Raw genomic sequence first — 144179 nt, 5'->3', positions numbered from 1 at the left:
TCACAAAAGACACACTTCAAAAGGAGTAAATGAAGTGTATAAATCTAATATCAATTTAAAATAAGTTTCCACTGGTCTAGAAATGATATTTCTGCATCTATTCAGTGGATTCAGAAAGTATTCAGACCCCCTTCACTTTCTTCAGTTCTGTTATGTTGTAGCCTGATGCTACAGTTGTTTCGTCTGTTTTATCCCTCACTGCCACGTCACCACAAAGTGAAATATATGTACAGAGCTTAACAAATGTATTAGACCAGCTGTCATATCTGTCTCAGAGACCATCCAGCATCATGAAGGGCTTTAATGCGGACTCTTTCATTTTCAGTCAGCTCTCCACGTTTTACCATTTTGAACAGGAATGAGGAATTTCAAACTGAATTCAACCAAATGTGAGCCGGCTCACTGGGCTTCTCTGAGAAGTAAGAAATGAATCAAGCATAACATTCAACCACTAAAACTCATTTTTCTCTTCAGGAATGACAGTAAATAACTATAATTTGACATATTCATCAGAAATATTAATGTGCTTTACTATTTTTTCAGGTTTTTGTAAATCAGTAAATTTGAAAATTCATGGATAACAATAATAATTCTATTTTAGCATTAAAAATATCATTTGGGTTAAAGAGCTTCTACATATTGGTGTATTAACCATTGCAGAAACATCAAAAATGATTTTGGTAATTACCAATGCTGTTAATTTAGGGCAGCTGTGGCAGAAACCTGACTTTGGGTGGTGGTCTAATAAATTTGTTAAGCACTGTATATTTTCAGGTTTATTTAAAAAAATAATTGAAATACCACATTGACGTAGGTTTTCAGATCCTTTACTCGGTAGTCAGGTGAAGGTCCTTTGGCAGCGGTTACAGCTTCAGGCCTTTTCTTTTATATGACACCTCAAGGATTGAGTTTTTCTGTCGTTCTTTTTATCTCAGGCTCAGTCAGGTTGGATGTTGACCCTCGTTGGACAGCCATTTTCAGCTCTCTCCAGAGATTTTGGCTAGGTTTAAGGTCAGGGCTGTTGCTGGGACAGTCCCCCCTAAACCTAACCCAACCCCTCTGTGTGTTTATGGGTCATTGTCATGTTGGAGGGTGAACCTTTTTCCTAGTCTGAGATCCTCAGTGCTATAAAACAGCTTTTCATTGATGATGTCTCTGTAGTATGCTTTATTCAGCTGGGATGGTACTGGGCAGGCAATAAGTGGTGCCTGATTTCCTCCAGACAGGGGTCTAAATACTTTCTGAATGCACTGTGGATAGCACAGCCTATTTCAAGACTTGATAAGATCTGCAAACTCTCTTGGCAGATATTTATCCTAACTATGAGCCATTCCTTCTGTATAAATCTTAACATAAGATGTTAATTCAGATTTATGAAGTGTGGATTATGTAGAATGAAATCAGATGTTCTGGCAAGAAAATAGATCACGGACATTGTAGAGTAAGTTCTGAAAAATGGGAAAGCCTTAAGTTTAAGAGGTCTGGTCATAAACCCAAGTATTTTGACCTTATGATAGTACTCTATGAACAATCTTGGGTTAACTAGAAATGCACTCTGCCAGCAGAAAAATGTTGTTTTGGTTGGTTTAATTCCGCCTGAGAGTTCACTAAAGAGAAAAATAAGTATTTGATTCTGCAAATGCTTTCCCTTCTAAATATGAGTAGAGATGATGCAGACATCTGAAACAAGCAGTGTGCAATACACTCAAGTAAATGTGAGAAAATGCATTTGATACTTGTAAAGAGTTCATTTTAAGCTCTGCAGTACAGCTCTTATGAAATAATATAGTGTCTTTGTCTTTAACCCTCGGTCCCTTGTAATTTTTAGCTCCATCTGTCCTTGTTTGTCCTGAAAACGGACATGCAGAAAGGTGCTAATAAAATAATCATTTTTCAACATTTTTTTTCAAATCTCTTCAACAACTTCAACCCTGACCACTAAAAAAAAATTTAAAAAGTTCAATGTTACATGTTTTTTATGCCAGTTATTGTACACCATGTCCCTGCTTTTTTATGGTAAAAAAAAAAAAAACACAAAAACACCATAATTCCCATATAAAATGATCTAGAAAAAAAATATTTTTTTCAATAAATAGAGTCTGGGCCATGCCAATGATAAGTAGTAAAAATTATTTCGATGCATTGAAATTTTTTTCTGTAGTGCCGAATGCCATATTTTAGCTCCGTCCACCCTTGTTTGTCCTGCAAAAGGGACATGCAGAAAGGCGTTAATATAATACTAATTTTTCATTTTTTTTAAAAACTTTCAATGCTTCAGATCTCTTCAACAACTTCAACTCTGACTACTGAAAAAAAAAATTAAAAAAAATTCAATCTTACACCCTTTCTATGCCACCTTTTGTACACTATGCTTATGACTTGGATTTGTCCATGCTAAACAGATGAGTCCATCCGTGCGTAAAACACGTCAGTTTTACCCTCCTTTTCTCACGCTTCCTTCTCTACCAAATCTAATGCGAGTGAATGCATTTGTTCATATTAGGTTTATTCTATGTACAGGCATAAAGAATCAGAGGAAATATGTGGGATATGAACCATGAACACGCGCATTTCCACCTCTAACCAAAATGTGACCACAAATATGCCAGTTACGCGCAGATATAAATGTACTGCATCTTTGAGATATGATCTATTCTTACCTATTGATCGAAAGGACCCGTGCATCCTCATGCTTGTTAAGCCACTTGCTATGAAGTGAGGGCAAAGTTGAAATTTTCCAAATGTCCCTTTTTCTTAGTCCCAGGCTGCAGAATTCACAGGTAACATATCCTAATGCAAACACTTCACTTACGGCATGTCCGCTTGTACACATACACGCAGATTCGCACCCGAGCACACACGTAGGAGCCCACAAACTTTTCCTTACACAAGTGGCCCACTCTCAGACATCCATATCTAGTGGCAAGAATCAGTTCATTTAATTCTGGTTATGTTTAGCGGGTGAAATAGCGCTCTAAACACTCTGAGCCAGGGAAGGAAAACCACGTCTGCGCTGCTGAAAGGGTTAAAATGGTGCACTGCACTATCCGCTGGATCACTGTTTAATGGTGAAATTTAGATCCCTGGTGATCGACTGACTGCAAAAAAAATGAGTGCTAAAAGTTGTTTTGGTGCCGTAGACACACAGTCAAAAAGACATGTTTTTAATGGAAGTCTATGTGTCTGATTTCAGACAAACAAGGCTGGATGTAGCTATGGGCGTTCCATGGGTGACATGGTTTTTATTTTTATTTATTTATTTTTTTTTAATATGAAGAAAAATAATAACTTTGGCCAAATTTGATGCCTCAATCTATAAAAACGTGACTTTTAATTAAAAAAAAATAAAAAAAAAACATGATTAAAATGATGAATGTCCTCAAAACGGACATAGTAGGGACCGAGGGTTAAAGAGGACCTTAGTCTGAAAGGATCTACAGTTAAATCCAGCAGATGATTAACTCATCTAAATGTCTTACTTTTTTTCAAGTGCTTGAAATCCTGATATATTTGACCCTTTCTTGAGTTGTCAGGTGTACTGCAGGTGTTGATATCTTGGCTCCACACAGCCACCACTTCTCTCCATGTGGGCGTCTGAAGTACCAGGTTAGATTCAGGGTGACACCAGATGATAACAGAGTCTACGTCTGTGTTTCGAGATATCACACAAACGCATTCAACAACTACAGAAACCAGACGGGAAACTTTGTCAAGTGGGGGCGTTTACAATCTGTCGACCACCGTTTCTCACACAGTAAGAGACTACTTTTTCCCTACCAGACAACTGTAGATACTCTGGGATGACCAGTGAAACCATTTCATCCCGGTTTGCAGTGTGGTAGGTTTACCTGCAGATGTAATGAGAGCAGACAACATGAGAGAGATTTAGTGATCTGCAGGCAGCACAGAGGAAGCTGAAGGTTACTTTTAAAGAAGGAAACAAACAGAATTGATAATGCTCACAAAAAAAGAAGCTAAATAAAATTCTAGACACTCTAACTTTAAAATGTGAGACGTAATCACCGGAGAAATATCACAAGAGCGAGAGTGCTGTTCCCTCATCGAGCCTTTACTTCAATCTTTAAACTGTTAGCAAATGTTAAACATTTTTTACAAAATACACATTTGCAATGCTTTTTACAGCATTACAAGAGGTAGAGGTGGGGGTTAGACATTTTATTTCAACTATGAAAATATACAGTTTATCTGCAATAATTCCTTTTCTTACTTTTCTCAAGCAGAAATATATCTTAAGTGCTTCAAAAGCTTAAATTCTTTACTAAACTAATGCTGAGTACATGAATGAATCAAAAATGTCCAAAGTGCCTTTAAATCAAGCAAACTGTAGCTAGGTAGATCATCACTGAAACAGCTGAGTAATTACTCTGTGGTTAACGGTATAACAAAAATAAAAACTTAGGTTTATTGATACTGTAGAAGTGATTTTATATAAAAAGTTACATTGGACCTAGAAATCGTGCTAAAATGTTCTGATCTGGTGAGTTTGACTTGTATTTCAGATATGTCCTGTAGTTTTCCGACTTAACTACCAAAAAGAGAAAAGAAAGATGCTTGAAAATATTTGGCTCATTCACTTTAATTGCTTTTAGCTAAATGGAGAAAGGGCCCATGCTGGTCCCTGCCTGGGGCCTCCAGATCACTACAACTGTTCTGGCCTGAGCGGTGGCGTTTGTTTTGGTTGGAGGATTCATAGTGGAGAGCTGAACTTAAATTCTAGAAATGTTCAGAAAACACCTTGAGCTTTATAGAAAAATCCTCTGCACATGTAGAATTTTCAGCTCCACCTGTCTGTTAAGTTTAAAGCTTTGTTTCTGAACCGGTGTGCATGGAAAACGCTGTGGCGTCCATGATACATGGAAACACTTTACAGACATATAACCAGACAGGTTATTTGACTCATTTTCCAGTGGTAAGAAATACATTTTGGTTGTGTTCTAAAGATTCTGACTTTTTCCCTTTTTTGGGATAAGATGGCTGTTTCTCTAAATTTCCATTTTCTCTAAGTAGAACAAATGAAACTAATTTTACAAGTAAAGTCCATTTGGATAGACAGAGCTCTGTGTGTTATCTAGTACAGGAGAACAAGGGGTAAAGATAATATTGAAAGACGATGAGCCAGAGCAGAACAGGCTCAGTGAACAGATCTCCAACATTAAAACCGGTCCAAAGACCGATTCGTGTCTCATTTTAAACTGATCCACGGCCCTTCGGACCGATGCATTTGGACTTTTGACGTTAGGATCGGTTAACCGATCCATATCTGTTTAACTTCACACCTCTAGAAATAAAAGAGATCTCAGTGAGTCTGCATCTGGTGAAATAAAGGTTAAATAAATTAAAATAAAATGTTTCTGAGGGATAGTATGCACAGTTCAAATAGAAGAGGACCAAGAATGATTCCCTGTGGCATTCCATAATTACAACTGAGACTGTTACACATAGCTGACATGAAACTGGATGTGAGAAAGATCAGACCTAAACCAGGCTGGAAAAACAGTCAGAGAGACTGACTGATTAAATTCTATGATCAATAGCGTCAAAAGCTGAGTTTTAAAAGCAGGAGGAATGCCACATTTTATCTAAATATTTTGATATCATCCACAACTTTCAGTCTCTGTGAATTGGAATTGATCTGAATTGCTATTATTTGTTTAAAGAAAAAAGATGTTTTAAAATGTTCTGTAAAACTTATAACTCATAAATGTGAGCTTTAATTTCTCATGAAGGAAGAAATAGAGGGTCCTGAGGCTAGACTGTGTGAGAACCAGGGCTTTATTAATCTAAAAATGATGAACAAACAGTAAACTGCATTCAGCTGGAACATGGATAAATCCAGAGCAGCGCTGCACCTGCCTGCGTAGCTCTGTCGGATTAGGACAGAAATACTGATTTCTACATGGATAATCTCATTAATGGTTAGAAAAAATCCAGGTGCTCAGGTAATCTTTTCATTACATTCCACTAATCTAAATCCTGCAGAGATAATTCCTGTCCTGCAGCAGGCTAATCTGATCTCTATCTGTAGATTTGTGAAAAGGGACTCAGGACACGAGGAGACTGTATTAATATAGGGGAGGCATTAAACAGCAACATAGCTAAGAGAGGGTGAGTTTACTGATTTCTACCAACCTCTTCTAACCACACAAACTAAACCCACACACTTATCAATGCCACTTTTCCTCTGGCACTGCTGATTCACTGGAAAAGCAATATGCATACAGCAGTACATTCACTCGAAGTATTATCACATTAGAAGATCTGTCAAACACCATCTGATTTTAGGCCAACTGTAACTGAATCTGATGCATCACATCCTGAAAACTAAACCATCAGAATGAAAACGTGCTGATACGTGTCTTTGTGTCTTTGGTGGTTTCATTAGACAAGCTGCATTTGTGTGCTGCATGTTTTGTGGATCTGTTGTTTGCATCTTTGCACCTTTTGTGTATTTGCTGCAGAAGCTCTTCATGGACAAACATCCAGTTTATTTCATCCCTATCCCCATGTTCTCCATGTTACTTTTTCAAGGTCTCAACTCATCCATTTTCCTTTCTGGGGATTACAAAAAAACCCTCCTGTGTTTGATATACACTATGTGGACAAAAGTATCTGGCCACATCTGTTAATTTCTGAATTGAGGTGTTCCAATCAGACCTGTTACCACAGCAGTATAAAATCAAGCACCTAGCCATGCAGTCTCTTCATTTGTGATTCTAAATGGGTTGATCTGAAGAGTTTACTGACTTGAAGCGCGGTAATGTGATGCATGCCATCTTTGCAAGAAGCAAGTTCTTGGATATTCCACAGTCACCGGAAAGTGGAAGCATTTAGGAACAACAGCAAATCTAAAGACTACGTAAGAACAGGGTCAGCAACTGCTAAGGTATTTAGAGTATAAAATTCACCAACACTCTTCCATGGCTAAAATTTTTTGGTAGCCCTTTCTTTTAAAGTCCCCTAATTACTAGGCATTTACCCAGTAACTATATGGTAAATTATATTGGTTTAATGGGTAAGTACCACTGGTAATAAATCGGTAAGCAGAAAGAAACTATAGCTCAATCCTAAGTATTAACCTGGTAACTATCATTAATGACAGTGTTGTATTTTAATCACTGCAGTATGTTAGTACTGATAAACTAAGGATCAAATTATAGGTATTTACCTGGTAAATACATATGTAAGTACAGGCAAACACAAGCTGAAAAAGGTATTTACCAGACACATTATAATGTGTACTAGGACAGTTACCCTAGTGATAGGTAGTTAAATGCAAAGAAACTACAGGAGTGATAGTAGGTATTAATAAATAACCTATAAATATAAAATAAATTCAGATTAGTGGTGGATTAATCACTTTGCTACTCAATAAAACCAGTTTTACCATGTAGGTTCTGTAGTATGACTCAGGAAAACGTCACAATTTACTCAGTAAGTAAACTAAAACTGTCCTGTAAAAAGAAGCTTTGACAGCTCAGAGTAAGTCAAATAAAACCGCATCAGTGAGCGTTGTTTAATTATCAAGTATTACAGAACTTGCTTTATACATTATAAATGTTTAGCTATCCTGTCATCAGGGCATTTATTAGAGCCAATAGATAAAATCAGTGTTCAACCAGACAACTTTGAAAACAAACCACAGAAATGAAAGATCAGAAATGTATATTTTTGATAAATGGTGGCTAAATTTTGTGACATGCCCTGATGTCTTTAAATAAGCTTTTAAGGATTCCCTCTGTGCTCTTTTCAAAGCCAGTGATTTCACCTCTTGAGCCCCATCATCATCTTCAAGGCCTCCTCCGTCACGCTCCCCAGTATCTGTAGATTTGCTCTAAATATTTTGGCCATATTTTTGCATTCATTGTGCTGTGTGAGCACCAGTGTTGGTTCTTTTGAACTTCATTTTATGGTCATTTTTCCAGTCATTTTCTTGAGGTCATGTTACTGAAAAGTACAGTTCAAAATAAAACAGATGTAACATTACAGTAACAATGACATCGTTGTGTTTTTCTTTCTATTTATCGTCTAAATGATGTATTCATTTTTTTCTCCAGCAGATTCGGTGCTCTCAGTGGTTATTCAGACCCTCATCACTTCTCAGTAGTTCTGCCATCCGCTTATTTTTACGTTATTCCTGGATAAAGTCTACACAGCAATGCAGTAACTACGACAACATACTTCCTTCACAGTAAGAGTTTGCTTGAATAACAGTGAAAATACTTGAAGGATTTATTTTCACCCAAGGGCCAATTTCTTATCAAAGTAACTTTGATAAAGTGACGTTAATTCCATATTTACAAGCCCATGTATGCATTTGAAATTACATCTGAAACTCTTTCCACTTTAATTTTGGTGGTATCCTCAGTGAAGACAGGAAGTGCATCAGACCAAAGGCATCTGAGTCATGAGAGGGAAAATAGCCACGGTGAGGAAGACTTACTGCTACTGTTTGCAGGAAAGTCACAGTCATACTGAGTATTGATGTAACCTGTCGATTTGGCCTTAAGTGACCGCATTAAGATGACATCCACATGTGAATGATAGGAGGGACTACAGCTAGCCAGAAGACAGCTGATGTTAGCCACATGCTAATACAAGCAATCAGCTACAGAGCAGCAAACTGTACACAATTTTATGGCAAAGGTATTTTGTAGCAGGTTGTAAATACATTTACATGTTGTGAATTTTAGCATGTGGGTCTTTGGGATAACATACGTTTGGAGCATCAGTACTCTGAGATGTGCTCAGTAATCTGCAGGTGTTAACGGTCAGCTTAAACAATGAATCAGTGACTTGGCTTTGACGTTTATTGTTTAATTTTATCACCATCTTGAATATTTTTCATACACAGAGCCATGCCGCAGAGAGGTACCGGACAACCCCAGAGGAGCAAAATTCCTCCAGATGATGATGGTGCAGAACAGTGATGAAGGTAACTTCAAGTATATATATAGTAAGTTGAATTTCCCTCTGTCTGTCTATCTGTGAAGGACGGTGGCACACTAAAACAGCGCTTTCTGTGTAAAACCGTTTGGGTTCATTTGCTGCTGTATGTATCATCAATGCTATTTCAAATGTCTTTCTTAATATTAAAAACCCAATCTCCCAATCCTTTCTCTGCAATGGCAGTGGTTATTTAGTCTTTTAAAAAGAGGTGAATTAAATTATCTATACTTCTCTGTCCATGAGAAGGCTGTAATTAATAGAAGTTGTTTTCAGTTATCATACATGTTAACCCGGAAATAAATGCTCTTCTAAAGGTGGATGCACAAAGACATTTTATTTAGCTGTAAATGTTTCCCTCCTCTTTTAATTGAAAGCAACCCTTTACATGCAGTTCATTATTTGCCTGTTTCAAAAGAAACAGCATCTCAATTAAAAATACTATTCTAACCCTAACCCTGTGGTCTGAAAGTAAAACAGCACAGTGTATTTCTGTCTATTACCAAAGCATTTATCAGTAACGCAGCTGAACTGAGAGAGAAGTGAATAATTGTTTTACACGTCAATTTAAGATGAGGCACCAGTGCTCCTGGTGATAGAATTAGTCCGAAAACCTTCTAATGATGAAACAAATTGTAGTTCCCTGTAATCTTGTGAGGCACATCAGTTACAATATCAGTCAAAGTAATCAGGTTCAATGTTTTTTTCTAAATCACTCCAGCCTTGCTTGGCACCAGAGAGACAGTCCTGGTTTAGAGGCGACGTGTCCTCCTTTATATGAACGGGATTGTGTTGCTACTAAACCTAGCAATAATTGAAATAGAACAGGCTGTGACTGACCGCCAAATCTGAAATAATTTCTGTTTGTGTCTTTTTAGTTGTAGAGATTCAAACAAACGCCACTGCTCCAACCTTCGCTCAGTTCCAGCGTGATCTGCCTCATGTGCCCCGCTCACAACCGCCCTCCCCATTCAGTTTGCAGCCCTTTACTTCCTCTGATGTCACAAAGGGAATGCAAAACATAGACTGCAGGAAGGTGACTGGAGAAGATAGGCTTGACCCATACTTCTTAAAGCTCGATGCCCCACTAGGATCTGATCAAGTTAAATACATCTTTAATCTGTCCCTTTCTACTGGAGCTCTTCCTCTGGCTTGGAAGACTGAACATGTCGTCCCACTACACAAGGGTGGGGAAAAGACAGATCTTAATAACTACCGGCCAATTTCCAAACTGTTTTGTTTAGTAAAAATCTTTGAATCACTAGTCAATAATCAAATCAAATCATTCCTCTACTGTAGTCACGTTTTAGGTCCATATCAGTCTGGGTTCAGATCAAATCATAACCCTAGCACAGCTGTTACATCTGTTACCAATGATGTTTGTGCAATGGACAGAGGGAAAAACCGTGCTGCATTGTGTATAGCTTTTGATATCGATGACCACACTTTACTTATCCACAGGCTAAGTGAGGTTGGAACCAACAGGCCACACTGGACTTCTAAATCCAACATTAAACATTTATTGGCTCATGAGAGGTTGGACTACAGATCTCTGTGCAGCTGGTGACAGAAATCTCATCAGTGATCAGCTGTTCCTCTCACCTGGCCGGGTATGAGGGCTTACCGGGGAGAAGTTGATGATAGACAATTATCTTACCTGATAATGAATCTAGCTCAGGAAGTTTGTACAGCAGGGATGTGAACACGGGGCAGAGCTGCTATTTAAAGGCTCTTTCTTTGTATAACAGCCAGGCTAATATTAGAACAATGTTCCAGGATGTTTACACATTAAAAAGGATGAAAACTAAACATTTCGTCAGCAGTAGTCTTAACTATGAGAAATACATCGCTGTTAGAGCATAACTACAAATAAACAGCTAACAGTACAGCTATTGTCCTTGGGCTCATGACTGTATTCGTGTTTAAGATCTGTTTTTGAATATCCAGTAATATGAGCTTTATGAAACTATTTATAGCTTTTCAATGACTCATGACCTTGCTGTTGCCTTGTCATAACTAATCAGAATAATGTGTACATTTTTATTCACAAACTTCATGAAATTTTCCAGCTAGACCTCAAACACCGGAAAAGAAAATTCAAGGGAGAAGGATGCCAGGACAATCAGTCCGCTTTTACTGAACCCACAAAGAATGAAGACCCTCTTTGACCTCCAGTTGTGATGGGAGCCAAATGACACCAGAAGTTCCTGAGAATGTGGTTAAAACGTGTCACTGTCCCTTTTAAAGCAAACTCAGCAAAGCTCCCAGCTACTTTATAATGAAGTATGTACCTAAAGTCAGCCAGGAAGCTGTGAAAATGTCATACATAAGGCAGCGTTATCTGCAAAGAGAGAGAGAGCATTATTCAACATCAGGATGGCAGTGAACAGTATGAGCTAATTAGATCCACAGACAGAAAAATTGGCCGCATATTTCAAACTTTTTCCTTTGGTGCCTTCTAAGCCAGCACATAAGTAAGAAATTGGCCACAGCTGCCACGGTGACTGTTGGTGAGAAATGTAACATGTTGGTCTCACATTAGCGCACAGCCCTCTGTCTCCTTTATCCTGCTCAGACAGATCACTACAGTGTGTCTGCTGTACCTTTCTCTCCACGCCACTGTCAGCTCTGGTAATTGACTCTTGCAGTCTCCGCTGAGCCGTCCACTACATGGCCTCTCAGGCTCCACACCCAATTACAGGCTGCAGCTCCCTGACGGCTGAGGTGCATGACCAGGGGGACGGAAGGAGGGGGCGCTGGAGAGTGGTATTATTAGTCTTTGACATGGAGCAGAGAGAGAATTGGCTCTATACAGGAACACCTGTAGATTTCAGTGGCATAACTGTAAAATTATTTACTTATTAAGTCCAGACATTGACAGTAAGCCTCTATGTACGGTGGCCTACAAGGGCAAATGAACGCCAAAGCTTAAAATGTTTAAAACATTAAAATAGAAAACAAATGTAAAAGTACAGTAAGAAGTCCAAAACATGAACATAGGAAATGCGATGATCTTTCCCTCCATCCCTCTGCTTTAAACATAAACCGTTATAAATAAGGATCTATCCAGATCATCAAAAGGAGGAACTGATTTCAAGAGAATTAAGAGTGAACACTATCAATACTATTTTAGCACTAAAAGAGCAACATGCTAATGTTGAGCACAGACGTTGAGAAAAATATGATTTTTCTTAATTCCAGAAGTTCTTGAGTCGTTTGTTTGGACTGGCAGGGGGGCAGTGTTGGGGTTTTGAAATTAATCACCAAAAAAGTGTTTTCATTCGGCCAGTCGTTATGGGAACCGCCATGTTGGCAGCAGGTTTTGGTAGTCATCCCTAACGACATGGTCTTGTACCAGACTACCTTTTAGAGACAGTTTCAGCTCATGAACCAGGACGTCTCTCAGATCCTCGGGTCTTTTTCTTTGCTTTTCCACACAGCAGAACACAAATGTTTGACAGTGCTGCCTTTAGCGGTTATGATGAAGAACATCCTTCCAGAGGATCTGAGAAGAGCTTGGAACACTGAGACTTTCACGTGCAGTAAACTATTTATTTAGTCTGGTTTTTATGCAGCACTTTATAATTTCATGGTGATTACTGATTATCACCATTTTTTGTTATTGTTATCTTCATGTTTTAACATTCAGTTGCTGTTGTTTAAATGGTGTTAATTATTGCATTTTCCCTTCTTATAATTAGCCGTCCTCCTCTGTCCAGGCCAGACGTGAAGCCCAGCAGTATCTGCCGTGTTCTTCTTATCTGCTGTTTATCAGATCAGGTTGAAGGACTTTTCACTGTGAAGCCCACACTACACGAAGAGACTTGTTTGTGTTCGGCCACCAGGCACAACTCAAACAGCTCCAGATAGGGCGCCATTGGTCAGTGGCAGCCTGTCAAAGATAATCAACATCACTGGGCGTGCTGTGCCTGCTACAGGGAATGCCTGAGCACTTGTCTTTGCTTTGTGTGTGATTCTCTCACCCAGCTGTGAGGAAAGGATTCAAAGTAAAATTGGGGAGTTTCTAAAATTTGGTCCAGCCCTTTTAGCAGTTTTTCCTGTTGTGGTAATATTGTCCTTCCTTTAGAAGATGCTGGAACTTCCCAGCAAGGATTCATCATGATAGTAGAGTCCAACAGGCAAGCAAGAATCAAAAGTGGGTTAAATGGACAAAGTAGCAGTTTAACTTGAGCATATGGGAGAAAAAAAGGTAACACTGAATGGAAAATCTGTACCTTCATAGTTTTCTAATCATGAAATTTAGCATTGTGATGTTTTATTCTGAGCCATAACTTTACCTTTGTCTTTGACTTCATAAATCCATCTAATCCTGAATCCGTTGAAGTTATGGTGCTCTTCCGAAAGCTGAGTCACGAACCTAGGATATATGTTTTACACCACGCACACTCACAATTCCTGCTGCCATTGTTTGCACTCTTACAACATAAGCTCCTCTTAGCAGCCGGTCACACATATCCAGTAATACTCAGATGAAAGCTTGTGTTTGGTACGTCATAGTTCTGCAAAAACAGAAGTCCCAGATGATGTGAATTCATAAAAATACAACTAATCACCTTTCAATATGGCCAACTGTAGCCATTTTTCCAAATATTTCCCTGGTATTCTTCATCAGAGTCTGTTTTTACCTGTTCAGCATGGGTCTGCAGTGTTAGAGGATTCGGTTTTCTGTATTTTTACTGTTGTGGGGAGGCTGCATGCTAGACCTCCTTTGTCTTTGAAGCAGACAAATGCACCATTCTAAAGAGGCTCTGGGATGATTGACTTTACTTCAAGTACTTCTCATCAGCTCTAGAACCAGGATTTTTCTGGACACTAAACACTATGAATCCATAAAGATATGAGCCGTGTTGGAGTGCAGGGTAAACACAGGAATAAAGCCTACCCTCTTATCTTTCAGTTTTCATAGAGTATACATAAATACTCACATACATCTCTGAGTAGTATCCTGCTTAATTCGTAAGATTATTGATTTAAGGCATGCCACACCTTACTCTGCCTCTGATTGTGTCATGATCCAGGTTCTGATTTATGTTTTTGAGATTCTCGAGTGTTTTCCTGTTTTGTTTTGTTTTTTTTTTTTTTTTGTAGTTCAGTTTGTTTTAGTGTTTATTTCTTGATTCTGTGAGTGTTATGATCCCTTGTGTTTCTGTGTATTTAGTGTTAAATGTTTAGTTAATCCCTTGTGTTCCATGTTTAGTTTTACTCTTGTTTAGGCATTTCATGTTTAGATTTACTCCTTGTGTTTCATGTCTAGTTAATTCCTTGTTCCATGTTTTGGTTATTCTCTATGCTTCATGTTTAGTAATTCCCTGTGTTCCATATTTAGTTATTCTGTGCTTCATGTTTAGTTTTACATTCCCTGTGTTTCATGTGTAGTTTACTCCCTGTGCTTCTTGTTTAGTTATTGCATGTTTAGATTTACTCCCTGTGTTTCATGTTCAGTTTTCCTCCCTGTGTTTGAGTTTCCCTCCTTGTGTTTAGTTCTTTATATCCTCCTGTGTTTCAACTGAAGATCAAGATGGCTGCCACTAACCTTCCTGGGTTAGAGTCTCCTTGCAAATCCATTTAAAATCACCAAACTACTATGCCATCCATGTGCCATGAAAGCACTGTTGGCAATAAAGTGATTTTTTTGTTCATTTTTTGGGGACATTTGATCAGTTTGGTGTTTCTGACCGTGGTTTTTTTGTAAGGGGCCTGGGAGCACATGGTGATCAGCAGCAGAACTTTTTTTGGCATCAAGCTTCCCGGCGCATATCATTTTGTAAGGAATGTTGGAAAACATGGCGACAACAACTAAGAAGTTGGCAGAAGAGCTGGAAGAAATCAAAAAAACACTCAATTTCATGTCTGAAGAGATCAGCAACGTGGTTAAGCAGCAAGCCAGTCTCATGGGTCTGGTGGAAGAGGTCTGTGAGCTGAAGGCCAAAATCAAAAATAAAAGACCAGAAGATTCAACTACTGGAAGAAAGGATTGATGACTTGGAGCAGTACTCTAGGGGAAATGATCTGATCATCACTGGGCTGGATACCAGACATCGCAGCTATGCCAGGGCTGCAGCCAGTGACCAGCAAGGTGAGGATGCACCACCTGAAGAACTGCTTACACTAGAGACACAAGTTGTTCAATTCTTGAGCAGTAAGAACATTGATCTGGACAGTGAGAACATCTCAGCCTGCCACAGCCTTCCACATAAGGATAAAAATGCCAAACCATTGCTATACAGTTTACCAACAGAAAGCATAAGATTAACGTACTATGACAGGCAAAAAGACTAAAGGGCACAGGGGTGTACATAAATGAACATTTGACAAAGAAAAATGCTGAAATAGCTAGACACAGCCGCATACTCACAAAACAAAACAAAATTCAAGCAACATGGACAAGGAGTGGGGAAATATTCATCAGGTTAAATGGACCACCAGAGCAGGCAAAGGTGGTTGCAGGGAGGAATCTGAGAGATCTTGAACGATACAAGTGACAATGGACGCAGCTTGGTTAGCAAATGGTACACTCACTGAGGACTGGAAATGTTCGGATGGTTTATTGGAACAAAGAAGCAAGACAGAGAGTTGGTGCCAAGTTTGAAGTATGAAATCAGAATTCCTTGTTTTTTGTTTTTTTCTTTGAGTTACACCCAGGGCCCTATGATGGTAAGAGAGCAGTTAAATTATACAAAAACATTATTCAATCCTGTGACTTTGATGGACATTTGCTTTTTCATTTAAGATATGACAGATAAAAATGAATCTTTCCCTTTAGAACAGGAGTATGGTGATTTCTATGAAAATGAAAATGATTTAGCTGAGCCCTGTTAGAATATATGAAGAGTCACACTTAAGTTTTTTGAAGTCAACTGAACATAAATCATTTAGCTTTGAGAATGACATTGATCTAGACACAATTTTTTACAAAGATTGGAACTCTGGTTCCAAATACTACATGGAAAATCAATTTAATGAACTTAGTCTGGATGGTTTTTCCATTACACACTTTAATAGCCGAAGCCTCTATGCAAATTTTGCTCAAATCAAAGAAAATGTACAATCATTGAAACGTAGGTTTCAAGTCATTGCCATTAGTGAAACTTGGTTGACGAATGAAAAGGGTTCTAATTTTATGTTAGCAGGATACAATCATTTTAGTGAAAACCGCAAAAATAAAAGGGGTGGTGGAGTGGCCTTGTTTTTACAGAAAGATTTTCAGTGTAGAGTGGTTGACAGTACAGTTGTGGATGATATCATGGAGAGTCTGACAATTGAAATTCATTTCACTAATCTGAACAGTATTATTTTGAGTTGCATATACAGGACACCTGGCTCTCGCATCGATTCATTTGTTAACTCCATGGTTGACATTTTAGGTAAGGTATGCGATAAGAAACAACTTTTTGTTTGTGGTGATTTCAATATTGATTTAATGAAATGGAATGAACATAAAATGACAACAGAATTTTGTAATCCAATGTTTAGTTTGGGTCTCTGGCCCCTAACTGACAAACCGAGTCGAATAACCAAAGACAGCGCTACACTTACTGACAACATTTTTACAAATACTCATCATCAAGCAACAAGTGGTTTGCTCATAAGTGATGTCAGTGATCATCTTCCTGTTTTTGTAGTTGTTCATAATTTAACTGCTAAATATTTGGTTGATGAAAATAAAAGTGAACCTCCCTGCAAATTAATGAGATTGAGAACCTCAGAGAGAACTGAAGCCTTAAAGATGGATCTTAAATTATAACTGGGATGAGGTGTATGTTGATGATCCAGAGCTAGCATATGATGCATTTTTGTTTGCATTCTTAAAATTATATTATAAACATTGTCCTATCAAAATGTGTAGGGTGAAAGGTCAATATAAAGGAAAACCATGGATGACAAGAGGTCTGCAAAAGGCATGTAATAAGAAAAATCAACTGTACAAGAAGTTTTTACAACAGAGAACTAGTGACAGTGAAGAAAAATATAAGCGCTATAAGAAGAAACTAACTACCATTATGAGGACTCAAAAAAGGAATACTACAGTAAAATATTGGAGGACAGTAAAAATAAAATACAAAGAACTTGGAAGGTAATCAGTCATATCATTCAGAATAAAAGTTATACATCAGAACTCCCACATTATTTTATAAATAAAACTAATAATAGAGTGGACAATTTACAAAATATTGTTGATGAGTTCAACAACTACTTTGTAGATGTTGGTGCTGCTTTGGCCAGACAGATTATTGCATCTGATGACAAAAACATATGTTTAATAGTTTGATAAACACTTATGCTAGTTCTATGTTTCTAAGCAGCGTACATGAAACTGATATTATTGAAACTGAAAGAAAATTTAAAAATAAGAGATCAATCGACATACCTTCTACTGATGCAGTAATTATTAAAGATGTTATTGATTACATTTTTAGACCTTTGACCTATGGATGTAATCTGTCTTTCCAAAAAGGAATCTTTCCTAACAACATGAAGTTAGCAAAGGTGATCCCAATGTATAAAAATGGAGATAAACACTGTATGGAAAATTACAGACCGATATCACTTCTGCCACAATTTTCTAAAATTTTAGAGAAGTTGTTTGTGAAACAATTAAATCTGTTTATTCATAAAAATAAGTTATTAAGGTAAAATCAGTATGGATTCAGAGAAAGCAGAACTACTGCTTTTGCAGTAATGCAGATGGTCGAAGAAATAGCAAATGCCAATGAAAACGATGAGTGATCTGTTGGTCTGTATATTGATCTGCAAAAGGCTTTTGATACCATCGATCACAGACGGTTGTTAAAGAAATTAAAGATGTATGGGATACGAGGGGTCGTTCATTCTTGGCTGGAAAGTTATTGAGGTAATAGACATCAGTGTGTACAAATTAATGATACAGTATCAGCATTCAGAAAGATTACCTGTGGTGTACCACAAGGATCAGTGATTGGTCCAATACCATTCATTCTTTATATCAATGACATCTGCAATGTGACTGATTTCTTTACATACGTAATATTTGCAGATGATACAATTTTTTTTTGCTCTGGTAAGAATTTAAAAGAACTTTTGTGTGGTGTAGAAAGGGAGCTGGAAAATCTCAAAACTTGGTTTGATGTCAATAAATTAAATTTAAATTAAATCTAAGAAAATGAAATTTATGGTTTTTGGGAATCTAAAGGAAAGTGATGGTAATATTAAACTAAAAATCTGTAATGATGACATTGAAAGAGTTTATGAGACCAAATTCCTTGGGGTTGTGATCGACCAAAAGTTAACATGGAAACAGCATATTGGATACATTAAAGGGAAAATTTCAAAGTCAGTTGCAATTCTATATAAATCTAGAAATGTATTAAATTCTAAGGCCTTGCATTTAATCTACTACTCATTAATTGTTCCCTATATATCTTATTGTGTGGAATTGTGGGATCCACCTTTAAAACGACCATAAATCCAATAATAAAACTACAAAAAGAAGCCGTACGCATCATCAATAAGGCTGATTACTACGCTCACACAGATCTTTTTCTAAATTCTCATGTTATGAAATTTTATGATTTGTTTTATTATAAAATAATGCAAATGATGTTCAGAGCAAAGTCAAAAACGCTCCCTGACTCAGTACAGAGGTTCTTTAAAATTCAGGAGAGTCCGTATAATCTCAGAGGTGTTTGTAAATTTATTTTACAAAAAGCTAAAAAAGGTATGAAGCGTATAAGTGTGATTGATTATCTGTTGTTGTTTCTTTGCATTGCTGGAAGTTGGTAGCTTAAAAAGTTGAAAATGTAGGATAGGCTTTTATAAGCAGTTTGCTCCTGCCTATAACTTGTCAGTCATTATTCAACACATGACTATTGATTTTGTTTAAAATGTCTATACTGTGCAAAATGTTTGGCGTTGTGTTATGATTGAATAAACTAAACTAACTAACTAACTGTGTTTCCTTTGTTCAGCTTCTAGTGTTTAGTTTTGTCTTTCAGTCCTCGTGTGCTTCTTGTGAAATGTTCCATGTTTCCTGTTTTATTTTGTAGATGCCTTCTCTTGTGTGTGATTCCAGTTTTGCTTCCTGCCTCAGTTTCCCTAACTAAAAAGATCTGTATAAGTGACATAATAATAATAATAATAATAATACATTTTATTTATAAGCGCCTTTCTGAACACTCAAGATCACTTTACAGATAAAAATGAATAAAATAAAAACAATAGATAAAAGACATAGTAGAGTTTAATAACATAAATGAGTCCAAGATTTCTAAAAGGTGGGAGGGGATTATGTCGCCACACTGCCACCCACTAAGTCTATCAAAACGATAGAAGAACTAAAAATCTGACCCAAAAGGAGGATGTGGGAGTCAGTCAAGTAAGGGGAAATTACTCACACACACAAAAGCACTCCAACAAATTTTCTTATCTTAAATTCAAACACAAAAAGAGCCAACTGATGGTGTTGATCCTCACACACCCACAACCCACTGAACTGAGCAGAAACCTGCTCCCTTTAACCTCCCAGCGTTGCTGATCACCAGCAGCTCTCAGCTGGGAGAAACAACTGTATAACACCTATATCAGACCTATATAACACCTATATAAGGCCTATATAACACCTATATAAGACCTATATAACACCTATATAAGACCTATATAACACCTATATAAGGCCTATATAACACCTATATAAGACCTATATAACACCTATATAAGACCTATATAACACCTATATAAGACCTATATAACACCTATATAAGACCTATATAACACCAATATAAGACCTATATAACACCTATATAAGACCTATATAACACCTATATAAGACCTATATAACACCTATATAAGGCCTATACAACACTTATATAAGACCTATATAACACCAATATAAGACCTATATAACACCTATATAAGGCCTATATAACACCTATATAAGACCTATATAACACCAATATAAGACCTATATAACACCTATATAAGGCCTATATAACACCTATATAAGACCTATATAACACCTATATAAGACCTATATAACACCAATATAAGACCTATATAACACCTATATAAGGCCTATATAACACCTATATAAGACCTATATAACACCTATATAAGACCTATATAACACCTATATAACACCTATATAACACCTATATAAGACCTATATAACACCTATTTAACACCTATATAAGACCTATATAAGACCTATATAACACATATATTACTTCCCAGTTCTGCTGATCACCAGCAGCTCTCAGCTGGGAGAAACAACTGTATAACACCTGTATAAGACCTATATAACACCTATATAAGGCCTATATAACACCTATATAAGACCTATATAACACCTATATAAGGCCTATATAACACCTATATAAGACCTATATAACACCTATATAAGGCCTATATAACACCTATATAAGACCTATATAACACCAATATAAGACCTATATAACACCTATATAAGACCTATATAACACCTATATAAGGCCTATATAACACCTATATAAGACCTATATAACACCTATATAAGACCTATATAACACCTATATAAGACCTATATAACACCAATATAAGACCTATATAACACCTATATAAGGCCTATATAACACCTATATAAGACCTATATAACACCTATATAAGACCTATATAACACCTATATAAGACCTATATAACACCTATATAAGGCCTATATAACACCTATATAAGACCTATATAACACCTATATAAGGCCTATATAACACCTATATAAGACCTATATAACACCTATATAAGACCTATATAACACCAATATAAGACCTATATAACACCAATATAAGACCTATATAACACCTATATAAGACCTATATAACACCTATATAAGGCCTATATAACACCTATATAAGGCCTATATAACACCTATATAAGACCTATATAACACCTATATAAGGCCTATATAACACCTATATAAGACCTATATAACACCTATATAAGACCTATATAACACCAATATAAGACCTATATAACACCAATATAAGACCTATATAACACCAATATAAGACCTATATAACACCTATATAAGGCCTATATAACACCTATATAAGACCTATATAACACCAATATAAGACCTATATAACACCTATATAAGACCTATATAACACCTATATAAGACCTATATAAGACCTATATAAGACCTATATAAGACCTATATAACACCTATTTAACACCTATATAAGACCTATATAAGACCTATATAACACCTATTTAACACCTATATAACACCAATATAAGACCTATATAACACCTATATAAGACCTATATAACACCAATATAAGACCTATATAACACCTATATAAGGCCTATATAACACCTATATAAGACCTATATAACACCTATATAAGGCCTATATAACACCTATATAAGACCTATATAACACCTATATAACACCTATATAAGACCTATATAAGACCTATATAACACCTATTTAACACCTATATAAGACCTATATAAGACCTATATAACACCTATTTAACACCTATATAAGACCTATATAAGACCTATATAACACATATATTACTTCCCAGTTCTGCTGATCACCAGCAGCTCTCAGCTGGGAGAAACACCTCAGGTGAACCAGGTTTCCCTAAGCGAGCAGGGAGAATTTTCACTGACTTTTTGTGGGGAAAATGAACTCTTAAAAATCCAAGAATTCATTTTATTTATTTCTGTTTCATTTAATTTGGTGTACTGTAAAGCAAGCAGCAACGGACTACAGGCTGGATTTGCACCTGGGCTGGCCGCGTTCATAGGTAGCACTATAAACCACTAAGCCATGTGTATGCCCCCGCCCTCGGACTTCTCAGCCGTGTCGTTCTTGTGGTCTTCTTTTTGATTCGTGTTGCCCCTCACTCGCTTGGATCATCGGACATTGTCTGTCACTGCTTAGCTCAAAAAGACTTGTTCATCCTTAAGCTATTATTTGAAGAGACTAAAGAGGCAAAAGTTAAGACTGTTTTGACCAATCCACTTTATTTGTGTTTAAGCCAATCATGAAGCAGCTCATTGGTATGTATACTGCATTCAGATTCAATTAGATGAAGATTTCCAAAAGGCAAAACAAACCTTTAACTATCTGTTAACAAGCACTCTGTCACAATCAACCAAACATCATGATACTTAAGCCCTGATTAGTCAAATCTCCAGTTGAATTATGTACCTCCATCTTTATAGATTACCAAGTGAAGATATTGGCTTTAATGGTGAGCTAAACTCATGGCAGGATTCAGACTAATCCCATCTGTGATCCCATTATTGCCTGAAACCTTACACTGGACTATAAATCAAACCAACAGCTAAAGGACCCACACCTTGCTTGAAGTATAAATTCAGCTTTTCTCAAATTCACAGCCACTCATACCCAGTCCCCAATCCTCAACACTATATCCTCTGTTAGACCAGGAAATAAAAGAAAAATGGGCCCAAAGATTAAACAGCCAATCATTTTTGGTGGCGACATATGGGAGCAACAGATTGCACTGGACGTTATTACTTCTCTCTGGACCACTATCACTGCCTCCATCAGCCACCCTTGTAGAAAGAGAGAGGGGAGAAAAGGGAGAAATAGAGGAATGCTTTAAGTTTATCAGTTGTGAGGCCTAATGGTCCATCGAAGATGTGCACAAACCAATTAGCCTGGCTGACCTTAGAGATGGCGTGTTGGCCTGTCAATCTGGAGGAGAGAGTGAGAAGAGACTCTTATCTCTTCCTGACAGTTGAAAGGAGCAGATGAGTGAGAAGTATGATGGAGGGAGTGGCTGGACCATGTTATTGATGGCAAAGCCCGTAACTGTGTAAGGGTCAATTAGGAAAAACTACAAGTGGGACTGACCCTGAAGACCTTAAAAGATCCGATGAAGACCACTGTAACAGCATGTATAGAAGATAATCATTATCATTTCCTGCAGAACTGCTTTTAGTCTTCACTGGATGGATTTTCTTGAAGATTTCTGTTATTATCTGCTCTGACTGCTGGCCAATTTTACATTGTCTTCAGATACTCCTAGTCTGAACATGGGGTTGTAGAGGGCTTAAGATGATAAGCTATATAAGTACATCTTGTATTTCTGGTTTCCAGCTACTTTTTTTCCTTTTAGCCCTGTGTGGCATTTCAGCAAGTCTATAATCCAAAAGTAATAAAAAAGGTTGCTGAAGGGGGCTTCAGTTTAAGTAGTAGTTCTCTGTTTGATTTTTTAAAAGCAGAACCTCATGTTCAGACCCGTGTTCAAAAACCCCAGACGTCTTCGCCTCTTTTTCTACAATCTTGTCACCCTCGACCGCCAAAAGCATCGTTTTCAGTGATAAGTTTGTTTCACAGAGTAGAAGCTCAAATTGGAAGACGAAGATGGATGAGTCAGACCAAAACAGAGGATGGGCATTTCAGTGATTTGTTTTTAAGTCAGAACAAACCTGATGTACTGTCTACCACTAGATAATGCCTATTTGGTCTTATTGTTGTCAGATTCCTCACAATGATGACTTTAATATCTGAAGTTTTAATAAATAGATTACTGATGTTCAGATGGGGATCAGCTGTTTTCAGACCACTCATTATGTCCACAGGATGACTGAAATATTATTTCTTTACATGAGATCTCTACGCAGCTAGCTTTCACTGCTTTAATTCGTTTAATTCTATTTGACCTTTTCTCCCTTAAACAAGGTCCTTCAAAACATGCTTCACCTGAAATGGGACAGAGCTACAGTGAAGTGCACAAACAAGTGACGGTGGAGCTACACGTTTTACTAAACGTACATCATCCATGAGCTGTCTGCACAGGTAAAATATTTTCATGTCATCATTCCAGTTTTTAGCACAGGGCTAGAAAAGCATAACAAGGATGACTGATGATAGACACCACTATTACATTTCTTTTTGGTAGCCAAAGCGAAGGCAACCTACCCAGTAACATTCATGTTTAGGAAAAAGAAGAGAGAGCTCTGCCATGAAACCTTGAATTCAGCCTCCCTTTCTCTAATAAAGTGTTTATGTAGTCACTCAGTAGCTTGAATCCAGTGAAGTGTGGCATTTAGAGTGATTGTTATTCAAACTTTGGCCTTAAGCAGGTTATTAATAAAGATTTGTGGAGTGTGAGGTCAATGTTTAGAGTAGTTGATCTGCAGGAATGCCTCCACAGTGTTCTGCAGATCAACGCAGACAATTTCCTTTATATTTATGAATCATATAATCACATAAAGTGTAAAAATGCTCCGCTACATAAAGAATAGCACAGCTTTCTTTCTCTCTAGTATTGTTTCAGCGTCAGGCAGGGCTTCTCAAAAGTCAGAACTAAAGTTTGCATTCAGAGTCTGGATTCTTGCCCCAATTTTTAACCTCCTTTTATGAATATGAAATAACACTTTATGTTTGTAAATGCAGTTTAACTTAACCACTATATAGTTATGAATGTTGAATATCCTGACTACCTTGCACTCAAATATACACTGCATGGACAAAAGTATTTGGCCACACTTGGTAGGTGTTTCATACAACTACAGGTGTATAAAATCAAGCAGTTAGCCATGCAGTCTCCTTTTACAAACATTGTTCATATAAACTGAGCCGTTCCAGAGAGCTTAGTGTACTATAATGGAGGAAACCTTTGCTATAGGACAGTTTGGGGAATGAATCCATGCTGGATACACCACAGTCAGCTGTCAGAGATATCATTAGGAAGTAGAAGAGTTTAGGAAAGTGTCCTGACATTGTCACTGAAGCCAAACTATTACCAAAATAAAGAGCTATCTCCTCTTAGGGAGTTGAGCCCAAATGACCAGAATCTGTAAAAAGAGCCAATACTCCCAGCTCTTTACCATAGGCAGGAAGTGGACAACTTAGTGGATAACTTCACTCATGGTGCAGAAGATTTTAACATCAAAATCAGCAATATTTCACCAGAAACATGAGCAAAGTAATCCCAGCAGTGGTCGCTGTACAACAGGCAACATCTAAACACACCCAAACACAACGAAAAAACATCTCAAGTACTATTCACACAGGAGTAGTGTTACCTGTGGACCTCTGGGAGTTCATAAATGACCCTCTGACATGAGCGGAATAAGCAGAGTCTGTGACGTACTCAAATTTACAGCATTTCTAAAGAAAAACATCTGGGCTACAGCCGTGAAATGCAAAGTGAATTGTCTTTCTATTCTTTCAGTTCCAATCCAGTCCACTTTATTTATATAGCACATTTTATAAACTGAACGTTTCCAAATTGCTGCACAAAGCATCATTTGAAAACAAAACAAGTTCATACAAAAAATGCAATGTTGTGCACATCGTGTTCTGCAGAAGACGAGTTCTTCACGTGTTCTAATTAACTGTTAACCAGAGTTTATAATAGACAACAAAAAAGTGCCTCTCTCTCTCTCTCTCTCTCTCTCTCTCTCTCTATATATATATATATATTTTTTTTTTTTTTACATTTTTTCAGCATCGAGGTCAGTAAGTCACCTGTGTCATGATCCAGGTTTTGGTTTATTATGTTTCTGAGGTTTCCTATGGTTATCCTTTGTGAATTCTGTGATTTCTAGTTTGACTTTGTATTAGGTTTAGTTCTTAGATGTTATCTGTAGCCCTTGTGTTTCCTTTGTTCAGCTTTTAGTGTTTAGTTCAGTTCATTTCGTGTTTTATTTAGTCTTTGTGTTTCTGTGTATTTTGGGCTTTTGTTATTTTCCATGTGTCTAGTTTTTTATTGTATTAAGTAATTCCCTGTGTTCCATGTTTAGGTTTCCCCTGTGTTTCATGTGTAGTACTCCATGTATTTCATGTCTAGTTTATTTCCCTGTTTCATGTTCAGTTACCCTGTGCTTCTTGTTTTGTTGTTTCATGTTTTAGTTTTCCTCCCTGTGTTTGAGTTTCCCTCCTTGGTTCTTTGTATCCTCCTGTGTTTTCAGTGTTTCTGTAGTTTAGCTTTTTGTGTTAGGTTCCATGTTTCCTGTTTTATTTTGTAGTTATCTTCCCTTGTGTGTGATTCCAGTTTTGCTTCCTGCCTGAGTTTCCCTCCACTTTGATTATCCTTCACCAGTTTCACCTGTGTCTGATTGTCCACACCTGTCCACCATTGTTAATCACTCCCTGTGTATATAAGCTCTGTGTCTCTCTGTGTCTGTGTCGGTTCATTGTTGATGTCTTCCCTGTTGTTACTCCAGTTACTCCTCGTGCCTCCCATGCCTTTTAGTTTGTTTCATGGACTTTGGTTTGTAGTAAGTTCTTTTGTTTGTTAATTAAATCAGTTTTGTTTTATCTGCATTTGGGTCCTCCCTTTTGAGTTTTTCCTGAAACCTGACAACCTGTGCTTATCTGCAGCTGATGGGAGAGAGACAAAGTCAAGCTCCTCTTGTTAAAGGGAGATGTCTAATGTTAAATATAAATCTCTCCTGTTACTTTGAACAGTTTCTATGTTGGTGATGCTGTTGATGTTATTTCACACACTATAAATTTGGGATTATTATGCATACACAACCATCCTGGCATAGATCAGCAGCCTAAACACTGAATGAATTGTACAGCGTATTAATACTAATATGATAATACTGAAATAAGATCAGGCCCTGTCAAAGAGAAACTGGGGGGAGCAGAGTAGTTGTGCGTGCACACATGTAGACATCAGAGTTTTAAAAATGTACAATAAAGCCATTTTTACACATAAGCTGAAACTAACTGAAAAAGAAGCACCCTTTATCTCTGTGTCAAAACTTTGTTTATAATTTCTTATGCAGCCTCTGTTATTGTTTTAATCCAAAAAAGCAGTGGAGGAAGCTGCATGAACATTAAACAACAGAACTACCACCCTAAAATCCAGAGATACTGACTCGCACAGGATTAGTGTTACCTGTGCACTGAAATATGTGACCGAAGCCAGATAAAGTTCCTGTAAGTCGGCATTCTGGTGGTTGAGAAAAATGGATCCATTTCTTCAAAATGATCATTTTTGTTTTTTTCTCATTTTATGCAAGTCCGACATTTAAACTACTCATCTGATGAAAAAAGTAACACAAATGTGATATTTAGAAGCGTTAATTTTGTGTTTTAAAATGCCCTGCCACGCCACCCCTCCCCCGGTACATAACTACAGCTGTTTCTAGTTATCACCTTTATCAACAAGCCTCAAGATGCACCCTGCAGTGAAGAAAAGTAGAAGAGGCGATGAAGAAGCGGCAAGAATTATCAGCAGACTTGGGACGACTTCAGTATCACGGGACAGTGAAAGTTTGATGAAGGTGGATTTCCTATGGGAATGTTTTGATGAGCGTCACCAGTCGGATTCAGAAGCTTGGTTTGGGTGGACTTTATGTAAATGTGGCCCTGTTGTTCACGTCCATTACCTGGCCTGCCTGAAGGTCTGAAAAGTCCTGAAACTTTGAGCCTGGTTTTCTCAGAACAAACAGAAACTAGAAGTTAACATTCAAAAGCATATCTTTGTAAAATATGCTCAGAGTACGATGTATGATACACCATTAGAAAGCTTGGAATCCACACTTTCATAATGTGTAAAAACTCAAAAATGACCTCAGATTACTTGCAGGAGTTTTTACCAGCTTTGGTCACGTATGTTAGGTTATGTGTTCTGGAATTTTTACCCTGTATATTACAGAAATGGTCAGTTCAGCAGAACGGAGCTAAAAACATAGACACCCTGCTCGCTGATTACAAATTACCAGGGGTCCCCAGGTAATTCTAGTCCTGTGTGAATGGGGCATTAAACTCGTCTAAACGCTCTCACAAAGGGCATGATGGGACAACTTCGTCCCCTGATTTGAAATGGCAGTGGGCAGAACTTATGCTGCGTTCCATTTGTTATCGTAACTCATATTCCGACTTGTTTTGCCGACTACCGACTGGAAGTGGCAAATGGAACGTCTCTCCAAGTAGTACTTTCAACTCGTGAACTCGGTCTTGCACAGAGCACCCCGACCTCGACGTTCCAACATGGTGGCACAAAGTGTTGTGTTTGATTTTGATTTGATTTTGACCTGTTTATAGAACCGTTTGCTGTTCCTCAGTGCATTTTTAGAAATCGTAGACACAGCGCCACCCTGTGGTTACATGTCATGTGCAGCAACAGTCTATTAATACATGAAGTGCTGCGCAGTGTGTTGTTTTAAAGGTTTATCAGCTAACAACTAATTGATGATCTTAAAAACAATGGCAGGCTAACATAAGAATGACATCTGTCATTTTTCCAACTCTTTTTATTGATATATGTGAAGTACATACATGAATACTTACAAACATTATTTAAATGATTCACCCCTATATATACGTATTAAAACACTAAATACATGGGGTACCTAGAAAATAAACATAGTTAGGGATTCACTGATGTACAGAGTTTCATTGCTTTTTTGTGTTTCATTCCATGTGGTGAGCTCATTAAATATTCTATTTCCATCTGAAATTGTTGTGTCTTTGGTAACTTTTGAGTCCATTTACTGTACACATAGCATATAAAGCTTTTGACAGTTTCCATTTCCATTATCAGAATAAAAAATTACATCCTTTTCTTTTAATCGAACTTTGTACATCATAGAGTTGCTCTACATCCAACCAAAATAAGCAACTATGGAGACACTCATTCTTTTCCGGCTCATCGTGGTTATGACAAATGGAACGCAAACAACTGGGAAATCCGTTTTTGCAGGCAAATGTGATGTCATTCCCAGTTCTGACTTCCGATCTCCGAGGTAAATGGAACACAGCATTAGACCAGATGACTCCCTACAGCAGGGCTAGTTAGTCAGTTTGGAGTTGGGGCAACGTCCTGAAAAAGCCAGCACCCCCTTCCTGATTCATTTCCTGACCCTAACCCTATTCCATATTTATCCCACTCAAATGTTTCAGAAAATCAATTGAATTGTAATACTAGACAAAGACAACCTGAGTAAATATAAAATTCACTTTTATTATTGATGATTTCGTTTTTAAAAATCCATCCAAACATACCTGGCCTAGGTGTAAAAAGTCCTTGTCACCTAAACCTTACCACTGCTTGTGCCAACAACTGCAAACAAGAACTTGTGATATCTGTCAATGAGTCTTTCTCATCACTGTGGAGGAATGTTGTCCCATTCTTCTCTGCAGAATAGTTTTCATTCAGCCACATTGGAGGGTGTTCCAGCATGAACGGCCTGTTGAAAGTCCTGCCACAGCATCTCAGTCAGATCTAAGTCCAGACTTTGACTAGACCACTCCAGAACTTTCATTTAGTCTTTAGTCCAGTCAGAGGTAGACTTGCTGGTGTGTTTGGGATCATGGTCCTGCTCCATAACCCAAGTGTGCTTGAGCTTGAGGTCATGACCTGATGGTCGGACACTCTCCTTCAGGATTTTTTGCTAGAGAGCAGAATTTATGGTTCTAGAGGTCCAGGTCCCTCTGGTCACACCATAAGGTATATTTACTTAACAGAAAAAAGTAGATTTGGTCCCAGGGTGCATATTAGTTTAGTTTATTTATTTATCAAGGGGCAGTGTGCAATAACATTGATTATCCATACAAGTAAACGAAAACATAGTTGCACCAGATTTAGGGAGTTGCTCATTTCCATCTGTTGTCCCACATAAAACTGACACAAAACGTTAAAGTCACAATAACAAGGGCAAACACCTGACAGGACCACAGCTGATAAGAAAAAGTACAAAAAAATATGCTAGTGATCATTATAGAGGATGATAAATAAGTCCTACTATGTACAAATTGTATAAAATTTTGCAATGCAAAAAAAAAAAAAAAAAGCAAATTTTAAAGGCTAAGTCCTAACACACTAGATAAATAAAACTATAAATAGACCCCGTTCTATGAGATATGTAAAGTGCAGAGCATTATCATAAAATGACCATGGTACAGAATTATCAATATAGAAATGCATTCTAGCATCACCTACAGCAGTGTTTCCTAACCATTTTTCCTTTGAGCCCAGACATGTATCTAAGAAAAGTATAAAGAGGAAAGAAATATCCAATAATGTTTTTTTGTTCCCCTCAGTGTCAAATTATAAGCCAGGTCTTTATCCAGTCTTTGCACAAAGCTTAAAGGAAATATCTGTCATGTTTTCTGTTAATACTGCTTCTCTTTTCCTTTCATATCTTACACCTGTACCGTCTCTGGTGACAGGATGTCTTAATTCATGTTTATGAATGAAAGAAATCATAACAAAACTGCTAAATAAACCAGTGTTGCTGCACTGTGACTGCAGAATGTTTGCTCTTGGTGTGAATAAACCTTAATCGTCACTTTTCATCTTCTAATTGTTTGATTGTGACCATAAATCATACTTATTAAAAGAAAGTGAGTGTGATCATCTGGGAAATAGAAATGGAATAAAGAGTGGGTAGTTTTACTTTAAGTTTAAAGCTGAGCTCTTTGGTGAACATATATGACAAGGACATAAACTGTTTTACCCCTGGTGAAAATCAGCACCCTTCACGCCTCCTGTAGCTCTTCACGTTTCCTGTCACAGTCAGCTCTGCCCTGTTGTTGTAAAGTCTGCGGCTGTGACTCTCATAAACCTAATAGAAGGATAACCAGCAGTGCACTGATCATATAAACATCTTAATGTAATTTGAGACTTCCAATGAATCTGAAAGTGAAAGCTTTGTTTGTTGCCATGGTTGCTGACGCAGTCAGCCCATCAGTAATTTTCAGTAATTCCAGTGCCAGGAAATGTTGATGCACAAAGCTAAAAGCAGCTTTACATGCTTTTTCATGCTCACACTCATTTAAAGATGCTTCATGTGCTCCATTGATTTATGGAAAGAAAAAAACATCCAACCTGTCACGCTTAAATGTCATGTGAGATTCATGAAGGTGGCATCACAACTATGAGTCATTGGTCTAGGCAATGCTGAAAGGGTTTCAGAGTTTTAACAGATGTTGGAAAGGTCAGACCCCTCATTTATGACAAATGAAGATAGAATTTAAAGTTTTATTCCTTTAGTGTGGTGAGCAAAGATATGACTAGAACAACAAACCACAGAAACAGAAACAGCATCAACAGGAGGGGCCGCACTCACGACAAACAGCACATCAGAAGAATTTCAGTTTTTTATTTCTCTGTGAAATTTCAGTAAAAAGAATTTCAGAACACTGCGTGTCAAATGTGGAGATGGTGTGTCGATGGGCTGTACATGTAGGTAAATAGCTGATTTGTGCAATTGTTCCTCATTCAACCTGCTTCCCAGGCTGCCATTGACCATCCACACAGTCTATCTGCCCCCCCCCCCTTGAAGGTTTTGTACATCTGAAGCTTCAGTTTCTGAGCACTAAGGACGTTGAGGTTTATGCTGAAACTATTGTTCCAGTTTGTGGGGACATTAAAAGGTGCAGAGCAGAGTCTTCATACTGGATCATCATTGTTTGCAGGATTGGGATATTAAAAAAGGAAAAAAAAAAACACAGAATATTAAAAAAAAACAAAACAAACAAAAAAAACCTACCTCAGTGCTCCCTGCCTTTTTTCCTGTTTTTTTTTTTTTTTACTTGTTTCAGCCGTTAAAGGGATGTATGAAATTTAGTGTTACCTCCAAACATGAAATACTCTGCCTGCGCCTCGATCTTGGTGCACAGCGCTTTACTCCAGATTTTCTACTAAGGATGTTTGGTTTCATGTAAATTTCAATGGTTTCAAAAGTTCACTTTTACAAGTTTATGGTGACGCAGCTCACTGACCTCCAAGTGAAGATCTATTCCCAGGACTCTGTGCATTGTGCTGTACTTTGAAGGTGACCTGACAATTTGCATGCTTTTCCAGCTATCTTGATTGATCTGCTTCATGTGGCGGTTTGGCAGCGGCCGGCGCTGTAGGGGGGTCCTGGTTTCCCTGGTGTCAGCTCCGTTTCACACATGCCCGGTGGTTTAGTTGACACAGTCATGTCACAACCAAAGACTAAACTCATACGTGGACAGCTTTGCTGTGTTGTCAGCATTTACATGGTGTGGGACCTTGAACCACTTAAAGAGGCTTGTTAGCTGTTCTTAGGCCAGCAGTTAATTGGAGCAGTTAAAGGGCTAAACGACGATGATTTAGTCACAGCTATTCAACAGTGCAGTGCAGAATTTGGAAAGGAAATACATGAAAATAAAAAAATAAAATTTGAAATTAAAGTCATATATTTATTTGGAAAAAATGTAAGATTTCAGAGTTTTTAAAAAAAGTAATAAATTCACAGGGAAAGAAAAAACATTTCTGGGATTAAAATGTCTTAAAGTTTGACATTAGAAACCTAAAAAATTTCAAGTTTTTGAAGCAATAAATTTACAACAATGTAAAGTCAGAAATTTACAAGAAACCAAACTGAAAACAGTGGCTGGGATTTTGACTTTCTAACGTCAAAAGTTTAATTTTTGGTTTACGTATATTTATGACTTTTAAAGTAAAACTTTTCTGTTTTCTCTCCAAAGCTAAGTCAACCAGTTCACTGCTGCTGGGTTATTACACTCTCACTGCAAACGTCTCCAGAGTTTAGGAAACAAGCCAAGCTCACCTCTTAGGCTTTCTCATCGTACTTCTCATCGCTGCTCTCGTGTTTATGAACGTCCAAATGAACCAGGGGGAACACCCCTGAATTTCTGAACAACTCCAAACATACAGATGTGAAAACCTTATTAAAAGTTATGGCCAGTCTAGTGTAAGTCTGGGTGTCATTTCTCATGTGCACAATAATGCAGAGCATGAGTTTGGAATGCACCGCTTAGATTTACCCCAGAGTCAACAGAATGACAGAGCATGGTTTCTGGACTCGGCCTGGGTTCCCCTACAAACTGGTCAATCAGAAGGAAGCTGGCTTGTAGGGAGGAGAGTCATAAAGACACAGTATTTTCTTTTCTTTTCTTTTAAAGATGTATGTTTTGCTTTCCATGTCATTATTAATAGAGGAGGACAGCGGACAGAATCAGAAACAGGGATAAGGGGGGCGGGGAATGCCACAGGCCAGATTCAAAACTACCACAGCATGAGTGAAAATATAAATTTGACCTGAGAATGACTTGGCCACTCTAATGAAATATAAAATAAAATGTTATTCAGGTTCAGCCCATTTTCAGCCAGTGGGCTAAAGAATTCCTTCGTGTTAAGTGTTCCTCTTCACCTTTATGATGTCCTGTGGAAAGCCTGCTCATCATCATCATTAGGATGTCTATTAATCCAGCTCCTTATGTCATTTTGACCCTCTCCTGCAGCCTCAAGCAACCCCATGGTATGACAGGAAAGAAACACTGCAGTAAGACTGGATAAATATTGGCAAAACATAAAAAAATTATTCAAAAGCTCTACAGGGCTTTTAATGCATACAGCACAGCCTAAAACACTCAGAGTATAAAACCAGATAATGCACACTGCAAGTTCCTGCCTGCTAGATCATTATAGGGCTTTCATACCATAGCTTCTTCTTAGCTGTGTCTGCCAGAGCTCCTTACTTTGGAGTCTGAAGGAAACTCAAGCTAAAGCAATAAACAGCCAGGGGGCAGAAATTCAACTGCACAAACTAGCCTAGCTTCAACAGTCTCCAACCCCCCAACAGTCCCACAAATCATTAAAGAGACCAGTCATTCAAGCAGTATTTTTTCTACAAGTCTCTGTCTTCAAAGTGAAGATATTAAAAAAGTTGGTTATTCAACTGAGCTTGAACTTAGTCGCTCAGTTTCTAATTTCATATTTGCTTCAGTGATCTGACGTGACAACTCCTGCTTTGAGGATCCCTGTGTGTTTTCTTATTAATGTTAGGAAGGAGTGGTGCTTTACTTCAGACACGTCTTTACTTCTGCTTTTCCTCTGTTAGAAGACTTACTGGGTTTTGCCTTGCTGTTTGGTTTCAGGGGAAAATAACTCTGCTGCTCTCCATCTTCAACATTTTAGGTCTCCATAAGCCAGGAAGAAAGTTTTTACTGTGTCAGAAGAGCTGACCCTTTAGACCGCGATGTCCTGGAAAACAGCCTTACTCTCTCTCCACAGTTTCTTACAGGCAGAGTGAAGAGGGAGAGCCACGTGAAGCCGTTCTCATCTACATTTCCTTTTATCAGTCTGAGCAGGAATCAGGGATGTCCAAACCTCCTCTGTAGGTTGTTGATCAAATACCAAACATGAGTCCAGGATTCTAGGAAAAAAAAAAAAAAACAAATGAATGAATGAGGAAGGTCTGGCTGTGCCTGTTATAAAGGCAATTCATCATTTGTTGGAAAAGGAGTTCAAAGGTTACATAAAAGAACAGGACAACATGTTTTTTATTCATAAGCTTTAGGGGAAGCCAGTATTGATGACTGATTGGTCATTCCAGAGAAGAAAGAAAGAAAGAAAGAAATACCATTTAATGGATTGCTTCTACATCTTTTGAATATTTTCAAAGTCCCCACAGGATTAACCCTGAATTAAAATCCTGCAGCACCTCAAAGAAGTTGTTCAATAGGAATCCAGCAGGATTAAAGCCAGAGACTTGGATCAAACTTGATCTTAATAATTTAAACAGGATTATGTAATTGGATGAGATCCAGTTATGAAATTGTTGTTTGAATACCGTTAAAACCTTCAGAATGTTTAGCTCTTTAAAAAAAGGACTAGGGTTACTTTGATCCAGAAAATCAGGATTATCCTAATACCAGTAAAGGTCTGGATTTAGACTGGATTACAGGAAAAAAAAAAAAAAACACAATTAGATTCTTCAACATTTTAACAATGTAGTCGATTTTTAACCAACGTTCTAAAAATAGATGTATTTCAACAAGGCCTGGTATTTTTGTATTTCTGTGCATTTGACATTTTGAACACACATAAACAGCTTTCTAGATCACCTAGAAACTCCTGCCAGGCTGAAGACTTTAGGAGACAGGTAAACAGAGTTCTGGACTTCAGAGGTCATACGGTGCACAGCGTTCTCTGACTGTATCACTGGTGAGCGATGTGATCACAAGTGTCACAGCTAAACTTGTACTCACACTGCTTCCTGGACTTTTCACAATTTTCTTTCCCACTATTGATGAACAGAGATGTGTGGCTGTGCTATCGAGGGTGCTGCTGCTTCAGACAACTCTGAAGACTCAAATCAACCATGTCAGCGGTTTTGGATGAGACCTAGAGAAACAAAGTCCCCGACATCTATCAGTCTGAAAGAGTTACAACCACATTTCCAAGACTTTGGGACTCCAGCCAACCACCCTGAGAGCCATTATCCACGAATGGAGAAAACTGTGGTGAACCTTGCCAGGAGTGGTTGTCCAACCAAAATACTCCAAGAAAAATATGGCACCCATTTGAGAGTTTCAAGGCCAAAACCACTGAAGGACAAAAAGAATGCAAAGGCTTGGCTCACATTTGCCCAAACACATCTGGATGCTTCCCAAGACTTTTGGAAACATTCTGTTGACTACTGAGACAAAAATTAAACTTTTTGGAAGGTGTGTATCCCATTACATCTGACATAAAACTAACAGAGCATTTCAGAAAAAGCACCACAGGCTGTGGTGGAACCATGAATTCTGCTCTCTACCAGATAATCCTGAAGGAAGATGTCCCGCCATCAGTTTGTGACCTAGAGCTCAAGCACACCTGGGTTATGGAGCAGGATAATTCCACAAGTCCACCTCTGAATGGACTAAAAACTAAATGAAGTGGTCTAGAGGTGGTCTAATCAGAGTCCAGACTTAAAGCTGACTGAGATGCTGCTGGAAAACCCTCCAATACAAGTAAAACAATTCTGCAGTGAAGAGTGGGGGAAAATTCCTCCACAGCAAAGTGAAGGAGTCATTGTCTGTTATCACAAATGCTTTAGCACGTGTTTGGGAGTTACTCTGGTTATTTTTGTCCAGTAGTCAAATTTGTTTGTGGATCTGTAACCTTCAAGTGTAGTAAGTGTACCCTAACCCTAGAGAAATCAGGAAGTGGCAAATACTGTTTGACCTTCTGCTAAAATGTTTCCTAAAAATGTGTTCATCAGATATCACTGACCTTTCACTTTGTACTGATAAAGGCGTGTCATGGTTGAACTGTGTTTTGGTAGTTGGATTGTATTTTGGTGTTGGAGAGGAGGATTTTTTGTGTTCTCTCACTGCAGACTGGTTAGGCAGAGCAGGAACGCTGGAAGTTACAGCTGCAGTGAATCTTCTGGTAATGGAGGTCTCCTTTTAACCACCTCCTGTAGGACTTCAGACGTCATTCCTTCAGCTTCCTGAGTGCTAACCTGACTCTCCACAACAACTAGTGTACTTCATCTACTTGGGATCTCCTTTGTGGAGTTTTGACCCTTCTAATACTTTGTCTTGTTTCTTCTTTCAGTGCCTCCAGCATCCTGTCAGTGCTTCTACCTGCCACCAGCCAGCCAATTCACCTCTGTTTGCTTTGTTACCTACTGGAAATAAACCAGTTTCTCAACTGGCTTTACTCAGGTTCTGCTTCTGGGTCCTATTTAGAAAACGTCACAAGGCTTTCCCTGTAGACTAAATATCTAGTCTGGATGTCAGCTTCTAGATCAGGAGAATTTTTTATATTTTATTTTTCTCAAAACAAAAGCAACCAGCAGTTTGAATCCATGTCTCTAACCATCGAATGAAATATCCAAACATGTGCGATGGATGAACATAAATACTGGCATGGACGGTTATTCTTCCACAGCCATCATTACCTCCTCCATGCATTTAAGGGATTGTAACTTTGATTGGAGATGATTCATAAGCAGGAAGAACCTTAATAAAACGGACGTGCACTGAATGTGGAGAAGAGACAAGCAATAATCTGTCTTCAAAATGTGTTTTTCTTTTTAGTGTAACAGATACAAAAAAAAAACATGAATTTCTTTCCATGCTATGTTTGTCCTTAAACAGATGAAGGATTTTCTTTTGTTGCATTGATTTAGCCATTCTCCCAGCATGCTCTCTGCTAACATTTCTCTCTATGACCCTAGAAGTAAAGCTGTTTGCAGTGATCACCATGAACAAACCTGTATTTAGTTCTCCAAACAGAGACATACACCAACACAGCTCTAAGCTCCAGTCATTTCAATATTAAAGGAATATCTAAAAACTCTCAGCATTCTGGTCCAGGATCAGGAGTTTGGAGCTCCGACCAGGAAGAGGCCATGGTTTCTGCAGTCATGGTCCAGGTAGCTCAGTAGGGAGAAACACAGTCATTGAAACACTGAACTATGAGCTCTGATGCTTTCTTGGTCTTGGGCTGCTTACTTCCTAGCATTGTTTTCAGTTAAAGATCTTTTAGTTAAGATTGTTCAAGCTGTTTCTCCTCCAGCACTACAAGCCCTTTACTTAAAATAGCACAGTGTTTTCCTTTTCCCTTTTTTTAAACATGCAGATCACTCTGTCTGTCCTTGACTCTGACTACGCCTTTGAAAAGCGTAGCATCATGTCACCTGTGGCTCAGAGGGGATTTTACTCTGAGAATGTAAAAACATGAACATATCAAACTCATCTCCCATGATGCATTAGTGAATGATTCAAAGTCATCAGAAGTGTAGGGTTGAGTAGCTGGACTAGTCATTAGCCTCTGATTTTTGTCTGGTCTAAAGAGATCAGCTGAGTCGGAAATATCGTTTACATCTCTTCTTATATCAAACTTTCACCTGTTAGCTCCAGATTTCCCTAGTTCTCCCGTCAGTTTCTTCATAACAACCCTTTAAACCAGTCTTTATGTCATCTTATGTTACTCTTAATCCTAACTGTGCTTTTAGTTTCAGTCCCTGCCTGTTTTATTTGGATCCCTTTATAAAGCCGTGTGACTAGCTCAGCTCTTAGACAGCAACAGAGAGCAGGGCTCAGATCATCCTCCTGAGGTGGGAGAAGAGTCTTCAGGTACTGGTAGGCTTTCTGCAGCATTCCAGTCCAAATGACATCAACAGAAGGAAAGAAAGTCTCGTACTCAACCGGCCACCCGACTGTGCTAAACTTAAGCTAAGCTGGGAACACAAATAGGTCGTTTCCACCAAGCGGTCCGGCTCAGTTTGGCGCGGAAAGGCACGCTTTATTTTTTGTGTTTCCATAGAGCAAAAGTTGGAAAGGGTCCCAAAAAACCAACCTGTACCGTCCCACTTTTCAGCACCCTTCCGTAGGGGTGCCAATCTTATCTGTCCCAAAAAGGTGGAGCTACACACAACAATAGGGGCTGCACTGACGTCACGTCAGCGTGTGACTGAGCTGCTCACCTCCGGGCTGCAAATCATGAAAGTCTGCGCTGTGAGAAGCGGGCGAAAACGGGAGAAAAACAGACTAACATCTGCCTAAATGGGAAATATTTGGACTTGATGGAGATCCAAACTGTTTCCTAGTCAGTGGATGTTGGTATCTGGCCACAAATCCAGTTTCCTGACGTTTATCTGGACGATTTTAAGAACACAAAGCAGAGCCTGAAGGCTCACATCAGCCTGGTCTATCAGCGATGGATGAGAAACTAAATTAATGCAGAAGTTTTGTGAATACGAAGCCTTAGAACAGTTCATTCTCTTCTCTAACTAGTTATTAATCTACGTCTTACGTTAGGTAACCCGTGAAAACATCGCTCTGTGGTTGTTGAACGAGCTCATAAAACTTCAGGCTGCAGACTATTTTAAAACCAGATCAGCGCACCCCGGATTTCTGACTTAATCTAGTTTGATTTTAACACCAGCTGAACTTTTACTTTATTTTTAACGCATGAACACTCTAAACTTTCATACTGTGTCGTATAAACTGTTCTAGACTAGATATATTCACATATTAACGTAGCGTTACGACTCAAACCGTCACATATTCCATCAGCTGAGGATCTGGACTGACAGCAGTTAACATCATTAAAATGTAGTTATTTTTTAAAAAAGCAACACTGAAAGACAACTGGTCTGCTGCTTGAATGGCAACGGAATGGCTGTGTGTGGGTGTGTGTGTGTGGGGGGGGGGGGGGGGGGGGGTGTTCATCTCTAAAGACCCTGTAAGATGAAATCCATAATTTGTCTCCTAACACTCTAGAAATGTGTGAATCTGGTTTCTGTAAACATGTGAAAACTCTGAGATCTACATGTGACTGAATTCTGGATTTAGACTGTTAGAAAGTTTTTCCCCTCTTTCCTGGCTGGGTTTAATGTGGGCGGGGCTAATATGTGGACTGGTGATGACACCAGCCCACAGTAGAGAATGGCCCCGCCCCCTAACACTCCAATCTAAAACCACAGAGCAGTTCATCTCAGTCCAGTCTGTTGTTAGCTGATGTCTCTGCCTGTATTAAAGTTAACAGTCACACTGTAAGACAAAATTGGTTATTTAAAAAAAATATGGAAACTCGTTGCCTCAAAAATAACAAGTAAACTACACTTGACTTTTCTGGGTGAAAAAAAGGTGTTTATTTTTAGTGTGCAGTACTTGTTCTACATGATTGATTTAAGTATTCACTACTAGTATAAAATCAATTATTTTAAGTGTTCAAACCTGAGATTCTAATGTTAGTGTAAGTTTGCAGGACTGAGGCTAAATCATCTACTTTGAGTGTACAATACTTCATATTTTTAGTGCACTGTCAACACCGAAAAGTTCATAAAACTCAAAATATCATAGTCAGCTGATTACCTGAGAACGTCAGGTAGTACTCTCTGTCAACGTTTTTAAAGTTCTCATTTCTCCTCAGGTGGACTAACTCCTGCCACCATGTGCAACAGTGGCTGCTGGTGACCCACTGAACCAGCAGTTGATATTTCATTCATGTCAGTGTCCATCCAACATTCATAGACATTAAAAGCATTAACATCCCCCTCTGTAACTGAGACAGCAACTTCACTCATGGTGCATTTTATGTATTTATTTTATGTAAGCTTTATTTAACCAGGAGAAAACCTCTTTGAGATTAAAAATCTCCTTTTCAAGAGTGTCCTGGCCAAGACAGCAGCAGCAAACAGTGCATAGAGGTTTAGTGCCCAAAGGCATTCTGGGAAAACTGCAGATTTGTCATACCTAAAATAATGTGAGTTGTAACAAAAAATATTTAAATTGTTTGAGTACTGTTCACTTCAAACTAACCTGAGTTCTATCAGCCCATAAAAACAGAGTTATCACTGTTTTGGATTTTTAAGTTAACACGACTCCATTTTACCCCCTTTTTTTACTTCATTTGTTTAAACCAAGTAAACTAAAGTAAACTGAGCCCTTTAGCTGTTATGGCCAAGAAGTACAAGTAACTAGTTTATAATAAGTATTTAGAACAGGCTACAGAAAACTGAGTTAATTCAACTCAGTGTTTCTGAGTAAAATGGATGTCGCGTTTTACAGTGCAGTTAATGCTGTTTCTCTCTTCATTGTGAGGTAAATTTACCAAATCTATCAGCCACAGTGGTCTATGGATCACTGAAATCAGAACAGAGATTTGAGACAGGAAACAGACTTTGGCTCTTCTTCAAAGGTCAACAAAAGGTCAAGAGGCAGGGTAATGGCACGAGTGCTTTCCTCAATTCAGATGATACATTTTTTTAATCTGAGAGGATCATATATCTCATAAGTGGGCGTGGCTTCAGCTCATTCAACAGACACGCCCACACCATCCTGGAGCAGATTCTACTGCCTCATTTTTCATGATTTTGAAGTTTAATTTTATAAACTCAGAGATGTTTTATTTGACCGGGGGTTCGTAACACTGCATCATGTCATACAGCAAACCTAAATACAGATTTATTTTCACTTTACAGGGTCTTTAGAACAGAAGGTTTCACAGGTTAAAACCAAGACCTGTGCCTTTACAGGTGCCTTGGACACTGTCTGATCCAGCTCACCACATACTGGGTGCCCAGGAGGTCTGTACCAGATGCTGGGGGAGACTGCATGTGCGGCGGAGGGGGCAGCTTGGAGGATACCTGGAGAGGTGGGGCATGGGTCTGGAGGATGGCCATCAGGAGGCCAGAACAGTCCAGGACCAGAGGTGCTCCCATGCCTGACCCGAGAGCACAGTTCTACGAGACTTCAAAGCTGTAAATATCAGAACTTCACCTTTAGTGACAAAGCTCTCAGAGCACTCTGGGGATCATGGGACAGAACATCTTCAACAGACACTAACATGGATGCAGCCAGCTTGTTGCTAAACTAGTATGATCAAGATCTGCTACGTCTGAAATGTTAACAGTGAGAAGTCATCAAGAATCAAGGTGAGAACCCTGAGAGGTCATGAAACCACTTTCTTCTTGCCTTATTGTTGATCTGGTTAAGTCGTATGAAGTTCACACTGATGACACAGCATCCTCATATTTTCTGTCTCAATATAAAAGATAAACCACGGGAGTGATCTGGTCTGTTTGGAATATTGTAAATATTAGAAATGTTCAGTTTATTAGCTAAAATCCTGTTGTGTGGGATGGAACCTCTATGTGCTCCACCAGTGATACAACGGTCGCCAGTTTAGAAGGGAGGAAAAACTCTGCTTCTCACTGTCAGCTTGTCCTTTATATACATCGCATGTTTATCATCATCATGACTTTTCTCCCTTTGCTTTCAGTGTCTATGTTTAAAAAGTCTAAAACTATGAATATGGTTAGGATTGTATTCACATATATCGGCCTGGCTTTTGTGAGATTTCCAGTTCTTAGAGTGGAGATTGATGCGTAGTGGAATCTTTTGGTCATATTCTCGCTCTTCACAAACGATAAAAACAAAAGTGCTAAATCTATCATCGTCATGTGTGGCATCTTTCAGCATCTCCACAGATTTTGAACATCTCTAAGCTTGAGTAGGACTTAAAAAAGGAGCCTAAATGTTGATCTGAGCTCTTACTCCAGTGATGTCATGCAAAGTTTTCCAGGATTTTGAAGCAGCCTTCACTGCACACCCAGACTCCATCTTCACAGCCCGGGAGGATGAGCCAAGTTTCCGTCTCTTTCTCTGCCACGTAGGGATTCTCAATTCATCAGTGGAGAGCTGGCAGAGTTCTCACTTGGTGAGAGTGGCGAAGTCCTATTTCCTGGCTGGCATGCATTGAAAGGAGAAGTGCGAGGCCTTCAGAGATTCTCCCAGCTGTCTCATAAAAAGATCAGCTCTTGATGGTATTATGAGGATGCAGAGGCAACAACTCCACACAACAGAATCATCTTTCTGCTGGCTCTGGAGGAGCTTTTAATGGCATTCAAGCCTGTAGAGGATGCACGGTGTTTAGCTGTTGGCTGGATGAATGCTCTATTCTTATTGACTGAAGGGTGGAAACAGACACCTTCTATGTATTTGTCGTGAAACAGTCGGTTCAGTGTTCTAAATAAATGAACTTTCTGTGTAGAAAAAGCAGAGAGGTGTGAAGCACTGAGTCAAGTCCTCATAAAACATCCTACGACAGAAAAGATGCAGACTCCCACATAAAACCTTAAAAACTATACCGCCTCACTAAAAGAGCATTCTTGAAACTCACATGAGCAGTCAGTATTCCTCCTGTTTTTCTCATTTTGTTTGTAAAAGGTGTTCAAGAAGTAGATGAGTGATACGTGTGCTTCAAAGATTGCTTTACTGATGTGAAGCGCAGTTTCAACACAGAATTTTAGAGCCTGTATTAAAGAGAAATACAAAATCACTGATTAAATCTAAGGGTCAACACCTGTGCTCAGGAACGCACTTCATTCACTGTTATCGTTTAAGAAGTCCTACAGCTACACCATGTTTTATACATTTGGAGAATAAGAGAGTAAAAACAGGCTTAAAAAACACAATATGACATTATTTTGGGGCTTTGTAAGCCTTTGTTTGAGATAAAGGGCTGTGGGGTTAACCCTCACCCTAACGACATGGGGGAAGGAGCCCCGGGCCAGACTTGATGCCACATTTAAGGACAGCAGACGAGGGCCAATCCCTGCACAGGATGCCTGGACATGACGACAAGGCTTTCAGTTCAACATCTGGACCTGATCTGAGCTGTAAGCTTGTGAAGGAATCATCTAGTGTAGTAGTTCCTGACCTTCATGCTTCAGAGCCCTCTCCGAGGCATAAAGGCATCTCTGCTGGATATTCCCATGTCAGCTGTTGGTGATACTGTTAGAAGGTGGAAGAGTTTAGGAGCAAAAGCAACTCAAGCCATGAAGTGCAACACATGAAATCCCAGAGCAGGGTCAATGACTGCTAAAGTGCATGCAGCATAAAAGTCATTGGAGTGTTCTCGTCCTCTGTGCAGAAAGTCTTGACTAAACAAGTCAAAGCAATGCCAGCGAAGACGTCAAAGTAAGGGTTTAGGGTTGGGGTTGGGGTTGTTTGTGCTCTGTTCTATGTGAACATGGTCTGAGTCGCATAAATGAATAAATGAAATGAAACGAAAGGGTTTCTCTCGTAAACTGGAAACTTAGTCCTGGATTAGTTGGGGTGTTCAATGGTTAAATTGGTTTTCACCCTCTTGTCCCATAAATTCAGGCTACATCTCTGTAATCATGAGATGACCCCTAAATGACCTGAGATCTGACAAAAATAAACTCCCATAATGCACCTGCAATGGCATTTGCAACAGACTGGCCCCATTTTTCTAAACATGTCAACATGCAAAGCTTGATCAAGAACTTAGCAGATACATGATGTGCTTCACTAGAGAGCAAAACTCAGCACAAACACAGAAGTTTTTTCAAATTAAACTTTTTCCCGCTGAGTTTAATGATACAGCAGTTTGTTAGCACATTAGCACTTCTGGCTGAGGCAGCACTGTTCCCAGCTACACTGGAGGCTGAAATTAGAAGCATGTTTGGAAAATAAATCAGTCATTTGGGCAGAGTTCTTACCCTCAGCCAACAAAGTGTTCTTCAGTTTTTCCCTTCCCCCCCTTCAAGTTGTGAAATACTCCGTTTCATCTTTTTATTGATTCATTTTTTGCCTAGTCTTACTGTGTTAACATCAGGCTTACTTTGTCCTCACTCTGCCTTTTCACCCTCTCTACCTTCAAGAGATCACAGAGAAAATTCAAAAATAAAAACCAAACAGAAACACGTGAATAAATGAAATTAACTTGGACTGATCTCAGACAAAATAAAACATTAATGAGAGAAAAAGAAGGGTTTTAGTTTCTAGTGGAATAATGAATCACTTTGGGGCCAAATAGACAAAGTTGTTTTTTATTTTCTTTTCTGGCATTTGAAGATTGTAGATCAGTCCAGCACTGATCTAGACTGAAATAAACTACAATCATGTATGGTGTTAAACTGTAGTCTGGATAAAAATGTGAATGAACTGGCAAGAAAAGAAATGACTTCCAGACAAAACAAGCAACAGCTGATCAAAAGGAAGAACAACAAATACTGGACTTCATTTTAAAGAGTCACATGTGCAGACTGATACAAGCTTTATCATTTCTGCATTTCATTTCGTTTCATTTTTAAAGTAGTATTGTCAAGCAAATAAAAAAATCCAATTAATTACAGGTTTTGTGATTAATTGTGATTAATCTTATAATCTCACATATGCATGATATGAGCAGGACTGCATTACAAGTCAAGGTACTGTGTGATCTTGTCTGTAATTGGTTATAAATCTAAATAAAAGTGTATGGTCACTTATTTCCTATATTCTACTACTTCACATGATTAACTGTGAATCTACTGCGTCTGTTACTCTGTTGACCCCAGCCCTCCTCCTTAGCCCACATTCACTGGTCCTAGACCTCTGCTCTCTCTGCCTCTTCACGGCTGTTTTGTTTAATCCTCAAAGTTCTTGTTATTCTTCATGAACATATTTTTCATGAGCGGGCTAGAAGCTTTTAGTTAGTGATGCCACTGAAGTTAGTAAAAGTAAGCGTCTTTTTGAGCAGCATCAGACCTTTTTACAGTGTTTGGAAGTAACGACATTGCAGTGAACTTCTAACATCAGTCGATGAATTCAGCATTTCTGGACGTTGTATTTTAGCACATCTCTGCATGCTGGTGACTGTGCTTGCCTGTGTGTGCACTCAGAAGGAGAGAGAGAGAATAAAAGGCATCTTATTAACCAATCCTGGATGGTATGTATCTCTCAGATATATAAAACAATTATTATCAAAAGGCCATGACATGTCTGGTTTGTTTGTTCCTCAAGTTTACAACGCTACAGTGAGCTACTGTAGAGAACAGTGAGGTTGTTTTCGTTTACGTTTGTGTGATTAATGCATTATTTCAACAGGATGAATTTAAGCCTTTTGTAAAATGATGAGCCAGCATTGAATGATTCATTCAGCCTAATACAGGGGAGTGCCACTCTGCTTCATTGGAGACACTCAGGTCTATTTTTGGCACTGGCAGCTGCCAAAAAACAACAATCCTCATGCAGCAGTTGATCCAAACAGCTGGGAAAACGTGCAACGTATCCAGTCAACTTAAAAAACAACACAATGAAGACTTCAGGTTGTAAATCCTCACCATCACATCTGATCCTGCCTCAAGAGCAAGAGGTCATTTAGAGCTCAGTGGTCACAGGGTTACAACGGCGCCATTGACGAGGAAAAGTCCATTTTTGATGTGGAAAACCACAAAATTTTACAGGAAACCACACATGCTGTGTAGCCAACATTAACCTCTAACTTGTTTATATACTCACCATAGCTGAAACAATGAAGTCATGGAATCATGTCAGAATGAACAGATGAACCTCTAAAAGGCAAAATTATCCACTGTTGACAGTAGTTAGTCGTTCTTCCCTGATCTCTGCCCTCTCTGTGCCAAGCTGACCAGAACTGTGTAGCACTCTAAACACGCTTCTGATGGTCGACCAACCCTAACCCTAATCCTAGACACGCTTCTGGTGGAGAGAGATCACGTGATGATGCCGGTGAGCTGAAGGGAGCAGCAATCAGGCGCATGTGGTAATCTGACTTAAAATTATGCTTTGAGCAAAACTTAAAATCCATAAAAGTTAAGGCGCAGTTGGCTACATCAGAATATTAAATGGTGTGTGTGCTTAAATGCCTGGCAGTGGTCCTTTGACCAGAGCTACAGCAAAGAAAGACAGTGGCCACGCGGCTGAAATGTTTGGTGAAGAGGAAGACGTTCCTAATTGGGCTCGTCCTTTACTTGCTGAAATTAAAAATGTCAAGGAGACCTGCACTGCAAGATTTGGCAACCTGGATAAGGCTATTGTTCAGTTGAAAAAAGACTCCAAGGCCGCCTCTCAAAGAATTGATAACGCGGAAAAGCGTTTCAGTTCTGTGGAGGATCAAGTCAATTCCCAGGGGAAGGCAACTGGGGACCTGTCTAAAAATGTCAAGATCCTTCAAGAAAAGGTGCTGGATCTGGAAGCCAGGAATCAGAGAAATAATTTAGTATTAGCCGGTCTCCCCGAGGGTTTAGAAGCCGGCGGCATGCTCCTACTACTAGATAACATTCTCCAACATGTACTGAAGCGGAATGACACAACCCCCGCACCCGAGATACAGCGTGCCCATCGCACTCTGCGCCCCATCCCGGACCCGGGGTGCCCTCCCCGGCACATCATCGTACGCTTTGTCCGATGGAGCGACAGAAACGAGATGATGAAGACTCTTGTGGCTGCTAAAGGCAAGTTGACATGGGATGGACATGATCTTCGCGTCTTCCAGGATTTACCGATGGAGATACAACGCCAACGAGATTCATATAGAGAGCTCCGCGGCACACTGCGCCAAGGGAACATAAGGCATGGCTTTTTGTATCCTGCCTGACTCATTGTGACCATTAACGAGGAGACTCTCATATTCAAAGAACATAAGGAAGCTGAGAAAGTTCTGATGGAAAAAAGACCCGACCTCTTTGGAAAATGACTTCTCCACTAGACATGAGAAGAAACTGTAAGTGGGCCCTTGTGCCTCTCTCTCTCCACCCACACTACACTGATGTACTGTATGTGACGTATTATAACTCTCTGGGTGGTCATTATTCACAGCCATTAATCATAGCCTACTTTTTTGTTTTGATTTTTCAATTATGGATACTTTTTGTTAACTAAAAAACGGGATCAGCTAATGTGGAAATTGGATTTAGATATGAGATGCAAGCCACTTTAATTTAACTTTCAATGAGTAGGCTATATAAAATTTGGTTAATTGCCAGACAGCTGAAAATGTTCCTATCAATGACTGGATTGCCTTCATGCGCCTGACCTTCAGCTCCACCGTTTGTTTTTCTTCACGGATGGAGACGGACCTTTCTCTATCTCAATGTACTTTTTGCCGCATTGCCCTTTGGCTTTGTCTTTTTTGTAATCTTGTACGCAGTCTTTTTTTGTTTCTTTTTTGCTTACCCCCTATTCCTAGTGGCATTGATAAGAACAGATTAGATAGGCTATCCTTCTCTTTCATCCATAATTATGCCCTGTAGTCTTTCAGAGTTAAGTAAATGGCTTTGAGTAATCTTAATTTAATTTCATGGAATGTAAACGGGATACAAAATAAGGTGAAAAGGTATAAAATCCTGACGCATCTGAAATCCCTTGGTTGTGATATTGCTATGATCCAAGAAACACATTTGAATGAGGTCGAATCCTTGAGATTAAAACAAAGATGGGTGGGACAGGTTTTCTTCTCACCTGGTACTGAGAATGCAAAAGGTGTATGTATGCTGATTGCCAAAAGAATTTCCTTTCAGTTACATGAAATATTTAAAGATAAAGAAGGGAGATATTTAATTCTGTCTGGAACTTTGCAAAATGTTAAATGAGTGCTTGTAAATCTATATGCTCCTAATACTGGACAAGCAGTTTTTCTAACATCTCTCTGTCCATTACTGTCCAAGCTGTCAGATTTGCCTATGATTGTTGGTGGAGATTGGAACTTAGTACCTGAGCCAGAAATAGACAGATCTAGTTGCCCTTTCCCCTCCGATAAGCCTCTCTCTGTTGCTTTTAATGAATTTCTCAGTTTGTTGGGCTTAGTTGATGTGTGGCGTACACTGAATACGGACACTAAAGAAAAGCTCACAATTCCTACTCAAGAATCGATCATTTTGTCATTTCAAATCATATGCTTAAGAATGTTATGGATTGTCAAATACAGAATATTATTATCTCTGATCATGCCCCATTGGCACTTTCCATTATCCCTACATTGAAAACAACATTAAGGCGACCATGGAAATTTAACAATTCCCTTCTTAGAGACAAAGAGTTTGTGTCTCTTATCAAGAATAAAATTTCTGATTTTATTACTTTAAATGTAGATTCAGTTTCATCCATTCAAACAGTATGGGAAGCACTGAAAGCTGGATAATTAGTTATTCAACAGCCAAAAGGAAGCAAAGTATTGACGAGAGACACAAGCTACAGTTGTCATTAAAGGATTTGGAGAGAAAACATATGCAGAATCCAAATGAGTTAGGTATAAAAAGAGAATTATTCTTGGTAAAATCTAAACTCCAAACCTTTATTCATAATGAGACTGCATATGCACTGTATAGATTATGTAGGAAAATTTTTGAATCAGGTGACAAGGCAGGAAAAATGTTAATCTTAAGATTAAAACAAGTAGAGAGCAGTCAAGCCATATCCTCGATTAGGTGCAGTGATGGGTCAGTTATCACAGACCCAGAGGGCATAAATGAGAGATTTAAGCAATATTACACCAAATTAGACACTTCACAAGGTGATGTAAACTCTGTAGAAATGGAATCATTCTTCAATGACTTAAACCTTCCCACAATTCAAGGACAGGAAGCCTCAGTTTTAGAAGCTACTATTTGTGAAAGTGAAATTTATCAAGCTTTAAAAGAATTATCTTCAGGAAAATGCCCTGGTGAAGATAGTTTCAGCATTGAATATTATAAGTGTTTCCAATCTGTGTTATCTCCTCTCCTCTGTAAAGTGTATAACAACATAGTAGAACATGAGGAAATGCCTGTATCCATGTGTATTGCCACTATCTCAGTACTCCCAAAACCTGCTAAAGATCTTTTGGAGACCTCAAGTTGGCGTCCAATCAGTTTTCTTAACAATGACTATAAGATTTATGCAAAAATTTTAGCCATAAGGTTATCCAAGGTTGTTCCTTCTTTGATCCATCTTGACCAATCCGGTTTTGTCAAGGGGCGCTTATCATCCAACAATATGAAAAGACTATATCATATTATTCATGAAGCAAGCTCTCTCTGCAGTCCTGCGGTAGCTATATCTTTGGACGCAGAGAAAGCTTTTGACCGGATAGAATGGCCTTACCTTTTTTTTTACTTTGTCTAAATTTGGTTTTGGCGCAAATGCTTTAAAATGGATCAAATCATTATATAATGGTGCCATTTCTACTGTGAAAACAAACTGTATTATTTCTAAACCTTTCTGCCTTTCCCGCTCTACATGTCAGGGCTGCCCAGTTTCCCCGCTGCTCTTTATTTTAGCTTTGGAACCCTTAGCAGTTGCCATACGCAGTAATCCAAAAATAGAGGGCATTGAAGTAGAAGGCTTTAATTTCAAAAGTAGATTATATGCTGATGACATTTTATTCACTTTAAGTAGGCCTTCACAGTCTATCCCAACAGTTTTAAACCTGATCAATTCATTTAGTAATTTTTAAGGTTACAAGATAAATTGGAGTAAATGTGAGGCAATTCCTCTTAATTGTAACACCTTTCTATCCGATTTAGGGGATGCTCCTTTTTATGGAAATCTGATGGAATGAGGTACTTGGGTATTAATATTATAGCCCCTATCTCCAAAATATATGGATTAAATGGCCCAAGAATATTAAAGAAAATAAGAGATGATTTGATTAGATGGTCTTCTTTACCATTGTCTTTGTGGGGAAGGACTGAGGTCCTGAAGATGAGCATTCTCCCCAGAGCATTTTTTATTATGTCAGCAATTCCCTTGCAGTTTCCATCAAGATGGTTTAAGGAGTTAAGATCATTATTTTCATCCTTTCTGTGGCGTAACAAAAAACTCAGAATAAGCCTGAAGAAACTCTCAATGTCCAGAAACAAGGGCGGTCTAGCTGTGCCAGATATTTATCAGTATTATTTGGCTCTTAATTCCAGATATCCTATCACATGGGGAAACGGTAACCATAACATAATAGGCAGCTGGGAATGGTTGGAGAGACAAATTATTGCTAATTCGAAAAACAAAATATCTTTGGCCTCTTTATGGTCTCATCCTACCCCTCCCAAGGGACTGAACAACCCAACTATCAGTTTCTCTTGTAAAATTGTTAAATTGATTCATAACAGACTCAAAATTACAGGTACATCTCTTCCTTCTTGCCCTCTCTGGCATAATCTCTTATTTTTAGCAGGAGGAAAACCACTAATCAACACTAGGTGGCAGAATTCTGGAATTGAACATTTAGGAGATATATTCAGGGAGGGGAAAATTTTGTCATTTAGTAACTTAAAGGGACAATATAATCTAAACAATGCCTCTTCTTTATTTTATCAACAGCTATATTTTGCAATTAAAACTAACATGAAAAAGGGCATGCCTATGGCAACAGAGAAGGCAATAGATATTACGCTACAAAATGTAACAGCCAGGAAAGGTCAGGTCAGCAGTATTTAGAAACTTTTGAGCCTCTCCACAGACCAGAGTAATTCAGCCTTACAAACTTGTTGGGAGAAAGACACAAGTGGCCCTCTCACCTCAGCCAAATGGCAAAGAATTTGGAAAAACTCTGCAATATCAAAATGTGTTAGATATAGAATAATTCAACTAAAAATTTTGCACAGGGTTTATATCACCCCTGTAAAATGTAAAAAAATGAATGTTGCTCTATCAGACAAATGCTGGCATGGCTGTGGAGGCAGAGGCACCTTGATACATTGTCTATGGGAATGTCCCGCAGTGAACTTATTTTGGCTTGAGGTAACAAAAGCTCTCTCAGAGATGTTTCAGGTTGATATTCCTAAATGTCCTGTACTCTGTATATTAAGTGAAAATTTAGACGGTGTAGCTGTAACAACAAAGAGATTTGTAGCACTTGGTTGTCTTGCTGCTAAACGTAAAATTGTTATGAACTGGAAGGTTAGAGTCCCAGGCTGTTTTAGTTTGAGTAGTTGGTTGGAAGAATTTATTGATTTAATTGGTATGGAAAGAGCAGCTGCCACTTTATGGCAGTTCGATCAGGGTTTAGATGGCCTATGGGATAAAATAAGGTTATATTTAAGTTCTTTACCAGTTATGAAGTATATTAACGATGAACTACATGTAGGTATCGATGCCCCCGTGTTTTTTATTTATTTATTTTTCTTTTAATATTGTATGTTATTGTTGATGTAAAGTGGAGTGGGTTTTGTCAAGTGTTTGTTTTTGTGTTACTGCTTGTCTATTAAGTACTGTCTGTCTGAGGAAAAAAATATTAATTAAAAAAAAAAGACACGCTTCTGGTGGTCGACCAACCCTAACCCTAACTTTAGACACGCTGAGGGTGATGGGGTCCTTCCGTAGTTTCAGTAACTCTGATCGGATACAAAACAAAAGTCATAAAAACGTTTGATTTCTTTATAAATGAAACACCAGCATAAGCAACAATGTTACATGTTTAAATCACAAGCTCACTCATACTGGAGACTCATGGAGTAAAGGTTAGGGTTAAGACTCATCTCGTGTTAAAGATCCCTGTGAACTGCTCAAAGATTTACCGGTAGATCCCAGTCTACAGGTAGTTAACCTCTGCTCTCCTTATTTCTGTTCATGGACCTCTTTTTTCTTTTTTTCGCTGATGATGTTAAATTTGAAGAATCAGGCATGCTGCAAGCTTGGTTGGTCTTTCATCAGAAGCTATTAACTTTGACTATTCTTCTCTTATATTATTTACACCAATCTGCATTTATATGCTTGGCTATTATCAGAATAATTAAAGCCCAACCGTGTCATGATGACAGATTAAATGATGGTCCATATCACCGCTAGTTGTTGTATTCACACTAAGAGGATAATGAATTTTTACATAAAACAGTGAAAAACTAAAGCCTCCCAATGGCTGTTAATTATCTGTCAGTAACCCAAGGCTGTTGTAATTCACTTTCATTGCAACATGCACTTTAAAATTAGCTTCTTTGTCAAATGAGGAAACATCATTTCAGTGAAGTGGTCTACTAAAAGGCTTCAATAGAAAATTATGTGCATCTGTGCAGCAAACCACTTAAAAGCAGCCTTGTTACTGATGGCAGTGAAGAGATAGATTTTCAGGGCAGCCAAGGACAAAAATCTATCACACATGCATGAATCCAATGTTTGCCTGAATATGTAATTTAGGTTTTGCATTAGATAATAACGTTCAAACAGGAACCACATGCATTGACCTTGCAGCGATGCTTTAGAATCCTGCACAAACATCCAGATATGGAATGGGCTTTTTTCCTTTAATTTAGGGATTTAAAGTATAAATTCACTGAAGACAATCCAAACCTTTGTGGGAGTCATATTGAGCATGCTTTCCAGTGGCAGGTTGATGTAATTAGGCTTTCTATTTACTTATGATTTAGCTGATATTTAAGCAGCCTCATCATGAAGTTGACACAGTCATGGTTATCAAAAATAAGAAACCACCACAGATCACTCCACAGTCTCCTATGGTGCAGCCTCAACTGCTTTCAAATGACCTCTCCATGCAGTCATATGGTTTAGCAAGGTTATGCTACATGGAAGCGTGTCAAATTCTGTTCATATGCATTTTAACTGCGGTGTGTCATCATGGACCTTTAATGGAGAAAAGATTTACAGTGTCAGATATCAATCAAGCGCAGATGTTTGAACCTGAAGGTGACTGAAGACAAAATGCTGCTTTCATAGAACACATTTACAGCTATGAGTCTGAGGTTTGGGGAGGTTTAAATCAAGCAGCAGCCTTGATGTAGAGATAAAGCCAATGCTAGAGTGCAAAAACCTACAGCTGCTTAAGTGTCAACCTGAAGCCCACTCCAGAAGTCCTGAAAGTTCCATTAATACTGAAAAGTCCATTTGACAAAATACATTTTTGTGTTTACAGCCTGTGATAAAAATGGTTCTAGTTTGAAAAGTTAATATCTTTATCGGCACACCGGCTTGATTAAATCAAAGCATAAAATACATTTTTAATTTGATAGCTGTCATCAGAGCAGATTCTTCTTAGTGTGGAGTGAACATGCGATCATTATGCAGAGCTCTTTTATTTTTACATTAGCGGTCCTGAAATGTAAGGAGGAAGATGACAACTCTATGGTAAGTCGATTAATAAGAAGATATTCACTTATGGAGATGTTCAATTTAGATCCAGAGAATGTGCCAACTGCGGGGGGGGGGGTCATATTACATATTTGATGGGCCATCTGACGAAGCCTTGCTGGGGTTGAAAAAGGGCAGGGGGGTAAGGGGTAGGGGGAAAGCAGGAAGGAAGAGGTGGATGCAGAAACAAGGACAAGAGGAACAACAACAAAGAGTCTGGGGGTACCATGAGCAGGCCGTGACCTGGAGGGATGATACAGCACTGCAAGCTTTTAAGATACATGGTGGCTGAATATTAGGAGCTGCATAAGGGAGAGAAGATTTTTAAATCATATTCTAGATTGTATTGGAAACCAATGTAGAAGAGCTAAGACAGGAGTACTATGATCTCTTTTCCAGTCAGTACACATGCTGCAGCATTTTGACCAGCTGAAGGATTTTTAGAGACTGGTGCAGCCTGATTAAAGAATTACAGCAATCCAACAGATGGACATGTTTTCCTGAATGTGTCTTATTTGTTGTTGCAGAGGTGAGAGAAGGCTGGCCTCGATACGTGCTTTAAAGGGTTGTTGAAGGACATATCCTGGCTGAGAAGAACTCGTAGATAGAACTCCTAGATTACTCACAGTGGTGCCGGGTGTCAGATGACGGGCTAATGCTGTCCAAGGCCGTTACATTATTAGAAAAAGCTTCTCGGAGGTTTTTAGGGCCAATAGCCTCAGTCATGTCTGAGCTACGAAGCAGGAAATTTCTGCTCAGCCAGGTCTTCATGTTTGGGGGTTAAGTAACCTAACTTGACTTCCATGTTTAAGGATTGCTTTTAAACTACATTTAAAGTCATTTTGAAGTATCTGACTAGTACTACTTCTATGTCATTAAAGCTTATATGTTTATATTACTGTGTTTTGTTCTCCCTGGCCGCTTAAAGCCTCTGAAACACTTGAACAACAATAATATATATGCTTTTATAGCTGGGTGACACTGAAAGCCCCATTACAATAAAACAGAAATATAACCCAATCAGTAAACCATTACAATAACTCTCACCCAAACAGTTTGTCTTACCCCTCAGACGACTGTCACTTCATTAACCCTCTTCTCTTTCTTTCTCCATGGCACAGCCGGTCCCTGAAGGCCACACATAGACTACTGACTCCTGATAGATCACTGTTGAGTCCAGGTAGTGGCAGAGTCATCTTCTCTGTCTGGGCTGTTAGGATGTGATGTATTACTGTTGTTGTGCCCTCCCTGTCTACGGTGCTACATGTGTGTTGTTGTGGCTAAAGTCATGAACACAGCCCTCCAAACTGTCACCACACTACTGAGAACTGCTACAGCATCCTGCCGTAAAGTGAACACAGCTCGTAAATTCTGTCTTTTATGACACTAGTGAGAGCACCAATGTAAGTTATTTGCCTGTAGTTCTCCTCATGGCCGGCTGAGCTGATTAATGTCCAGGGTACACTCTGGGATTATGACCTTGCTGGCAAAATCACTTCAAACTTGAGCAGACTGGTAGATGACCCTTAAGGACATACATTTATTAAACAGGGTTGTGAGAAATGAAGCCATAAAACTAGACGTATAACTGAATTTAGAATGAAGAAATATATTGATCTGGGGTTTTATGGTGGGACTGTGGCTGATAAAATGCTAAAAGCAGGAAATGAGCATCTTTTTAATGTGTCAGTAGGGGGCAAAATTGGTCCAGCAGCTCTGAATCAATGTCCTCATCGAGTCTGTGAGAATAAGCCACATGTGGAGGGTATGCAGAAAAGAAAAGGGGGAAATCTTAGTGAAAGAAACAAATGTGTGGTTCAAATTAGTCAGACATTTAAGGCTGACCTCTTTTAACAACAATGACCAACATTTTTGGTCAAAGAATTCCATTTATTATACATTTCAGGATTTTGATAATGCTCCCTCATAAACCCTTCATCAGGCAATCATTCAAATACTCTTAAATTCAACATTTAAGCCCTAGAATATGATTGGTGGACACCCTAATACTTTTCACTTTTGTCACGTGTGTATATACAGGCATGTGTCTGCAGCGTGTTGGGTGCATCTCCTTGGAGTCACAGCCTTGTTTTAAATCCTAAGTTCTACATTAATTTATCTTCTAACACGTGATTTGATTCGTTGTATAAGCACTAACAGGAAGTGTACTTGACTGTCTGCCTTGAATTTTTCTTAGATCATGGCTAACAATCAAATCTACTGTGGAGAAAACGAGTAGGAATAGTCCAACTGGAACAACCCTGCTGAACTCTAAATACATGTAAAATGTATAATCTGTACTCAGTGACGTTAGGATTGTCAGCATGGCAAGAGTTCTGGTTTCTGTTTGTAGTCTGAGCTGGACTGACCAATCACATCAGCAGGCATTGGTGCATGCAGGAAACAACAGTCAGTATGGAAAGCAAAAGCATGCAGAACACAATAAACATAATACATTTTATTTATAGGCGCCTTTCAAAACACCCAAGGACACCGTACAAAACAGATAAAAACAAACAGTGAAAAAAACAAGTTAAAAAGAGGTCTGCAGGGTGACAGTCAAGGTGAGTATGCTTGTTTGAACAGGTGGGTTTGAGGTGAGATTTATAAATAGTCAACGGGGGGGGGGCTTTGGACCCCATGGTGGTCATGATGATGCGGTGTGTGACTGGGAGCCAGTGAAGCTGTTGGAGAACAGGGATGGTGTGAAGGAAAGGAGGGGTCCTGGTGATGATCTGGACCGCAGCATTCTGAACCAGTTGCAGTTTATGGAGGGACTTGAGGGAGAGACCAGAGAGAAGTGAGTTGCAATAATCCAGGCACTGATCACCAGCACTGATGAGGCCCGCGTAGTACTCTGATCTAGCTGTGTTGACTGAGTCCTCATAGTAGGGTTAGGGTTTCCTATCCTTATGAACAGTTAGACCGGTTTCATTGTAGAGTCCTTCCAGTTGTCGTCCTTTAGCTTTGAGAAGGTGGAGTTGGGGTGTAAACCAAGGTGCAGAGTGGGTGAATGACACAGTCTGGGTTTTTAGGGGGGCAAGTGAGGTCAACAGAGAGTGGAGACTATTGTTGTAATGGGAACCAGTTCATCTGTGGTGGACGGGGAGGTGATGCTGGGGAGTGACTCGATGGCAGAGGTGGGAGTTGTCAGATCAACGTCCTTGATGCTACGGAATGAAATCATACGTGTTGGTTTCGTTTTGGAAATGGTCAGATTCAAATTGAATGATATGACGATATGGTCAGAGATGGGGAGATTAGTGGAGGAGCAGTTTAAAGGGGAGACACCAGAGCAGCACACCAGGTCAAGAATATGACCTTTAGAATGGATGGGGAAATGTATGTGGTGCTGAAAGCCAAAACTGTCCAAGCATGATGTAAAATCTGTTGTATGTGATTCATGTTGTCCATGTGTATATGAAAAAAAAACAAGCACAATAACATTAGAGGAGAGGGTGCAGAGGAGGTGAGAAGGGAGAGGGATTCATCAATAAAATCCTTGTTGGGTGTGGGTGGACGATAAATGGTGGCTAAAACAGTTGGAGTTGGTCCATTCACTTGTAGATCCAATCAGAGGTAAACAAACCCAGGTGGCGTGGACTCGTTCAGCTGTTAAAAGTGGTTGGGTTGCTGCCATGACTCTGTCAGGCACAAAAAGTCCAGTTTACGGTCGAGGAGGAGGTCCTGGAGAAGAAGTCCTTTGCCCGTGAGCGAGCAGATGTTGAATAGTCCAAAACTGATGCCGCTGCGATCTGAGTTGGTGACATGGCTAGCTGACCTGGCTAGGCTGGCTAACGCACCGTGCTAATGTCATACCAGATTCCATCAGCAGAATAATGATGATGACTCATGTCTGCTTATTATCAGCTTTCCACATCCAAGTGCAACTTACATCCTTTCAAACATTTTAAATTGAGCCACATAAGGTCTTATTGATTTATTCAACTTTATTTAACCAGGAGAAACTTCACTGAGATTAAAAACAGGCAGCAGCACATTTTACAAAGAGACAGACAAAAAACAGAGCAATTCAAATCACAGAGAATCCAAATCTGAGTCACGGATCACAAAGTCATCAGTCACATCATCTACAACCTGATACATCATCCTCCAATGCCTTCACTCTACCTTTAAAATGATTTAAAAACCAGCTCCTCTAGACATGAGGCCTCCTGCAGGAGATTCCAGGCTGCAGGAGCCTGGAACTCCTTTTACCCATTTCAAGATGGTCTTTGGGAACACAGAGCAAAAGGAAATCCTGTGACTGAGTCAGAGGGCAAAGACTGGAGCTTCCCGAACTTTTCACATGAATGAAATTACACAAGAATGATGGAAGCAGATTTACTAAAGCCTAAGGATAAGCCAATGATTTAGCCTACGCTTTGATAAAGAAGGCCAAACAATCATACAGAGAACAATGATGAGCTAGCTAGCAAGAAAATAAAAGTGCAAACAATACACTGAATACAATTTGACCAAACTTAGCAATAATCACAACAGTAAGAATACTACTTACATGTGTACACCGTCGCTTCGTCTGGGGAGACTTCCTCCTGCAGTCAGTCACCATCTCCTTGGTCTTGTTGGTGTTGATCTGCAGGTGGTTGATCTCACATAGCTAACAAGGTCCGTGACGGCCTGCCTGTACTCCAGCTCATTCCCCTCAGACACACACCCCACCATGGCTGTGTGGTCAGAGAACTTCTCCAGGAGGCAGCTCCCAGAGTTGTAACAGAAGTCTGAGGTGTAGAGGGTGAAGAGGAAGTGGAAGAGCACTGTCCCCTGTGAGGACATGATGGTGTTTACATCTGAAGCTGCACACAAGGAAAAGGAAGCCTGCTATGGCAGTTACAGAGAAATTGGCATCCATTCCCAGAGGCAGACAAAGTAAGTGAATGCACAGAGCACTTCTGAAAATCCAGGTGACAAAGTGTTGTGACCCCTCTGCACAGTACATTCTGCTAGTGCTAGCTTTGGGCTGCAGAGTGATGCAGAGGAACCTGCAGGATGAGACACTAGGCTGCATCTCCCTGCTGTCAAAGACCTGCCTTTCTTTATAAGACTTGCCTTAATAAACCTCCCTACAAGTGCCTTGATGCCTTGCATAACTGAGCCATGGAAAAATTTAAGGAAAAGTATTCTGTGCTCTGCAGAAATGCTAACCAGGCTTTACTTTCAAAATCTTGCATGTGACATGTTCTACTGATTTGGAAACGGAAAGCTTTAGTTACTGTTGACTTTTAGAAAACTAATTTATTAGACCCATGTATTTCAACTGGTAGTGTTCTTCCGGGACAACAAGAATCAAACATATTCTATTGAAGTGAATGTATAGCTGCTAAAAATAGGTAAATATGGCTCTGGATTTTGTTATTTTCTTGTCTGTTTTGGAAAAACTTTCGCAGCTGGTGGAAAAAATATGTGAGACTTGTATTTCCTGGTTTCTTTGCCCATGAGACACACTTATCAGACACAACACAACACACACACACACACACACCCCTACACCCCCACACCCCCACACACACACACACCCACACACTCACACACAAATAAACACAGAAACATGCAAACTCTCTCTCAAACACAGAACATCACGCAGGCACTTAGAAATGCAGGCGTACACTCAGTTTGGGAAGAACTCACCATAAATATAAAATAAGACCACCACTCCTACACGGCTATAAGCTCCGCCCCTTTCCTTATACCTCCAGAAGGAACGGCCAATCTCTGAATGTGCTCTAAGCACCTTTCCACAGGAAGTGTTGGGCCAGAGTGAGTTGACAGAAATCCCAGTGTGTGTTGCCAGAACACCAAGGTGGAATTGTGGGCGGAGCTTACTCCCCTTCTAGCTACAGACATGTTTGTTAGACAGAGGGGTGGCATTTACCGTTTTTCTTTGTTTCTAGTCATGCTGTGAGCCCGTGTGTGTGAGTCAGGGCTGCTGCAAATGTTGGAGCTTCATTTCTGTACTGCTCCTCAGAGGATGGCTTGTCGTTCTGGCCCTGGCAGGTTTTATTTTATTTTATCAAATTTATTTGATAGGGAAAATGCAAATTACAGAGCGGCCCTTCAGCCTGTTACAGACTAGCTAAAAGGATCTGATGTTTCACATATAGAGATTAGAGTGTTTGCTGGTTTCCACTTCCTGTTGCTACAGTTAATTTTTTAGAAAATGAACGAAGGTAAAAGGAAAGATATCAAGTTTGCATGGGAACTGCATACAGCCAGTTACAGTTGATTTAAAAAAAAAAAGGTACAATTTTACATCACAGTTACATAAAATGACAGCGAACATGGAGTAGTTAAAAGTGTTCACATGTCTGATTTTGTTTTAGCCCCTCTTCAACATTTTTGTAAAGTCTTTATGTCTAGTGTTCATTTCAGTTGGAAGTTCATTCCACGTTTCAGAGCCTCGTATGGACAAAGCTGACCGTCCAGGGAGGTCTTACAGTGGGCATTTTAACATCTACCATTGACTGTGCCCCTGCTGGTCCTACCACCAGTTTAGCTTTTAAACATCTGCATGCTTTCTAGTGCTAAAAACAGTTTTATAAAATTATTAAAGCTGAGTAAATTATACTGCTTTAGTATGTGACAGTGGTGCCTCCTCCAGGGTTTTATCCATTATTTCTATTGCTTGTATATACAAAGATGTACCAGGCTTATTCGTGGTCATGGAGGCTCGGCGCTACACTGACACAGGAAGACGTGTGAATAAATCACTGCATGCATGTATGGCTGTGCTGCTTTCATTGGTTTATGGTGCTGTACTAGTTTGAAGCAGTTTAGATGTCTTTTTACCGTCTTATTGACCTGTTTTTAAATTTAAGTCTGGAGTCCAGAACTACACCTAAAAATTTAAATTCATTAACCATCTCAGCTTCTTCTCCCTGGACTGTTACTCTGGGTTTTGCTGATTGTGTTGGCTTTTTGATAGAAAAGCACATGGAGCAGAGTCCAGAGTCAGCAGTATAGGGTGACATTAAAGAGACCCCCCCTCCCCCCCAGCCAGATGATCTGTCCTTTGTGTAGCAAATGTAGCCCGGGATACTTATCTAGTTTGAGGGAATATTACAATGGAGCCATGCTTGGCTCAGACACAGGTACTCTAAGTTTGACTCTGTGTGTAAATTCAGTCCTTTTTCATGATGATGCCTCTTATATTTAAGGATAAAACTGTGATCGCTTTTTCACACGTGGGTCATTTTCTCAGAAGAAAGTCTCCTCAGGAGACCATCAGTCCACTTTATTGAAAAAAAAACATATTACAGGAGGCAGTGGCATTTGTCCCAACAAAGACCTAATGTGCACACACCGTGAAAGATCATTGAGTTGGTAAATGGCATTGCATCCATTCAGAACCATGCAAAGAGCTGTGACGCACTCAAAGTACTGTCAGTGCTCGGGGAGGAGGCTGCAGGCGTTCTCTCTCGGAAGCACGCATCCTGAGAGCATTCTTGAAATAACAGCACATCTCTGACATTTACTTAAATGGGAACATACAACGCTCCCTGCTGAAACTATTCACAGGCTAATGGGCCTGAAGGACAGCGATCAGCTGAGCTTTCTTAAGATGCATTAATAAAGAAATTAAATGATTGAAAAATAACACCCTGCATTCCAGCATCAAGACCATTAGAGGCTCTTAAACATCAGTGTAATATTGCTATTCTACTCTGAATGTTTTAGCTATTAAAATATATATATATATATATATATATATATATATATATATATAGGTCATAGAAAATTAAAGGGGTAGTTCTAAATTTTCTTTCTTTACATTTTTATCCCAACAGTCAAAATATCAGCTTTTGTTTTGCCTTTTTCATCAGGGTTAGCTGAACTATTACTCATGTCATTACACCATTAAGTCCTATTTATGTATGCAGTATAAAATCTACCTCTGTAGCTTAAAAACACCCTTTGTAATGCCTAGCTTGTAAATAAAATGTTAAATGTACTTCACTGCTGTCAGGGAAAGCCCTGAATAATGACCGGATATCTTGAAGAGAAGGGGATGCCTTAAAGGTTGACTGGGCCTTTGGTACGAATGAGGAAAGGACAAAAGTAGAGATTATTATACACCAGGGTTAACTGCTTTTTCCTTCTAAAACTGCAGAGTAACAGTCGACCAGTAGAGTGAGCAGTAGTCCAGTCCAGAAGCTGACTAAATATTACAAATCTTGAATAATATTTTAAACCTGAAAGGTAGATTATGCATCTTTCACAGTAGATTTGCAGCAGTCACTAGTCTGTTAGACCAACGCTTTTCTTTGACTATCACTGTGCTGTTGTTGGGGAGGCTTTCAGGGCTAACAGAATCTCTGTGCCTGATGCCAGTGGACTTGTGCTTGACAAGAAAAATTATAAAAGAGGAAACAATCGATGGTTTGTTCTTCCATATCAGGTGGAAAACAACGAGACTAAGGTAGGAATGTGAGGACACGTCAAGAAAACTGGCCCACTTAGCCATCATGACAGCCATGTATGCTAGCTTCACTGTATGCACTCAGAAGATCCTAACGAGTAAACTATTGTCTTATTGGCCAGTGCCATGATACACGTCATTTACCTCCTGTTAGGGCACAAATCCTGATGTGAGACACGGAAAAACTCTGACATGCTGGGGCCATGGGGCACACCATTGGTCAGATCACACTATAAGAGTACTGGACGTTTCCAAAGTTTATTTTGGGTGGTCTAAGAAACTGACCAGCCATCACTCCTTCGACTGTGTAGCTGTGAGCTACCAGGCCGATGGAGACGTAGACTAGCCGCTCCTTTAAGGAGACAGTATGATTAGTTGTGATGTCTTGAATGACTAACTTGGCGTCTGTGGCTGCTGACTTTTAGACAAACATTGAAATAGAAGATATTAAATCTGTCCTGAGTAAATGGTTTATTAAGTGCTGATGTTGAATGAAGTCAAACTCTTTTGGGGTTTGTTGTTCTCAGCTCTCTGTTATCTGCCACCATGTTTTGGAAGAGAAAAAACAGTAAAATAAGAACCAGCTCGAAGGAAAGAAGCTTAGAAATGACTGAGGAAAGACTTTTTTATTTGTCTTTGCACAAGATGTCTAAAAATACAATGACCGACCTGTTCCTTTCACACATCAGTGTTAATATTGGCAGACATTTTTAATTTTAGTTTCAGCCTTTTGATTAAATTTCTTTTACTTTTAGTCACGTTTAGTCATTTCTACCCTTTTTAGGTTTAGTCTTATTTTAGTTGACTTAAACTCAAACATTTTAGCCTAATTTTAGTCCATAAAAAGTCCTCACATTTTAGTTTTAATTTTAGTCCAACATTTATTCTCTTTTCTAAATCTGGTACCAAATCATGATAGTGTGTTCTCTGTCTAACCTGGGGTCCCTTCTTTCTACAGCTGAGAGGCAGAATAGAGATTTTTAGAATTTTGAAAAATAAAAAAAAATCTAAATTCTAGTCTTTGACAGATTTAGCCACAGTGGAGAAAAATCATGGATTTTAAATGTCCGACGAAAACTATATTACATTTTAGTCTAGTTTTAGTCATCTTGATGAAAACTTAGCTAACTTTTTGTCAGCTTTAGTCATCACACATCTGTTTTTGTTGGTCTTTGTCTAGTTTTTGTCATAGAAAAAAAGACTGTCGACGAAAAGCTTAAGTCGTAGTTTTAGTTGAGGGTTAGGGTAGGTTAGGTAAAAGTTAGCCAAAAGTCACGTGTGTATGACAGCCAATAGAGAGGCAGATTTCAGCTGTAATTGATGGCCTGTGAGTTTTTTTTTTTTTTTTTTTACAAATTAACCTAAATAAACTAAGTCCACAATGTCACATTGGTCTACACATTTGCAGATCTTTCAAATTTTGGGTCCTTGTACAAATTTGCATCTTTTTACAGATTTGCAAAACTTTGCACACATTTGCAAATCTATCTTTGCATTTCCAGATTTGTGTATGGATCTGTGCATGCATTTCCAGAAAGTCTCACAACAATAATAGCTCCATACTCTGCTTAATTATTTGGTAATTGGCATATTTTTCAGCTGGACATGGGCAGATGTTGGACATATACCTGTGAAGGGTTAGGGTCACACCTGTGAGACAGCCCCCTATCCCTAAGACCCTTTAAACAACAGCCAATGGAAACTCTGATAAGCACTGAACTGCCACACCTTGATTTATGAAACAGTCAAACAACAAAAACACAATAGAAGAATCAATAAGGGATTTAAAAGTGAAAGATACTAAATAAAAAGCGATTAAATTCAGTAATACCTAGAAAACAGGTAAACCAGCTGTTCAGACTAAGTCAGCAACAAATGAGATCAATTAGCCTTGCATGTTCATTAATTTTAGAAATTCCAGTTTAAAAATTGTGGTTTTTGACCATGAGAAACTAGTAGAATATGCACATCTGCCTCATACACTCAGATGATCTTAGTGTTGACCCCAAATATCCCTAATGCTCACCTTCTTTCCTGTTTTTCTTTCCACCTTACATGATGAAGTACTGCTTTAGTTTGAGGTAAATGAATAAACCATCCAAACATCCAGTCACATAGTAAAACAGATACAGAAGTGTAACTCTAACCCAAGAGGTGGAAATGAAGTCTAAGAGATCTTAACAAATGTGTTGGCGATTGGCTGGTCACATGCTCCTGATAGCCACAGTCCTGACGTGTCAGATCATTGTCATCATGCAGCCGGCCGGGTCTTCTCTCTGCAGCCTTTGTTTCCCTTCTCTATCTCCTCGCTGACCGCTCATGCAGCCAATAAATGGATGGCTGTTTACCATGGATGCTACTGGGGCTGAGAAGAAATTGGGCCACTGTATACCTCCATGTTTGTCTTTGTTATCTAACAGAGCAGACACAGTCAAGTTAAATTTAACAACCTGAAGTTGGAATGGCCCATTGTTTGTGTGAACTGTCAAGGTCCGCGTAGGGATCCTGAATGCCTCTAGTCCTTTTTGTCGCACCATTTTGGTGAAGCTGTTCACACCTTGCCTTTCGTAGTCACGTACTATACATCACATTCTACTTTTAAAGGTTACACAGAACAAAACACCATGAAAATATTCAACGGCTATATCTCTCTATGAACCAGACAGGGCCGTGATCAAATCTCTCTAAACTGGGGGATGTATGAGGCTGACAGCTGAAGCAGAAATCTCCCTGTGAGGAGAGATAAAAGGAGAAAGTAAAGACTTGGATGCTCTTTGGGTTAATTGCATTCGACATCCCCCCTTTGCCTTGTGTGCTTCTCCTCTGAGGTTGCGCTCTGTAAGGAAGGACAAAGTGTGGGATTGGCTGCAGATGAACAGAGGGAATGTGGAAGCTGCGTGTCAGAGAGAGGGGATTGTAAGGATACATAGGTTTCACTTTGATCATGATGAATGTTCCGCTGACGCGGCCTTCCCTTTTCTTGGTCTCTGAGGAGGTCGTGGGGGGAGGGGTCAATATTTGGAGGCTGGGACTAGAGATGGTCGTAAGCAAGTGAAACCGCAGACACAGAGAGAGTGTGTAATGTCCTGTTGGTTGAATGAAGCGCTATGTTTCTGTGATGCTCTAAGATATGGAGATTTCACAGAAGCTTTTGACTACGTTTCCCCCCCAAGACAACACAAATTGTATAACAAAGGTCGCTAAAGGGGAAACTAACAAAAACTGCATGAACACACGAAGGGTCTTGGGTTTCTAAAAGGTGGCAGAGATCATGTCTCCACACTGACACCCACTAAGTCTATCAGAATGAAAGGTGAACTGAAAATATGAGCCAAAAACAAAAACAGGTGGGAGTCACTGAGGTAAGGGGAGGGTCAAATAACAAGAGTTTTTACAAATTTTCTTTTAAAATCAAACAGAGAGAGCGAGCCAACTGATGGTGTTGACCCTCACGCACACTGGGGCGACTGATAGATACCCGTCATACCACTTTATTCAAATGACTCCTGATAGACCAGCATTCTGCCATCGCCTGGTCGATCGACGTATTGGGCACCCCTGCATTAGGGGCTTAGCCCAAGACTGGGGGGCCTCCCGCTGAGATTTGTCCTGCTTTACGCTCTTTTCATTGATTTTAAACATTTGTTTTCATTGAATGCACATATTTTATTTGGAAGAACTTAATGTGGCAAAACAGTGTTTATGATTTTCAGGTGTTGAGAAGACACCTGTAATCTTATTGTTGTCTATGAAGGCAAAGTTTAAAGAACATTTTTCATTAAAATCACTTTTTCTAACTCTGACGATGTCAGCATGTTCAGCTTCATTTGTTGTGTTTTTTTCCATTCAGACTCATTTCAGGAGTTTTTCCATGGAAAACAAGAAAAAATCCAAATGATCCCAAACTTTGGAGCGCTAGTGTGGATCTTAGTCACTGTTGGCACCTCTGCTAACTTTTCTGTAACACAGCTCTATTATCGGATCATCGTCTGCCTCTTTATCTTCACCTGATTTTAAAACCACTAGTGACTTCACTTCCTCTTCTCTCCTTCCTCTCTCTTTCTCATTTTACTTTTTCTTTTACTTTATTTTTCCTGAATCCTCAAATCTCCCTTTTCTGTAAGAATTCTCTCTTGGCTCATCACACATTTCCTCCCCTTTCTTTTCCTGACGTCTGTTTCTCTCCTTCCTGGAGAATCTTCCTCTGTTCTTTCCTTCTGACTGTCCTTCACTCAGCACCTTTATATATTTTGATCCTTTTGATCCTTACTCAACTGGCTGATTTAACTGTGAACTGAGAAAAAATCATCCTTTTCCCATGATTAGAGTCAATCAGGTCAGACTAAATCACCCTAACACAGAAACAAAACATCTTCTAGAGTCTAAATGCCACATCATATTTTTCTGTTTAAGATCTCAGACAAATTAGAAACCAACTCCTGTCAGACTTTCATCATAGCCGATATTTAGAGAGTAAAGAAAAGTGTTTCCTATCTGAGTCAGGTCTACAGTCAGAAACACAGTAAAGACCCAGGCTACATCATGAGCAGAAGTTTGTTAGATCATTGTTTAGTCTCCATGGTTCATGGGTTAGGGTTAGGGTTAGGGGGGCAGTATTGAACGTCTCTGCTGTGCTCAGTGTGTGTGTGTGTGTGTGGGTGTGGGTGTATGTGTGTGTGTGACAGACTGACCCGGGATCAGCAGACTCACAGTGTGTATCAGGAAAATACAATGTTTGTGAAATTAGTGAAAATGTTGAACATATTGTCTTAAAATGTAGAAAGTATAAAACAGAAATGTATGCAGAAATGAACAAATGAGAGACTGCTATAAGGCTCTTTTAGTCTTTCTAAAAGACACAGGATCAGGGCGGAGAATATAGCTGCCATATCTTTATTATTTAGAACGACGGTAGAATCTAACCTGAAGTAACTGTCACCCTAAAGCTGCACACTCATGCACAGGAGGTGGCGATATGCACCTGTACAAGTTGGTTGTGAACCGCCATAAGCCTAGAGAAGAAGAAGAAGAAGAAGAAGAAGAAGTCCAACAGAGTTTACTGAAGCTGAAGCAGACAGGTGGTTCCTGCTGCACAGCAGAGAGGTGGTGGTGCAGCAGAGGAGAGAGTGCTGATTGTAGACACCTGTGAGCTGAGTGAAGGAGACCATGGCTTTCTGGAGGGACTGTGAAAGAGAACAGGAGAGAAAACACCAAAAGAAAGTATGAAGAAGTGATTTCTCTGCCCAAAAATGGAAAGGGGAGCACACAGGAAGTCCAGAGAGGGTGAATTCAGTCAGCCATTTTACTCTGGACCCTTTTAATAGATGAACACTGGAATCCTGGAGCAGTGTGAGATCCTCTGTGTGTGGTGGCACTGAAGACTTCTGGTGGCAGGACTACCCTCCAGTCTCTGGATTATTACCCTCCTGATCCTGGCCCAGACTCTCCTAACAGCAAGTTTACCACATTACCCTCTCTGCCACTCTTTCTTTCACACACACACATTCTTTCACACACACACATTCTTTCACACACACACATTCTTTCACACACACACATTCTTTCACACACACACCTTCTGCTTGAACTTTGGGGACCACTGGAGTTGTTTTGCTGGTGTTTGAAATGTGGGGTATTTAAATTCTGTGGAACTGTTTTTGGACATTTGAGTCCTGAACTGAGTGAATTGATTTCTGGTACTGAGTGATGAAATGCAGGACTTTGGTGGACTACCTGAGGACTCTACTGGTGAACTGTTGGGGGGCTTAACTGAAAAGTGTTAATCATGTCCCAGAAGGATTTCTGGGTTTCTGTCGCCCTGAATTTTGGTTAAAAGAAAGACAAAAGGAACTGATTCTGGCTTTCATAACTTTTGTAGCAGAACTGTAATTCACCGTAGGCCTTAAAGATATTTTCTCTACTCTGAAATATAACTAGACTTTAAATGACAGACTAAATGGTCTGTCTGGCGCCTGGTTATGTTAAAATAATACAGATATTTTCTGGCCTTTAGTTAAGCTACAAAACATCACAAATGGTATATTTCTGTGTGGAGCAGATAAAAACATCAGACAGCAGCGTCTCATCTGCATTAATTTTTAAATGTCTAACTCTATCTGTAGTTAACCAATCAGAATGAGCGCTCTGTTTTGCCAACTTTAAAAGGAACCCTGCATGATCAGACCAGTTCATCTTGTTGGATAGGTTAATGTCTCTCTAGTATGTATATTAAACTAAAAATCTTACTAGATATCTGCATTTTGAGTAATTTAAGTTTATGAACTCTCCAGGAGGCCGCCGTTTTGGTCTGCGTTGGCGTTGTGACATCACAGTTCCTCAGCGCTTCCCGCCATTCCTCTGCAGTAACCGCTGTTCCAGACTGGCAGTCAGTGTTAGTGCTGATCTCTGAGAGGCTGCACGTCTCACGCACACAAAAAGGTTTCTTCTATTTGCACCATGAGCAGTTATCTGTCCATCTAGACAGGAAAATGATAAATACTGAGTCATTTTTACCTTCTTGTTGAAGATATTGAAGTCCACATTGGAAGAATATGTTTGAAATCAGTTTCTTGATGAACCAGATGAAGGCCATGAGCTGAAATGTGTCTGTTTACTAAAGCTGAACTTCTACTCTTTATGAAGCTTTCTGTTTCCACACGGTTCAGATAAAGGTAAACACAACAAAAGCACTTCCAGTTTCAAGGTTCAAGGTTCTTTATTAGAGCTCAGAACTCAGAAGGGTAAATTTGTTGTGCAGACAGGAGTTCAGCATCCAAAAGACAAAAAAATAAAAAAACAATGATTCACAATTCATGACACAATCCACAAAATAGATTAAAAGCTGACATTAAAATGTTAAAACAAACATTGAAGATTAAAACCAAGTCATGATAAAGTTCTCTAGATGACATTGATTCTAAAATAATTCTCTTAAAGTGCTAAAGTGCCTAAAATAAAACAAATCCCATTCCAGTTAGACTGCATCATCTTGTGCTTGTTTGTGAAGAAGTGTGATAGCTGCAGGTATAAAAGTGTTCCAGTAACAGAATTATCAGAGAACTTTACAATTAACCTGTTCTCAAGTTTACTTCTGCACGTTTGTGTACAAAATATACAGCAATGGTGAGAAAACACACCTCTGTGGTGAGCTGTAGAAGAAAAAGAAGACTCTGACATGGTGCTATTTACTTTGACCCTTTGTGACCTGTTGGTTAAAAAATCAATTATCCAGCCAATAAGATTAAAACTCAGATTAAAATGCTCTAAAAGCCCCATGGCAGGGATAAGAGGTTGGATCGTGTTAAGACAGCAGTCTGGTGTGTTTGTCTACGTTTAAGATGCTTGGTTAAAGGTTCAGTCGCATTAGTGTGGCATCCTCTACACCTCTGTGAGCCCTAACCCATCCTCTACTCCTCTATGAGCCCTAACCCATCCTCTACTCCTCTATGAGCCCTAACCCATCCTCTACACCTCTATGAGCCCTAACCCATCCTCTACACCTCTATGAGCCCTAACCTATCCTCTACACCTCTATGAGCCCTAACCCATCCTCTACTCCTCTATGAGCCCTAACCCATCCTCTACTCCTCTATGAGCCCTAACCCATCCTCTACACCTCTATGAGCCCTAACCTATCCTCTACACCTCTATGAGCCCTAACCCTACCCTAACCCATCCTCTACTCCTCTATGAGCCCTAACCCATCCTCTACACCTCTATGAGCCCTAACCCTACCCTAACCCATCCTCTACTCCTCTGTGAGCCCTAATCCATCCTCTACTCCTCTATGAGCCCTAACCCATCCTCTACTCCTCTATGAGCCCTAACCCTACCCTAACCCATCCTCTACTCCTCTATGAGCCCTAACCCATCCTCTACTCCTCTATGAGCCCTAACCCTACCCTAACCCATCCTCTACACCTCTATGAGCCCTAACCCTACCCTAACCCATCCTCTACTCCTCTATGAGCCCTAACCCTACCCTAACCCATCTTCTACTCCTCTATGAGCCCTAACCCTACCCTAACCCATCCTCTACTCCTCTATGAGCCCTAACCCTACCCTAACCCATCCTCTACTCCTCTATGAGCCCTAACCCTACCCTAACCCATCCTCTACTCCTCTATGAGCCCTAACCCTACCCTAACCCATCCTCTACTCCTCTATGAGCCCTAAACCTAACCCATCCTCTACTCCTCTGTGAGCCCTAACCCTACCCTAACCCATCCTCTACTCCTCTATGAGCCCTAAACCTAACCCATCCTCTACTCCTCTGTGAGCCCTAACCCTACCCTAACCCATCCTCTACTCCTCTATGAGCCCTGAACTTAACCTATCCTCTACTCCTCTATGAGCCCTAACCCTACCCTAACCTATCCTCTACTCCTCTATGAGCCCTATATGCAGACTTTAAAGGGTCGAGTGCCTCAATAATCCTCTTCTTTAAGCTTTTCATCACAACAGATGTGAGGGCAACTGGTCTAAAATCATTCAAAGCTTTTGGTTCACACTTTTCAAAGTAAAAGTCCACTTTAGCATTTTTCTGGAGAAACTCCCTTTGTATGTACATAACGCATTTATTTTGAAAAGGTCCCATCACACTTCCTCTATTCACTGAATCCAGTCACTTGTAGGAGGTTTACTGAGGTAAAACTTAGGAGCAATGACAGAGTTTTAACAGCAGGGAGACAAAACCAACTTGCAGCAAACTGGTGGCTGTTATAAAAGCTGTTACTGCAGAAAAAAACACCTGAAAAAGGTCACTGCATAGAAACAGCGAGGTGCGCTCATAGGGAGCGCTGCGGCACTGTGACATCACACTATGAGCATGGACCAAAACATGGCGGCCTCCTGGTGAGTGTGTAAGTTCAAATTTACTCAAAATGCAGATATCTAGTGAGTTTTTAGTTCAATATACATACGAGAGATACAAACATCTATCCAACAAGATGGACTGGTCTGATCATGCAGGGTTCCTTCTAAGAAGATGAAGCAGAAGCTCCAGGCCTGCTGGTTCTGCCTCATATTCCCCAGTTTCTGCTAACAGCCTCTAATGTAAGATAATTATCATGAGTGCATTTTCATGACTCACTACATACATCATGTACCCAATCCTAGTTTCCCATGTTATATATATACTGTCCTCATTTTAATGTTCTAACTGAAGCTTTCAGAGCAGCCAAATGAAAAAACATGAAGAGCAAAAGAAAGACAGAGCTAGTGAAGGAGGGAGAAATGTCCTGAACATCCCTCCTCTTTAAATCAATACAGAAACCTTTCCTCCAACCTGGAACTACATGTGATGGCTCTGAATAAATGCAGCCGTTGGCCAAGAGTAGTAAAGCCTGTCTCTCCTGGTGACTCTGCCATCTCTCAGTATTCTGTCACCTATATGTGCAGAAGCTTTTTTATTGTCCCGTTCATTTATGGGGCTCCATTTGCATTAAAATGATATTGGCAGCCATGCTTGGACAGCTGGACACTGCGCTAACCCTCAAATCCCTGCTATACTCTATTTGGGAGCAATATTACTCTCAGTTTCCTCTGAATAATTTGAGGCAGAATTAGTCTGAGCGCCTGCAGCTACACACGCCAGAGAAGACGACGACAGAAGCTCTGTTCGTTCTGGAGCTGAGAGAGACTAATGCGACGGCTCAGTGTTGTTTTACAGAGATGGGGATCTACATGTGATGTTACTCATTCACTGAATACAAAGGAGTGAGCGGGCAGTCTTCAATGCAAACACACACACACACACATATATATTAGCCTCTTCTGTCTGCTTGTTCATTTAATGTCTCCTCTGCTCTGTTAGTCACTCACTCAGTCCTACCCAGACTCCATCAGGGCTCCTTCTCTCTCATTCAGAGCGGCACATTCATTGATTCATAACCTGCCTAATGTTCTTACCCATTCATCCGTCTGCTCCTTCGTTCCCTCTCTCTCTCCTGATCTCACACACTGTTAGTAGTGGTGGACTAGCTGCTCCTGGTCCATGGATGTGTGCCTGATTGAAAAAGAACAGTAGACGATGTACGGAAGCCCTGAGCAGACATACAAAGGTGTATTTCTTTTACCTCCATTTTGCCACAATTACTGCTAAAATCAGGTAGTTTCTCAACATCTCAGCTTATTAATGACTTTATCTTAGAAAAACAGAGCTGGTTCAGCTGTGTCAGCCTTCGCCCTGTGTCCAGTCAGAGCTTTTTTTTCCTTTGTTCATTAAATAAATGAGTAGTTCAGGAATTTGGGTCATAGGAAAAAGCTACTCTAACCCAGCTAACGCAGCTACGGCTAAAGCTAAAAAAAGCTATGTTCGATACATAAGCTACATGTGTAACATAGCTAAGGACTGCGCACCTTTTTGAGAATCTCATAAACATATATTTGATTCAAGTAAAAAAGCTCTGTAGCTAATGTAGTTAAGGCTAACAAAGCGATGTTTGCTACTGTGTTTCCAAAGCTAACATAACTGTGTTGGCTATGCTGCTACAAAACCAATGTAGATAAGTTAGCATTAGCTACATTAGCTACAAGTTCACATTGCTTAAGCTAGATATATTGGCTCACATCGTAACATTAACTACGTAGCCACACTAGCTACATTAGCTTTAAAGCCAGTGTCCTACTGCTTCTAAAACAGGTCGGGGCATATTTAAATTGTTGATTCGACCTCTGACCTCTTTTTCATGTTTATTCTGAAATGTTTCTCTGTAATATTTTTAAAGTAGTTTTTTCCTGAGTGTAACTGCCAGACTCATGAATAAAGTCAAAATAAAACAAAAACAAAATCAGCTCTTCCATCCTGACAGTTTCACAGTAGTGGTGGTCTGAGAGCTGAAGTCTGTGAGAGTGGTCTGAGAGCTGAGGTCTGACAGCTGAGGTCTGTGAGAGTGATCTGAGAGCTGAGGTCTGATAGCTGAGGTCTGTGAGAGTGATCTGAGAGCTGAGGTCTGTGAGAGTGGTCTGACAGCTGAGGTCTGTGAGAGTGATCTGAGAGCTGAGGTCTGTGAGAGTGGTCTGAGAGCTGAGGTCTGACAGCTGAGGTCTGTGAGAGTGGTCTGAGAGCTGAGGTCTGACAGCTGAGGTCTGTGAGAGTGGTCTGAGAGCTGAGGTCTGACAGCTGAGGTCTGACAGCTGAGGTCTGACAGCTGAGGTCTGTGAGAGTGGTCTGAGAGCTGAGGTCTGACAGCTGAGGTCTGTGAGAGTGATCTGAGAGCTGAGGTCTGACAGCTGAGGTCTGACAGCTGAGGTCTGTGAGAGTGGTCTGAGAGCTGAGGTCTGACAGCTGAGGTCTGACAGCTGAGGTCTGACAGCTGAGGTCTGTGAGAGTGATCTGAGAGCTGAGGTCTGACAGCTGAGGTCTGTGAGAGTGATCTGAGAGCTGAGGTCTGACAGCTGAGGTCTGACAGCTGAGGTCTGACAGCTGAGGTCTGTGAGAGTGGTCTGAGAGCTGAGGTCTGACAGCTGAGGTCTGACAGCTGAGGTCTGACAGCTGAGGTCTGTGAGAGTGATCTGAGAGCTGAGGTCTGCAGCCAGACCTGGTGAGAACCACTGCTTTAGATAAAATGATCCGACACTGATGTCCCAGTGAAACGATGTTCTCTGAATGTTTGAGAAAGGAGTCGTGGCCTGATTTACGTTTCAGCTATAAATTTTAGATTAAGCTTTTTTTAATGAAATGTTTGGAAAATTCAGATCCATGAATGCCACCTCAAAGGAGCCTGGAATAAAAAGCTTCACAGCCTCTCTTAACATCCAGGTTAGAGTTAAACCACACAGAGGGGAACATTTTAAAGGGTTCGTAGAGTTTAAGATGCCAGTCAGCTGTAAACGGACTGATAGTGAGCACTGACAGATCTCTAATGATTTGTTAAACTAGTCCTGTTAAATCCCCTCCCAGAGTCAGGTACTGTGTTGTGTTCAGCTGTCCTCCTTGCTGGAGCGGTGTCCGTCCTCGGCCCTTCTTTCCCATCCTCTCTTACCCGTATCAGATCATTCTGGTGGGCTCCTGTTTCTGGCCCCTGGGTTTCAGCTGCTGACGTAGGCCCTCTCTCTGCTGGAGGACTACATAAAAACATGTTCATGCACACACCCTAAAACGATTAAAACAATTAAAGTACAAGAACAGTAAAAGATCCAACCAAAAATCCATAAAAACACTCAAAACAAAGAAATGCAAATATACCATGTTATTAAAGGAAATAGAACAAAAACAGAGTGATAGGAGTTTCAGCTTTGACCTTAAATTCCAGGCTGAACCACTGGACATTAAGATTTACCGCCCTGACACGTCATGGAGCACCAGGCGATTTTGTAACTTTACCTGACACTAAAACAGCCAGAATCTTTGATGTTATCAGTGTGAACCAGGATCAGGGATAATAGCTCAGTTTTTGAAACTGGTTGCAGATATCAGCAGAATTAGAAGACCTACCTCGGCTGATTATGGTCAACATGTTAGCTTAGCCTAGCTGAAAAGTTCTAATTTGTTCACATAGAAATAAAGTCAGCTTTATAGTGGCGTGAGTTAAAAAGACAAAGGATCCTCATACGTCTTCTATACTGAACTATTTCATGTCCAGTGATGTCTACTGTTCTCTTTTTCATCCTCTAATGTCAGAAATAAACTGACCTAAAGCCTCCATTTCTCTCACAAGAACATGCCGAATGATTTAGAAATGTCCCTTTTAGTCCAGGCTACAGACAGTAACGTTTAATCCCTTGCCCTGGTCCGGTGACCTGCCACGCCTGATGGATTTGTTTCACACATCCATCTGGCAAACCTCTCATAGACGGTGTTTGGGAAAGGGCAGAGTGTTTGAAAAAACTCTGAGTGATTGGATGAACGTTCTGTCACATCTTTATGGGCCAATCAGAGCAACAAAACACGTGATGTAGGCGTGACCGAGGAGTAAACTCTGCATAATGGTAACCATGGCGACTGTAGACATGTCAGTACTTGACTTTTGTGGTTTTTGAAAAGAAAACAGCTCACTGCTGTTCTTTGATCTTCTTTTAACAAAGAAATGTCGTCAAGTTCTGATAAACCTGGCGCTTTAGCAGCATCCACGCCAATCTCTCCCGCCATAACTGCACCGGCCTCTTGTTGCTGCTTGTTAACGTCACGACTCTGCTGCGCCTGAAAGTACCGCCTCTCATTGCTGATTGGTCCTGTCACTTTCTAACCGGGCCCAAACGGTTCAGACGGGAGCTTTGAGAGATTCACCAGTGAGAAACACAGAATCAATCTGCTGTACAAGGTTACCGTTCCAGGACTTTTACCAATGACTTCACTTACTTCAGATTACATATTATGGGACAGCAGCTGGTAAATTACACCAGACTCACACTCATGGGAAGGCTGAAAGACATTTCAGATTTAAGATTTCAGAACAAAACAACCCTCAGATAGAGTCATTTAATGATCTAAAGGTCCATTCAAAGGTTTTTGTCCTTTACAAATGAAGTAAACAAGTGTTAGAGGAACTGGCTCCATGTGGTTCCAGTCTATTGATCCTCCTAATGAGGCCAGGGTTAACATGCTGGCTGATTATTGTCATATTCACAACTTTCTGGGTCTAAATATTTCCCCTAAATTAAGTAAAAATCTCAGCAGGCGTTTTAAGGCTCATCATACAGCAGCTATGTGAAGGTAGAATATGCCAGCAGTCTTTCATTTCTTATTAACCAAACATTGTGGATTTGGGTTTTTAGATGGTCTTCTTAGGGAGTTTCATTAATCTGACATTGATCAATGCCTTCATTAGCAGCACTGAATAGCTGCAATATCGCTGCATTTTAAAGCATTCAGACTGTGCTTTCCCATTCACTGAGCTGTCATTTAGAGATTTGGGGCCATAAAGATGGTCATAACTCCCAGAGACACGTCGCCAGTCTGGCTCTCAGTTTTACCAGTGGGCTAGCAGAGGAACTCTGTGGGTCAGTGTGCAAATATTTCTGCAGTATATAAAGACGTCTAAGTGTTTTTCATGACCATTAATGATCAGTCTGCTGGGTACAAAATATATCCAATTTATGTGAGTTTAAACAGCCAATCATAGCCTATTTTTTAGGACATACATGTCAGACTGGTGTTCTGTTTCTTATTCAATAGTTCCAAAAACTGCTGTGATGTATGAAAGCCAGAAATCTATCCTTCTATTATTTCAGAAACTCTGAGTCCTCTTTAAAAGCCTTTCAGAGAAAAGAGGAGCAGAGTAAGGCTGAGATATGCTGCAGATGAAATATTATTACATGTATTTTTTTATCCACTAGAAATGAACTGTACTTGACTTTGGCTGGTTCTAAAGTCCTGATGTGAAAACTCTACATTTTTATATGTAGAACAGACAGAACTCTACATTATTATATCTAGAACAGACAGAACTCTACATTTTTAAATCTAGAACAGACAGAACTCTACATTTTTATATCTGGAACAGACAGAACTCTACATTTTTATATGTGGAACAGACAGAACTCTACATTTTTATATCTAGAACAGACAGAACTCTACATTATTATATCTGGAACAGACAGAACTCAGACAGAACTCTACATTTTTATATCTAGAACAGACATAACTCTACATTTTTATATCTAGAACAAACAGAACTCTACATTTTTATATTTAGAACAGACAGAACTCTACATTATTGTATCTAGAACAGACAGAACTCTACATTTTTATATCTAGAACAGACATAACTCTACATTTTTATATTTAGAACAAACAGAACTCTACATTTTTATATTTAGAACAGAGAGAACTCTACATTATTATATCTAGAACAGACAGAACTCTACATTTTTAAATCTAGAACAGACAGAACTCTACATTTTTATATCTGGAACAGACAGAACTCTACATTTTTATATCTAGAACAGACAGAACTCTACATTTTTATATCTGGAACAGACAGAACTCTACATTTTTATATCTAGAACAGACAGAACTCAGACAGAACTCTACATTTTTATATCTAGAACAAACAGAACTCTACATTTTTATATTTAGAACAGACAGAACTCTACATTATTGTATCTAGAACAGACAGAACTCTACATTTTTATATCTAGAACAGACATAACTCTACATTTTTATATTTAGAACAAACAGAACTCTACATTTTTATATTTAGAACAGAGAGAACTCTACATTTTTATATCTAGAACAGACAGAACTCTACATTTTTAAATCTAGAACAGACAGAACTCTACATTTTTATATGTGGAACAGACAGAACTCTACATTTTTATATGTGGAACAGACAGAACTCTACATTTTTATATCTAGAACAAACAGAACTCTACATTTTTATATTTAGAACAGACAGAACTCTACATTATTGTATCTAGAACAGACAGAACTCTACATTTTTATATCTAGAACAGACATAACTCTACATTTTTATATTTAGAACAAACAGAACTCTACATTTTTATATTTAGAACAGAGAGAACTCTACATTATTATATCTAGAACAGACAGAACTCTACATTTTTAAATCTAGAACAGACAGAACTCTACATTTTTAAATCTAGAACAGACAGAACTCTACATTTTTATATGTGGAACAGACAGAACTCTACATTTTTATATGTGGAACAGACAGAACTCTACATTTTTATATCTAGAACAGACAGAACTCTACATTTTTATATCTAGAACAGACAGAACTCTACATTTTTATATCTAGAACAGACAGAACTCTACATTTTTATATCTAGAACAAACAGAACTCTACATTTTTAAATCTAGAACAGACAGAACTCTACATTTTTATATTTAGAACAAACAGAACTCTACATTTTTATATCTGGAACAGACAGAACTCTACATTTTTATATTTAGAACAGACAGAACTCTACATTTTTATATCTAGAACAGACAGAACTCTACATTTTTATATCTAGAACAGACAGAACTCTACATTTTTATATCTGGAACAGACAGAACTCTACATTTTCATATTTAGAACAGACAGAACTCTACATTTTTATATCTAGAACAGACAGAACTCTACATTTTTAAATCTAGAACAGACAGAACTCTACATTTTTAAATCTAGAACAGACAGAACTCTACATTTTTATATGTGGAACAGACAGAACTCTACATTTTTATATGTGGAACAGACAGAACTCTACATTTTTATATCTAGAACAGACAGAACTCTACATTTTTATATCTGGAACAGACAGAACTCTACATTTTTATATCTAGAACAGACAGAACTCTACATTTTTATATCTAGAACAAACAGAACTCTACATTTTTAAATCTAGAACAGACAGAACTCTACATTTTTAAATCTAGAACAGACAGAACTCTACCTTTTTATATCTGGAACAGACAGAACTCTACATTTTTATATCTAGAACAGACAGAACTCTATATTTTTAAATCTGGAACAGACAGAACTCTACATTTTTAAATCTAGAACAGACAGAACTCTACATTTTTATATGTGGAACAGACAGAACTCTACATTTTTATATCTAGAACAGACAGAACTCTACATTTTTATATCTAGAACAGACAGAACTCTACATTTTTATATCTGGAACAGACAGAACTCTACATTTTCATATTTAGAACAGACAGAACTCTACATTATTATATTTAGAACAAACAGAACTCTACATTTTTATATTTGGAACAGACAGAACTCTACATTTTTATATTTAGAACAAACAGAACTCTACATTTTTATATCTGGAACAGACAGAACTCTACATTTTTATATTTAGAACAGACAGAACTCTACATTTTTATATCTAGAACAGACAGAACTCTACATTTTTATATCTAGAACAGACAGAACTCTACATTTTTATATCTGGAACAGACAGAAATCTACATTTTCATATTTAGAACAGACAGAACTCTACATTTTTATATCTAGAACAGACATAACTCTACATTTTCATATTTAGAACAGACAGAACTCTACATTTTTATATCTAGAACAGACATAACTCTACATTTTTATATTTAGAACAGACATAACTCTACATTTTTATATCTGGAACAGACAGAACTCTACATTTTTATATTTAGAACAGACAGAAATCTACATTATTATATCTAGAACAGACAGAACTCTACATTTTTATATCTAGAACAGACAGAACTCTACATTTTTATATCTGGAACAGACAGAACTCTACATTATTATATCTAGAACAGACAGAACTGTTGTGTGCGTGCGTGGTGGATGAACCCAGATGCGGAGTCGGGAGCAGTTTTAAGAGATTTATTGTGCACAGGAAAAAGGGGGGGGAATCCAAATGTCCGGAGAGTGAGGGGAAATCTTCGTGGGTGAGAGTGCTGGAGCCGAGCTGCTGGTGAGCGGAGAGTGAGGCACTGGAAAAGAGGAGAGACACGTTAGTAGGAGAATCCACAGGTAAGTACAGAAATCAATCAAAGAATCACAGGAGATACTGAGCCGAGCGCTGGAGCTTTACCACGGGGAGTAAAGAGCGAAACTCTGGCACTGCAGAGAGTTTCCAGGCGTCTCTTGAAGGTGAGTAGTGATGAGTGATTAATCGTAGGTGTGAGAACTCTCCGCAGCGCCGTGGGGGGATGGTGAACCTCAGGGAAAGCAGTGACAAGTTACCAGCAACAAGGCCGGTTCCCGGAACCCGAAACCGAAGTCCATAACAATAAAATTGACTTACAAAGTAACCATGACAAGAACTCTACATTTTTATATCTAGAACAGACAGAACTCTACATTATTATATCTGGAACAGACAGAACTCTACATTTTTATATCTAGAATAAACAGAACTCTACATTTTTATATCTAGAACAGACAGAACTCTACATTTTTAAATCTAGAACAGACAGAACTCTACATTTTTATATCTGGAACAGACAGAACTCTACATTTTTATATCTAGAACAGACAGAACTCTACATTTTTATATGTGGAACAGACAGAACTCTACATTTTTATATCTAGAACAGACAGAACTCTACATTTTTATATCTAGAACAGACAGAACTCTACATTTTTATATCTGGAACAGACAGAACTCTACATTTTTAAATCTAGAACAGACAGAACTCTACATTTTTATATCTGGAACAGACAGAACTCTACATTTTTATATCTAGAACAGACAGAACTCTACATTTTTATATCTGGAACAGACAGAACTCTACATTTTCATATTTAGAACAGACAGAACTCTACATTTTTATATCTAGAACAGACAGAACTCTACATTTTTAAATCTAGAACAGACAGAACTCTACATTTTTAAATCTAGAACAGACAGAACTCTACATTTTTATATGTGGAACAGACAGAACTCTACATTTTTATATGTGGAACAGACAGAACTCTACATTTTTATATCTAGAACAGACAGAACTCTACATTTTTATATCTGGAACAGACAGAACTCTACATTTTTATATCTAGAACAGACAGAACTCTACATTTTTATATCTAGAACAAACAGAACTCTACATTTTTAAATCTAGAACAGACAGAACTCTACATTTTTAAATCTAGAACAGACAGAACTCTACATTTTTATATGTGGAACAGACAGAACTCTACATTTTTATATCTAGAACAGACAGAACTCTACATTTTTATATCTAGAACAGACAGAACTCTACATTTTTATATCTGGAACAGACAGAACTCTACATTTTTAAATCTAGAACAGACAGAACTCTACATTTTTATATCTGGAACAGACAGAACTCTACATTTTTATATCTAGAACAGACAGAACTCTACATTTTTATATCTGGAACAGACAGAACTCTACATTTTCATATTTAGAACAGACAGAACTCTACATTTTTATATCTAGAACAGACAGAACTCTACATTTTTAAATCTAGAACAGACAGAACTCTACATTTTTAAATCTAGAACAGACAGAACTCTACATTTTTATATGTGGAACAGACAGAACTCTACATTTTTATATGTGGAACAGACAGAACTCTACATTTTTATATCTAGAACAGACAGAACTCTACATTTTTATATCTGGAACAAACAGAACTCACATTTTATATCTCGAACAGACAGAACTCTACATTTTTATATCTAGAACAAACAGAACTCTACATTTTTAAATCTAGAACAGACAGAACTCTACATTTTTAAATCTAGAACAGACAGAACTCTACCTTTTTATATCTGGAACAGACAGAACTCTACATTTTTATATCTAGAACAGACAGAACTCTATATTTTTAAATCTGGAACAGACAGAACTCTACATTTTTAAATCTAGAACAGACAGAACTCTACATTTTTATATGTGGAACAGACAGAACTCTACATTTTTATATCTAGAACAGACAGAACTCTACATTTTTATATCTAGAACAGACAGAACTCTACATTTTTATATCTGGAACAGACAGAACTCTACATTTTCATATTTAGAACAGACAGAACTCTACATTATTATATTTAGAACAAACAGAACTCTACATTTTTATATTTGGAACAGACAGAACTCTACATTTTTATATTTAGAACAAACAGAACTCTACATTTTTATATCTGGAACAGACAGAACTCTACATTTTTATATTTAGAACAGACAGAACTCTACATTTTTATATCTAGAACAGACAGAACTCTACATTTTTATATCTAGAACAGACAGAACTCTACATTTTTATATCTGGAACAGACAGAAATCTACATTTTCATATTTAGAACAGACAGAACTCTACATTTTTATATCTAGAACAGACATAACTCTACATTTTCATATTTAGAACAGACAGAACTCTACATTTTTATATCTAGAACAGACATAACTCTACATTTTTATATTTAGAACAGACATAACTCTACATTTTTATATCTGGAACAGACAGAACTCTACATTTTTATATTTAGAACAGACAGAAATCTACATTATTATATCTAGAACAGACAGAACTCTACATTTTTATATCTAGAACAGACAGAACTCTACATTTTTATATCTGGAACAGACAGAACTCTACATTATTATATCTAGAACAGACAGAACTGTTGTGTGCGTGCGTGGTGGATGAACCCAGATGCAGTCAGGAGCAGTTTTAAGAGATTTATTGTGCACAGGAAAAGAATCAAATGTCCGGAGAGTGAGGGAAATCTTCGTGGTGAGAGTGCTGGAGCCGAGCTGCTGGTGAGCGGAGAGTGAGGCACTGGAAAGAGGAGAGACACGTTAGTAGGAGAATCCACAGGTAAGTACAGAAATCAATCAAAGAATCACAGGAGATACTGAGCCGAGCGCTGGAGCTTTACCACGGGGAGTAAAGAGCGAAACTCTGGCACTGCAGAGAGTTTCCAGGCGTCTCTTGAAGGTGAGTAGTGATGAGTGATTAATCGTAGGTGTGAGAACTCTCCGCAGCGCCGTGGGGGGATGGTGAACCTCAGGGAAAGCAGTGACAAGTTACCAGCAACAAGGCGGTTCGGAACCCGAAACCGGAAGTCCATAACAATAAAATTGACTTACAAAGTAACCATGACAAGAACTCTACATTTTTATATCTAGAACAGACAGAACTCTACATTATTATATCTGGAACAGACAGAACTCTACATTTTTATATCTAGAATAAACAGAACTCTACATTTTTATATCTAGAACAGACAGAACTCTACGTTTTTATATCTGGAACAGACAGAACTCTACATTTTTATATCTGGAACAGACAGAACTCTACATTTTTATATGTGGAACAGACAGAACTCTACATTTTTATATCTAGAACAGACAGAACTCTACATTTTTATATCTAGAACAGACAGAACTCTACATTTTTATATCTGGAACAGACAGAACTCTACATTTTTAAATCTAGAACAGACAGAACTCTACATTTTTATATCTGGAACAGACAGAACTCTACATTTTTATATCTAGAACAGACAGAACTCTACATTTTTAAATCTAGAACAGACAGAACTCTACATTTTTATATCTGGAACAGACAGAACTCTACATTTTTATATCTAGAACAGACAGAACTCTACATTTTTAAATCTAGAACAGACAGAACTCTACATTTTTATATGTGGAACAGACAGAACTCTACATTTTTATATGTGAAACAGACAGAACTCTACATTTTTATATCTAGAACAGACAGAACTCTACATTTTTATATCTACAACAGACAGAACTCTACATTATTATATCTGGAACAGACAGAACTCAGACAGAACTCTACATTTTTATATTTAGAACAGAGAGAACTCTACATTTTTATATCTAGAACAGACAGAACTCTACATTTTTAAATCTAGAACAGACAGAACTCTACATTTTTATATGTGGAACAGACAGAACTCTACATTTTTATATGTGGAACAGACAGAACTCTACATTTTTATATCTAGAACAAACAGAACTCTACATTTTTATATTTAGAACAGACAGAACTCTACATTATTGTATCTAGAACAGACAGAACTCTACATTTTTATATCTAGAACAGACATAACTCTACATTTTTATATTTAGAACAAACAGAACTCTACATTTTTATATTTAGAACAGAGAGAACTCTACATTATTATATCTAGAACAGACAGAACTCTACATTTTTAAATCTAGAACAGACAGAACTCTACATTTTTATATGTGGAACAGACAGAACTCTACATTTTTATATGTGGAACAGACAGAACTCTACATTTTTATATCTAGAACAGACAGAACTCTACATTTTTATATCTGGAACAGACAGAACTCTACATTTTTATATCTAGAACAGACAGAACTCTACATTTTTATATCTAGAACAAACAGAACTCTACATTTTTAAATCTAGAACAGACAGAACTCTACATTTTTATATGTGGAACAGACAGAACTCTACATTTTTATATGTGAAACAGACAGAACTCTACATTTTTATATCTAGAACAGACAGAACTCTACATTTTTAAATCTGGAACAGACAGAACTCTACATTATTATATCTGGAACAGACAGAACTCAGACAGAACTCTACATTTTTATATGTGGAACAGACAGAACTCTACATTTTTATATCTAGAACAGACATAACTCTACATTTTTATATTTAGAACAGACATAACTCTACATTTTTATATCTAGAACAAACAGAACTCTACATTTTTATATTCAGAACAGACAGAACTCTACATTATTATATCTAGAACAAACAGAACTCTACATTTTTATATCTAGAACAGACAGAACTCTACATTTTTATATCTGGAACAGAGAGAACTCTACATTATTATATCTGGAACAGACAGAACTCTACATTTTTATATCTAGAACAGACAGAACTCTACATTATTATATCTGGAACAGAAAGAACTCTACATTATTATATCTAGAATAAACAGAACTCTACATTTTTATATCTAGAACAGACAGAACTCTACATTTTTATATCTAGAACAGACAGAACTCTACATTTTTATATTTAGAACAGACAGAACTCTACATTTTTATATTTAGAACAAACAGAACTCTACATTTTTATATTTAGAACAGACAGAACTCTACATTTCTATATTTAGAACAGACAGAACTCTACATTATTATATTTAGAACAAACAGAACTCTACATTTTTATATTTGGAACAGACAGAACTCTACATTTTTATATTTAGAACAGACAGAACTCTACATTATTATATTTAGAACAAACAGAACTCTACATTTTTATATCTAGAACAGACAGAAATCTACATTATTATATCTAGAACAGACAGAACTCTACATTTTTATATCTAGAACAGACAGAACTCTACATTTTTATATCTGGAACAGACAGAACTCTACATTATTATATCTAGAACAGACAGAACTGTTGTGTGCGTGCGTGGTGGATGAACCCAGATGCGGAGTCGGGAGCAGTTTTAAGAGATTTATTGTGCACAGGAAAAAGGGGGGGGAATCCAAATGTCCGGAGAGTGAGGGGAAATCTTCGTGGGTGAGAGTGCTGGAGCCGAGCTGCTGGTGAGCGGAGAGTGAGGCACTGGAAAAGAGGAGAGACACGTTAGTAGGAGAATCCACAGGTAAGTACAGAAATCAATCAAAGAATCACAGGAGATACTGAGCCGAGCGCTGGAGCTTTACCACGGGGAGTAAAGAGCGAAACTCTGGCACTGCAGAGAGTTTCCAGGCGTCTCTTGAAGGTGAGTAGTGATGAGTGATTAATCGTAGGTGTGAGAACTCTCCGCAGCGCCGTGGGGGGATGGTGAACCTCAGGGAAAGCAGTGACAAGTTACCAGCAACAAGGCCGGTTCCCGGAACCCGGAAACCGGAAGTCCATAACAATAAAATTGACTTACAAAGTAACCATGACAAGAACTCTACATTTTTATATCTAGAACAGACAGAACTCTACATTATTATATCTGGAACAGACAGAACTCTACATTTTTATATCTAGAATAAACAGAACTCTACATTTTTATATCTAGAACAGACAGAACTCTACATTTTTATATCTAGAATAAACAGAACTCTACATTTTTATATCTAGAACAGACAGAACTCTACATTTTTATATCTGGAACAGACAGAACTCTACATTTTTATATCTAGAACAGACAGAACTCTACATTTTTAAATCTAGAACAGACAGAACTCTACATTTTTATATCTGGAACAGACAGAACTCTACATTTTTATATCTAGAACAGACAGAACTCTACATTTTTATATCTGGAACAGACAGAACTCTACATTTTTATATCTAGAACAGACAGAACTCTACATTTTTATATCTGGAACAGACAGAACTCTACATTTTTATATCTAGAACAGACAGAACTCTACATTTTTAAATCTAGAACAGACAGAACTCTACATTTTTATATGTGGAACAGACAGAACTCTACATTTTTATATGTGAAACAGACAGAACTCTACATTTTTATATCTACAACAGACAGAACTCTACATTATTATATCTGGAACAGACAGAACTCAGACAGAACTCTACATTTTTATATCTAGAACAGACAGAACTCTACATTTTTATATCTAGAACAGACATAACTCTACATTTTTATATTTAGAACAGACATAACTCTACATTTTTATATCTAGAACAAACAGAACTCTACATTTTTATATCTAGAACAGACAGAACTCTACATTTTTAAATCTAGAACAGACAGAACTCTACATTTTTATATGTGGAACAGACAGAACTCTACATTTTTATATGTGAAACAGACAGAACTCTACATTTTTATATCTACAACAGACAGAACTCTACATTTTTATATCTACAACAGACAGAACTCTACATTATTATATCTGGAACAGACAGAACTCAGACAGAACTCTACATTTTTATATCTAGAACAGACAGAACTCTACATTTTTATATCTAGAACAGACATAACTCTACATTTTTATATTTAGAACAGACATAACTCTACATTTTTATATCTAGAACAAACAGAACTCTACATTTTTATATCTAGAACAGACAGAACTCTACATTTTTAAATCTAGAACAGACAGAACTCTACATTTTTATATGTGGAACAGACAGAACTCTACATTTTTATATGTGAAACAGACAGAACTCTACATTTTTATATCTACAACAGACAGAACTCTACATTATTATATCTGGAACAGACAGAACTCTACATTTTTATATTTAGAACAGACATAACTCTACATTTTTATATCTAGAACAAACAGAACTCTACATTTTTATATCTACAACAGACAGAACTCTACATTATTATATCTAGAACAGACATAACTCTACATTTTTATATTTAGAACAGACATAACTCTACATTTTTATATCTAGAACAAACAGAACTCTACATTTTTATATCTAGAACAGACAGAACTCTACATTTTTAAATCTAGAACAGACAGAACTCTACATTTTTATATGTGGAACAGACAGAACTCTACATTTTTATATGTGAAACAGACAGAACTCTACATTTTTATATCTACAACAGACAGAACTCTACATTATTATATCTGGAACAGACAGAACTCAGACAGAACTCTACATTTTTATATCTAGAACAGACAGAACTCTACATTTTTATATCTAGAACAGACAGAACTCTACATTTTTATATCTAGAACAGACAGAACTCTACATTTTTATATCTAGAACAGACATAACTCTACATTTTTATATTTAGAACAGACATAACTCTACATTTTTATATCTAGAACAAACAGAACTCTACATTTTTATATTCAGAACAGACAGAACTCTACATTATTATATCTAGAACAAACAGAACTCTACATTTTTATATTCAGAACAGACAGAACTCTACATTATTATATCTAGAACAAACAGAACTCTACATTTTTATATCTAGAACAGACAGAACTTTACATTTTTATATCTGGAACAGACAGAACTCTACATTATTATATCTGGAACAGACAGAACTCTACATTATTATATCTGGAACAGACAGAACTCAGACAGAACTCTACATTTTTATATCTAGAACAGACAGAACTCTACATTTTTATATCTAGAACAGACATAACTCTACATTTTTATATTTAGAACAGACATAACTCTACATTTTTATATCTAGAACAAACAGAACTCTACATTTTTATATTCAGAACAGACAGAACTCTACATTATTATATCTAGAACAAACAGAACTCTACATTTTTATATCTAGAACAGACAGAACTCTACATTTTTATATCTGGAACAGACAGAACTCTACATTTTTATATCTAGAACAGACAGAACTCTACATTATTATATCTAGAACAGACAGAACTCTACATTTTTAAATCTAGAACAGACAGAACTCTACATTTTTATATGTGGAACAGACAGAACTCTACATTTTTATATGTGGAACAGACAGAACTCTACATTTTTATATCTAGAACAGACAGAACTCTACATTTTTATATGTGGAACAGACAGAACTCTACATTTTTATATTTAGAACAGAGAGAACTCTACATTATTATATCTAGAACAGACAGAACTCTACATTTTTAAATCTAGAACAGACAGAACTCTACATTTTTATATGTGGAACAGACAGAACTCTACATTTTTATATGTGGAACAGACAGAACTCTACATTTTTATATCTAGAACAGACAGAACTCTACATTTTTATATCTGGAACAGACAGAACTCTACATTTTTATATCTAGAACAGACAGAACTCTACATTTTTATATCTAGAACAAACAGAACTCTACATTTTTAAATCTAGAACAGACAGAACTCTACATTTTTATATCTAGAACAGACAGAACTCTACATTTTTAAATCTGGAACAGACAGAACTCTACATTATTATATCTGGAACAGACAGAACTCAGACAGAACTCTACATTTTTATATGTGGAACAGACAGAACTCTACATTTTTATATCTAGAACAGACATAACTCTACATTTTTATATTTAGAACAGACATAACTCTACATTTTTATATCTAGAACAAACAGAACTCTACATTTTTATATTCAGAACAGACAGAACTCTACATTATTATATCTAGAACAAACAGAACTCTACATTTTTATATCTAGAACAGACAGAACTCTACATTTTTATATCTGGAACAGACAGAACTCTACATTATTATATCTGGAACAGACAGAACTCTACATTTTTATATCTAGAACAGACAGAACTCTACATTATTATATCTGGAACAGAAAGAACTCTACATTATTATATCTAGAATAAACAGAACTCTACATTTTTATATCTAGAACAGACAGAACTCTACATTTTTATATCTAGAACAGACAGAACTCTACATTTTTATATCTAGAACAGACAGAACTCTACATTTTTATATTTAGAACAAACAGAACTCTACATTTTTATATCTAGAACAGACAGAACTCTACATTTTTATATTTAGAACAAACAGAACTCTACATTTTTATATTTAGAACAGACAGAACTCTACATTTCTATATTTAGAACAGACAGAACTCTACATTATTATATTTAGAACAAACAGAACTCTACATTTTTATATTTGGAACAGACAGAACTCTACATTTTTATATTTAGAACAGACAGAACTCTACATTATTATATTTAGAACAAACAGAACTCTACATTTTTATATCTAGAACAGACAGAAATCTACATTATTATATCTAGAACAGACAGAACTCTACATTTTTATATCTAGAACAGACAGAACTCTACATTTTTATATCTGGAACAGACAGAACTCTACATTATTATATCTAGAACAGACAGAACTGTTGTGTGCGTGCGTGGTGGATGAACCCAGATGCGGAGTCGGGAGCAGTTTTAAGAGATTTATTGTGCACAGGAAAAAGGGGGGGGAATCCAAATGTCCGGAGAGTGAGGGGAAATCTTCGTGGTTAGAGTGCTGGAGCCGAGCTGCTGGTGAGCGGAGAGTGAGGCACTGGAAAAGAGGAGAGACACGTTAGTAGGAGAATCCACAGGTTAGTACAGAAATCAATCAAAGAATCACAGGAGATACTGAGCCGAGCGCTGGAGCTTTACCACGGGAGTAAAGAGCGAAACTCTGGCACTGCAGAGAGTTTCCAGGCGTCTCTTGAAGGTGAGTAGTGATGAGTGATTAATCGTAGGTGTGAGAACTCTCCGCAGCGCCGTGGGGGGATGGTGAACCTCAGGGAAAGCAGTGACAAGTTACCAGCAACAAGGCCGGTTCCCGGAACCCGGAAACCGGAAGTCCATAACAATAAAATTGACTTACAAAGTAACCATGACAAGAACTCTACATTTTTATATCTAGAACAGACAGAACTCTACATTATTATATCTGGAACAGACAGAACTCTACATTTTTATATCTAGAATAAACAGAACTCTACATTTTTATATCTAGAACAGACAGAACTCTACATTTTTAAATCTAGAACAGACAGAACTCTACATTTTTATATCTGGAACAGACAGAACTCTACATTTTTATATCTAGAACAGACAGAACTCTACATTTTTATATGTGGAACAGACAGAACTCTACATTTTTATATCTAGAACAGACAGAACTCTACATTTTTATATCTAGAACAGACAGAACTCTACATTTTTATATCTGGAACAGACAGAACTCTACATTTTTAAATCTAGAACAGACAGAACTCTACATTTTTATATCTGGAACAGACAGAACTCTACATTTTTATATCTAGAACAGACAGAACTCTACATTTTTAAATCTAGAACAGACAGAACTCTACATTTTTATATCTGGAACAGACAGAACTCTACATTTTTATATCTAGAACAGACAGAACTCTACATTTTTATATCTGGAACAGACAGAACTCTACATTTTTATATCTAGAACAGACAGAACTCTACATTTTTAAATCTGGAACAGACAGAACTCTACATTATTATATCTGGAACAGACAGAACTCAGACAGAACTCTACATTTTTATATGTGGAACAGACAGAACTCTACATTTTTATATCTAGAACAGACATAACTCTACATTTTTATATTTAGAACAGACATAACTCTACATTTTTATATCTAGAACAAACAGAACTCTACATTTTTATATTCAGAACAGACAGAACTCTACATTATTATATCTAGAACAAACAGAACTCTACATTTTTATATCTAGAACAGACAGAACTCTACATTTTTATATCTGGAACAGACAGAACTCTACATTATTATATCTGGAACAGACAGAACTCTACATTTTTATATCTAGAACAGACAGAACTCTACATTATTATATCTGGAACAGAAAGAACTCTACATTATTATATCTAGAATAAACAGAACTCTACATTATTATATCTGGAACAGAAAGAACTCTACATTATTATATCTAGAATAAACAGAACTCTACATTTTTATATCTAGAACAGACAGAACTCTACATTTTTATATCTAGAACAGACAGAACTCTACATTTTTATATCTAGAACAGACAGAACTCTACATTTTTATATTTAGAACAAACAGAACTCTACATTTTTATATTTAGAACAGACAGAACTCTACATTTCTATATTTAGAACAGACAGAACTCTACATTATTATATTTAGAACAAACAGAACTCTACATTTTTATATTTGGAACAGACAGAACTCTACATTTTTATATTTAGAACAGACAGAACTCTACATTATTATATTTAGAACAAACAGAACTCTACATTTTTATATTTAGAACAAACAGAACTCTACATTTTTATATCTAGAACAGACAGAACTCTACATTTTTATATTTAGAACAAACAGAACTCTGCTTCAAACAGATTAACAATTAATCTTGCGTGTTAACATCGCAGCTAAAAATCTCTTAATATTATGTTTTGTACTCTGGTCCCAGATGTCGGCACCTTCCGGTGTTTGACTGGTTTGTGCAGCCATAATGGATGCTAACCTTTATTTATTACTGATGTGGTTATGCAAACTCAGACTCAGACATTACAGTCGCTTTTACACACTTGTTAGTGGAATAGAATAATGTTACTACTTTAAAATAATAGTTTCAATGTCCTAACAGTATAAACTACTACTTCAGCTGTCAGAGAGCCCACACTCAGTTTCCTTTGGCAGCAGGCTGCAGCTCTGCAGGGTGAATGCAGCTTTTTTAGTTTTTACCCACAAATTCCACATACTCTGTCTGAAGCACGTTGGAAATAAGCTGCTGGTGTTTTTTCTGCAGTGGCAGGTAAATGTCCTCATTTTACCAGTCATAGTGGCAGGTAGGTGAATGCACAAAAGTGATAAATGACATTAAACAATCTAATTTAAATCAGTCTTTTACTTGTTTGGTTTTGATTTCTAAAGGCGTCGCCATGGTTCTCCTCATAAGTTTGTATACTTCTAAAACTAGAGAGTCTTTTTGGATCTCATTCAAAGTTTAGTTAAAGTGAAAGTAACCTTTAAAGACACAGCCTCCATGCAGCAGTTCAACACAATCCAGTAAAGTAAAACAAGAGAAATAATGTATTATTTTTCTTTTTCTCATTGAGCTTAAGGACATTATTTTCTTTAGTTTCAGCGTTTAAAAGATAGCCTATTACTGAAGTACTATAAGCCTGGATTAAACCTTTATATATCACCAGATTATTCTGCCACTTTAAATAAAGTGATTTTAGCCTAACCCTAACAGCCAGAGGATGAGTTTCTGACATGCAGCAGAGAAGAGGAGAGCCCAGAAGAGATAGAGATGAGAGGTCACAAGGTCATCTTTGACCTATGAGCTCACACGGAAAACCACGACTGTTCTTTGGAAATTATCTGGAACATGCATGGTGCCATTTGTGGGGTTCCACCTAAAAAGGGTTAGCCTTACTCTTCTTCCTGTAAACTGATGCATGATGTCAAAGAGGAGCAAAGCAGGTCCACTCAGAGGCAGTTAGGGGGCGCCATTTTTGTGTAATTTAGCTTTAAAATGGTTCAAGGTTCTGATTGTAATTCAGTGACTTGGCTTGGTGCATGCTGCAGTCATGATGGTGATAATAGTCCTATCATTACCTCTCTTCCTGTTGCTATAGTGATAAATGTGAACTTCTGCTTCAAACATTGATTAGGTTACAGCAGGGCTATGAGTCAGGTAGAAACGGTGCTTTTGTAATCAATTTATGTGTGGCTGCCAGGTGAAAATGCCAGGGAAGTTAGAACTGTGAGATTTGTTTCATAATGAAGAGAAGTTGTAAATCAGAGTCATGCTTTCTGATTTCTTTTTTGTGGAGAATGTTTCTGTAAAAATCCAGAGAGGAAAAGACAGTAGGCTCAGGGAGGCAGAAGATCTACAGTACACCCCGGCTTCAAGGGTAATCATATTTTCTTTAGTTTTACTGTGCCAGGGAATGCTTTATCACACCATAACTTTATACTGGTCTCTTTAGAGCGCTGTCATATCTCACCTTTGAGGACCATGTTGAGCCTACGCCGCTAGCATGAGAGAAGCAGAACTGCCTCTCCAATAATCCAGAGCTGGAGTCCCCCCTACACTTATCTGGCCTGACGTATGTCTTTATTGTGAGGTGTGAAATTGATATCAAAGAGTGGATGAATATTTCATGAATTCTGGCCAAGCAGGTAGCCTGTCTGTCTCTCTAGAGGCAGGCCGTCGACCGGTTAGATGCCAAACTGCAGGTAAAATACCACCGCAGAATGACGGACAAATGCAGACATCAGAACTGATTGATCAGTGACCTCAGAGATGTCTAAGGTCAAAGAAGTGTTTCATTTTTATCGTGGTAGCTGTCTGATCATACCACCTACAGTAGACCGCCACAGAAGGAAGCATAAACTCAGAGGCTGCCAATGTGGGACTGTGTTTCATTTTTGTTTTGTGCTGCGTTGTGATTGGTCAGAATTGTTTTCTGCAGTCAGCTGCACATCCTGTCCCCCAGGCTGCCCTAATAATGCATAACCCCACTCCTCCTGTGACGCTGTGAGTCGAGGTATTCCAAACCACAGACTTAGCTCCGCCCATTTCAGCTGCCGTAGTTTAATCAGTAGGGAGTCTTTATGAATTCAGAATGATCTGTTTAACGTTTGACTGACGTTCTAGCATGCAGACCAGAGCAACAGTAACATGCCTAGTTATTATTCACTCCATCTCACAAGACTTAAACCCAAACACCATCCAAAGCACATCCAAATAACCCCGCCCCCTTTATTGTCTTTGACCAAACCTCAAAGATATCATCATGTTAGAAACACAGGTTTTCATACTGCAGTCATTTATACCTAATAGAAGGTTCTAGTGCTTCTCTGAAGAACAAACAGCAGCATGTGTGTTATAAAGCCATTATTCTCAGCACTGGAACCTTCTAGATGAAGAATGTTGGTATGAACCTGCTGGATCTGTCACTGTGGATCATAAATGCATGTTATTTTTCTGGTATGTTCTGAGCATTTTTATGGTGGTAGCTCTGTGTTGGTCATTGACATTTATCACCAGCCGTGACTACACCTGCCAGTCTGACGGATTCTCTCCAATGAAAGTAGCGGCCCAGGCGGCATGTATTCATACGTATGACCTAACCCAGTTGGCTGCATCCTGGTCGTGACGCAGCATTCTACGGCGGCTCTCTTCCCAGTGTGGACGGCTGCAAGAGGATGACGGATTATACATCGGCTAAGTAGCAGCTCTGTCTGAGAGTAGAGGAGAAGACATTTAGGCCATCAATGCCAGAATCCTCTACGATCTCCTGAGGCAGAGAACTTCTCCAAAGTTCATCATCAGCTAAAAGCCTTGGAAAGAGAAGGGCTCAGCTCGGGTTCAATCACCCTGCATGAATAAGAGATCAGCGGGTCACTGAGAGCCAAAATCCTCTCCAATTCAAATTCATCAAAGGTCACTAACTGGTTTCTGAGTTATGTTTCATTTATCACTGAAATATTTCTGCTTCCACAGTTCACCCTAGTGACTACATTTAATCACAGATATCACAGAAAGAGTGAGATTGAAGGTCAAATCTGATACTGCTGCCTGTTTTCGTCTGTCAGGAATCACCGTGAGTTAAATTCCTCGAGTTCCATCGATTCTGTCTGCAGATAAAGAAAGAAACACTTAGAGCGCTGATTTTATCAGGGACAGTCTCAGTTTTACATGCTGTCATTAAAGGCATCAGTGTTTTATTTACACGCTTTCAGACGTAGAAGATTATTTCCACAAAAGTTCAGGATGAGCCAGCAGAAAATGTGTTAAAACCAGGAAGTGATGGGGTATTACCATTATAAAGGTTATGATGGGACCCAGACCTGGATCTGAGGACACAGGTCAAAGGTCATTCTGGTGTAGAGTTGTGAAGGCAATTCTAAATGTCTTTAAAACCATGTCGTATCGGGCCGAGTTTATCCATTCAGCTGCAGAGAGGACAGTAGACCAGCATGGAGGAGGGAGCGACCGCACTCGAGCACGGTAAACCACCATGTCTGCAGTAAAAACACCTCAGGGCGTAAATCTGCTCTGTTTGCATCATGGTCTTTGCCCTTCAGTGCTTTTATTTGAACTTTGAACTTTGAACTTTGAAAGAACGGTCCACTTTCAGAAATAATTACCAACCTTGATTCCAAAAAAGTTGGGACATTGTGTGAAATGTGGTGAAAACAGAACGGTGACTGGTGAATCTCAAAGACGAACTGTTGAAGCTCCGTGCAGCCCTTCAGAAAATAATGATGTTTGATCCTTCTGCAGAAAGCCTTCACTGCCTAAAAAAATATTATCTATGAATATTTATTTTCACTTTCACTGCACTAAATCTTTGACTAACTTCACTTTTGATCATAACTTTTACATTTACATGTATGTCCTAAATAATTTCAACCCCTTAATGCCATTTTGGAAAAATTGACCCACGTGTTTAAATGACTTACAGAAAAGAAAGCAGCCCTCAGCCACAAAGTGGAAAATGATGTCACTGATGGATAACTGAAGATAAAGCTTAGATTGAAAGGTAGTGACAGGTTAAACATTGTTTTATGCTAAAATTACAGCAGGATTAAAATTCTGTGTTTCAGTGGTGAAAAATGTTTAAAGGTGAAAACTTTTTCTTCTAAACTGTCTCATAGCTCTGTTATCAAATGAAAGGCTGAATTTTAAAATTTAATTGAAAAAGGGAAATCCTTCAGTCCCGTACTATTAACAAAGACAAAAATATGGATAATATTAATTATTATTTCATTAAGAAATGCAAAACATGTGCACAAGGGTTAATGTTGGAACAGAGAACTTTTACTTTTTGGAAGTATAAATTCATATTCATTGGTCGTTTAATAGCAGTCAGCAAACACTTCCCAGCATCACTGCCTCCTAGAATATCAGGGAAATGCTGAAACATGAAAGATAATCTGAAGATATCTGTCTGAAATAATCTGAAGAAATCTGACTGTAATAATCTGAATGGTCTAAAATAATCTAAAGTGTCTAAAATAATCTGACGTGTCTAAAATAATCTGACGTGTCTATAATAACCTGAAGTGTCTATAATAATCTGACGTGTCTATAATAATCTGAAGTGTCTATAATAATCTGACGTGTCTATAATAATCTGAAGTGTCTATAATAATCTGACGTGTCTATAATAATCTGATGTGTCTATAATAATCTGACGTGTCTAAAATAATCTGACGTGTCTATTATAATCTGACGTGTCTATAATAATCTGAAGTGTCTATAATAATCTGAAGTGTCTAAAATAATCTGACGTGTCTTTAATAATCTGAAGTGTCTATAATAATCTGACGTGTCTATAATAATCTGACGTGTCTAAAATAATCTGACGTGTCTATAATAATCTGACGTGTCTATAATAATCTGACGTGTCTAAAATAATCTGACGTGTCTATAATAATCTGACGTGTCTAAAATAATCTGATGTGTCTATAATAATCTGAGGTGTCTATAATAATCTGAAGTGTCTAAAATAATCTGACGTGTCTATAATAATCTGACGTGTCTAAAATAATCTGACGTGTCTAAAATAATCTGACGTGTCTAAAATAATCTGACGTGTCTATAATAATCTGAAGTGTCTAAAATAATCTGACGTGTCTTTAATAATCTGAAGTGTCTATAATAATCTGACGTGTCTAATATAATCTGACGTGTCTAAAATAATCTGACGTGTCTATAATAATCTGAAGTGTCTATAATAATCTGACGTGTCTATAATAATCTGACGTGTCTAAAATAATCTGACGTGTCTATAATAATCTGAAGTGTCTAAAATAATCTGAAGTGTCTAAAATAATCTGATGTGTCAATAATAATCTGACGTGTCTAAAATAATCTGATGTGTCAATCTTAATCTCTGCTGCTGATTGCTGTCAGCACGTTCAGGGTTTGGCGTGATGATAACATGAGAGTGGACCTTCAGTGTGTTGGATGGTTCTCGAACACTTCCATGTTTCTCTATTAACTCCAGTATAATCAGATAGAGACAATGAGCCACGCTGACAAAGCCCCTCCAGGATGCTGCTGTCCTCCTTATTTGGATTGTTTGGAATAGCTGACTTATTATAGCCGACCTGTTAGTTTTGGACAAAAGGACGGAGATTTCGGCGCTTAGTTTGCACGAATGCTCACAGTAAGGGAAGAGGAAAAAGGTGGCGTCAGCTTGAAGGGTTCAAAGTAGGTCAGAAGTAAATGCTCTCACGGGTGGCGCCTCCGGTAACTGACACTCGTGTGTCTGTGCTATCGTGAGCTCTCCCTGGTAGAGGACAGTACTTCATGCCAACTTCCAGCGTGTTTCAGGCCTGAAAGAGCCAACAGAAAATGCCCCCGTTCTCAAAGGCAGCCTGAGTGACTGATAAAAGGCTTTTCAAGCTGTGAAGTATGCAGGCCTTGGCTTCAAAAAGCCCCGGCCCTCCCAGAGGAGCGGCTGCTGTTTTGAAGTGAGGCGCAGCTCATCTGTGGTGTCACATCATATTTTCCATCAGTCAGCAGCTCAGGTCATCATTTTCAGCTGGACTTCCAGCAGCTTCCTAGAAAGCAGTCATTAGACCTTCCTGATGCTGGCACTGAAGAGACCGAGTGCTACAGAAAGTTAGTCAAAGCGGCACACACACCTGTGTGTGCTCATTATTAGAGGATGATTCTAATGCAAACAGTGGCTCTGAGCCATCAGCTTCACTTTGAGGATTTCAACAATACCCCGACTCTCTGCACGGCTTTCTCAGTGCAGCGGGGGCTAATGGATTGGCCTGACTAGTTAATAGCATTATTGATCTATTTCTGCCTGTGAAAGCATGATCAGGACCTTTCTACATGATAAAAGCTCCAAGCCTCTAAACACTGAATGAGAAAAGAGCTGAGACCAGATTTCTCTGTTCTAGCACAAACTTAAAAGCCTGACAACAGAAACACTGGAAAAAAGACCAACCCTCTTTACATCGCTACGAATAGACGGAGAAACAAATCCTAGAAATGTTTCCTGTCCATCCCGGCTCCAACTCGTCCAAACGCAACAGCTAGAACTCTCACAAGGTCAAAAACCCAGACCACATTACACCCATTCTCTCTGGCACCTACAGAGTCCATTTCAAAATCCTCCTGTTTGTTTTTAAAGCACTAAATGACCCTCCCCAACACACACACACACACACACACACACACCCCCACACACACACACACACACCCCCCCACACACACACACACACACACACTCTCCTCTAGCCATATCCTCATCAGACTGACACCCCCCAGCCAAAGATGGAGTAAAATTAGAAAAAGGAAAGGAGAAGGGAGAATTTCAAAGCTGACAAAAATCCGTCTTTTCACACGAATAATTGAGCTGAATTCTGCAACAACAGAACTAATGAGGAGGAAAGTGCAGCCAGACAAATAATTGTCACTTCTATAATGAAGCTGAGAGGACTCACTAACTTTGAATTGACTGGAGAAAAGTTAAGAACATGTGGAGGAGAAACAGAAAGACAACACTCTGGTCCCACAGCTGAAGACCAGACTTTAGCCAGTCCTTCCTCCATCCATGTAAACGTGTTCATGTCCTCCAGCCTGGTCCAGCCTGTCACAGTTTAAAGATCACACCAGGGTCAACATGGAGTCAGGGTCATCTGAGTTTCATGGTTTAAGTCTTTAGATGTTTAATTAAACCTAGAGATCACTCTGAGTCACACTGTGGGAAAATCTAAAGCTAGTTTTTATTCCACAAACGAGTTATTAGGATAAAAACACATTTTTATAACAGACTTCTGTGTTATCCTATTCAGAGACACATCATGCTGTTGACAGCAAACTTCCTGGATCTGCTGAGCCGGTCTCCTCCCTAGAACATGAGCAGAATAACGTTGGGTTCAATGCTGGCTCTAAATTGCCCGTAGGTGTGAGTGTACTGGGTCGTTTGTCTCTACATGTACGCCCTGTGATTGGCTGGGGACCAGTTCAGAGTGTACCCCAACTCCAGACCCCCCACGGTCCTGAACAGGACAAGCAGTGTAGAACATGGATGGATGGTTTCCAGAGAGACTGTTTCCTATCTCTGCTGCATGGAGATTTTCCACATTGATCTGGGAAAGCTCCCGTAGAAAGTGTCTGGGAAGGGCAGGAAGGTGGTTGTAAGAAGGTTCTGTCTGTCACATTCATGACGGGCCAATCAGAGCAACAAGACAAAGTGACGTACGCATGCGCTACTCTTAGCTCACAGGCTGCCGTAGATTGTTAATGGAGACTGAATAAAACTGATGCCAAGGCAGGTCGGGAGATGTGCAAAAACATCCTCTCTGCCAAAACAAGCTTTCTTGTGGCTCTGTGCTCCTGTTTTAGTAAGCAATGTGGTCTCATTCTGATTAAACTGTCACTTTCCTTAAGCTTCATCTGCAGCTACCACAACAGCAGCCCTTGGATACGCCGGTAAACCCCATGTGTAATTATCCTAAACCCACGTCCAAGCAGACCTGGAGAAGAGTGAAACATCTTTTCTGCTCTCTGTCCTTGTTTTTACAAAAAATGTTGTCTAGTTCTGACAAAACTGCCGCTATGGCTAAGTCTGAGCTAACGACTCCACTAGCAGCCATTGTACACCAACTGACCCCTCCCCCGTCGCTCTCACAGGTCAGCAGAAGAGCAAACGCATGTGGTCGTTATGTCAGTTCCTGTAAAACTGGCTCTATGCTACAGCTACATCTGAGGTAAACACCTCACCAGAAACAGACATATCAGACAGCTCTAAGCCCCGCCCTTAGCCACCGCCTCATTCTCCTTAAATGAAGCTGATTGGTCTGAGCAGTGCTCCACCCACCACAAACATGGATTGGAGCTTTTAAAGGATTTGCTTGATGACAGAGATGGAGTCTGGTGGTCTGGAGTCTATCTGCTATGCAGGGTTAGGTTTAGTAGTTTAAGGAACTTTTTATACCGGTGCTTAAATCAGTACTTCAGAAACAGTACCAGTGCCTAATCAATACTACCATGACAAAATGGTCATGTTCAACAACATTAAAAATACTTTGATAACTTTAATGTAGCACTACAACATCTTAAAATAAACCTGAACAAATGCACACATTTCATCAGTAGAGCTTCCTAAACTCTGATAGATTATATCATCTACATAAATCATCATATATCATCGAAATAAATCAAATCAAATATCATCTACTAACAACTCTATCCTCATTTTCTTACGACTTATTTAGAACTGAATTAAAGATGTGTTTTTTCTACTTGAACTTTCAGTTTTCATTTAACATTAATAACCTCTTATTTTTACTGCTGTTCATTTGTGTTTTTTGTTAAGTATGTTTGTAGTTAAATATTTTAATAATACATAATCACTGATCGTCTGAGGCCTGGGCCCCAAATTAAACAGACTGGAGTCAGCCCTGCTCTGAAACGATGAACACACGACTGGTTAAAGAGAGGCCGACATCAACAGCAACGGAGGAGAACAGGGACTGACCTCTGACCCAGGTTACAGAGACTACTTTTTGACCCTCATTCACTGATCTGATGCTCCTGCTGAGAGGTCTCTGTCTGTTTCAACCTTTTAAAATGTTTCATAGAGAGACACACAAAACCAAGAAACAACGGCAGAAAGGACAGGAGGTAGAGCTGGAAGTTCCTGTCTGCTCGTTTTAAAGATCGCGCTCTCCCTCATTAAAGGCCAAGATAACCTCTCCCTTCAACATGAACCAACAAGAATCCATCCAGACCATCAGAGAGACAGAACGAAGAGGATCAGTAGCACGGATGCTATTTTACTCTAGAATAGTGGCATGAAGTCGCACACTCAGCTGAGTCTGGTCAAATGTTAAAGAATAAAAGCCATCTCTGTGCTGCAGTCCTAAATAATTCAGGGATTTATGGTAGAAAGATACTGGCTGGCCAAGGAATAAGACAAATCAACAGTTGGGACTTGGTCAGGTAAAGACCAGCTCATAAAATAGCCTATACAGATGTGCGTGAGCGAGCAGAGACTGCTCTGCAGTGAAATGAGTCAAAGATGTTTGTGATGTGTTAGAATAAAACAAGTAAAGGCCTACATGGACTCTGTGGATTCCAGGTGGTGTTCTGTTCCTCTCATTTAGCCGAAGGTCCCACTGCTGTGGTACGGTGCTGTAGCGGGACGTTCCCTACTCATCCCGAGTCTTTAGTCTCTGCGCTCCGGCTCTTCTGCGTCCGTCTGCCGTACCTGTCGGCATGTGTTGCTCCCAGTAAGTTTTCCTGGGTCTCCGGTGTTTTTCTCTTTTGTTGGACTTTGTTTCAGGTTAGTGTGGTTGGTGGACTGACCGCCGGGGCTCCTTCATTGATTTTCCTTGAGTTTGGACGGTTGTTGTGTTTTTTGTTCACTCTTTGGACATTTGGAAGTACTTTCCTGTTTCATGAATGCTTTTGTTCTTTTGATTCTGCTCGTGGTTCCCTCCCTATTGCTCCATGTTTCTGCCGATCGTCGTCACTCTGATATCTGAATAAAGAAGAAGAGCAGACGTAGTGCTGATGTGCAGTCATCATTGCTTACTGCTATGGATTCCTCAAACATGGTAGCAGTCTGCAAAAAGATCAGCTTTTCAAACAAATGAGCAAGATTCAACTTTTTCACTCTTGAACTGCATCCAAACAAGAAGCCATTTGTGAAATGGAAATCTTTCCCCTTTTTCCGCTGCGTTGTATAATCTTCCTTTTCTCTATAGAGCTCCATCTGTGGCTGTGAAAAGGCCTCCAGTCTGCTCAATTGGACCCATTGTGTTTCTATTTCCTGGTCACATCTGCCAAGCAAGCCTCATCAGCTGCCACTTTTGGACCCATCCAATTACTTTCCAATTGGAGAGCAGAGGGATGGCTGGAATGAAACACAGATGGATTGACAGTCTGGAAGGATCTACAGATGAAACATGTTAGCAGGATTATAGTTACATGTGTAAACTGTAGAGCAGACACAGTTATAACTCTACAGTGGTATTAAAGTGAAGAAGAGCTGTGTTTTAGTTCACTCTCTCCTGCTCACTGACAGTCATATTAACCCTGCAGCTTATAAAAGACAGATACGGTGTCTGAGTGCTGACTATTAAAGAGGTAAATGTTCCCTGTCCGAGCCATAAATCTGCTTATTAAGCTCTGGTACATGCTAGATGACGGTCCTTGCATGTATGCCAGCCTCATCCTCAGATTTATGTAGGCCAGGGCGCTCAGTCTTGGAGACACACGTTTGCTTTCACCGTGTCTGCTTCATCAATCACCGTGCAGCACCAAGGACGCCGTGTTTTCTTTGACATCTGCTATCTGCCAGACTCAAACTGACTGACACAGCAGAGAGCTTCATTACCTTCTCCTCTCCTGTGGACTGCATGTTGGATATCCTCCATGCTCACCGCCCTGTGCGACTTTAGTGAAATATTTGTCTAAGAAGATCCTGTCAGAAGAGTTTGATTTGTTGATGAATATTATCATGACTGCATTCAAGCTGTGCAATCATTCACTTGTTTTGGTTGCTAATAATTCTAGCTTCAAAAGTAATAATCTTATTTTTGGCCAAGTTGAAACAGCCAGGTAAGCAGTGATTGTGGTTTAGCAGAGTCTGTTGTCTGTCAACCAGCCCACAGAGATGCAAATCAGCAGCATTAAGCCAGGGCACATTCACACCAGAGCTGTTTGGTCTGCTTTAAACGAACTCTGGTCCAATTTCCTGGGTAGTCTGGTTCATTTGGAGCGGTGTGAAAGCTCACACAAACTCTGGTGAGGACCAAACAAGTGGACTCTGGTCTGCTTGAAAATGGGGGTCTTGGTCCGCTTCCAACTGAACCCTGGTTCTGTTGTTTGAGGAGTGAAAGCAAAGCGGACCAACTTGTGAACCAACAGCAGGAAGTGGAGTAAAGCATAATAATACACAGATTTATATGTGATTTAATACGCTCAAATACGTGTCGGTGCAAAAAGACTGATGGAAGGAAATGGATTTCTGGTTTTGTCTTCTTCTACGCCTTCTTTTCTTCTCGGTCACCTTTTGTTTGTGACAACAGCGCCCCTAACAGGCAGAGCTTGTAGGTGTTCAGACAGTTTGGTCTGTTTGACCAAGAGAACAGTGTGAATGCGAACCAAACCAATGGAAAGAGCAACAATGCTGCAATTTCTGTTCCAAAAAGGACCGAGTCCCCCGGACTATCAGGTGGGAAAACAACCTCAAACAGGATCACCGTTAAGAAAAAACCAAATCCCTGGACAGGCTTCAGTACGTCCAAAACTCTGCAGCTAGAGTTCTCACCCGCACTAGACCCTGGCAACACATCACTCCGACCCTCATCCACCTCCACTGGCTCCCTATCAAGTCCCGTATCAACTACAAAGTCCTCCTCCTCACATACAAATCTCTCCATGCTCTGGCTCCCCAGTACCTTTCTGATCTCCTCCATCCATACACACCATCCCGCAACCTTCCATCTTCAGACACCGGCCTACTTTCCATGCCCAAAACCAAACTCTGAACCTATGGAGACAGAGCCTTCAGTGCTGCAGCCCCCACCCTCTGGAACACTCTTCCTGCAGACATCCGTAACGCTCCATCTCTGGACATTTTCAAAAACGTCTCCAGCACCACCTGTTCACCACAGCCTACAGTCTTCACTAAACCAGCCCTCACACTCATCCTACCCTCACATAGTTTGTCCATGTCTATGAGTTCCTGTAAAGCGTCCTTGGGTTTCTTGAATGGTGCTATATAAATTCAAGATATAATTATATTATTTATATAAATATATTCTTCATAAAAGTGTTATTCTTTTAAGTCTTTAGGAGGCACATTGGATTTCTTTGTCTGCCTTTTCTTCAAAAGGGTAGGAATTCAGGCAGACAGGCCAGGGTAGTCCATGCATATCTTTTGGATGTTGACTACTTGAATTTAAGTTTCTTTTTACTAAAAGATTTATGAAAATGGAGTTTTCAAACATTACAGTGAGAAATATAATGTGTATTTTATCAGTCATTGGTTATTACTGCAGTTTGGACCAGAAAAGAGAAAGAGAAAAACTCTTCTAGCTCTTATGGGGGGTTAGGGTTCTACGGTCCAGAGGAATAATTCAGGGCCCTGGCAGAGAATACGTGTTCTAATCAGTCTGTTCTAAGAACTCTCAGCATGTCTGCTGGAGTGTGTGTGTGGAGGTGTGTGTGTGTGTGTGTGTGGGTGTGTTGGGGGTGTGTTTGCACGCTTGTAGTGGAAACTGCTCGGCTCTTGTAGTTCCGTTTGGCACGGCTTTAAAAGACTTTGGGACACGCAGGAGTCCTCACTAACCATTGGCCTCATGAAAAGTTAATTGAGAACAGACACTGCTGTCCCTGTAGGAAACATGGATGTAAAACATCCTCTACAATCATCCCCTTACTCTCGCTCTGTCTCTGCTGAAATATGGAGGAGAAACTCCACTGATTGCTGTCTGGACGTAGAGATGGAACATGTGATTGTAGAGTCAAATATAGCAGGACCTGATCTCTGAGAGGGAACACTGAAGATGGGAGGAAGGTTTGTGTTCAACACTTCAGGTTCATATTTAAGCAACTGTTCAAATACTGGAGAGAAATAATCACATTTCTGATGTCAATAACCACTGATTAGACTAAAACATGCTGTCGTAAAGGCAGGGGTCGCATCATGATGTGATGTTCAGCTGAATAATTCATGAAAAGCTTCTTTATTAAGAACATTTCTTTTGTTCTGTTGCTAATGCATGGTGTGGACTAGCATGCTGTGCTAGCTGCATGTTCCCGACACAAAGACACAAAGATAACGCACAAGCTTTTAGATTACAGTCGAGAAAAAAGCTAAAAATGTCAGTGCTGACTGTGAAGAAGCATCTTTCATTGAATTGTGGGATAAGCGTGGATTTACCCTGAACTGTTATTGATCACTAGTCCACAAACCGTCCTGGTCTTGAGTCTTACTTCCCCGAACAAAGACAAACTATCAGGTCAAAAACCACGCAGGAAGTCTTCTGATGGTGAAAAGCTCGCAGAAATAATTCTCTTTAGCCAGAAAACCCCAGAATTTACCCAAACACAAACCACGCCTAATATATTCCCAGATCAGAATATTTCAAAGATTTTTAACTTCTGTTAGTCTGGATTTAACAATTTTATCAAATTTCAGATTTGGGAAAATAAATAAAGTTTTATAGAATTTGCGTAAAATGGTCGAAGCATTAAAACTGTACTGTGATTTATGTTGTTTTAGTATTTTAATCTAGAGTTTATGATTATAGAAAAATGATCACATATGTTTGATCATGAGGAACAACAGAGAATTCATCGTTTTCAGACGTAGCAGTCTTTAGAACTCTGATACACACACCCACACACACACCCCCACACACACACACACCCCCACACACACCCACACACACACCCCCACACACACCCACACACACCCCCACACCCACACACACACACACCCACGCACACACCCCCACACCCACACACACACACACCCCCACACACACCCCCACACCCCCACACACCCCCACACACACACACACATCTGCAAATACTGACATTTTCAAAAGCCGTCTTAAAACTCATTTTTGGCTTTAACTGTCCCTAACTGTGTCACTCCCTGGCTTTTTTCCCTAAAATAGTTTTATATTGTGATCATAATTGTTGTTTGTCATAATAATTACTATTATGAGCAGTTGTTACTTTTTATGGCTTTTAAATTGGACCCATTTTCTTCTGCTTCTTTTATTTCTTTTAAAGCTGTTTTCTGTTAAACCCTTTGGACCAACTGTGTTGTGTGTGAAGTGTATATAAATAAATATGATTTGATTTTGATTTGATTTAAATAAGCCATTTAAATATTAATAGTTATCATCAGAATGTTGATTAGGGCTCAATCATTTATAGTGAACGTCCACATTCTCAAGTCTGAAACACACAAACATCTATGAGGAACTTCTTTAGTGACTGAAAAGATAAAAAAATAAAATAAAAATGCATAATCCTACACCTGCCTTTTTCCCCTGATGCTATATGCAATAATAATAATAATAATAATAATAATACACTTATAAAGCGCTTTTTGAACTCTCAAAGACGCTTCACAGACAAACAAAAGAACAAAGGGGCCTCAAGAAAATGCACGTTTGAACAGCTGAGGTTGGAGTAGTGATTTGAAGTTTCGTATTGAGTCTGGGTTCCTGATGTTTTGTGGGACTGAGTTCCATAGGGTGGGGGTGGCTGGAGCAAAGGCTCGGCCCCCCAAGGTCCGGTGCTTTGTCCTGGTGGTGGGAGTGAGGAGGTTGGTGTTGGCTGATCTGAGGCGGAGGGTGGGGCAGTGCTGCTGAAGGAGATCAGTGAGATAGGGAGGGGCCAGGTTATGGAGGGACTGGTAGGTGATGAGGAGGATCTTGTATTGGATGCGGTATGGTACGGGGAGCCAGTGGAGTTGTTAGTGAATGGGGGTGATGTGGTCTCTGGAGCAGGTGTGAGTGAGTCTGGAGGTGATGAATGTGTGGATGAGGATTTCAGCAGCGGATTGTGAGAGGGAGGGGCGGAGACGGGCGATGTTACGGAGATGGAAAAAGGATGTTTTGGTGATGTGAGTTATGTGCGTTTTGACTGAGAGTGGAGTCCATGATGAAGCCGAGGTTGCGTACAGAAGGGGAGGGGGTAACAGTGTGACCATCGATGAGGAGGGAGATATTCTGAGCTGAGGGGAGGAGAGCTTTGGGACCGGTGATGAGGAGTTCTGTTTTATTGCTGTTGAGTTTGAGGAAGTTATGGTCCATCCAGGTTTTGATATCAGACAGGCAGGGTGTGATGGAGGCGACAGTTACTGGAGACATGGATTTGGAGGAGATGTAAACCTGGGTATCGTAGGCGCAGCAGTGGAAATGAAGTCCATGGTGACGGATGATGTGGCCGAGGGGTAACATGTAGATGATGAAGAGGAGGGGCCCGAGCACCGAACCTTGGGGAACACCGGTGGTGACAGGGAAGGTGTGAGATTGGACGTTGTTTATGGAGACGTAGCGGTGGTGGTCAGAGAGGTAGGAGGAGAACCAGGAGAGTGCTGTGCCAGAGATGGATTGTAAACGGTGGAGGAGGATGGTGTGATCGATGGTGTCAAATGCTGCGCTGAGGTCAAGGAGGAGGAGGATGGAAAGGGAACCAGAGTCAGTGACGAGGAGGAGATCATTGGTGACTTTCAGAAGGGCTGTGTCAGTGCTGTGATGGGGGCGAAAACCGGACTGGAATGTTCAAAGAGCTGGAAGTTGAGGAGATGTTGTTGGAGTTGGGAGATGATGGCACGTTCTAGTTTCTTGGAGAGTAGGGGGAGATTGGAGATGGGTCTGAAGTTGTCCAGGTTGTCGGGGTCCAGGCCAGGTTTTTTCAGAAGGTGTAATTGTAGCTAGTTTGAGAGTGGGAGGGACGGTTCCAGAGCTGAGGGAGGGGTTTATGATGTTGATGATGAGTGGGGTGAGAGTGGGGATGCAGGCCTTCAGGAGTGGTGAAAGCATAGGATCAAGGTGGCAGGTTGTTGGTTTCATGGTGGAGAGGAGTTTGATGGTATCAGAGAGGGATTAGGGGGCAAAGCCCCCTACCCTAACCCTAACCCTTGAGGTCGAGTTGAGGCCGGATTCTGGGGGAGAGCGAGTGGAGAGAGAGGAGTTAAGTGTGGTGTGTATGGTTTGGATTTTGGAGTGGAAAAATGACAAGTAATTATTGCTTTTCTCTGCAGAGAATGTGGAGGAGATATTGTCCATGGGTTTGGTGAGATGAGCAAATGTGCAGAACAGGTTGTGAGGGTTTGTGGAATTGGAGTGTATGACCTGGGAGTAGTAGTTGGTACGGGCAGTGCTGAGAGCTGTGTTATAGGTGGAGGTGAAGCGTTTGTAGGCTTCGGCCTGGACAGTGAGACCGGTTTTGTTGTGGAGTCTTTCAAGTTGTCTGCGTTTCCTTCTGAGATTGTGGAGTTCTGGGGTGGAGGAGAGGGTCTGGTCGTAGTGGTCAGTGAGTTCTGAGGTAGTTGGCTGTGCAGGGAGGGAGGAGATGGTTAATGAGTTGGATATGGAGGAGGAGAGAGAGGTAGGATGGAGTGATTTGAGATCGTGGAGAGTTATTGTATGCTGTGAATATTACACACTATTTAATGATCATTTTTACTGAAAATGAATGAAAGGATGTCTGTCATTGGCTGAAAGTCAACACAGAAGCTGAACCAGTCTAACATCTTTATTTCTGTACACTGCTCTATCTCTCCATGCCAGAGTGACTGTAGTTTACCTCTGACTAAGGTAACATCTCCTCTGTACCCAGGCCAGCCTCCTCCTGGTTTTCTCCCATCATGCCGTTCAGTAACGGCTGCCAAGTTGGAAACAGAATTCCCATCCTGCTCCAGTATGGCATCAGTTTTAAGCTGCTTAGATTTCCACATCCTCCCCTTCAGTCCAGTGTCCCACATCACATTTCCTCTCCATGTACTCTGGAGCGAACACAGAACTCAGAATCTCAGAAAAAATCACGCTGAACATCAGCCATCCGATAAATCCATCTAAGACTCTGCAGACTCAGGAAAAGGAGATTTGAAAGTTTCACCATGAACACACCAAATATATATACATTCATATCAATATATCATCATACACAATGTCATTGTTTAATGGCACTTAAAAAGTTAAATGCAGAAATTTGGACTTCAGATTAGGACTGAGTTTAAAAAAAAAAACATTCTCTGATGGAAATCGATTCTTTTTCTTTAAAAATTGTGAAATCGATTCATACAATCCAGAGATCGATCTAGCCGCCTCCTCCTCACTCTACCGGTCTCAGACGCTTGTTGCTGCAGCCGTCTACCTGACCTTCATTCAGGGTGCCACGCTCCGTACAGCGTTCTGTATTTCACTTCCTGTTCTCCTCAGTTCAACAGTAGTTTCACAGCGGCGCTCAGAAAAAGGAACTCTGGTTATTTAAAAAGAAATGAGTGATAAGCTCACTCCTCATGTGGATTCTCCATCAAGTTAACAAAGTCCAAGATTCACAACGACACGCAGATAACATGATAGGTAAGGTGCAGCAGATGTCTTTTATTTAATCAGTGTCTGATTTTAGAGAGGAGCATAAATGTGAGAATCTATACTCATGACTATTCAAAGCTCCAGGACTGGTCTAAGGTGTACCCTGTAAGCTCCAGCCCCCCCCCCCCACACACACACACATACAAACAGGATTAGCATTAAGGATGGATACGCTTCAGTGTGATTATGCATTCTAGACTTAAACTAAGTCCCAATCATTGATCAGATGTACTCATTTTTGTTTTGCTGATTCAATAATGAGTGATTTAACAGTGACTTATCAGTGCCTCAGATCAAACATGGAGCCTGACAGCTCTGCTCCAGACTTAAAGAGGACATCAGACGGCAGTTTGGGTTGAGAAACTATAAAGACAGAGGGGAGCCAGACTAAAGAAAGGACTTATTCAACATTCACCACATGGAGGTGAAATATTTAGTCTGGGGTCCGTTTTTAATGCAAACGTCAAGATTTTTAATAATGCACTGGTTCAAACATTCTTTGTAATATTTCCAACTTTAGTTCTCTGACAAACTTTGACATGTTGAAGCAAAATAGGCTTGGTAACTAAAATATTCCTACATGAATCCATATCAGACTGAATCCAAATCATGAATCAGGATCATGTGAGTAGAAGTCAAATTGATTCAGACAATCAGTGAAAAACCCAGAAAACACAGATATGCCCCACACCTAAAAAAATACTTCAAAAAGTTTTTGCCACATTTTTGTTTAATCTGCGTCCTACTTTTGGATCCCAACCCACCAGTTGAGAACCCAGGGTTGAAAAGAACACTTGCAGTTAGACTTTTGTCTATTTTCAGTATGTAGAAAACAGACCTGCAAACAATCCCTCCTTTCTAATATTTCATATCGACTTAACAGAGCCACAGGTTGAGTACCACTGTTCTACACCTTGACTGGAGTCCACCTGTGCTAAATTAACCTGATTGGACATGATTCTAAAGCCCCGCCCCTCTCTATAGAAGACCTCACAGCTGACAATGATAGAGCAGAAACCAAGGGTCAAAGGTCAGAGGAGCTGCAGAGACAGGATTGTTGACAGGCACAGATCTGGGGAAGACTACAGAAACATTTCTGCTGCTCTGAAGGTTCCAGAGAGAAGTCCGGACCAACCAGGACTCTTCTAGAGCTGGTCACCATCAGGGGAGAAGGACCTGAGTGAGAAACCTGGAGGTCACTCTGACTGAGCTCCAGAGATCCTGTATGAAGATGGGACAAAGTTCCAGAAGGACTAGGCTGGACAGAGGCCCCTCTTTGGTGTAAAACACATGGAAGCCTGCTAAGAGTGTGCAGAAAATTCATGTGAAATCTAAGGCTGCTTTTGTGTGTTTGACCTGTAAAACTGTGTTACTGTGATAGAGAAAACAAATACATGTTTAATGATAGAAAAGCTCTTACAGTGTCTTAATCCCACATGTCTGTCTTTCTTCTATCCTGCAGTAAAGGTCTGTTTAAGCATGATGATGATGAACGGCTCAGTTTTGTGTGAATATTGATTATATCTGCGTATGCATCCACTCTGGCTGCTACAGAGAAAAGCCGTCTGGTTCTTGTTCTGCTCCTGTATTTATAAACCTCGTATGTCTCTCCCTTTGATAACTTCATATCCGCGCTGAGTTCAGGTGAACCCTCACCCTCCTGACTGAACAACCAACCAGTAGAAATAAAGTTAACTTTGGAGGACATTTCACCACCGCTGCAGTTTGAAGGTTTAAAAGTGACGTGAGAGAGCTTTATAATGTCATCAGGTTCTTTAAAAGTGTCCTTTCATCACTTAGGACACCTGTCAACAAAGCAGCTTGCAGGCATCGCCGACTCCAGGCACACAGTGTAGAGAAAGAGACGTAACCCTGAGTGCAGTCAGATAGCATCATCCAGCAATACTCCATTATTCCTCTTTACCATTCTTTCCCTTGACTCCACTAGACTTTAATCATTTATTAATTTCCCTTGTGGTCTGAGGGATGGCATCATGGTCTGAATTTAAACTGCCAAGATCAGAGGATTGGAGTGTCACTTTCTCATATGAGACAGAATATGGAATGTGAAGCTTTCAACCCAGCAATCACCCAAATCCACCGTGGACAAGCATATCAATACAGCAGTGAGAGAGCGCTTCAGGGAGGGTAGACAAACTTTGTTGACAGTTATAGCTCCTTTTCTACTTTCGCAGTAGAGGACAGGTTTGTATATGATGCAGTGTTTGAGTGGGTGCTTTATAGTGGTCATTCAGCCATTCGTCCCCCCTCACTGATCCTGCACTAGCTATTCAGCTGGCACCGGTTGACACCTGAAGCTGAAGTGGAAAGGCTCATGCATTTATTTAACATGTTTGGGAGGCTGCCTGATGTAGATTTGGCACTAGCTCAGGCGCCTGGATCCACAGAAGTGGCAGAATCATTAACTGCAGGGCTCTTGAGATCAGCCCAAACCTCTGATAGGCCACAACAGTGCAAGTAAACACGGAAGACGAGGGCTTGAACACCAACAAAGTGCAGTGACAGCAAAAACATGTCAAAGTAGGTGTTAAATAAGCAATGAAGCAATGTGATAGGCAGAAGAGGGGAGCCTGACCTGGCTGCAGGTCGCTCAAAGATAAGGGAGTGATAGCAGACGAGTGGAACAACAGATTAAGGAGTCAAGGGTTTCCAAGCTGTTCTCTCTGAATTTGCAAGAGGTGAAATTATTTACCTGCCCATCAAATCCCTTATTTCAATATGAGCTCTTTAAAAAGTAATGAGAATCATCTGTATTCCAGTCATCACCTGCAGCACAATCCTTCTGCTTCTTGCCCAGAGTCTGTGTTTTCTCTCCAGCAGCGTTATTTGTATGCTCCAGGGATGTTGTGGGCAAATTAGTGACCAACCAGCTTGCTATCTAAAAATTCAAGCTTTCCAGAGGAGCACACCTCAAGGGAAGGATATCCAATAACCTAAATCAAACTTTCCGTGGTTGGCCAAGGTCCTTGTTTGTCTCTAATACTAAACTTTCTTGACTGAATAGGCAACACTGCATTCTCGCCTCCTAATCATCATATTTATTGATGTTTTATTCAGTGCTGTCATACCTGGAAAATGATGTGGCCTTTGTGCATTTTACATGAGTTGCCTCGGGGCATTTTCCAGCACTTATAGGAGAAAAATGCATGCTTTCAGGCCTGCAGAATATCAACTCATCCCTGTGTGCTGATAGTAATGTAGCATACAAACTGCCTCCTGCCGTCCTCGGCTGGGTGTTGGCCTACAGATAGAGGGAAACACCTTAAAGATCAGCATAGACTTTTAAATTTACCTCTAAGAAAACTACAAATATGGCCACAACCTACGGCCATGAAACCATCACAGTCCTCTAGTAACGATCTTTGAGCTGTTAGCAGATCCAGGCTGGTCAAAAGGAGACTTCGCCTCAAGGACCACAGTCAGAACAGGGGCCGGTCTAATTTCCTTGATCTGGTACTTTACACTGAATTTGGAGAAGCCAGTGGTTGGGATGACAGCAGGTAGATCTGGAACCAATGGCTTGTTTCAGTGAAAAATCTGCATTTCAAACTAGCTGCTAATTAATACAAGAACTTTATTTATCCCCGAAGGGAAATTCAATAATAATAATATTATTATATGTATTTTATATTTATATATTATTATTATATTTATATTTTATATTATTATTTTATTATTATTATTATTATTATTATTATTATATTTATATTTATATATTATATTTTATTTTTATTACATATATATAGATAATAATCATAATAAGCTGCTAATTATTTAGCAGTGTGTGGTGAAGGTAAATGGAGAGGACATTCTAAAATTCTAGATGGGGAAAATGTGAATGAGTATCACGGCATCTTTTGGGGACAATATTGATCTAATTAGAATCCATCCATCTTCAGCAGCTTATCCGGGGCCTGGGTTGCCGTGGCAGCAGACTCAGCATGTCAGGCCAGACATCTCTCTCCCCAAAGACACTTTCCAACTGTTTCTGGGGGATCTGAGGCGTTCCCAGACCAGACAGGATGTATAATCCCTTCAGTGCAGTGAGTTTCCTCCAAGCGGCAACCTCCGGTCCTGAAAAATGAAGTCAGTGTGGAAGTGCAAAAATTGCAATACAGCGAGTGTCCACCTGAGGCTGGCTGCAGGAACACCAGAAGTCCCGTCTGATCACCTGTTAAACAGCCATGTTTTACACTGGAAACAAACTGGTTTACAGCCTGGTTCAAAGAACCAAACCTGTCCCATTAGCTAGTCTTCATGTGCCCTCACTGTAGGGGGTTAGATTATATTTAGGACAAACCTCACTGCGCTCTGATTGGCGTTTCTGTTTTGATTGACAGATAGCTCGACAGGCAGAAGCTAGGCTTCTGTCAACCAGAATGCTAGCTAGCTAGCTGACAGGAAGTCTCGCTTAGTAGGCGGGCCGTTAGGTTGATCCAAAGTTTGGTTGAGACCGCCATTTCAATATGGAAGCCTTCACGGATTGGCTTCAGCAGCTGTTTGAGTCCGCCTATTGTACGCAGACGACTGACCTCATACGGGGTCTGTCTGATTCTTTCTCCCGTCTCTGGTTTCCTCCCTGCTGGACTGGCCTGGAATACCTCCGCAGGGAGGCTCCCAGGAGGCCTCCTGATCAGGTGCCTGAACTAAACCACCTCAGCTGGCTCCTTTTGATGCAAAGGAGCAGCAGCGCTACTCTTGGTCCTCTCCCAGAGTCTGAGGTGTGTGTGTGGGTGTGGGTGTGTGGGTGTGTGGGGATGTGTGTGTGGGGGTGTGTGTGTGTGTGTGTGTGTGGGTGTGTGGGTGGTCACTAAATGGCTTTATAACCCACTTTTGGGTCCAGGACCACCAGCTGAGAACCAAGGATTCAAAGGAAGGTTGGCAATTATACCTGGGCGGCATGCTTAAAGTGTCAATATGTCAGATTGGTGTGACCGTTTTTGTCTGTAGAGCCACAGATTGAGAACCACGGATGTAGTCTTTGGGACTGAGGGCCAAAACTAACTTTTCTGAAGTTTACATCGTATACACATTCATGTTTGTGTTTTTCCTTCTTTAAAAATGAAAACTTGATATAACTTGAATGAATAATTTAAGGCCCAGTGTCTGCTGAGGGGTTAGTGTAGAGTTAAAGATAAATGCTTCGACAGAATGTGGAGTGAGAAACAAATACCAGCCTGCCCAGTACCTGCTGACTTTAACCTGTTCTGGTGACCCTGGTATGGATGTGACTCCAGGAAAAAGGCATCTGAGAATTTAGTCATCGCAGATCTATTTTTGTTAGTCTAGTTTTAGTCATCGCAGATCTATTTTTGTTAGTCTAGTTTTAGTCATCACAGATCTATTTTTGTTAGTCTAGTTTTAGTCATCACAGATCTATTTTTGTTAGTCTAGTTTTAGTCATCGCAGATCTATTTTTGTTAGTCTAGTTTTAGTCATCGCAGATCTATTTTTGTTAGTCTAGTTTTAGTCATCGCAGATCTATTTTTGTTAGTCTAGTTTTAGTCATCGCAGATCTATTTTTGTTAGTCTAGTTTTAGTCATCGCAGATCTATTTTTGTTAGTCTAGTTTTAGTCATCACAGATCTATTTTTGTTAGTCTAGTTTTAGTCATCACAGATCTATTTTTGTTAGTCTAGTTTTAGTCATCACAGATCTATTTTTGTTAGTCTAGTTTTAGTCATCGCAGATCTATTTTTGTTAGTCTAGTTTTAGTCATCGCAGATCTATTTTTGTTAGTCTAGTTTTAGTCATCGCAGATCTATTTTTGTTAGTCTAGTTTTAGTCATCGCAGATCTATTTTTGTTAGTCTAGTTTTAGTCATCGCAGATCTATTTTTGTTAGTCTAGTTTTAGTCATCGCAGATCTATTTTTGTTAGTCTAGTTTTAGTCATCGCAGATCTATTTTTGTTAGTCTAGTTTTAGTCATCACAGATCTATTTTTGTTAGTCTAGTTTTAGTCATCGCAGATCTATTTTTGTTAGTCTAGTTTTAGTCATCACAGATCTATTTTTGTTAGTCTAGTTTTAGTCATCACAGATCTATTTTTGTTAGTCTAGTATTAGTCATCGCAGATCTATTTTTGTCAGTCTAGTTTTAGTCATCGCAGATCTATTTTTGTCAGTCTAGTTTTAGTCATCACAGATCTATTTTTGTCAATCTTAGTCTAGTATTAGTCATCGCAGATCTATTTTTGTCAGTCTAGTTTTAGTCATCGCAGATCTATTTTTGTTAGTCTAGTTTTAGTCATCACAGATCTATTTTTGTTAGTCTAGTTTTAGTCATCGCAGATCTATTTTTGTTAGTCTAGTTTTAGTCATCGCAGATCTATTTTTGTTAGTCTAGTTTTAGTCATCACAGATCTATTTTTGTTAGTCTAGTTTTAGTCATCACAGATCTATTTTTGTTAGTCTAGTTTTAGTCATCACAGATCTATTTCTGTTAGTCTCAGTCTAGTTTTAGTCATCACAGATCTATTTTTGTTAGTCTAGTTTTAGTCATCGCAGATCTATTTTTGTTAGTCTAGTTTTAGTCATCACAGATCTATTTTTGTTAGTCTAGTTTTAGTCATCACAGATCTATTTCTGTTAGTCTCAGTCTAGTTTTAGTCATCACAGATCTATTTTTGTTAGTCTAGTTTTAGTCATCACAGATCTATTTTTGTTAGTCTAGTTTTAGTCATCACAGATCTATTTCTGTTAGTCTCAGTCTAGTTTTAGTCATCACAGATCTATTTTTGTTAGCCCAGTTTTAGTCATCGCAGATCTATTTTTGTTAGTCCAGTTTTAGTCATCGCAGATCTATTTTTGTTAGCCCAGTTTTAGTCATCGCAGATCTATTTTTGTTAGTCTAGTTTTAGTCATCACAGATCTATTTCTGTTAGTCTCAGTCTAGTTTTAGTCATCACAGATCTATTTTTGTTAGTCTAGTTTTAGTCATCACAGATCTATTTTTGTTAGTCTAGTTTTAGTCATCACAGATCTATTTTTGTTAGTCTAGTTTTAGTCATCACAGATCTATTTCTGTTAGTCTCAGTCTAGTTGTAGTCATGGAAAAAGGCTGTCGGCAAACATTTTCAGTCATAGTTTTAGTTGCCTACATCATCACTGCTCTAAATGACCTCTCATGGCTGGTAGTCGAGCAGTAAGGCTGCCGAAGCCAACCGAGGAAAACCAAGACTCAACCCAGCTTAAAAATGTCCCTTTAGGACCTCCATTCCTGGTCAGCAGATCACCACAAACATGTTTCAGTCCTGATCTTGTGATGTACAGGATACTGATTCATGGAGAACCAAACTGGGGAAGCCACGCGTGATTAAAAGAAAAAAACACTAACTTGGCATAAAACCTGAACATGATAATGTCTGACAAAAAATACAAACCTATAAAAACTTAAAGGGTCAGAGGACCCAGCTCAAATGAACTAAAGGTCAAACAGATCTGGATCCATAAATGGACCATCAAAGCCAGGACCCCACCTCAAACTACCTCCTGGTACCAGAACACCTCTGAAACTAAACCCACCAGCCCAACCAGAATAACCAACCCAGCAGTTTAAGATAATATTCTTTTACTGGTCCCACATGAGGAAAATCCAAATTTACAGCAGCAAGAGCCCAAAGCATGCAGTTAGACACAGAACTATGAAGAGAGTGAAAAGAGATTTCTATTAGGACACAAAAAAAAAACCCAAAGTAGGAAACATAAAAATGTGCTTACTCTCCTGCAGTCTGGTGACGCATCGACCCTGACTGACTAAAACAATCTGTTATTTCTGTCCTCCATCGTTTAGAGACAAAGTTTAATAGAAAGGAATTTAAAGCTAAGGTTTGCATTGCTTCTTTCTAACTGAAATTCTCCCTCAACAGTTTACTGAATGATAATCTTTACCCTAAATTTAAATCTACAACATGCAGTCCTGTGGGAACAGATGCATTTAGTTTCATGTGTTTAAGCCAGCACTGATTTCTGCTGGAGGTCGGAGAGGAAGTGCATTTAGCATGGCATTCAGCCTTAGAACACACGCATACATAAACTTCTTTAGATTTCACACTTTGCATTTAAAGCACATTGGAGTTTTTTTTTTCTTTAAGCAGTTTGCTCCATAATTCATGACTCTGTCCTACTTTACATTTCACTGAAGAGGAGGAAGTCAGAACTGTTCCCGTCCTCACTTTACTCTTACTGTGAAGATGATGAAGAACCTTCCACTCAGTCAATCTCTCAATCAGGCACGAAGGAATAAATAAACTATTAGATTTATTTGGTGTCTATATTTGAGTCTGTTTACAGAAGTCACAGCGCTGCAGTCAAACAGCACGGGCCGAGCTAACATGGGTGTTCCTACGATGGACCGGGGGGAGCTGAGGGCGAGCTAAAGGGCTCCTTCTCAGCAAGAAAGAATGATGGCATGCTCTGCTGTTTAAAATAATCCCACATAAAGAGGATTATTCCAATCTGGACTGTTGATGGAAATCAAAATTTATCTTATCCTGCATAACATTTATCAGACTGACAAATCATTATTCAAACAAGTACTTTATGTAAAGTAAGAAATGTTAAATGAGTTGACATTACTGGAAAAATGTGTTATTTATTAGGGTCAGAGCTGGAGAGGGTTAGGGCCAGGAAATAGAGCTATGTTTACTTTATTAGGGTCAGAGCTGGAGAGGGTTAGGGCCAGGAAATAGAGCTATGTTTACTTTATTAGGGTCAGAGCTGGAGAGGGTTAGGGCCAGGAAATAGAGCTATGTTTACTTTATTAGGGTTAGGGTCAGAGCTGGAGAGGGTTAGGGCCAGGAAATAGAGCTATGTTTACTTTATTAGGGTCAGAGCTGGAGAGGGTTAGGGCCAGGAAATAGAGCTATGTTTACTTTATTAGGGTTAGGGTCAGAGCTGGAGAGGGTTAGGGCCAGGAAATAGAGCTATGTTTACTTTATTAGGGTCAGAGCTGGAGAGGGTTAGGGACAGGAAATAGAACCATGTTAACTTTATTAGGGTGCCTCTTTTGGCCTTTATTTTGGTTTTGGGCCCTTGCAACATCCACAACATGACCAGAGGTTTGTGGCGACCCTGTTACCTGCCCTGACAGCACCACAGACCAGCATTTCCCAAATTTCTGTATGCTGTGGCCCAGTTTAAAACCACTCCATGTTCTGGGACCACCTAAACCCACCTACATCCATAACACGAGCATCATCACTAACCCTAACCCTTGCCATCTAAAATACTTCAAACATTCTTTTCACTGCTGCTTCCCTACGAGATGAACGACTCGGTGCCTTCAGGGACTTAAACTTTATTCTTGAAAGAGTGACAGGGTCTGACTATTAAGCCATCAGTCTGCATGTTTGTGATTAGATATCCATAAGGTCTCCAACATTGTCTTTTCTAATATTCATCCCTTTAACTTTGCAACTCTGCATGTTTGTTTCGACTAATGTCATGAAGCAGAAGCACCTTCAGTGATAGTGACAGGGTAGTAGACTGGGTTAGGGTTAGTTCAAGTGTCACCAGTTAATCTAACACCAATTAGACTGTGACGTAAATTAATTAATTTCTTGTTTATTCCACATTGTTTGAACAATAAAATAAGTGTTTAAGGATCATTTAAAATGTGATTTCTGTTTTTTATTAAGCTAATATTTTTATTTATTTATTTATCATACATGACCTGTGACGGCTTACCTGAAGGACCCCCACACTTTGAGAAGCATTGCCCTAAGCTGTGCTTACTCGCCACATCCACCCCTGACTCCACCCTAAAGGTGTGGCCTTAGTTATTTCTTTAACACATTATTTTCCCATGGTAATATGCAAGGACATCCAGAGCATGACTGGGGTTCAGTCAATCCTTCTTCCCCCAAGCGCTGCCTTCAGGCAGCTAAAGCACCACCACACGCCTTATTTATTTATTTATTTATTTATTTATTTGATATGCTTTAAGCTTCTACTGCTCTCATCTATGCTGGGATGCCTGCAGAGGAGGTGGGTAGGAGGGCTGATTGGCTGTCCCTGTGGACGGATGCTTCTGGAAGCATCCTAGCCTAGACATGAACCTGCATGTAGGGGTAAGGCTGAATGGTTGGTGCAGGACTGAGCCAGAAACTGGCTGCATCTTTTCAGTGACAATAAAGGCTTTAAACTGGCTTTGAGTTTATGGAATGAATGTGAAATGATCCTGATAATAACAGAGCAGAACAATAACTGATAAATTAAATACAGCTAAAATCATTAGATTAACACTGGAGCTCCATTCCCAACCCTATCAGAGCCATCCCACCGTAAGAGAGGACAAGCTAGAGGGCGCTCTTCCCAACCATACAGTCTTTTTCACCCCCATGAGACTGTGTTCTATTGTTAGCCTGAGCTTTTAAAAGGATGTGAAATCATGTATTTTTGTGAATATATTGAGAAAATCATTTAAATTCAGATGTTCCAAGCCTAATGTGATTGCATAATGTTGTGTTGTTAAGCAGCACAGTTGTTAGAGAGAATGTAGTCAGTAACTACAGTGAAATGAAATATTTTTTTCTGCTTTATGCATGTAAACATTGCCTTTGTGGAAACAAACAAACGGATCACTCCCTGTAAAGAGGTTTGTATGGATGTCAGAACAAAACGACGGTTCATATGAAATCTCAGCAGGCAGAGATTTGACCCTCTTTTAACATCATTAATCAGAGCTCTGACATCGTTTAGGAAAAATCTAGTCAAGTCTGTGTTTAACAAGGAAACTCATCTTCCTCCTGCTCGATCGACATTAATCTCCTGTGTGAGTAAAAATACTGCTCATAACACCGCCACACCTGTTGTCGGCCTTCCTGGGGGATTATTGGCGAGGATTATGAGCTCCAACACGTTTCCCTGCTATGAGATTTGCTCAGCGTTTAACGCAGCGCCCCATTCTTGTACACGACTCAGTGTGACACCTACAATATGTGACAGATGAAATGCCACACAGGCTACTATTACTCTCCTCCCCGTCTCTCATAAAGCCCAGCATTAGTGTGATACGCGTGTCGTGCCTCTGCATCTCAAGCAGACGCTCTCGACGGGAATACAGACAGTAATTAAGCGGCGGAGTGCAGATGGCGTTAAAACAGCACGACTGGCGCTTGAGGGGGTCGGATCAAAATAAATATAAAGTAAACAAAATAAAGTGCATGGGGGTTGTGAATGTGTGGCGTTTTTACACAGTCTGACAAGTGTATTACCATCAGCACCGCAGGGCGAATCTGCGGAGAGTTCAGTGTGTTCAGAGAAAAGCATCAAGATTAGAGAGGAATCATTAGTTCTAGTCTGCACAATACCAGCCCATGACTTTTTCATTCTCTTTGATTTTATTGATGCTTTGCTTCAAAGACTTCTCTGTCCTTGCACTAAGCAGTTTTTCTTTACTCCTCTTATCGGACCGGCCAGAGCGTAGAGACACTCAGAGCTTAAATTAGTGCTGCAGAAGCCTCACACTTTAGGATACCTGATGTTTTCTTCTCCATGATGATGGGACTACACCAGAACTCTATAGATCTCAATAAAACAATCGTGGTGACATTAAACACGTGAGGATTATTCAGACTAACAATCGTTTGTGATGAGGCTCCATCCAGGATACGCCACCACGACCGTCGCTGGAGGAAAATCTGGCCTGAAGTCCTGTAGAGTGTGGTCAGCCTGGCACACGGTCCAAAAGCATAAAATACAACAAAGAGGGGGTGCCCAGATGGTGGAGGGGTTTAAGGTGCGCCCCATGGACAGGAACTCTTCTCTGACACTGTCATCACTGAGAATTACAACACAGGCCTTAGATTATGGTTTTTTATTATTTAAGGCAAGAAATACAGCAGAATGACTTTTAATGGCGTTCTTACCGTTCAGTGTGAGGGTTTGTTTTCCTCCAGATGGGGGCGTGGTCTCATGGAAAGCAGGGGATTGCAGTGCTCTGATCTAAAGGCGTTCTCTTGTCTCTTCTTTGTTTTTGGCTTTTTTGCCTCATTTATAGCTGCTTTATTTGATTTTTTTTTCTTACTTGTGCTGGTCAGCCGCTGTTTTAAAATGTGCTCGATAGATCAGCTTTTCTTTTATTTTGCCAAAACTGTACCACTCATCACACATGCCAGTGATGTTCAGACTGTGAGGACTCTACCATCATTACTCAGAATAACCCGTCTCTAATAGTAATCATGAATATGAAAACCTTTACAGCTCTGTTACTGTGCTCACAGTGATCGGGGACAGACGCTAACACAGCTGGTCCGGTGAAAAAGTAACAGGCTCTTTAACCTACATTTCACCAAGATTCACCATCATTTTCTCTTCGCTTTGGTCCTGAATCAGTTCAGTATAATGAGGAATTTTCTACATAGTTAAGTCGTCTTCACTCAGGATCCTCTATCTTTGCACGCACGTTTGGTTTTACACCACCAATACCGTTCAGGCTCTGGAAAAGTCCTGGGATATTTTGCGTATTTTCGATAGACAGCTTATTCTTCTGACTTCAAATCAAAGTTTCAGAATCTTAAATTTCCCTCCAGGGATTACTTGAAGAATTTATGATTCTAATTCTAATGCTTAGTTGTCAAATTGTATTTCTTTAGTGGAGCTTCTCCTGTGAGACGTTTGTGGTGTGGTGCTAAACAACCCCGTCCGTTCTGAAGTTAACGTGGGCTCTGATTTTAAAAGGCTGTGTGTGGGTCCAGAATTTGCTTTGAAACAACCCAAACACAAAGAGCATGGAAAGCTGTGTGTTATTTTTGAGAGCTTTGCAAACAAGGGGAAATCTGAACCCTGTCCCAGCGCTGATCTCATGAGCTGGATAGAGGACAGGCCACCTAACATTGCTTTCTGGAAAATGCCTGTGGAAGGTCCTGGACCTGGCTGAGGCCAGCTGAAACGCAGCCATGGATGGAGCATTAGTCAAATTTATGGCATAGGTGAAGAGGACATTAGAGCTGCAGCTGTGGCACACCACTCATTTAGCCACTAAAGCCACTGTTCTCTGCTTTATCTGGTCAAAGATCCAACTAGCTCTGCTCTGCTGCATCAACATCATTAATGTTTATTTTATTTGGGGTTTTGTTCAGCCTTCTGAGGATGCAGGTATTAAAGCTACCGCAAGGACTGTTTCATTGATCATGAAAAAGAAATGAAAACAGATCATGCTTCTTTAGACAAAAAAACATACTGTCAGTAAAAGCCTGATTATTTCTGAAGATTAACTCAGTGCTGCAGAAAAAAACAAAAGTTCTGAACATATTTACACATCAGTTACATCAGACATAACTTAGCTTTTTATCCAAGAAAAACTGCGATCAAACCCTTTTTATGACAAAGTGGAAACAGATTTTAACAACAAAATGTCAATAGAATAGAAATGTTTAATGCAACATGAGTCTTTACAAGCCTTCCAGGGATGCTGAGAAGCATCCCCACAGCATGATGCTGCAGAGAAGCATCCCCACAGCATGATGCTGCAGAGAAGCATCCCCACAGCATGATGCTGCAGAGAAGCATCCCCACAGCATGACGCTGCTGAGAAGCATCCCCACAGCATGACGCTGCCACCAGCGTGCTCCACAGTGGGGATGGTGTGTTTGTGGTGATGTCAGTGTTTGGCGTCTTGTCTGATGGTCTCAAAGCTCCATTCTGGTCTCATCAGACCAAAGACCGTTCTTCCTCTTGACCATGGAGTCTCCCACAGTCCTTCTGGTGAACTCTAGTCCAGATTGAATCTGAGTTTTCTTCAACAGTGTCTTTCTCTTTGCCACTCTCCCATAAAGCTCTGACTGGTGAAGAGCCCACAGGGCTGTACAGTGCGACATATGTGTAGCAAATGCTACGAGAAAACTGGTCCATGCTAAGAGATTCTAGCTCCTCATCGCCCAGGTGCTGTGACAAAGTGAGAGAGGTGTGTGTGTGCCAGACGCGCAGATAAGACTTTAGGTATGACTTGTTGCCCCAAAAACTTCACTCCACTTCGATTTGAGATTTGAAATTCATGCCAAGTCCATTTATTTCTTATTTCTGGTACATTTTAGACTCAAGCGGAATGTTTTTCCCTCTCATCACACGCAATCCTGTGCGTCTGGAGCGAGGGGCCACGCTCCGCAATGATGAGAGAGTGGCCTGCTGTAGCTCTAACAGACGGGGCAGGCTCAGGGCAGACGCAGGTGTCATTATGTTGAAGAGGAGCGCTGCTATAATCCCAAGTTTTATTTTAAGGCACGTAGGCAAGACGATGTTAAAACGTGTAGCCTACTAGCTTACTTCTCCGTTAGCCTCGTCCTTTCCAATTACGCACCGACGGCCGCAGTGTTGGCTGTCAGTGAGAGGGCAGAGCTCTCAGTCTGCGCTGACTTCTGATTAAAGATTAATGTTTAAAACGATGCTTTTTTTTTCTCCACTAATATCGTAGCTGCTGTTGTTTGGTTAACAAGCTAATACGCGTCTGAATTTAGCATACAGGTCCGATATAACACGGACAGACAGACGGCAGTGTGTGAGAGAGAGAGAGAGAGAGAGAGAGAGAGAGAGAGAGAGGAGCACAGAGCAGAAGGTCAGTACAGCCCCACACTGCATAAACTTTGTGTTTATTGTTAGGATAAAGACGCGACTTGGAGCTAGTTTTTTGAATTATGGTTGAGCTCCAGCAGCACTGATGTTATGATGACACTGTTAGAGACAAAAGAGCGTCTGCTCATTGACATCAGCGCTATAAACAGCAGACCCCAGCAGCGTGTTTACCTAACTTCTACTAATGTTGGGAACATTGTCCTTTACTCTGAGTATCAGTTAATGTATAAGGGGTGTCCAAACTATGGCCTATGGGCCAACTGTAGCCCTTGGTCCTTTTGATTTGGCCTGCAAGAAATCCATTAAAAAAGGCCCACATAAGAACCTAAAACTTTACTATGTTTCTTAGTTTGACTAGGGATGCACAATATTGGGGTTTGTACAATACAGGGATATTTACAAATTAAATTTAGCTGATATCAATACCAATATTTAAAAATTAATATATATTTATATTAATGTAGTTTAGACCCAACACTTCAGTCCTTGAAACACAGTTTAAGGATGAACACAGAAACATACTTCAGTCTCTAGGACACACTAAAGTTTAAGTAAATAGGATGAACACAAACAAAGACTTCAGCTGTCTGTTGGACCTGCCAAAAGTTAAAAAAAAAAAAAAAAAATTGAATACAAACAAAAGGATTCCAGCACAAACTGAGCTCACTGGCTCCTCTGTCTGATCTCAAAGTCTGATTTCCACATCCTACTGCTCTACTCACCTTAAAGCACCAACACTTCTGGAAAGTCAGTCAGCTTCCAGCAGGTCGCTCTTGTTTTGTGTCTGAATGTGGAGATGAACCATCAGCGTCTCTCTTCTCTGTGATTGGCTGGTTGCTTTGGTAGACATTAATAAGAGTTGTAATTTAGGCTGTTTTGGGTTTTTTCAAGTTCATTCACTTACTAAGCATATATTTTGGTTACATGGTGGTTTTAGAGATGTAAAAAACATATTATATATTGTGCTACAGGTTTTTGTTCTGTGCTACAAGAATGTCAGCCTCTGTAGCACCAGCGCTATGGGCAAAAAAAGTTAACGTACAGGCCTGACCCAGCCAACAGTTGTTGTCTGCAGAGTCTCTCCATCTCAGCTGCTGAAGCTTGGAGCTCCTTCAGAGTAGTCATAGGAGTCTTGGTGTCCTCTCTCACTAGTCTCCTTCTTGCACGCCCACTCAGTGTGTGAGGACGGTCTGATCTAGGCAGATTTACACATGTGACATATTCCTTCATTTCTTCAGGATGGATTTAACTGAACTCTGGGGGATGTTCAGAGACTTGGAGATGTTTCTGACTTAGACTTTTCAGTAACATTTTCTCTGAGTGTTCTTTTGTCTTCATGGTGTAATGGTAGCCAGGAATACTGATGAACCAGTGACTGGAGCTTCCAGACTCAGGTGTCTTTCTACTACAATCACTGAGACACATTCACTGACCTCAGCTGATGCTCATCTCTCTAACTGTGGGTCTACCAGCACCAACTGTCTGACCTCTGCTGGATTACATCATTTATTTAACGTTAGATATTTTAGTTTAATTGATATTACTTTGTAGAACTCTGTTTACGCTTTGAAAATTTAAAAAAAAAAAAGTTTTGGGGGGTTAAAGAAGGCCAGTTATATTGACATTAATTGTTGAAATCAATACCAGGGTGAAACATCTGAGGGACATGAATAGTTTTTATAGGAGCTGTAAATAAGAGTTTACTGACATGTTTAAAACTCCCTAAAATGATTCCTTTTCAGTGGATGAGCTGTCTCAACGTGCCGTCTAAGGATTCCCTTTAATGGATGGACTGTGGTAAAGTAAAGGACTCCCTGTTAAGTTTAAAATGTCCTGTGAATTTTATTTCAGGGGTGTATAATCTGATGAAAATGAAACTTTAACCAGAATGCCTAGACTTTAATATTCACTTGTACCCCAGTCTTGCTGTGACTATTTTGTAAAGGGCTCAGTGGTTAGCTGATGACATGGTGTTCTTCTAATGAACTCCAGATGTGGGGCAGGATCTAATTTCTGCAGAGAATTCTTAAATACTGATATTTTCTGCTGTTTACAGCATTGCCAACCAGACGATTCGAGAAAGAAGAGCTACCTAATGAACGTAGTGACGGAGAGACATGGCGCTCTTCCACTACACAGTTCCAGCCCTACTCGACTCGACTCTACTCGGTTTGGGTACCTTTTCCACCAGCCCTAGTACCTGTTCTCATTTTTTAAAAATGGCGGATTTGATTCCTGTGTCGGGCGTGGCGCTCATGACTCTCCGGTGACGACATTCTCCGACCAATCAGTGCCCGGCAGTCGGTCAGTGTCACCTTTTAGTATCAGCTCAGCTGGCTTGGAACCAGAGCAGAGCAGGTACTAAAAAATAGTATCTGGTACGAGGTACCGCGCCCGTGGAAACGCAACACAAACCGAGTAGAGTCGAGTAGAGTAGGGCTAAGACGGGCCAGTGGAAAAGGGCCAATAAAAGCCAGACAGCTCATGGAGAAATGGAGAGAGGTACTGAGGGGGAAATGTAATGTGGACAGCAGCTCTTTGTGGCTCACTGAAGAATAGAGGATCTGCTTTACAAGACCAACACCTCTCACATTAGTTCAGACTTGTCAGGACTGGACTCCAGCAGGACCACGGGGTTAGTTCTCCTGCCCTGATAAAATCTTCTTTAAATGAAAAATACCAAATAAAAACTTTTTTCTCCCTCTGTAAGAAGCTTGCAGCCGGAGTCAGCCTCTCTCTGATGGAGCGTGTGTTTGCTGAGGTGTTAAAGGAGCTGCAGGTGTGCGCCTTTATAATAATGGTGAAGAGTACAGCGTGCCACGTCTAACTCATTTTCTGCTTCATCAACCTCTTTGCCATTATCATACACAGTTCATAACAGATGGGGACATTTTGTGTTAGGATATTTTAATGAATGAATTTTAAAAATTAATATTTTTCTGTGTTTCCCCTCTTTTCCTCAAAAACATCCCGCTGGTCTGAAGTTTGGCACCTTAATCTAGAGCTAGCAGACTTTAGCTAGCTTCCCCCACAAATGAAAGTGAAAATGAGCAGAATCAGTCAGACATGATCTAACTGAACATTATTTTATGAGCTTCTCTGCTGAGTTAGTCCTTTATTTTCCATGCTGGTATTTGTAGTGCATGTATTTTACATTGACTCGGCCTTACAGAGGTTTTAATGTTGGCCAGTTTTCAGAGTTGGTTAGATCTGGAGTTAGAGAACAGCAGCAGTAAGGAAGAAGAGAAACTCAGTTAAACTGAGCGGTGGAGTTTCTGCTCGTCTCTCAGCTGATGAGCATAACAACATTTGAAGGAGTAACTTGGGCCTGGGTTTGACACTGCAAGCCAAGAGGCAGGATGGGAAAACAGAGCTCTGTAGATTAATCCCTGAATGCCAGCGGCTGTTGAAGCCGTGAGGAACGCAGACAGAAAAGAATGTTACGGTCCAGAACGAAGAGGGAGACGGCCGACACATGAGCGTCTGGGTCATGGCTGCTCAGCTGTTTCTGCCTACTAGAGGGTCAAATGTTGAAGGATTCTGGTCCAGCATGGTTGTGTTGAGGGGTAGCTTTGTGTTTCAGGTGTAATGACAGGCAGTGATGGATTAGACGGAGCGATGCTACTCTGAGGACTTTAATGAACACAGCAGTCAGTGGGCTTGGACGTTCATGCAGGCGGGTTAAAGGATTTACTGCCTGTCAGATTTTAGAGAACTGCTCTGACTGATAAAGTTTACCTAGCACAGACAGCCATCTTTGATAACTGCTAGAGTTTCTGAAGCTACATCTTTTGAACATCTAGCATAGCCACATAGAAAAGCGTGAGCTTTCTGCTCTGCCTCCTAAAAAACAAGTTAAAGCAGGAACTCTGCTGGACAGGAAAAGGAACCATTTACATTCAACTACCTCCAACAAACACAGCAGTCCGAGGAAATCTCCACCCATAGATCTCTACACATAGATCTCTACACATAGATATCTACACGTAGATCTCTACACGTAGATCTCTACACATAGATGTTACAATGTTACAATGTTACAATGTCATTTAGCAGACGCTTTTCTCCAAAGCGACGTACATTTGAGAGCAAGAACAACACAAGCAATGATCTAGACAAGAAGAAACAACATCAGTAAGTGCCATCAAGTGCTTCAGGTTCAATTGGACGCAAGTGCTGCCGTGTAGAGTTTAAGGCAGAGTACCTAAAATATACGTTGTTTTTTTTTGTTTTGTTTTGTTTTGTTTTTTTTTGTTTTTATGTTTTTTTTTTTTGTTTGTTTGTTTTTAGACAGCAACAATGAATCAAGGAAAATGTGGGATCACTAATTGCCATTCATTAGGCTTCACAACAACTATTTACCAAGTACCAAGTGCTGGATCATTCCCAAAGAGCTGGGCAAAGAAATCCCAGAAGTAGAGCAGGACAGTGCGAGCTAACTATAGTTGGGAAACTCATTCAACCACTGGGGACAGCAGTGGAGAATAGTCTGGCTGAGACTCAATCTACTACTGGGGACAACAGTAGAGAATTGCCTAGCTAAGTGCAAAGTGTTCTCTGAAGAGCTGGGTCTTTAGCCTTCTCTTAAAAGTAGACAGGGAGTCTGTAGATCGAATGGAGTTGGGTAATTCATTCCACCATTTAGGGACAACAGAGGAGAAGAGTCGAGCTAGTGACTTAGGAGCATGATGTGCTGGAAGTACCAGGTGCCTTTCGCTGGCTGAGCGTAGTGGGCGAGAAGGGGTGTAGACCTGGATGAGGGACTCCAGGTACACAGGAGCAGTTTTAGTTACTGCTTTGTAAGCAATGATTAGAGTTTTGAATTTAATGCGAGCTGCAACTGGAAGCCAGTGTAGAGAGATTAAAAGAGGCGTGACATGAGCTCTCTTGGGTTGGTTGAAGACCAGACGTGCTGCTGCGTTCTGGATCAACTGCAGAGGTATAACTGTGCATGCAGGTAGGCCTGCCAGTAATGAGTTACAGTAGTCAATACGTGATATTATAAGAGCCTGTGCCAGGAGTTGTGTAGCATGCTCTGTCAAGTAGGGTCTGATCCTCTTGATGTTGTAGAGGGCGAAACGGCAGGACCGAGCAATCGAGGCCACATGGAGCTTGAAGGTTAGCTGGTCATCAATCATGACACCCAGATTCCGGGCTGACTTAGTGGGCAAGAGATTATTTGATCCAAGCTGGATACTGATCTGCGGTTCCATAGTGGGACTGGCTGGGATGATAATGAGCTCAGTTTTGGGCAGGTTGAGCTGAAGGTGACGTTCCCTCATCCATTTAGAAATATCAGCAAGGCAGGATGAGATCCGAGCTGAGACAGTTGTGTCATCTGGTGGAAAGGACAGGAATAGCTGTGTGTGTCGTCTGCATAGCAGTGATAAGAAAAGCCATGGGAGCGGATGATTGCACCAAGTGAGGTGGTGTATATTGAGAAAAGTAGGGGACCAAGCACAGACCCTTGAGGCACCCCTGTTGATAAGCCATGCAGTTTAGACACTCCTCCCTTCCATGATACTCTAAAAGATCTCCCTGTGAGGTAGGACTTAAACCACTGTAGGGCAGATCCTGAGATACCAAGTGAAGAGAGTGTGGAGAGGAGGATTTGGTGGTTTACTGTGTCAAAGGCAGCAGACAGATCCAGCAGTAAGAGAACTGAGGACTGACCAGCTGCTCTGGCCAAGCGAAGTGATTCCGTTACCGACAAAGTGCAGTTTCAGTAGAGTGGCCCCGCCTAAAGCCAGACTGATTCTGATCAAGTAGATCATTGTTCTGCAAGTGTTCTGAGAGCTGGTTGAAGACTGTGCGCTCCAGTATTTTTGATAGGAATGGGAGAAGTGAGACCGGCCTGTAATTTTCAACCAGGGCTGGGTTGAGAGTGGGTTTTTTGAGCAGTGGTGTAACCCGCGCTTGAAAGCAGCTGGGAAAACACCTGTGGACAGAGAGGAGTTAATGATACAACTCACAGCAGGGCTGATTGTGGGCTCAATCGCCTGCAAGAGATGTGATGGTATCGGATCGAGCGGACAGGTTGTGGGCTTAGAGTCAAGCAGAAGCCTGGTGACCTCGCTCTCACTTAGTGGAGAGAATGAGCTAAGTGATGCATCACTAGCTGGTGGCAGAAAACTGAGTTGGACAGGCTCAGAGAATTGGTTGCTGATGGTAGAAACCTTGTCAGTGAAGTAGGAGGCGAACATGTCTGGAGTCAACATACTGGAGGGTTGTGGGTTTGAAGGAAAGAGGAGCGAGTTAAAAGCAGAGAAGAGTTTGCGTGCATCAGTGGCAGCACAGATCTTTGATTGATAGAACGCCTTCTTAGCAGATTTTAGAGCAGAGGTAAAACAGGACCGTTTTTGCTGATAAGCACTCAAGTCAGGGGTTTGTTTGGATTTACGCCATTTTCTCTCTGCCGCTCTGAGCCCTGCCCTTTGGGTTCTGATGACCTCAGTGAGCCAGGGACAAGGTGGAGTATTTCGAATAGGCTTAGACACCAGAGGGCAGAGTTTGTCCAGAGAGGAGGTCAGTGAGGAGCAGAATGTGTCTGTGGCCTCGTTAACAGTGAGTGTGAAGGACTCGTTACATGAGGCTAGTGCAGCTGAGACCTCGTCAGACAGCTGTGTTGGGTCAAGTGACTGAAGGTTTCTGCGGTATGATCTTAATTGAGTAGTAGATTGTTGAAGTTCAGGTAAGCCAAGTGAGAACTGAATGAAGTAGTGGTCAGAGAGGTGAAGTGGTGTTACACTCAAATTAGCCGTGGAGCAATTGCGAGTTAGAATCAAATCCAGTGTATTACCAGCCTTGTGTGTAGGAGGCGTTTGAACCAGTTTCAAGTCAAAGGAGGACAGTAGTGAAATAAAATCAGTAGCCTGGGCTCTATCCAAGTGGATGTTCATGTCATCCATGACAACCAATGGTGTGCCATCATCAGGGATGTCTGAGAGTAACATGTCCAGTTCCACAATAAAGTTGTCCAGGTGACCCCCGGGTGGGCGGTATACCACAACCATGTAAGCCTTTATTGGGGCAGTGACCTGTACTGCATGATATTCAAATGAGGTGTTATTGTCCAAGGGTTTGAACTGGCTGAAGTTCCAGCTATGAGAAAGAATAATGCCTGTGCCACCTCCTCGGCCAGAAGAGCGAGGTGTATGAGAGAACACTGCATCAACTGATTGAGCAGTTGGTGTTACAGTGTTCTCAGGACGGACCCAAGTTTCTGTCAGGGCTAGGACCTGAATGTTAGACAGTTTAGTGAGGGAATTGATGAATTCTGCTTTGTTAACTGCAGACTGGCAGTTCCAGAGGCCAACTGTGATAAAAGGTTGTGGAAAAGAGGCATTCTGCAAAGTGGATAGATTATGCAGGTTTCGTTTTCTGTAACTATTGTGCTTCTTTCTGTTCCCATATATGACTTGTATTTTTTGGTTGCACATGTTGCGTTAGACTGCTGGGGTGCGTTAGACTGTTATGAGGCAGTGCTGCCTGTCTGTGGCCTTGCTCGGTGGACTCGCACAGGTAGACTCGCTGGTCTTTACCCAATGTGGTCTTCACACAATTGGGCTTCCACAAGGGCTGATGCTTACGCTGACGCTTCAGCGCAGTCTGTGTACTTATATAGAGAGATATGCCACAGATGTGCACAATTGAGTTGATTGTGCACAGCCGCTAACCGCCCCAGCTGGCAAATTTAGATTCAAACTCTCTAAAAGCTTGGACTACAGTGAAACTCCGCCCCGGCAGTTTACACTTTAGCAATCAATAGAGGGAGCCACACGCGTCAACTGCCTCACCTATTGTTGCAGAGAGAGTGAAACTAACACGTTCAGCCTAAGCAAAACTGCCAACAACCTACTTCCAACTGAAACAACCAAAAGCAGATTCCTCTTACCAAGTAGCTTCTCCCTTCCTATCTCAAAGATCAGAGCTTGTTCTGATATCTACACATAGATCTCTACACATAGATCTCTACACATATATCTCTACACATAGATCTCCACCCATAGATATCTACACATAGATATCTAGACATAGATCTCTACACATAGATCTCTACACATAGATCTCCACCCATAGATATCTACACATAGATATCTACACATAGATCTCTACACATAGATCTCCACCCATAGGTATCTACACATAGATCTCTACACGTAGATCTCTACACGTAGATCTCTACACGTAGATCTCTACACATAGATCTCTACACGTAGATATCTTCACATAGATCTCTACACGTAGATCTCCACACATAGATCTCTACACATAGATCTCTACACATAGATCTCTACACATAGATCTCCACTCATGGATATCTACACATAGATCTCCACCCATAGATATCTACACATAGATATCTACACATAGATCTCTACACATAGATCTCTACACATAGATCTCCACTCATGGATATCTACACATAGATCTCATCCATAGATATCTACACATAGATCTCTACACATAGATCTCTACACGTAGATATCTACACGTAGATATCTACACATAGATCTCTACACATAGATCTCCACCCATAGATATCTACACATAGATCTCTACACGTAGATCTCTACACATAGATCTCTACACATAGATATCTACACGTAGATATCTACACATAGATCTCTACACATAGATCTCTACACATAGATATCTACACATAGATACCTACTCATAGATATCTACACATAAGTATCTACACATAGATCTCCACTCATAGATATCTACACATAGATCTCCACCCATAGATATCTACACATAGATATCTACACATAGATCTCGACAAATAGATCTCCATCCATAGATATCTACACATAGATCTCTACACATAGATCTCTACACGTAGATATCTACACGTAGATCTCTACACGTAGATCTCTACACATAGATCTCTACACATAGATCTCTACTTATAGATCTCCACCCATAGATATCTACACATAGATCTCTACACATAGATCTCTACACATAGATCTCTACTCATAGATCTCTACTCATAGATATCTACACATAGATCTCTACACATAGATCTCTACACATAGATATCTACACATAGATCTCCACCCATAGATATCTACACGTAGATATCTACACGTAGATATCTACACATAGATCTCTACACATAGATCTCTATACATAGATATCTACACATAGATATCTACTCATAGATCTCCACCCATAGATATCTACACATAGATCTCTACACATGGATCTCTACACATAGATATCTACTCATAGAGCTCTACACATAGATCTCTACACATAGATCTCTACACATAGATCACTACACATAGATATCTACACATAGATCTCTACACATGGATCTCTACACATAGATATCTACACATAGATCTCCACCCATAGATATCTACACGTAGATATCTACACGTAGATATCTACACATAGATCTCTACACATAGATCTCTATACATAGATATCTACACATAGATATCTACTCATAGATCTCCACCCATAGATCTCTACTCATAGATATCTACACATAGATCTCTACACGTAGATCTCTACTCATAGATATCTACACATAGATCTCTACACATAGATCTCTACACGTAGATCTCTACTCATAGATATCTACACATAGATCTCTTCATGTAGATATCTACACATAGATCTCTACACGTAGATCTCTACACATAGATATCTACACATAGATCTCTACATGTAGATATCTACACATAGATCTCCACTTATAGAACTTCTTTTTTAGATCTCCACTCATAGATCTTCATCCAAAGATCTTCATCCATAGATCTCCATCCATAGATCTCCATCCATAGATCTTCATCCATAGATCTCCATCCATAGATCTTCATCCATAGATCTCCACACATAGATCTCTTGTCTGTTCTGCCGTCAGCGTCCTCAGGTAGAGAGGGTTGGAGGAGATGTAGCTCAGACTGTTCTGAGAGAAGCTGTTAATTTTTGTTCTCCTGTGGTTCTTGATCCTGATCCTGTTCTGACCAAAGCACAACAGAGGTGTTTGATTTAGAGCTTAGAGGACTGAAGTAAAAGAAAATGTCCCTTTAATTAGGAACCAAAACAAAGAACCTTCCCATGTGTTCATCTCATCCTGGAGTTCTCTGGTATATTCAACAACACCAGCATTTTCACCACTCTAGTTTCCTGGGGTTGATGTGAGGCGTCTGCGTTTTTGCTCAAGGTCGCTAAAAGAGCAGATCATGAAACCATCCCAGTAATGCTCTACCTGTGCTTCATCATGAGCTACAGCCTCCAGGGGCTGGATTAACCCACCAGAGCACGCCACACCACCCCTGGGCAGAAATGAGCAATGGCCGCCGTGCGAGCCACCCTGCCCTGCACACACATTAACCAGAGTGTGTCATGAAAAAACCAACAAAGGTATCTGTAGGAGATGAAACATCTGGCTTTGTAAGGAGGGAGAGTGTCATCTTTTTACTGAAGCAGGAGTTTTTTCCTCAGGCCTCTTCAAATGTTAATCATACTAATCTGCACACAACCTAATGTTATATTTAAATATATATTTATATTCAACCTTATGCTTTAAGATCAGTGAACCTTTACTGAAGGGGAACTTTAACCCTGATGGAAATGAGAGCCTCACAGGCTTTGGTAACAATTTATTAAACCAATAACAGTCAAAGAATACTGAATACATCATTCACCTTCATAAAACCCTGCTGTGCTCTGACAGAAACTTGTGTCAGCCATGGGATTCTTCTTCTGCACACTGGTTTGTTCACATTGCTCTCAGTAAATGCTGGAAATCATTAGAATATAGTCAACAGGTGGTAAGGCTCACCTTACAGATGGCCACAGGCTGTAGTCAGTGAGGAGAGTGGCAAAGGTAATAAACGTCTTTAGTCATTTCAGAAACCATGGCAGCCATGCAGCGTGGGTCCATTTCATCCTCTGAGCTGCATGTAGATTAGAGATACAGAGAGGGATGTAGCTGGTGTTCAAAAACACTCCCATGGTGGCAGGATGGCCAAGAGTGAAATCACCTTTAGTCGTCTCCCAACCAGGAGATGAGGAGCTCCATCTCTGCCCCTGCAGTCACATGACACTGAATCCAACATTCCTCCCACTGCTGCATCTTTAACTGTATGGATGATTATGAGTGGGAGGAGTTAAAACTGGTGGACACTCTACGCAGCAGCATTAATCAGTAGAAATGAGATTGCTATATAATGATTATAATAATAATAATAATAATAACAATTATAATAATAATGGTAATAATAATGATAATAATCACAGATAATTATTATAGCCATAATAACTCTGCAGTTCTAGTCATTTCTTCCACACATGATTTCTGTTTAGAATAAAGAAGGGCATGACTTCTGGTATCAAATTTTCTGAGTGAAATTTCTTTAAATAAAAATCAAACAGACTAAATGGTCAGTACAAAGTGAAAGCTAACTGTAGTTGCCTAGCAACAGTATCCGTGATGAGCTGCTCTGAGGCTGTGGGGGAAATAGACATTAGTGGACCCAGGCTCTAAGTGTGCACATGTTCTGTAAATAAAGGTGAATATTGGTCGTTCCTTTAAATGATAACCCTGAGAAATAAAAGGACTTTAGTTTTTCAGTCAGGAATGCACTCAGACTGCTCAGACACCCTGGACTGACTCCCTGCTGAAACAGCTCACACTCTGAATGGTTGATTAGGAGGAGTTATTCACAGAACTGGTACTGGAGGGAAACAGGACCTTTAACTGTTAAAGATACTCTGAGGAAGACTGAGCTTTTTTTATGGTGGTCATCAGACTTTTATTTTTCATGTTTACTTTAGTTTTATTAATAAAATTAATCTAAAGTCCAGCTCCAGGTTCTGGAGGCCCACCGACTCTCCTCTCTTATAAATCCTAGTTAAAGTTCAGACTCCACCACTGTTGTCTGTTCCAGACATGAAAAAGAAGGAGCATCTGAGCTAGCAGAGACACCAAAGAGCACCAAGAGACACAAATATGAACCGCTTCAGAGGCTCATGCAGGATTCACTCAGTAATTTCACTTTTTAGAGCAAAATCAGCAGATAAACAGCTAAATGACTAAATGTAAGTGTAGTGGATCCATCAGATGGAGCGGACTGGATCACTCATCTTACTGCTGCTTTAGGGAAAAACTCAGAGCTGGAGGGGGATTTCTTTTCAGCCCTTTAGTTCACAGATCTTATTCACTTATGGATCAATTATATAGATAGACTAGTGGAGGAGCTGCAGACTGGTGGAGGAGCTGCAGACTGATGGAGGAGCTGCATGGTGGAGGAGCTGCAGACTGGTGGAGGAGCTGCATGGTGGAGAAGCTGCCGACTGGTGGAGGAGCTGCAGACTGGTGGAGGAGCTGCATGGTGGAAAAGCTGCCGACTGCTGGAGGAGCTGCAGACTGGTGGAGGAGCTGCATGGTGGAGGAGCTGCGGACTGATGGAGGAGCTGCATGGTGGAGGAGCTGCAGACTGGTGGAGGAGCTGCATGGTGGAGAAGCTGCCGACTGCTGGAGGAGCTGCAGACTGGTGGAGGAGCTGCATGGTGGAGAAGCTGCCGACTGGTGGAGGAGCTGCAGACTGGTGGAGGAGCTGCATGGTGGAAAAGCTGCCGACTGCTGGAGGAGCTGCAGACTGGTGGAGGAGCTGCATGGTGGAGAAGCTGCCGACTGCTGGAGGAGCTGCAGACTGGTGGAGGAGCTGCATGGTGGAGGAGCTGCAGACTGGTGGAGGAGCTGCGGACTGGTGGAGGAGCTGCATGGTGGAGGAGCTGCGGACTGATGGAGGAGCTGCATGGTGGAGGAGCTGCAGACTGGTGGAGGAGCTGCATGGTGGAGAAGCTGCCGACTGCTGGAGGAGCTGCAGACTGGTGGAGGAGCTGCATGGTGGAGGAGCTGCAGACTGGTGGAGGAGCTGCGGACTGGTGGAGGAGCTGCAGACTGGTGGAGGAGCTGCGGACTGGTGGAGGAGCTGCATGGTGGAGGAGCTTTACCTCTTAGTTCCTGTCATGCAGCTGCTGGAGTGCATTAGAGTTGTGTACTTTTGAATTGTTGTTTAGGCTTTAAAATCATACAGCTCATTGATTTGGTTCTAAAAGTTGGACGGTGGTTTGCAAACCACCACAAATGCTGTTCTGTGTTGAATGTCTGGTTCTGCTAGCTTACCTGTGTCTTCTCCACCTGGCGTGTTTTCATTGAGCTGGTGATGACCAAATAAATGTGCATATTTGACCGCTCTTCTAAAGCGCTCCGTTTGTTTATTCTAGCTCTTTCCCAGCTCTTCTCTAGTTCCTATCATCTGTCTCTCTGCGTTGTCACTTTGACTGTCTGAGGTCGGAGCGATTAACCGCTGACATGATGAAAGTGGAACTGATGTTACGGTTCGTTTCCAGTTAGACAGACACGGACGGTTGGTCTGGTTCTCTATGAAGAAGAAGAGAAACTTGAAACTGTTGGAAGAGTTTGAATGCATAGTGTAGGCATGATACACATTTTCACTGATGTTGGACACAGCAGTGTTCATTTTGACAGCTAATGTTAGTTCTACTCTCAGTGTTTGGACTAGATGCCTTTTTAGTTTTAGTCACATTTTAGTCATTTCTACCCTCTACAGTTTTAGTCCATAAAAGTTCTCACATTTTAGTTTTTACTTTTAGTCCACGCATTTATTCTGAATCTGGTACCAAGCCATTTTAATGTGTTGTCTCTAACCTGCTAAACCACAGTGGAGAAAATTCATGGATCTTGAATATCTAAAGAAAACTGAATTTAATTTAAGCCATCTTGACAAAAACTAAACTTACTTTCTGTCAGTTTTAGCCATCAAAGATCTATTTTTGGTAAGTCTGTTTTGTCTTTCTCATGGGAAAAAGGTGGTCAGCAAACATCTTCAGTCATAGTTCAAAGTTGACCACATTAACACTGAAGCCCCGCCGAGATTAACTAGCAGTCAGCTGATCATAAGCTTGCCTAGAACTTCTGGCCATGGTGGAGGACTTAATGCTGTGTTTAAAATAATTTTTCTTGCCGTTTGGTGAACACTGGGTCCTTTTCTTCTTTTGAACTTCAAATGATCAAAATTGGTCATTCTAACCCCTTTCATGCCATTTTAGTCTAGCGCCCACCCGGCCCAAATAGTCGTTTTTTAACTGATTTCAGTGATTTTTTTGTTCTCCATCTTAAAACTCCAGATTTTTACTTCTTGGTGATTTTAGCATTCACATTGATGAGGTCTCTGATAAGCATTACTGAGTCATTTAATCTGACCCAGCATGTAACAGGTCCTACTCATGTTAGAGGTCATACACTGGACCTTGTCTTTACATTTGGTTTAAAAGTTGACTCTGTTGTTTCTGAGGAACTTTTTAAAGGTATCTTAGTTGATCTGTCCTTTAACTTAGATACTCTGCCCTGCCCTCACATCCTTAATCATCTCACTGCAGAAAAGTTTTCTGCCTCCTTTCATTCCTGCCATTTGTCATTACTGGGTGATACTGACACACAAGTACAGTCTTTTAATGAGCACTGTCTTTCTGTTTTGGATGGAATTGCTCCCTTAAAATCCAGACTGGCCCCTTCGAAAAAGCCGTCCCCCTGGTTAAATGATAATATCCGCTCCTTTAAGCGAACATGCCATAAAGTAGAACGGTTGTGGAAATCCACCCGTCTTTATGTCCACCATCAGCATCTAAAAGAGCTTTTCACTGAATTTAATAGTATGGTTGAGGATGCCAGAGATAAGTATTTTGCAAACCTTGTAGCACAGAACAGACGTAATCCTAGAGTCCTGTTTGAAACTATTAATAATGTTGTCTCTTCTCCATCACCCCCCCAATTTCCTCTGATGATGAGTGTGAAAGATTTCTTTCCTTTTTTGTTAGCAAGATCAACGACATCCAAGCACAAATCACTCCATCTTTTTCTTCTGCTGCTCCCTGCCCACCTCACCAAACAATCCTGGACAAGTTCTCTCTGGTCTCCCTACAAGACCTAAAGAATCTGGTTAGAACTATGAAAATTTCCTCTAGTCCCTTTGACATACTGCCCACCCAGCTACTAAAATCTGTAATAGATTCCATTGGCCCATACATTCTTTCAATTGTCAATAAATCATTAGAATCTGGTCACGTTCCTCCATATTTTAAACATGCAGCCATTCAACCACTTCTCAAAAAAACAAATCTGGACTCCTCTCTGCCCCAGAACTATAGGCCCATTTCAAAACTACCCTTTATTTCTAAATTCTAGAAAAAGTGGTCGCCAAACAACTTACAGCTGCCTTGGACACTCATAACATCCTGGATAAGTTTCAGTCTGGTTTTCGTCAGTCCCATTCAACCGAATCAGCCCTTCTTAGAGTTTTAATGACCTCCTGATCAGCTGTGATGAAGGTAAATGTTCTGTGTTGGTTTTATTGGATCTCAGTGCAGCCTTTGACACTGTCATGGTGTTTTAGTTGATAGGCTGAAGCAGTGGGTGGGCATTTCTGGCTCAGCCATTGATTGGTTCTCCTCTTACCTGTCAGAGAGAACTTTCTCAGTCACTGTTAACAGCCACAGCTCTTCACATTCCCCCCTGGTCTGTGGAGTTCCCCAAGGTTCGGTCCTTGGCCCAACATTATTTTCCTTGTACCTGCTCCCACTCAGCCACTTAATCAACAGTTTTAAAGACATATCCTATCATTGTTATGCAGATGACATCCAGCTTCATATAGCTTTTACACCTGAAAATTACACTAAAGTGTCCGTTTTACTCAGTTGTTTGAGTGCCATTAACTGGATGTCAGATAATTATCTACAGCTAAATGCTGACAAAACAGAGGTCCTTGTCTTGGCCCCAGATGGTTTAGTGCCAGGGATTTTGGAGGAACTTGGTACCCTGTCTACTTATGTAAAACCTGTTCTTCGTAATCTCGGTGTTTCATTTAGCCACTCTCTATCTCTAGATCAACATGTCAATAATCTGGTCCGTTCTTGTTTTTTCCAACGCAGAAATATCGCACAACTCAGACACATTGTTTCTACAGCTCAGATGGATATGGTTATTCACACTTTCATTTCCTCCCATTTAGACTACTGTAACTAGCCCTGCATGGTCAGGCACCAGCCTACATTATGGAGCTCCTAAAACCTTACAATCCCAGCAGGACTCTTCGGTCCTCTGATCAGGGTCTGCTGGTTGTTCCACGCTCCAGACTAAAAACTAAAGGTGACTGTGCATTCAAGGTCATTGCTCCAACTCTTTGGAACTCACTTCCATTGAGTTTAAGACCAGCAGAAATAGCTGATTCTTTTAAAAAGCAACTTAAGACCTACTTGTTTGGTCTGGCCTTTACTTAATCTGTTTTGTGCACTGTGTATTCTCTTATTGTACCTTTGCGTTAATTGCTTGTGTTTCTTTTACCTTTTTGTAAAACACTTTGTGACCTCGCTGTTCTTGAAAGGTGCTTTATAAATACAGTTATTATTATTATTATTATTATTATTGTCTCCCAGCTCCTACAGCCAATCACGGCCCTTTCTCTCCACACAGTGAGTGCACGCCAGCGGGGGACTGGGGAAGGGGGAACTAATACGCTTCAACACCACTGGGGCGACTGGGTCTAGCGAGTGTGGGCCCCAAGACCTCTCCCACCCTGACACCTAAATCAAATGATCTGCTCATTTACAACCTAAAGCTCATGAATGGCTCCATGATTAGCATAACTAGACTCATGATTTTCAAAAAGGCAACTCCAACACAGAGTTGGAGAGCCTCCTGCCCTGCAGAGCCTTAAGAGGGACCAAACAGCCCTGGTTCAGGGTTCTGACTACTAGAGATAAGGAGGCACTCTGCCCAAAGCACTCAGACTGCTGTTAAATAGCTGTGGACGGTACACAGAGCTCCACAGGTCTTAGTGGGAAAAAAAAGTCATGTTTTTGGCAAGTGCTGAGCCCTTAGCGGGGAGAGTTTCTTTCTCATAATGGCTTTTAAATACGAGCATTAATGCACAGAGCAGCGAGTGTTGGTGTGAGCATGGCCAACCACCCACACACACATTTCACTGCATACATTTTCAAGTGCCATCCTCTGCAGGGTTCCCACTCTACACTGGCTTACAAGGCTCTACACTCATTTTAATAAGACTAGAGAAAAACAAGCACGCATGTTCATTTATGTTAATGGTTCAGGATTTATTCATTGAACAATTACAGAGACCATTTAATCAGCAGGTCTAGCCTGAGCATACGGCAGCCTAAAATCTTCTGTTTATGTGATCAGTGATTATGTTTTTTTCTGTCTTTTGGAATCAAACAGTTATGGGGATGTCAGTCAAATCAGATTTCTGCAAAACTAGAGGATTTCTAAACACACTGCAATGACAGCAATGAAGGCTAATGTCTAGAAGCTAGCACTGAAAAAAGATGGAGATGCATGCAAATATCAGACACACAAAACCAAACCACTTCTAGAGTTTAGTAAAATCATGTGAATAAACACAGAAATAGAAATGTGGATAAAGACAAAAGTCACCTGTTTGGATAAAGGAGTACAGAAGACAGCGATGGGAGCTCTGACTCAGCCTGCTGATTCAGCTGGCTGCAGGTAACGTGGCGTTGTGTCGCTCCTTTAACCCTTTATTTCAGCAGTATGTTCTTACATTGTAGCCAGCTTCCACAGCTTCAAAGCTCCTCTAAGAAACGCCTATGTGGACTTTATCTGTCTGATGTGTACAGCGCCTTTAAAAGTATTCACCCCCTGGATGTTTGACCTTTATAAGGGTTTTATAAATGACTCATGGTTGATAAAATTGGCTGTTTTCACAAAAAAAAAAAAAAACAACTCTGTAATGTCAAAGTCAAAAAAGTTTTCTAAAAATGAATGCTAATTTAAAAAATATTTATCATGTAGAATCAGTGACTGCATAAATATTCCCTCCTTTAAAGGGACTGAACAGAGTCCAGCAGAGACCCAGCCTGTTGGTGCTAGTAATGTCACAGTTAGAGAGATGAGGATCAGCTGAGGTCAGTGAATGTGTCTCAGTCACTGGTTCATCAGTATTCCTGGCTACCATTACACCATGGAGACAAAAGAACAATCAGGGGAAGGGTTATTGAAAAGTCTAAGTCAGAAACATCTCCAAGTCTCTGAACATCCCCCAGAGTTCAGTTAAATCCATCATGAAGAAATGAAGGAATATGTCACATGTGTAAATCTGCCTAGATCAGACCGTCCTCACAGACTGAGTGGGCGTGCAAGAAGGAGACTAGTGAGAGAGGACACCAAGACACCTATGACTACTCTGAAGGAGCTCCAAGCTTCAGCAGCTGAGATGGAGAGACTCTGCAGACAACAACTGTTGGCCGGGTTCTTCACCAGTCAGAGCTTTATGGGAGAGTGGCAAAGAGAAAGACACTGTTGAAGAAAACTCAGATTCAATCTGGACTAGAGTTCACCAGAAGGACTGTGGGAGACTCCATGGTCAAGAGGAAGAAAGGTCTTTGGTCTGATGAGACCAGAATGGAGCTTTGAGACCATCAGACAAGACGCCAAACACTGACATCACCACAAACACACCATCCCCACTGTGGAGCACGCTGGTGGCAGCATCATGCTGTGGGGATGCTTCTCAGCAGCATCATGCTGTGGGAATGCTTCTCAGCAGCATCATGCTGTGGGGATGCTTCTCAGCAGCATCATGCTGTGGGGATGCTTCTCAGCAGCATCATGCTGTGGGAATGTTTCCCAGAAGCATCATGCTGTGGGAATGCTTCTCAGCAGCATCATGCTGTGGGGATGCTTCTCAGCAGCATCATGCTGTGGGAATGCTTCTCAGCAGCATCATGCTGTGGGAATGCTTCTCAGCAGCATCATGCTGTGGGGATGCTTCTCAGCAGCATCATGCTGTGGGGATGCTTCTCAGCAGCATCATGCTGTGGGGATGCTTCTCAGCAGCATCATGCTGTGGGAATGTTTCCCAGAAGCATCATGCTGTGGGAATGCTTCTCAGCAGCATCATGCTGTGGGGATGCTTCTCAGCAGCATCATGCTGTGGGGATGCTTGTCAGCAGCCGGTAAAGGTAGAAGGGAAATGAATGCAGCAAAATCTAGGAAAATCCTGGAGGACAGTCTTCATCAGTCCGACAGAGAACTACAGCTCAGAGATTCATTCTCCAGTCAGACAAAGAGCCCAAGCATCCAGAGAAAGCTCCACAGAAATGGTTTAAAGACAACGAGGAGAATGATCTGGACTGGCCCAGTCAAAGACCAGACCTCAGTCCAAGAGAGGATAGAGTCTGGACTTTAAAGGTCTGTTCAGTCCTGATCCCTGATCCACCTGACAGAGCTTGATCAGTTTATCAAAGAAGAATGGAGCAAAAGTCCAGAGTCCAGATGTTTGATCCTGACTGAGACCTATCCCCACAGACCCAGAGACTGAGACCTATCCACACAGACCCAGAGACTGAGACCTATCCACACAGACTCAGAGAGACTGAGACCTATCCCCACAGACCCAGAGACTGAGACCTATCCACACAGACCCAGAGAGACTGAGACCTATCCCCACAGACCCAGAGAGACTGAGACTGCAGACTAAGGAGACTCTACTTAACACTGACTAGAAAGAGGAATATTATTTTACCTAACATATTTGTATCTGACTGACATCACTTTGTAGAAATCTGTTTCCACTTTGACATTAAATCGAATTTTTTTTTTCAAAAACCTAATTATATTGATTTTATACCATGGTCTTGGTGAATACTCGATTCTGATTGGCTCTGAAAATTCCATTGGTGTCAATTAACTTCTGATATACGGACACCTTTCGAACTTCTCAAGTAGTCCCGGTCAAAATAATCTTTTCACTGTTCTAAATTAATGCGCAGCAGCCGTTAGCCGTTACTCCGTTAGGAGTAACTATAGCAACCTGAAACAGTCATATTTCTGAGCAGGGAGAACAGCGCTGACAGCCATGGACCGTCATCAACCGTCACTTTACTGACATAAATAAAATGACAGACTCTAGGTTTAAGACCTGTAACCTAAGACGCTCTTATCTTTTATATCCGACGTTGTTGACATAAACACGAATATGTGCTCTCAGTTGTAATGAGAGGTTCTGTTCTGTGTTTATTTATGTCGCCTAAATGAGCAGCAACGGTAGCCAGTGACGTGTGCTGGATATATGTGACAAAATGCGCATGTGTTGTGTGTCTATTGACGTGTGTCAATAAAGTTTTCTCCCTCTCAGAAAGAGAGAGAGAGAGAGATCCAAGTAGAGCAGAGCTGATGTCCCACTGTGTGATTATTCCTCCGTTAATAATTCTGAGCAAACCGACTCTGCTAACAGACGTACGTCTTCTCTCCGTCACCTTAACTCTGAGAGGTGAGTGTCACAAAACTCTCTCTTCCTCCTGTTCTAGCTGCTGTAAACTACTGTCAGAAGATTCAAATCACACAGACAAAGGAAAAGCAGCTATTATTTATTTGTAGAGCCAAAGGAACGGCTTCTGATAAACCGTCATGATAATATCTGATAAATATTGACGTGTCTGACGGACAATCAGCACCTGCAGGGCGTGGACAGCTCTGTGACCTCGTAGTGCAGAAAGAGGGATTGTTGTGTTTATTCAAACAGCTGGTCTGCTAAAACTAAGCTTCCTATCAGATGACTGTTCATGTTCACTTACAGGTTATAGTCTGATCACATGACCCTCCGTCTCACTCGTCTTCATGTCATTTCATTGATAAATCCGTTCAGAAAGTGCGGTGAACGGACTATTTTTTGTTCCGTTGTGACTTGGTATCTATGGCCCGCCTATTTACTGGAGTAGTGAACAACGTTTACATTCCCTAAGAACGTTAGGGGATTGGAATGGCTTCACGGAGGCAACTGTCCACGTCGTCCATTAATCCCTGATAATTGGACACCTCGTCAGGCATTAACCCTTACATGATTACTTTATAAAATCAATCAGTCCCAAAAGGGTTAAACATCCAAGGGGGTGAATATTGTAATTGTGCTCGTTGCACACATTTGGACAAACTGCATAAAAGTAGAGGACAAGAATTTCACTGACTTCAGAACAAGGTCGGCTCTGCTAGCTCCCCGTGGGTAACTTTATTAAAACAGGGGAACGAGGAAGATCGTGTGGGTCCAAATATTGCCCTGTTTGAATCC

This window comes from Cheilinus undulatus, linkage group 15 (genome assembly GCF_018320785.1).
Source record: "Cheilinus undulatus linkage group 15, ASM1832078v1, whole genome shotgun sequence".
Lineage (NCBI taxonomy): Eukaryota > Metazoa > Chordata > Actinopteri > Labriformes > Labridae > Cheilinus > Cheilinus undulatus.
Note: the sequence above shows the minus strand (reverse complement) of the source record.